Raw genomic sequence first — 142,894 nt, 5'->3', positions numbered from 1 at the left:
CTGGAGAATTTTTTTCAAATGAATGAGACAAGTAAGAAAAAAGACTCTTAGAGGGGGAAACTTTTGAATTAATAGATAGTAAGGACTGTTCACAGAGCAGAGGTGTTTAGAGAGAGCAGCAGAACCACTTTGCTTTCCGTGATGATGTATTACATCAGATACTGTATTTATTATATCAGATATAATAAATGTGGAAGCTTTTCCAGGCCATTTGCCCAGTCTGGATTTAGAAGAGTGCTTCTGTCAGGTAGCGGGTAGCTCACATTAGTCCGCTGCACTTATCAGTGGTGAACGCAATTTATTGTTGCATGTTAAGTGCGATGAAATTCCTTCATAGGGTTCCAGAGACCAATTGGTTCAAAAGCTCGCCAAGGGAGCATGAGGCCAACCTGTGAATTGAAAATCTTTTTTGCACCCCGATGTGCCCACACAGTACTGTGTCATTGAAACGGAGGAACACTGTGCCTTACGTAATTTATAGTATCTATTTTTTTCCACCAGCAGTCCTCTAAAGCTGCAGCAATGCATTTCTCATAGTTATAATTATCATCAAAATCATTATAGCAGTATTATCAAAATCATTGTAATTGTTTGCTTTTGAGACAACAACACAAGTGTTTAGAGTCCTCCTGCTCACTGACATAATCCAGCAACTGTTCATAGTCTGCTTGCCAGGAAATTGTCATCAGCATGTGTTTACATAATCCCACATTTGTTTACAGTCTGTCGCTTCTAATTTTTCCATTCTTTTGTACCAGTTTTATGAGTCTCTTTTGTGTGTTTATGTTTTTTTGTCCTTTTCAGCTTCTGAATCATATTGTTGTTGATGCTGTTTTCATGTTGTTGTTCTCACCACCACCAAGGAGGTTAGGTTTTTAGTGACATATGTATATATCTATGTGTATTTGTCAGAAGGATAACACAGCAACAAGATTTTTTATACATTTTGGTGAAACTTCAGGCCGTGGGAACAAGTGATTAGATTTTGAAGTGAACTGCACAACCATGTGGCCATTTATAAGGCATCTTGTGCTTTCACTTATATCTCTTGTACTGTGAGGCATAGAAGCAAAATTGTGTTTTCCTAGATTTGGTTGGCTCAAGATTAATATTTTATTATTCCAGTCTATTTCTATATTTGGATGACTACCCTAAAAAGCTATTAAGTTGTTCTTGTTCTTGATGTGTGGACAGTAGGGCTGGGTATCATTTAAAAAAAATATGACACCAGTACCAATACCAGTACCCTTAAAGTGGTACCAATAGAGTACATCATTCTATACCTTTTGTTTCTACTTCATTCGATGCCCCTTATGTGAATGGAAGCATTCAGTTGTGTAAAATGCCACCGCTCCTCCCCATCTAAATGATTTTTACACAAATACATTTTGTAAGTGTTCAAATTATTGAAATATTTATTTTTGTTACCTCTAAAGATACTGAACTGCCAACTCTGTCAAATAAACCGCACTCGACTTCACTACCACAAACTTTATGGGTTGTACCTGCTGCAGTAGTGGGCCAATCTAAGGTTGCATTAAATCGAAGAATGTTTGCAGTGATTGGCTGCGAGCAAAACCATACAAATAGTCATTTTTTATAGCTCTGGGTACAAAAAGGATGGAATGCAGGTATTGTTTGATTGGAGAAGTTTCGATACTACTTCGAACTGGGTTATTTCAGTTGATACCTTAAAGGTATCAAGTAGCGATACCCAGCTCTAGTGGACAGCAGATAAAGTCACTGTACACTGTACAGATTTTGCTTCCACACTCACAATTTCTAAAAATAAAAAAAACAAGATGATTTTAAGTCTTTTTTTTTTGATTGATAGATTAAAGATGATTTATTTGGTGTCAAATCAATGCAGGTTATTTCTACTCTTTGAGAAAAAATAATAATAATAATAATAAAAATAACATCATACAGAAGTGGAAAGTGTGTAAAGACTACTAAGGTTACCAGACATTATTTCACTGTGTGTTGATTAACATTTCTTTGTGAATGGGAAGGAGACTTCCACAAAACATTAACCCCATGGTCATTTCACAGACAGACAAACACACCTCTGCCAATTAATTGTGCTGCTGATGAATACCTGTCATTAATGGACTGGGCAAGATGTTTTGTCTGCGAGAAAGTGAATCATTGATTGGTTTTTAAAGACTTTCTAAATATGCCTCACGGGTGGAGCCAGCATGCTCCATTTCTCAGTGCAATCAAGGCCAGACATCCACGATGGCCCACGCTCCATGGATGGAAGTCATCCTCTGCGTGCCTGCTTTCATTTGGAGATGAATGATAAGCTATGTGTTGTGTTGTTCACAGCCACGGTTCCTCATTGCAGCAGACACGGGTCACTGATCATTTCTGATTGATCAGACTCATTTTCTGTTCTCCTCTCCAGGAACTGCAGATATCTGCCCTCCCAGTAAAATCAACTGTGTTGACAAAGCACTCGGTAAGAAACAATCTTCCTTCATTTCTTTTCTCATTACAATTGATTACCCCAAAGGGAAATGGAAACACAATCAGTAAATATGATAAGGATTTTTTTTTTTTTGTAATACAAATACCTAGAGGTAGACTTAATACTTTGAAATGACTTTTTCTCGTAGTGATTTAGTCACTTTAAAGCTTGATGACTGTTCTACCTCTATTGTTGAACTATTAATATTAAACCGACGCTCCATTCCTGCATATCTGCCTCCTCCCACCCTTGGCCTTGACTCCAACTTCACTCTCCTCTCCTCCAGCAGACATTGTGACTGAACAAAAAGGCGCCTTGGTTTCAAAGGCATTATGGTTGCAGTAAAAAAGACATTTTTTATGGTGTAATTATAATTTCTCAGCCAAATAAGCCAGAAATTTAATTATGTCTCTCTTCGATCAATTCAAACTCTATTTAAAATATGGCTGAATGAAATCTTAGATATATCTCACAAGAATGGGTGATATTCATGTGGGTCATATTCCTGAATCAAATAGTGTGAATAAATTCACTCTCCATGAAAGGTAATAAATTAAAATATAATCTATATTTTTATATTGTAAAGGTGTTTTGTTCCCACATCAGACAAAGAATATACGCCATAGTGCTCCTGCATACAAATAACCTAATTGTTAGAGTTATAAGATACATAAATCATCAAATTATAATTACTGCTTCCAGTGCTCCCTCTCCCCATTTTTGTCTGGACTGAATGCATTTAGAATTTGAAAAGAGAGATTGTGAAAAGCTATTTACTCTGCTGTGTACACACTATTGTTTTCAGAGTTAGGATTGTGAATGTGTTTGCTAATGTGCAATATGTGTTTGCTACCACTACCTCAGTTCGAAAGAAAATAGGTGATGCATTCAATTAACATTTTATTTCATCAGGTTATTTATTTAAAAATGCTAGATTTCCTCCCACCATCTCTGATCATAGTGCACCTTGCTGGGCAAACACATTAGGCACTCAGACCTTTTCATTGAAGCCTTTTATGAATCATGAAGTGTTTAATGCTCTTTGTTCTGTTGACCCAAACAAGTCCACTGGGGCTGATCAGTTAGAGCCAAGGCTTTAATTATTAGCAGCAGCTCCATTACTAGTTGAATGCTTAAATTTTTAATCTGACAAGCATCCCTGACCTTTAGAGGGCAGCCTAAAGGGGGGCAGTCCAATGAGCTAAATAATTATCATCCAATCTCTAAACTATCATGTCTAGCTGAAGTGTTAGAGAAACTTGTAAACAATCAGGTGAGAACATTTTTATTTCAACACTCCATTTTAAAATCGTATCAATCAGGATTTAGACCTGGGCATATTACTGTGATGGCAGCATTGAAAGTCTTGAATGATGATGCTAGTGCATTAACTAACAGGGAGGATTGTGTTGCCCTTTTTATTGATTTATCTAAGACTTGCCATACTGTCGATCATCAAATTCTTTTGAAACACCTGGAATCTACTGGATTTGATGAAAAGTCATGCAGTTGGTTTGCAAATTATCTCAATGGTTCTGACTGATGACTATCAGTCCAGCTTTGTGAGTGTTAACAAAGGTGTGCCACAGGGTTCTATTCTAGGACCACTTTTATTCACAATTTTTATAAATGAATTGAGTGAAAATGTTAGAAACAGAACAATTCGACGACTTTATTCTCTACACACCAGCACCCTCCGTTGTCCAGGCAGTTTGATTTCTGCACTGTACAGCGAATTTTAATTGATCTTAAATTACTTTTGTACTCTGATAAAACAAAATGCATGCTGCAACAGTTCCACTGAAGTGAATATTACTACCCTTAATGGGACAGCAATTGAAAGAGTATCCTCTTACTCTTATAAATATCTTGGTTTCTGGCGTGATGACAAGCTGTGCTTCAAAAAACATATTAATGAAGTGACTAAGTTCTTAAAAGCAAAACTGGCACTCTTTTATAGAAATAAAGCATGTATCACCCAGAACTGCAGGAAGCAAATTGTTCTGTCAACCTTTTTATCCATTATGGACTATGGCAATTTTATAATTTATATGCACTCCTGCCTCTACTCTTAAACCTCCCAATGCAATCTATCATTCCACCTTTAGATTCATAACTGGGCTTTAGAACGCATCATTGTATACTATGTCAGAAAGTTGGGTGGCAGTCGTTGGCAGGGAGAACGACACTGCATTCTATTTATTTACAAAGCACTTACTGGAAAATTTCCTGGGTATCTCACATGTCTTTTTAACTATAGATCATTGTAACACTGCACTAGGTCCCAAGACTATTTGGTCCTCAAAAATCACCAAGTTAGTACTGATATTGGGAAACTAGCTTTTAAATACTATGCTCCACACAAGTGGAACAATCTGCAGAAGCTTGTAAAAGTAGACAAGCTAATCCCTTATAATCAATTGAAATCTCTTTTGACTGACATAGAGCAGTGTGAATGTTTGTTTTCTTTGAAATGATGGCCCTTATGTTCATGTCTGTTTGTTGTAGAATCTGTTGATGTATGCTGTAACTTTTGTGTGCTTTTATTGTTTTTATATGTACTATAATCTGGGCATCCTTATAAAAGAGAGCTTGCTCTCAATGGCCCTCCCTGTTTAAATAAAGGCTTTATATATATATAATGTGCAAGCAATTCCTGTCTGCATGTTAATTGAGTGCAGGTCCAGGTAGGTTGTGCAGAACCCTGAGTAGCACTTACTGTACATCAATTATTCTCTGAGCTAATACCGTAACTTAATTACTGTAAACACCATTGCTACAGCTCTATTGAATGATATAGTTAGACTAACACATACTTGTTATTCGAACAATATCGGTCTGTTAATATGGTCTATTTCTAATATGGCAGAGATGACTGCCAGAGAAGTCTATAAACCTGTAAGACCTGGCGTTTTGTTGCACATTCTATCCATTCAGTTAATCTGCAAACTGTTTATTGTTGATTTAAAGGCTGTGATGAATTCATTACATCAAAATAACCAACACATTTGGGAGAAATACTAAGTTCTAGTAATTTTCTGGGCATCAAAGTCATATAATTGAATAACGCTGAGTACTGGCACAAACTATTATCTACTCCTTCTCTCAAAAAATACACATTTCAGTTTGTTTTTTTACTGCATCAGAACACTTTTACTCACTTGTTCATGTACTTACACCGTGGCCGCATCCTAAAAGAAATAGGGTGACTGCTCTAAAATTGTCATTGTCATGAGAGTTAATTGGTCTTGTAACATGTGCCATAAGTATGGTTGCTATAGTGACCTAAGGTCTAACATACATCATGCATAGATTTAGATCTGTGGTTGAACTGTTGACTGGAACCAAATTTTAAGTGTCTCCGCTGGTATTACGCTCGATCTCAACAACACCAGCCAATAAAGCAGAATTAAGTCATTTCCTTGGTTGTGTCTATCAGCAGACACCCTTAAAGCTGCACCAATCAATATTTTTATATTAACAATGGATCGAATGATTATGTGCAATGTGAAAGGGGTCACTCATAGTGACAAACCAACAGAGAATCATCTCTCAACTCCACAGTTCCCCTCAGTTCTTGGGAAGATTTTAGCATCTTTCAGCTCATTGTCTTGATTTTATGGCCCACAACTTGACTGTTTGGTTTACTGCCAATGCCCTTATCAGCATAGTTTCTAGATGCAGCAGGCTACTGTTTTCAGTGAAAAAGTGTTGATAAACCCACTGTACAACCCCTGCCCAGCACCCAACACCACACAGACAAAGGTAGCAGCTAGCTGGTGAATATAGTGGGCCATTTATCAGCTCAAGAGACAGAGAGTTTGTGGAGACCAAAACAAAGTTAAAAGGAGAGTGAATATTGGATTTACATTTAACAGATAGACAGAAACACAACTCCACATGAATGCTAATGCTGCTTCCTCTGTATGTGTAAATGAGCAACTGTTTGCTAATATGTTTCCTTTATAAAAGTAAAAGTGATAATATGTCCATGTTGTGTTTGCAGCTTATTAAGCTGCACCCTAGTAGCCTAACAGTCACTTAATGCTGCTTTAAGACTAGATATTGATAGTCTTTCCCTCTTGATTCTGTGTAGTGTCTCATGTGTTTATCTAGAAGAGTGATTGAAAACAGATCAGCACTGACACTGACCCAGTAAATATCCATTAAACCAATGTTTCTATTGTGTTGCAGCACAGCTACAGAAGAACAGTGGGGATACCTGTCCATGCGAGACACCCTGTAATCTCACCCGCTACGGTAAAGAGCTCTCCATGGTCAAAATCCCCAGCAAAGGCTCCGCTCGCTATCTCTCCAGGAAATACGACAAGTCAGAGGACTACATCAGGTACAACAGGGAACCTTCAACATGAAAAACTCACTTATAAGCAGTGATGTGATGCTCACTATAAAGGACCATTTATTATGACCTCCAGTCTGTGATCACTAACAGACAGCCATAAACATACACAAAAATCAAATATATTTTCATAAGAGCATCAGTTTATATTTGATATTAAGGTGATAAGTTGAATTTAGAAAATGGTATATATTTATGATACTGTGTTATAAGATAATGTCACAGGACATTCGCCTTCAGTAGATCATCGTGTCACTATTCTCACCTGAAAAAATATTAAAACTTAATAAAGTAACATATTAACAGTCCTACAGTGAAAATTAATTTGATAAATCTCCACCATTGCTGCTTGCTGTCGGTTGGTGTGAAATGCATTCTGGGATACTTCGGCGGCCTTCAGCTGCCATCGGCGGACCAATGGCGTAACTTCATCACTCAGTCAGTGACAGACTTTCACGTGTGCCAAAAATTCATTGATTAATCTTGACTTAAGGTCCATTTGCGAGCTTTTTCAACCTGTCTCACAGCGGATGGAGTTTGCTCTGTATGTAACATCTACCCAGTATTAGTCCATCTGCTGATGAAGACTGTGAGATGCAGCTGAAAGCTCTAGAAGAAGCTAGTAAGCTGTGTCTGTTCAGCACTTTATCACAGTGTAATACTTAATTTATATTGTGAGGTGTAATGAACACAGTAACGTCTAGCAACCACTAACAAGGATTTAACTTTCAATCCTGTTCTACATTTATGTTTAATGGAATATTTGCTAATATTCATATTATAATGAATTCAGTGCACTTACAGTGTGTTTACACTGTCAGGAATGCAGGAGGAGGTAAACACACCTTAACAAAGAGCTCTTGACGCCTCGCGACACTTAATATTACCAGACTTTCTAAATCCAGAGAGATCAGACGCGGCAGTGACTGAGCATGCTGTCAGTGCTTGTTCTGCTCATCTCAACGAAACCCTGAAACACCTCATTATTTCACAATCGTTGGTTGGATCTGTGCAAAACGCTGTCGGCATGACAATCCCATCACAACAGTTAGCATAAAGATGACTTGGTGTGATACTTTTTCCAAATTATATTAGATTCAGAGAGAATTATAAAAAACAGCACATATTTCACTGTGTTTTTGGTGATTTGTTTTTTAAATCTAAGATATTCGAACTCCACTTGTTTTTCCAGAGACAACTTCCTGGTCTTAGATATCTTCTTTGAAGCCCTGAACTATGAAACAATTGAGCAAAAGAAAGCCTATGATGTTGCAGGTTTATTAGGTAAGTTTTCTGTTATTTTTTTCTCTATTTACAGAAAATTTAAATAGACTTGCTGGTGCAGAGTGAAAGGTTAAGTTATTACTTGTCATTGCCTTTAGCAGCAAACAGGATCAACTTTGGCATTGTATCCACTGTACTCTTTCTTTTCAGGTGACATTGGTGGACAGATGGGTTTATTCATTGGAGCCAGCATCCTGACAATTTTAGAGATACTGGATTATATCTATGAGGTACAGTGCCTGTCTCCTTGCCTGCAGTCTGTCATGATCGTGCAAGCCCACAGCTACCATGAATGTGATTGGACCTAACTGTGGTATAATTACCAATAATTAACAGTTATTGTCCTGCTGGTGTCAGCAAGGACTCTGTTGCAGCTTATAGTCACAGTAGTGCCTTTAATATGCATTTTAATTTTCCTCAGTACTGACAAAGTAGGGGTTTTTTTTGCAAATGTTACCACTGAGCTTGTTAGTATCCTCCAGCGTGTTGTTCCAACCAGACATTGTCACCTAGGGATGAGCAGTGTGTGCGTTATCACTTATTATGCATGTGTGGAGTTTTATTTGATTTCCAGGCTGGAGAAACTAATATCCGCTCAGGTCTGTGCTGAGGACATGCTACTAACGCCGATCGTGAAATGAACTCATGCCTCAGCTGTATCCCCTTTAAGCTCTCTGGCCAGCTGTCTGCTGACTGCCAAACATGTACGAATGAAGTAAAATCAGAGGAAGGGAATCTAATGCAGACATCACAGTGAATGAACTGCTGTGTCTCTTGTCTGCCTCCTCTCATCTCTGCTCTTTCACCCTCCCTGCTGCCATGTCCTTGTTGAAACCAGGTGATCAAACAACGGCTACAACGTCTGCTGAGGCCGCAGAAAGAAGAGAAGACGAGCAAGCAGCAGACCAGCACTGTTGCAACAGTGGGTCTAGAGGAAATGAAAGCAAAGGTACAGCACACACTGTACTGCAACAAACGACACTTACACTGTTTTCGTGCCAAGCATACAACTTTCCCTGCAGCACTGCGTTAAGAAACTACAAGGGAGTAATTCAGGGAGATGCAAATTAATGTTTTTCCATTCCTAAAATAATGGAGAGTATTATGTTCCTGATTAGTCTTAACCACTGTGCAAGGCACATCCTCCCCTGGAGCTCAAATTTGTTATTGCACAACCGTATTCTGTAATTGATTATTGGACAATGAACAATAGACTTCTGTCTGTTATGACATGCAGTAACATATAATCTTTGCCTCCAACAGGAGCCCAACGACATGACACGGAGTCACCCAGAGGGGGCATATGCCAACACGATCCTGCCCAACCACCACCTCCCTCACCCTCACCCTCACCCTCACCCTCACCACCATCACGCCGGGCACCACGGGGTGTTTGAGGACTTCGCTTGCTAGAGCCAACCATTGTTTCCTGTCCTGGTGACAACAAAAGATGAGAGCTGTCTGTATTGAGATCAATAACAGACCCTCTGCGTTTCCGTCGGTCCTTTGCTGTCACCAGTGAAAAGCTACAGCCAAAGTCGAACACCAAACTTGTGCTGCTAACAAACCACTTGTACGTACAGTATGTAGGCACAAATTGGACACCGCTTTCTCTATTTTTTGTTTTTTGTCTGGATGGGACCCCTCTCAACTTTGTCCTGCTTCAAGCGAGGAGTCAGGCACTTTGTGATTTCAGGACCAATTTTTGGTACATGATCACTACATTGAAACAAGAGGAGGACTGCATGTCACCTTGATCCAGTTTATACTCCAAAAAAGGAAAAATATGATTTATTTATTCAGCTAGCATCTCAGATTTTTCTGTCTGTATCCCTCCATTTATCTCTCCTCAAACTACCGTACTTCATGGAAAACACACTGTACCATATCAAGCCATTGCACCGTCATGAATTGTGTAATTATTTAAAGAGATACTGTTATCTATATGTTCTATATTGTATACAAAATGAGAAGTAAGCAAATCTTATTCATGTTACATCCATCCAAACTATGAGGGGAATTATTTAGGCTGAAATGTTTGACCTTGGCTTAGAAGATCTAGCAGCATCTTTCCACATAATACACTTTGTCTGATTTGTGGTTAAGGTGGTAGAGAATAGCATTGTACTTGTACATTAACTTTAAAATGAGACAGTTCTAAAGTTCTGTTTTAATGGTTGTTGTTTATATTCAGTTCATATATAACTTATGTAATATTAATTTTAGTTATTTATACATTTTAGAAAAAGAATTTTATATGACAAAAGCGATCACGATTGTAGCAATTACTGTACACTTAGAATCTGCAGATACGTTAGACTGCCAAACATCAACATTTGTCCGGGTAACAAAAATGGACTGTATGGATCGTGACTTATCTGTATCATTTCCTCATATATGTCCTGCTTTTTTTCTTACCTAAACATCCTCCGAGACGATAAATCACAAATCCTTATGGATGGACATGTAACCAGTTATGACATGGTTGTACTTAAATCATTCTTCATATTCAGTCTTATTCAGTTCATTTCTGCCCACCATCAACTCTTCACTTTGGTTAGCATCCTAACTTTAAGCTGACATAAGCAATAACAGCCAGAATTTAATTTTTCGCCAACTCATCTCCTTCAACTGTGGGTCAGGAACACTGTAAAAGTGTAACAGCTATTAACAGTGTAGACCCTGTATCAGTGTGTGTGTGTGTGTGTGTGTGTGTTTGTTTGCATGTGCACTTCAACATTTTGCACATGACTGAGCACATTAGACTGATGCGGCTCGGCTGAGCTGATCAATGAAAAAAAGGGGATGTTTGAGAATCAGAATAGCTGAAGCGAAAGCTTTGAGTTTACTGAAGCAGTAAGGTTTTTATCTTCTCAATGTAGAGCTAGAGCAGCAGAGTTTAATGTAAGCAAACATTGTTCTGATGGCTGAAATAGTCTTATTGGTTCACTTAATGGGCTGTACAAAAGACAACACAGTTTTTAAGAGCACAAGTTAACAAAGTGGGAAATAAAAATAAAAATGGTGACTCATACATTGATCGATTTATAATCATGTTTGTCAGCTTGCTCTCGAGTAGCCGTTTTCCACTGCAGTAACTTAACTTGTAGCCTCACGCTTCCCATAACCTGAACTTTTAAGAACGTGTGAGGTTCTTCCGCGCATTTCCATTGTATTTTACAAATTTACACCATTAAAAAGGCAACAATGGGACCAATTATACTGTGTCATATAACTGTAACTACATCATCTTTATGGTAGAACTATGTTAGCAGTTGTGGGACAGACAACAATGGAAGAAGTGGCACTGATGTTGATTTGCTTTCACAATTATGCGAGCTGTAGGACACTGCTGAGGCCATCTTGTTTCATTATTTGTATTTGTTCCCTGTACTTTTTGGCCGAGTGTTGTGGCCAGATGAATAGAAATAATCTTTTGGTCCACTTTTTGGTTTGAATTGCTCTCTTACCCAATAAGGGCTACAACATCTTTGTCCAACAACCTTGCTCCAGTGCTCTTCTTTTTCAAAAACGGTTTTTGAAAAAACGCTGTCCTGGTTGATACACATGCAGCAGTAAAATGGTGGTTTCTGTTGTTGTAATCATCCTTGCTGTGATGTGATGCTCAATAAATCACAATTAACAGCACTGCCAGCTAACACTTAAAGTTTCTCTAATTTGCATTTAGTATCAACTCGTGAGGAATGCAGACATTTAACTCCAGGAACTCATGTACAGACAATAAACAACAGACTTTTGTCTTACATGTAACCACAACTATACTATGACAGGGTTTTGATTTTCAAATAAGTCAGTCAGAAAAAACAAAAGGACAATTCACTTTGTTACCATTCAGTAATTGCAGCTTTGATTTGGATGGTGTGACTAGCTAACATCACATTTTACTGTCCAGTACAGACACCAAATTAGTTTAGAATATAGGCAGAAAACTCTGGTATCTATATGAGAATCCATTATCCATTAACAATTCAATGAAAATTCATTCATGCTAACCTGAGAGTGCATTAGATGCAGGTACTGTTGGAAATAAGCTCTCTATTAATTTTAAAAAAAAAACTAAAAGTCATTTAAAATCAACTACAATCTAGTAGCTAGCTGCTCACATCGTTCTCTCTGAAACCATGGCCAAAGATGCATTGTTCGCCAAAGTAAGTGTTATACACACCTGCTCACAGCCAATAGTTTAATTTGTATTTTGGCCATCGGAATCAATTAACGTTAATTAGCTACGCTGACAAAATGACAGTTGTCAATAGTACAGCTAATTTGGTGGATTCCTTATAATAATCAATCAAACCAGTAACAACTTGTGCAAAAAAAATATTTCTCCTTGGTTGGTGCAAACAGTCTCGCTGAATTTTAAAGTTAAAAATTTAGCTTTTAAAATTAGCTTTCAAAGTTAATTAACCTTTAAAGGAATATTTCAAAGTTTTGGGGAGCATCTTTGATTATTAGCATAGCTTAGCATAAAGACTGGAACCAGGGTTAAACAGTTAGCAACAACTCTAAAGAGTTCTAATTAACACGTTGTAATTATTTTTTTTCAATCCATACTTAAAGCTGGAGTGCAGGACTTTTGTCTCCCCCTTTTGGCAGTGAAAGTAATTACAAAAACACTGTGGGCACGTGCTTACGTCATAGGCTCCACTGTAGCCTACTCTGTTGCTACTGTTGTGGTTGTAAAATGGTGGATAAATTGTTTTAACTGTCACACAACCCCAGAAGAATGACTAGTTTCACTATCAGAATTTGATCTATTCAGTCTGATAACATTTGGAAAGTCTAGAAGAGCTGCATTATTAAATTATTTTATCCCCATTCAAGTTAGCAGAGGGCTAACTGGAAGTTAGCTGCTCGGCTGGCAGAAATCTCTGGTGCACATGTTCTGCCTATAGAGCATGTGCAGTATGCATTCATCCAGTCAGCACAGGAATGTCCCCACTGACACCAGATTTAAAAAGTCATTATACAGTGAAATACAGAGAGATTCACCTGGTGGTGATAGGTTTAGTTCCAGGAACCTATCTACAGAGCGAGTTGTAGAGACAAAAGTAGGATCTGTGACAATGGCTACATGTTCAGTTACATAAGTTCTGCAGTGGAAAATGGCAAAAGTTTATTTAAATAACTACAGACTAGTATTGAATATCTTAGACCAGCTAATCTAAACAAGTTGTCATGACTTGACCTCAATCTCTGCCAGTGAAAATAGTTATTTGGGCCGCATAAAATTGTTTCCTCCTTTCTTACCCTATTACGCTCATCCTTAGGCTTCAATCTAATGTTACTCATGGTACGGTCACACTTGCATCATCTTTTGCAAATATTTGCTTAGCCTCTTATTCACCTTGACAATACCAAGAGAAAGAAGTAATGTGTTCTCGGAAATGTGCAATGTTTGATTTCTTGATCTTGTTTAATGAACTGCAAAAAAGACAAATTGCTTTATCAGTGCGTCACAAACTGTGATTTTTATGTTGTTGCATCATCCATTTATATGTTTTACTATGCTAGAGGACTACAAAGAGTGCAGCATAGTGCACTGCTAAGCCCGACTCATTTTCAGTTTTAAAACAGAACTATATGTGCTCAATCAAAAAACAAATGTTTTTATAAATGAAAAGATAATAATTCTGTGCACAGCTGTAAGCTCATTCATCTCCCAGGGTGCTGAGCAGGAGCAGAAATAATGTGGAAAAACAGTCGTAGAAGTTTCAACCAGGGAAATCCAGATCATCTTCATTTATTAGTTTAGATGTAGATGATTACAAATCTGTGAGCGAACAAGTTTCGCATTGTGGACTCCTCAGGCTCACTAATCCTATTATTTATATCTTGGTTGGTCGTGTTTATCTCATAGCACCTTAGCAGCTAATTTGCTATCATGCAGTAGTTCGGGCATGTATGCTTCAAAACTGTGAGATCACATCCTGTTTTGGTGCAGGGTGTGAACAAAACTTGTTGGACTAAATTCTGCACAATTTAGTCCATGTTTCGACATGTCTTTGACAATCCGCTGTGTTTAATTCTCAATATTTGGGAAATTTATGAAATGCTTCACATTACAGGATATCATGTTTACAAATGACAGCATAATTTTTTTTCTGTTAATTTGATGAGTGCATTCTGTCGCCGTGACATCACCACACATCACTTTAGCCCACAATGAGATTCCGCAGTCCTCCATCTGTCAAATCCCCTCCTCCTGTCAAGTAATCATGGGCTATACATGGCTGTTTAATATTCATAATCATGTGTCACTTTGACATTTTCAAAAGGTTCCCAATCACAGTCTCTGATGGCATCCTGTACAGGCTATGCATAACAATCTTCTCCTCTGTCATCAATAATTGTAGCTATCCTCAGACATGTCACACAGGGGCTGGTGTGTTGAGATGAATACAGGGCTGCATTTGCACTGTAGAGTTTACTTTGAATGGTAGTCAGAGCTTGGAGAAAGGGTTTTTCCATCCTCTAGATGCTGCGTCTTAGCCGCACTGTGACAAACAACCTGGTTGATTCTGTATCCAAAAGCATCTTTAAACACAGATAAGCTTATCAAAGAGCTGATTTTTTGAGTGCGTGCAGTCTGTGTGAGGTGCCACAGGACTGAGCAGTGGGCGGCAGGTTTGTACTGTAGCTGATGGGACAACCTCCCTGCTTCACAACATGTAGCCTGCATTCCTGGGATTCCTCGAGCCTCTACTCTGAGCTCCTGTCTTGTACAGCTATTTGGGCCAATCTTTTTATAACTCCATGGCATTCAAGTCTGTGTGTGCTTATTAGATTATCCATATAAATCAATGGAATCCAACCAGCCACTGATGTTAAAGGGAAACTTCGGGAAATTCCAACCTGGACCCTATTTTCCCATCATTTTGTGCTTACGTGACTAATGGGGACAATTTTTGAAATTGGTCCTATATTGAGCGAGAGCACTTCAGCTGGTAGCCACGAACACGGGCTTCAATGTAATCCTTTGGGGCAATAGCACCCCGTCAATGTACTTGCACTAGAAGTGCTTGTTTTTGCCACTGACAGGCTCAGACTGTTATCATAAGTCTCTGAAAATATTATGGAAAGGACCATACAGAGAAATACAACTTTTTTCTTCACTTGATCCAGTCTTTCTGTTATTGTGTCTAACCAAGTCTCGCTCATAGAGAAGTGTCACTCTGAAATCCTGTGACAGTTGTTGCAGGAGGGTGGAAACGTGAGTGAGAGTTGGAAAGAGTGACGGGCGGAGTTTGTTGTGTTGGAGTACAGAGTGTAGCTTAGACCTTCCGGCAACAACTCAACTCTCACGAGATTTCAGAGCGAGACTTGGTTAGTCACAATAACAAACAGACCAGACCAAGTGAAAGGTAATGAAAGAAAAATATTTTTCTGTATGGTCCTTTCCATAATGTCCCACTTATAATAACAATCTGAGCCTGTCAGTGGCAAAAACAAGCACTTTTAGTAGACCTTCATTATGGGGCGCTATTGCCCCAAAGGATTACATCGCAGCCTGTTTTGAGGCTGCTGGCTGCAGCGCTCTCGCTCAATACTGGACCAATTTCAAAAATTGTTGTCCCCATTAGTCACTTAGACACAAAACGACAGGAAAATATGGTCCAGGTTGAAAAATACCAAAGTTTCCCTTTAAGTTTTGAATGTTTGCTGTTTTCTCCATTTTTTCCGCTGCGTATTTCTTTAGCTGAGGTCTGGGAGGTAAAGTGAGAAGAGAAAAATATCAGTGCAGGGTGATGCAAGCAGCTGTCAGGAACTCAGAAGAAATTTCATCCCATTGCTGACAGAAATGGAAATGGAACATCACTGCAGTAACAAGGAACGCTTACATTTTGTACAGAAGTGTGATCTTGTGATTATTTCCTCTGTCAGAACACATTTTATAAATGTTAAATATGGTAAATATGATGACTATTAAAGTTTAGATTGGTTAAACCAGTGCCTCCTACATCCAGAGCTCAGTTCACTTTGTAGCCTCATGTTGTCTGTTTTCTTAACAACACTGTCAAAAATGTATTTCAATTTTTCCCCACACACGTTAAAGCTTTCCACTCCTGACTGAGGCACTGTTGTAGAAAAAAAATGACAAGATTACAAGAAAAGTGAAGGCCTTTCAAAGGTTAGTTTTAGGAAGACAACTCACAAAGGGTATTTGAAGAAGCATTATGTTCTAGTTAGGATAAGTGGCAAAATAATTATTTATTTCTTGACATTTCCTCTTATTATCAAGTCAAATGTGTAACTCTTCTTCTCAAAACACCCTGCAGGTGAACCCAAATGGTCGTAAAAATAGACAGATAACTCTAGCACCAGTTTCAAGAAGACATGAAACAACTGTCCCTGTATGGGAGGAGAAAGTCCTGGGATCATACGTAAAACAAAGTACAAAATAATGACTTACAATTAACTCCCAGCTGCTCTGTAGTTATGTGGTTTTACAGCATGCCTCAGGGTAGTGCATATGGACCCTTGAAATAACTAAAGCTGTAATTAAGGTTGAAACATTTTCTCTGTTGTTACCCAACCCCAGACATCAGGAATACCTCAGGTCTGACATGGACAAGAATATTAACTGCAGTGTTACAGAGCACATGCAGGGAAAATGAATAAGATACCAGTTTGTAAGAGAAATCTGATTTTTAAATGTTGTTCAGTAACGCCGCTCACCTCAGCAACCAGCAGTCCACACTGGTCTAGGACCTGTGCTGCAGACAGTAAATGTGCTCTTCTGCTGACACCTAAAGGACAAACTGGATTTTACAAAAATCACCCTTTATTCTTATCCTAAAAAAACATATAGACAACAAAAAAGTAAATATTCAAATACTCTTTATTAAAAAATTACAATAATTCACAGTTCATTGGGAATTACAGCACACAATTAAATGTGATGAGCATTAATTAAAATGTATTGCTTTGGTTATACTAGTACCCATATGCAGAAAAATAATGTAAACCAAACAATGTGAGCCTTCTGAAAGTAGTTTTTGAAATTAATTACTTGATTGAAAAGTGAAATGCACACATTTTAAATTGTCTTCATGGTCAGATGACATGACACAAAATACAAAGCTAGATACAGAATATATATAATTTTGTCACCAGAAATAATAAAATATAAATTGCTGTGTAAATAAAGCTAAAAAAGGTTTAAAAATAGAGTGTCTATAAAATATTTATACATATACAGAGAATGTCATGAAAAACCTCTGTTAGTGCGGAAGTTTTCAGAATCTGCATAATTCATAGAGAAGTGACAGATAAATAAGTTATGGACAAAATACTTAGAGAATCCACTCAGTGACGAGGGCTGTGTTAACAGCACGGGGTGATTAGTCTGCCACGCTCCCTTAATTTTAAGATTCTCAAATCTACAGGAGGCAAAGACATTACAGATCACCACAATAACTTCATATTGTACTCTTGGCCCTCCGTTTTTCACAGTGGTTTTTTTTTTTTGGAAGATTCTGTTTACAACTGCGCACATTATTAGTGTCATACTCTTCAAAGAATCGAGGAGAACATTCATATGACGTCAGCCGGAGTATTTGTCATGGTGAAAGACTGCTCTCGTCAAGAAAGAGATGCGTCATAAAATGAATGCAAGAAGTCAGCAACAACTGACCTCTATGGTCTGTGTTGACATGGTAGAAAATACAGCAAACACAATTCAGGATCACCATTGTTGATGTAGTGTTCCCAACATATACTTTGACTCCAATTAAATTTAAATAAAAAGGACTTGCCTTCATTTTATGTATTTTACAGTAAATTTGATTATGCAAAGTGTCTAGTGTCAGCAAAATACATTAAAGGTTTTGTCAAAAAAATACAGTGTATTTACTTAACAAACAGAAAGCGTGAGTCTTAATTTATGCATCGTAATGGACAGTATTGTGATGCACACACTGCTGTACTTGCAGCAACTGCCATTGAGATTAAAAATTCTCTCCTCTATCGGGAAGTTATCCAGTTGTGTTATCTGTAATATTGCACTTTTTAAGTAACCTGCACTCATAACTTTCCTGTGTCCAGTACCGCTACCTCCACCACCGCTCAATTATGTAGAAACGACCTCCCATTGGATTGCACTGCGTCTGGGAGCAAGGAACCATTTCTAAAACTGAGCTCAGGAAATGGAGAACAATGGCCTCATTCAATAACTTACAAAATCTTTAACAAGACATTCCAAAATACTTTGGAACAGTTTAACATCAGCTTTTAAAGTACTATATACAACTTGCTATAATTGGTGACGTGGATAAATATGGAAATGCTTTATTTTCCAGGTTCTTTAATTTTATACTAATTTCCTGGGAGGTAAGATGCAGGAATTTAATGGTTAATTTCTAGGACATTTCACAGAGAGGGTGGTGCAATTTTACAAATTATAAAAAAACTTTAAAAAAACTGTCAAGTTTGTTTATCTGGTAAGTTTTCAATGTGCAGTTTTATGTGTCAAACTACATATTAGCATATTAGGTTGTTTCTTAAAGGCTCTATAACAAGCACAATTCCTGTATATCACTACATAATTCTTTCAAAGAAATATTCTAAGAATGAACTGTTACACAGCTGCTACTTTTAGGAAATTGTTGAAAAAATCTAATATGCAAATATTTTGTTTGACACACAAAACTACACACTGAAAACAAGTAAACAAACAAATATATTCTGTCAGTTTGTCAAGAGTTTCATTTAGAATTTTTAGAAACTGACAAATATGTATGAACCCAAACATTAATGCCTGGGTTCTTATCAACTAAACCAAAGTTTTTAATTAAAATTTCTACCAAATCACATCACCCTCTCTGTAAAATGTTATAAAAACAATCGTTTAATACCTGCAATTTACCAGGGAATTAGTATAAAATCAAGAGACCTGTAAAATAAACCGTTACCAAAAATGTTTCATACATTTATTTGTTCAATAATTTCAATACTGTTTCAAAGTACCACTTACTTCATGAAGGACTCTTGAAAAAAAAATGAAACACCTGGGCAATCACTTCAAACATTTACTAAAGTGATTTCTTTCCCAGATTAGTCATAATTCTCCTTGGTCTCTTGCAGATACATGTCCTTGCAACATCAAGAAAAGGTTAAAAAGAGAAGAATTTAACTCAGATACACACTGGCTTACTGTACACTGGTATACGTACACTAGCCTTCATCTATGACCTCTAAAGACCAATGATGCGTATTTTCTACAAACGCCATTCCCTACTTTGAGGCACGTATAAAACCTGGGAACAGGATCATAACATTTCCAAGTCACCCATAAAAACAACACATTAAATTCTCCCACCAATGTAATAGGCTTTATCCACAGTGAGAGATAACATCTCCCACTCATTCATATTGGGTAATCATGTTGCAACAATACCAAAATTCTGACTAAAAACAGCAGCTATGCATCACCTGAAGGGGTGGATTGCGAAACTGTTATACATAAAAGATCATTTCAACACAGCCAGCATATGAAAAGTCAGTGACAAGGCACATGTACGATATGCTTTTGTAAATACTCAAATCAGTAAATATCAAAAGCTCAGTGTTTCAATGCTCTTATGTGAAGGGGCACACAGACTGTGCTGCCATGTATCATTAGGGTTATACATCATAGCTCCATTCAAATGATAGCTTTGATGTTAACATTGAATCAAATGACTGCTTAGTACTTCTGACACCACTGCAGCTTTCTGCCACTTTCAAATCATTGTTTTGACCTCATCAAACATATCCAAAGGCAGCCATACCCTGCACATTATCTCGTGTCTATTGTATGCTACCCACCTAGTGCAAAATAATGGAAAGGAGTTGGTGCACAAAACCAGGATAAAAATCCTAGTGAATATTGGAATAACACTAGACAGGTGGAGAAAAAGATACCACCAATGGGTTACTTATGTTATCCTATGACTGCTGGACAGTGGTGGACACCTTAATCATAGGAACTGGATAATCCAACAGTACGTCAAGGCTCTGATGCTGCTGCTGGAACCTAGTGCTCAAGAATTGCTCAATGCAGGTTTCAAAAACATTTGGTTCTAGTAACTCATCTGAATGGATAAGTATTGTAAACATTTCATAACAAGGTTTCATTAGGAATGTACTGCATTCATTTTTCCAAACTAGCTAAAATGTTATACACGCACCAAATAACCTTCAATGCACACTGGAAGATGTCTAGCTGTGTGAAACTAAAACCCAAACACGGACTGTGTTTAGGGTAAAATTAATGCAAGTGTTGCTCATGTTTATGTTTAGTCGAATCCCAAATTCTAGCTTGCATCAAGAGGCTATTTAGAGAAATACACAGCTTTTAACATCCATTTGAACTCATGCTGGCATAGACGTTTCACTGGTGTTTTCAAGTGCTGTTACCTTGTTCTTGCTCAAACAGCAGCATGGCGAGCTGAGAGCGAGAACCGAGACCTTCTAAGTTGCTCTGAACGCATCTATGATAGATGTCTTCACTAAGCCGTGGATTGCAAGCTTGGTAGCGGTACTGCTGATGCAATGCCGGCTCTACTGCCCTGAATACATGCAGGCCAGAATACTTTACGAACATGTCGTAGATGTCGAGGGTCTCTAGAATCTCCTCATTCTCTTGGACATCCGCCGCCATTCGTGTGCGTGCTGCCATGTAGTCAGAGTTGTAAAAACAAGCTTCTTCAAATGACCTGCGGTCAAAAAGGCCGGCATCCTTGACCAGATCAATTGTGGCTGGACGCTGCTGGTTGTGATAAGCCACATCGGGGTTGTAGTCCTGGAAATGGATGGGAAAGAACACCTGCCAGTTGTTAATGGAGTTCATACGGCAGCGGTTCAAAAATTCTGAATTGACATTTGTGTTGACGTTTGCCAGGAAGAACAGCGTGTCAACCGGGTGCTTCTTTGAGATAATGTCCATGAATTTGATCTGGGATGGTGTTTCGGTCTTAACACTTATCCATGGGATTTTCACAGTAGGGTATTTGCGTTCATAAGCATTTATCTGAGTCTTCACGCTGGCAAATATGTCATTCTGGTTAACTTGCTGTGCCTCCACTGGGTCATAAATAAACAATAATGTTAGGATGGAATTTTCATTCGTCTCAAAGGCATTTGAGGCAAAGACTTCGAGGAAATGGTCAACATAGCTCCGTTCCTGCAGGGTAAGAGGTATTATGATGTGAACCCGTGTAGCTTCAGTGACATAGGGCATTGGAATGATCTCTATCCGGCTCAAAGGTCGCACCAGGTGAACCCGCTTGGTGATGGAACGGCTGTGACCTTTCTGGTTAACCACCTCCAGCTGTAAGTCCAAGGTGTACTCCATGCCCCTGATGGGGTCAAAGCGCCTGTAGCCGTTAATCAGCTGCTGCTTCTTCAGATGTAACACAGGCTTGTACTTCTTGTTCAGCTCTCCCATGGCTATGTCAATCACATCAGCCACATCCATGCTGTCAATGCCGTGCAGCTCACACTTAGGAGAGCCATCGATGCATGAATAAATCTCCTTCTCAGTAAAGTACTCCCACTTCAGAACTTCAAACCGAGATTTTGGCTCAAAGGGCGGATTGATCCCCACTGGCCACTGGGCGCTTCGGTTGCCCTCAAAAGCAACCACACTCACATTCTTTATTTCTGCCTGTGAAAAACACAAGAAGTGTTGAGATCTAAATAGCTGTAAACCCACACTGACAGTACTAGTAGCAGAAAACAGAAGTAAGCAGAAGGAAGCCAGGTTTTTATTTTTGGCTGAACCAAGGGTGATTTGTGACACTAGACAATCAGCTTACCTGCAGCTTAGCAATCTCATCGTAAGTCTTCTGGAGTTCAATCTCAGTGAAGTATCTGTGCAGCCGGTACATCTGCTCAGGGTCAGACACTGGATGGACAGTCAGGGCTTTCTTGAACTGCTCATTCTGTTCTTTACTTGGATCTGAGTTTTTTCCCAACTCATAGTGGTGGTAGTGAAGCCCCTGTGAAAAAACAGAGGGGTCTTGTCATGAGGAGTCTTAAATCCAGCATGACAGAAACATGACTAATGTTCTATCAAGCTTAGTTGTTATGCTGCGCTACTTCCATTCAAACGCTACACTTAACACGCTATCTTGGGCTCATTTCCACTGCAAACAGGGTGGTTTCAACCATAAATGCATAGTAAAGTGAATTCAGAGATTCATTTTGGTTAAAGTTTTGGTCACTTTCAGGAACAGAATCTGTTATGGGAACCCAAGGTTTTCAGAGATACTTTATCTTAGTTTTCAGATTAAAAAGGCGACAAAAGCCGTGAGTCAAGAACTTAAAGCTGAAACCTATAATACAAATGATCGACACTGGCACCAGAATCCCATTTAAAGACACAGTTACTTAAGCTGAAAACAAAGTAACCACCTAAGGAGCTTGAGTGATTAAAAAAAGTGAATCCAATCTGATCAAGCTATTAAAAGAACAAACAATGGAGACACTGCTTAACTGAGCTGTAAGACTAAATGTTTGCTAACAGCTCACGGCATTTAGTGGTGAACTTATAGAGGCATTTTCTGCGGCTAATTGTTGTCAATTTTCTCTCTCTTTCTCTTCTCTCTTTTCTCTCACAGGAAAAACTGATGTGTGGCTCTGAGTTCAAGCTGTTTTCTTCATACCAGGCCTTTCAACTTTCCCCCCGCTTCTCTCCCTTATCTAGGGGGCTCTGCTGGAGCTCGTCTGGCTCAGGGTACTTTAGTTAGCCATGCAACTCACTCTCAACTGTGTAACAAACAAGATGGTTTCCTGCTGTGGTCATGACCAAGGAGGAGAAAATGAAAGCAGAAGACAACATCTACAGAATAAGTCAACTACAAAAAGTGGATATTGTGTAAAGTAAAGGTACATTTAGGTTCATTACCTTCAGGAAATGTATTTTAATGTGAACTGTCTTGAATGCAACAATGAGGCCGTCGCCTGAAAGGGCACTGGGACAGATCAGGGATAGAGCTTGTTTGACCTTAAATACTAATGACGTTTACAGGAGCATAGCATGTTGACCCACAGGGGATTTTCACACCATTGAACCTAAGCAAGGCAGAAGTCAGCTGTGCTCTGCTTGCCCGTTTACCTATTATTGTTCCTGGAGCAGTAAAAGAAAAGACTGAAGGGTATTAGCAATCTACTCTGTAATATAAATACCACCTCATTGCTAGCATGGTAATTACAGTTTTATATAGCCGTCTGTCAGTTTTAAGTGCTGTCCCAGAGGCAAAGCATGATTTCTGCCGTGACATTTTTGTTTTCCTGCCCAGAATGAGAACCCCTGCTGTAACCTGTCACACACCTGTTCTGAATGACAGTCTTCCAACATTTTTTCTTTGTGGTGCCTCGTTCATTTTAACTATAACGGCCTCATTCTGTTCCCCTTAACAACAAACATTAAGAAACACACATTCAGAAATGTGTGTAATAAATGCATTATTAAAAGGTGTGATATGCTGGTATGGTGTTGAATAAGTAAACTGCAAGTTTAAAAAAGGACCTAAAACCTCTTAATAAATTGATTAATTTATTTTCCAGTTCCAGCTTCTTAAATGTGAATATTTTCTGGTTTCTTTAGTCCTCTTTGATCTGAAAACTGAATATATTTGGGTTGTGCAATACTGGTACAAAATTGGGGCAAAACAAGACATTTAAGGTTGACATTTCTGGCATTTTATAGACCAAACAACTAATTGATTGATCGAAAAAATAATCAACAGATTAATTGATAATGAAAATAATCATAAATTGAAGATCTAGTTGAGTGATGTGATCATGTGCCCCTTCAAAGATACTCTCAACCTACCTCATATTCACTGACGCAGTTTGTGGTGGTGTAATCAATGATGCATCTTCCAAGCCACTCATCGGGCCTGGCGCTCAGGATGTCATTCCTACAGTTTTCCAGGAACGGCTGAAGTCGCAGGAGCAAAGTCCGTGACAGGAGATACCCGAAGCCTCCGTAGCAGTATTTCCCTTCCATCTCCCCACCTATGAACTCCTCAGGACTGCCCATGTAGAGCTCTCGATCCATACTCAGATGATCCACAAGTTCTTTGATCCTGTCAGCTTCTGTGTAGGCGTCATCTTGGACAAAGTAAAACCAGTCATATTCATTGATATAATGGTCGAAAATGTATTTGATGGTCTGAAACATGTTCCATATCAGTCTCTCGTCTCCATGAGAGACTACAAACATGCCGTGAGGGACTTTGCGGTTGCGCATGCCAGTGAAGAAGACCACTGTGTCCAGGTGATGGCTAATGGTGCGATTGACAGCTACGCCCAGGGTATTAATGCTGTTTTTGGATGTCAGGACCCCGACGAACAGACGCTCTCGCATACCCAATTCTGTGCTTATGTATTTAGCCCTGAAAAAGACATTAAACAGCTGCTGAATATATGCTCCTTTGAATACAAAATTACATCAAAAAACTAGAAGATAAACGGCCAAAAAATGCTTAACAATTCTCCATGTTGTTGTCCCACCAAAATAAGTTATTTTGTTTATATTAATTTTGTGTTCAGTTTGTTTATTGACCATGAAATCACTTGGAATTTGAGCTGAGATGATTAGTCTATGAATATGAATTTAATCAATTGCCAAAAAATTTTAACCATTTTCTGACATTTTAATGGACTAAACAATTACTCAGTAAGTGGATGAAATAATCAGCAGATTAGTCAGTGATGAAAATAATTGTTAGTTGCAGACCTAATTGGAATTATAATGACTAAAATTGTTTATAGAGGCCAGACTTTATACAGAAATTTTGAATCCAATCCAATACTAAGATCAAATCTTTGGTTCGGTCCACCTGATTTCATAGATAAAAAAGTATTTACTTATGAAAAACATACACAAAGACTTCCGAGAAAAAACACAAGTTCTCTGGAAAAGTAAACATGCAAGAACTTGCAATGTGATTCATCACTGCTACCATGTCCCGATTTTTAATTCCAATTGTGCTATACTTGGCATCAGTTGTGCTTCTTATTGCGCAAACCACTGCATGGGACAGGTTTCCTATGAAACCTGGATGCTTGAATGTTTGACCTCAGTGTAACTCTTCCTCAGAAAAAACTAAGACTTTCCCAGAAGTGCAACCACTTTAGGCGTGAAGGCTAATATTTCTACAAGGTCACAATCCAAGAAATCTTGGAAATGTTTGCCTCCTTCAGCATGGAGGACAAAACATAGGGATGCACTGATGTGACTTTTTCAGTCCCGATGCTAAAACCGATACCTGGGCTTTGGGTCTCGGCCAACACCAAGTACTGATCCGATACTACTGTTTTATTAATAAGCTGTAAGCCTCGCTGTGTGGAAGAGACTGAGGTCATTCTTTTATGAGTAAGGCAACATCAAGCTTGACTTAAAGCTTTCCTTGCTTTGTTAAACAAAATGCAACAAATAAATACATAGATACACATTTACTGAATTGTTTATTATTAAAATAACGGTATCTGATAACAGATCGGCCTATTGTCACTGATACCGGATCCAGCTATTTGAGTCAGTATCAGACTGATATCTGATATCGGTATCGGTACAAGTATCGGTGCATCTCTAAACATCACAGCTCCACCGCAGTTAATGTTAGTTGGCAAGCAGCAGAGGAAGTGGGGCTGTAAACTTTACAATTTATCAACCTTTCTGCAGCAATTTGATAAAGCCTCTAAAACAACAATGAGGAAACACAACTTTGGAGTTATATTTATGGCGTTTTGTTCGTTATGCTGAGAGTTTAAAATCTCATACCCACATGGCAACTAGTGGCACCTGTACATAATGCATTATGAGGACTAACAATTGATTTAGGTCATTATTTACAAGGGATGAGCTAACTTATAGCGGCCTGGTGCACTGTAGCACTCTGTGCACTAATGTGGCATCACAACAAATATAAGCCATTTATTGACAGTCATAAAGGATGCATTCATCTGTGAATGGGCACTAAAAGCTTACCTGAAAACTTTCTTAGGGGCACTCTGCTGGACTTGTTTATATGGGAGTATTTTTGGTTCAAAATCCTCTTCGGACTCCACGTCGTTGACAGTAGAGATGGAGTTGGGCTTTCGGGCTCCTTTAAGCTGTCCATCCTGACCCGAAGTCACATCCTCAACTTTCTTACCGTCTAGTTCACACGCTTCCTCCGTCCAGTTTACACTCAATAAACTCAACGTGAACCCTAAAGAAATGCCGATTATCACCGGGCCGACCGACCGCAGCACAGAAATAAACGCCGAAAATCTCATCTTGCGCGTCGGCTCCTGTCTGTGAGAGTACCGGGTCGCTTCGAAGGCCTCCGGTCCGCGGCGGGTCAACTGTGCATCAAGTCTGAGGGAGAAGCAGACGTATCCACATCCAACTTGAGGGAAAGATGTAGCTTCTTCCTTAAAAATTCACGCAGTCTTGTTACGTGTCAGTATAGCCGCTACCTGGCTCCTCCCCGGCCAGACGCGTCAGACGTCAGAGGCGGGACTAGTTCTAGACTGTGGCTCTCTGCACGCAGGCTGCGCGGGGCGGAGGGATACACAACAAGACCCGCTGAGTGAACTGGAGCACAACCAAAGTCCTAATTTACTCAAGTACTGTATTTATGTACAATTTTAAAGTACTTGTACTTTACTTGAGTATTCCATTTGGTGTTACTTTATACTTCCACTCTGCTACATTTCAGAGGGAAATATTGTACTTTCTACTCCACTACATTTATTTGACAGCTTTAGTTACTTTTCAGATGAAGATTTGACACAATGGATAATATAACAAGCTTTTAAAATACAACACATTGTTAAAGATGAAAAAAGTTTCCAAACTTTTTGGCTTTTGATGTCTTACAAAAAGAAGTGTGAAGTCTGGGTCATATTTCAGACGTCTATGAGTTGTTAACAGCTCCACCAAATAGTGATTTTCCCCCCTAAACTTCTCACATGGTTTCATTTCAATAAATGTTCAAATGATTCAATATTTCACCAAAAAGCAAAGATTAGAGAAAAAGTCCTAAAACTGAAAAAAGATTTGTGTATCAGAACATTGTTTTTTCTTATTTCCTCTCCCATTAATCATCTCACCACCCCTCAGATTTATCTGGTGACCCTTTGGGGGGAACCACCAGACTAAACTAGCTAACTGTATATAAAGTAGTTCAAACTAGCTCCACCATCAGCAGATACAACAGTAACATGCTGCTTACACACTGATGCTTCAGTATTAATAATATATCAGTCAGAGGGACAAAACAGTACTTTTACTTTAATACTTTAAGTACATTCTGCTGCCGATACTTATATACTTTTACTTACATAGGACTTTTCATGCAGGACTTTTACTTGTAATGGAGTATTTTTACATTGCTGTATTGGTATTTTTACTTAAGTAAAGGATCTGAGTACTTATTCCACCACTGGTCCCCTCTGTCCCTCTGTAACATCTTTATACACAGTCTATGGTCTGCATCAGGTAATGTTTATATTTGTTGTCATATGTGCTGAAGTAGTAGTAATGTTTTCAGCAGAGGTGGAATATATATTCAGATCTTTTACCAAATTAAAGGAGCAATATTGAAATTTAAAAATACTCCAGACTGGCATTCAAAAAGTACAATATTACCACAAAAATGCACTTAATCATCAAAAATAAATGCACTCATATGCATGCAGAATAACCCCTGTTATATTATTACATGTTATATTATTGGATTGATATTACTGATGTGGGTAGAGCAGCAAGGATTAGTTGATTAATCTGTTAGTTGCCAACTATTACATTAATCGCCAGCCATTTAATTTAAAAGCACTCAGCCAACCTGTGTGATTGAACTGCACAGAGGTGACAGAGTCCACTTCAAAGCCCAGAACCCAAGAGGAGATTAATGAAGCAGCTGTTAAAACAGAGAACAATGAAGTCTGTACAAGATCTGTTCTAAATGAGCTTCTGGCTTTCACTGAGCTGTGGGAACAGCATGGTGGATAACTGTGCAAGCTGTTTCAGTACATTTCACATAAATCACATATATTATGCATTTTCATACTGTTATTTAATGTTTTCAGATCTGCATTCCATTTCAGCGGACTGTATGAACTAGAGCTGAAACGATTAGTCAATTGACAGAAAATAAATCGGCAACTATTTTGATAATCGATTAATCATTTTGAGTCATTTTTCAAGAAAGAAAGTCCAAATTCACTGTTTCCAGCTTCTCAAATATTTTCTGATTTCTTTATTCTTCTATGACATTAAACTGTATATCTTTGGGTTGTGGACAAAATAAGACATATGAAGACATCACCTTGGGCTTTGGGAAACAGCAATCGACATTTTTCAAAGTTTTCCATCATTTTATGGACCAAACAACTAATCGATTATTCGAGAAAATAATCAATGGATATTTCGATAATGAAAATAATCGTTAATTGCAACCCTATTTAGGCTTTAATTGTAAAGAGCATTTTAATGTTGTAAGCAGGACCCTTGGTGAGACACCGGCAATCGATCTTTTCACTGTTTTTATATTTTTATTATAATACAATTATAATAATTTTATGATTCTTTATTATTTTAAATGTACCTGTATACACTGACCTTCTGTTCTGTGTCATATCATCAACATCATCTTTTAGGTAGTATTTTTACATGCACTGGTCCCTGTTGAGACTTTTTCTGGTTGTAATCATATCAGGATGTGATACAGAACATAACCCAGGTATTAATATCTCTGTATGGTTATAACATTATCCAGGTTACTGATGATCTGTGCAGGAGTGTTGGTGACTCATCCACATCACAGACAGTCTCCGTCATCTCTGTATTAAGCTGCAGGTATTGTCTGCACAAAAATAACAGATGAAGTCGTCAGCACTCATAAATATAGCATATATCACTTTTTTAATGATGCACAGCAGCAAAAAAACAGATACGTTTTAGCCTTAGGCTTCCCTCAGCATTACACTCTACACACTACAGCAGTACAAGACTTTCACTTTTTGATCCAATATTAATTTTAACTGCCTTTTTTCTCATTATTCAACTCACATGGCAAACTTTGTGTCTGCATTAAGACTAAGAAAGCAACTTATGTTTTACAGCTGAATACCTCTGCATTAAGAAAATATAACGTGCAAGCTAGATTTTTCATACGCTGTTGGGCAATTTAATTCACAGCAAAGCATTCCTCTGAAATGTAGTGGCGGATAAGAATAAAGTAAGCAATACAAAATGGACAAGTACCTTAAAATTGTACTTAAGGACAGTATCTACGTAACTGTGCTTCGTTACCACTAGTTTGTAGTTTGGTTTTGGTTTTGTTTGTTCAAATTTTTATCGTTCATTAAAATGAATTTAAATATAACACATAACCATCAGCAAATGCAAACCTTCACACATCTGAAAATAATGACATAGAACACGATAAACTGTTGAAACCTATAAAACCATCAAATCGGTCAATGAAACACTTGAACTCTCTTCAATTTCAATCTCAGTTTGCTTTATTGTATTTGCATTATGTGTAGATACATACTGTATGTGTTGCCAAAGTATACTGTATGCGTTAAGATAGTGGATAAAAATTTGTATTGTATAATTAAATATAAAGGCAAGAATTATGAACAGTAAACATTTGAAAAATCATCTTCTGTCGTGTGTATATCCCAGTGTATATCCCATTTGATTGTACTCATAAATTTGTATGATTTCAGATGTATAAATGATTTATTATTTAGTATTTCATCTTTTTTTTCTCCGGCCATTTCTTTTGCTTTCACTAACAGTCAGTTGAGCTTCCTGCTTGTACTGTAAAATAGAAGAATGATGATTTTTTTTTTTTACAATCACAAATTTTTACAACCTAATGAAATCTATGGATTTTTTTTTCATTGAATCATTTAATTTACCTTACATTGTTATCCATTCCACATTTTCAGGATTTATCCGGACTTTGAAATAAGTACAACAGTGCACTGACATGCTGTAATCACATCTCTCAAGAGTATCATTATTAACAATCCACAAGAAAAGTCTCACCACAGTTCTCTCTCTCTGCAGCTGCTCCTGGTGCATTTTAGTGATGATCAGCTCAGCTCTCAGCTCATCCGCCCGGCTCTTGTTGTTGCTGCCGTACTCTGGCCTCTGTGCTCCTCACCCAGATGTCAGGTGCAGTCTGCTCAGTGGATCCCTCAAACTCACTGGCCCTGATCTCACCCATCTCACTGAGACATCCATCCTCCCCCTGTCTGAACCTCTGACCCACACAGGCCGAGCCGCATCAGCAGCAGAATCACAGAACTCCTCAATGTCCAGTTTCAGGTCTTCAGGTTTGGTACATTTGCAGGTTTGGTCTGTTTTCATAGTCCTGGGAAAATGAATAGAAAAAAAGGGATTGGCATGTTGAAATAGCATTAAAAGCCTGAGATGATTCAATATGATCATATCCCTTTAAAGGCTTATCTGATTATTTAAAATCTAATTGAATTTTCCTCACTTCATATCATGAGGCCCCTGTCTTTGATGTGTACTGTAACTAAAATATATGAACATCAAAAGCCTGTGAAGATTCTCAGTCATCCAGGTCATGGTATGGTAGAAGTCAAGGGCAGCTGGTCCTTTTTTTAGATTCTTGAAGATGTTTTTCCTCTTATTCAAAAGGCTTCTGCAGTTCTGAAGCTTCTATGTTTTTCAATCAGTAAAAAACAGACAAAGCAAATCTCTGTCCTCTTGTGCCCTCTGGTGGAAACTGAAATGCTCACCTTAATTCATCAAGATTTTGTATCATCAGAGGGTTTATTCAGATTGCTGAGCCATGATCAAGGTTCAAGACAAGTCATGACTTGCAGTAATTAACATTTGATTACATGCAATTCATAATTTGAAACCATTTTTTAAAAATGTTTATATTTAAGACTCTTGAGTTGATTTTTACTAATTACTAATTACATCCACTGTGATTCAGTATTGAAAAACAGTTCAAATAAAAGAGTCCATTGTGGGTGAATAATTCTTACTGTAAACTAACATTTCATTACAAACCAACAATGACACCAAACCACTTTCTTATAATTAACTGGCAACTTCTTATTGGTGAGGACTATAAGATATACTGGAATGTAAATAGCTAATTTTCTAAGAAGACAGTTCTTAGGTATTTATCTAAAATCATGGACACCACTGACATCTAATCACCGTAATTGTTCATTACGTGTTTACTTTGATGCATATTAAGATGCAGATCAAATATGTGTACTGTAAACATTTATTTATTATTAAAATAAAATATTTAGAGGTATGTACAGAGGTGTGTTCTCTCTTAGTGCTTTCTAGTATTACTTGGTTATATCTTGTATCATAATTCAGACATGATAGGCCAGAAAATCTGACTTTTGTTTGTTTGTTTGTTTGTTTTAAGACTCTGAAGTATTGTTTGAAAATGTATGTGCTATATTCTGGATATGGTGTATATTGATTTGTAAGGGGATAGTTGTATGCACAACAGACTAATAATAGTCACATGGTGCATACAGTGAGGTATGTACATGCATAGAGATATACACATATTTGTCTAGCAGCTACATACAGTTGTTTACAACAGTTTGTACATGTTTACTGCACAATTTGAATATAAACTTAATACGATTAGTATGTATGCCTATATATGATCAGTCTATGTATTGGTATCAGATGGTTATTGCACAGGGAATTCATTCAGTCATTCATTTATTGATTGTATTGTACATGTATCATGTTCTTGAAAACAGAAAGTCATATTCAGTTTCACATGACAATTGTCTTCTTTAAATTTTTATCTAAAAAAGCTTTTAGCTAATAGCTAAAATAAATAAAATAAAATTAACTGAAACAATACTTTCTTAACGCAGAGGTATTCCACTGTAAAACACATCTTGCTTTACTAATTTTAACATAGTGTGCACTGCAAGTTGTATAATGGAGGAATATTAGATATTAAGATCATAAAAACATGGTCAGGACATTGATAAGTGAAAGTCAGATACTGATAGTGCCTGCACTTCAGTACAGAAGTGGCGGACTGTCTGGGATGCTGAGGAGTAAAAGACATTTCTACACAAACGATCAGACACCTGAATAAAATGTTCATGAGTCATAATGAGATATAAATAACCTGGGTGTATTATACGTCATATCCTGTACGGGGTCATCTGTGTGATTTATTAAGGATCTAAATATATAAATGGTTTATGGTACAATGGATATGTTTAGTTGGCCAAGTATGTTTCTGCATACAAGGAATTTGACCCCGGTTTAGTGGCTCTCAGTGTACAAAATAACAACACAACAATCTTCAGAAATATACACAAGGAATGACTATGTACAAGTGGAACCATTTCTGTGAACTGTAAACAGGATACAAATAATGCAAAGAAGTGAAGAGCTGAGAAAAATATTAAATGGCAAACAAAAGAAATTACTTTATATAAATATGGTAGGTGGTTATGTACAGTATATACAGCCTGTTCAGATATACAGTAATGAGTACATGTACTTATTATTTATTTTTTTATTTTTATGCATCTATTTTTGTTTATTGTCAATGTAGCCTTGCTGCATCTGCTACTATGTTTTATTGTTGTTTTTTGAGGACTGCATAATCAGTCTTTTAAGTTGCTTTTGAAAACTCACTTTTATCATAAGGCTTTCTTATAATCTTCTTTTATTGATTTATTTTATTACATACAGTCATTTATTTTATATTTGTTTTTAATGATATATATATGTGTATCTGGCATTGTATTCTATCTTTTGTTCATTTTATCTCTGTCTTGTAAAGCACTTTGCAATTGCTTGTTTTGATAACATTATTATTATTATTATTTTTCATTATTATTATTATTATTATTATTATTATTATTATTATTATTACTGTAGTTTTCTAAATTAAGTTTTTTTAAAAAGCAAAAAAAAAGAAAAGCTGGCAGTGAACGTCTCTGGTAGGAAGCTGGTGTGTCCCACAATTCTCTCGAGCCTGTGAACGCACCAGTTTAGGTGTCCTTGTAGCTGCCTGCAGAGAAACAGTAACTGTCAGCAGCAGCGCAGCTGTCCTTCACTGCTGGAGTTATTGCTCTCATGCTAAGTTTCAGCGTGTCAGAGACCGGACACAGTTTTAATGCTGCTTTAGGATTTATCGCGTCTGTTGTGTCTGTTCGGTGTTTTTAAACGCAGCCAGTGTAACAGCCGGGATGGACTGTCGTGTGTTGTCCGTTCAGAGTCATGTTGTCAGGGGTTACGTCGGGAACAAGTCGGCAACATTCCCGCTGCAGGTAACAACTAACGTTAACCCAAATCTTTAAGATTCAGGTGGCTGTATTGTTGGTGTTAAACGTCTCTGCTCAGGCACCAAGAAAGAAAAACAGTTAAAGAGGACAAATATGAAAATGACGACTTCCTGATTCCTATAAAAGGAGTCTTAAATGTGTAAATGTGAACCTTCCCGTTTCTGCTGAAACATCAGAGGCCGTTTACTGATTTTTTTTTTTTTTTTTTTTTAAGAATTTATCTACCTAGCTTACGATAGCTGTAAAATAAATGGTAAATATCCTTGAAAACAAATGTGCTGTAATATAATAATTCTGAGTTTCACCATGATTTAGAGGTAGGCTGCCTGTTATTTACACCAATTATTAACAAAGTACAGAACAGCTACAGGTAGGAAGCTGTGCAAACCAATTTTAAAAGTTTTATCGATATTAATTCAACAGAGGAGGGTGGAATTTTAAAAGACAGTTTTTCAACTCTGTCTTATAACAGCAGTCAGGAGCCCAAATGAACATTGAAACTATTTTTTCTTGCTGTAATCCCTCTTCCTGTTCATGCTGACCGTTAGAAGATCCTTTCATAATGCATTTACAATGTAAGTGATGGGGGACAAAATCCACAGTCCTCCTTCTGTGCAAAAAATGTGTTTAAAAGTTTATCCGAAGCTAATATAAAGCTTCAGCTTTCCAAATTAGTCAGATCAGTCCCTCTTTTTGTTACTATACTTCCATTGCAGCTCAACAGGGAAACACTGTCCAAGGAAACACAAAGAGGAAGTTTTATGCAAAAAAGGCTGTAAATGCGGCAGATATCCAAAATCTTGAACCTATCCTTTAAGTCATGCTCTACAGGATAGTACATTGTGCCTGTGTGAAAAGAAGGAAACATCAAAACAACCGTACCAATGTTTTTACATATACGTAAGTATAAGTATTAGAAATATCCTTTTATATCGGTGCTGGAAATATTAGAAAGCACACAGTAGTTTTTAAGTATTTTGAGTGTTGCTTCCTGCTCTTGACAGAGAAAGTTTTTTGTACCATTTCTGTATGAATCAAACTTTCAACAAGTTTCAATTTGTAAATGCATTTTAGTGAGCACCATGCCTATTTCTTGCCAAAACATGTTCGCTGTATCAATCATGCAGAGACAACAATACAAGCTGACAAGAGGATCTCTTTTGAAGTCCTTATGTCAAACAAGTTTCATGTCTCTGCAGGTTGATATTCATTCAGTCCCCAGAAATTGCTGAAGAAGGCATCGAGATCCTTATAACAGTATTGAAATATACAATATTTGTGGTTTACAGCTCAAACACACTGTTCCTGCAGTTTAGTGAAAGTCAGAAGCTCGTTTACAAAAGACTTCGTCGTTCTCTGTTTTGACAGCTGCTTCATTAATCTCTTCTCAGGTTCTGGGCTTTGAAGTGGACTCTATCAACTCTGTGCAGTTCTCCAATCACACAGGTTAGCTGAATGCTTTTAAATGGCCTGCATGAGAAAATTGAGTGATCATAAAAAAAAATTCCACTTTCTTAACAACTTAACTTTCTATCTTTTTTATCGATCAGATATGAGGATATTTTTTATTTACTGATGTGTTACATGGATGTAGCATCATACAGTAGTTTAAAGGTACACTGTGGAACTTTTGACCACTAGTGGCACTGTGGAGCAACGTTTTTAACAGCTTTGTTCGTATCTTGCACTTAACCAACACATGCACACAAGGACACATGAAAAGACGACTTCATGTTTGTTATAAAGCTGCAGCAATTAGGCGATAAATTGATTAGATGATCTATAGAAAATGAATCAGCAATTATTTCATTCTTAAGCACAAAAATCCCCAAAAGCTTCTCAGCTCAGAGATTTTTACTATTGGTCAGACAAAACAAGACATCTGACGACATCACTTTGAACTCTGGGAAATAATAACATTTTTTAATTTTTCACAATTTTCTCACATTTTAAAGACAAAACGATTAATCAGTTAATCCAGAAAATAATCGTTAGTTGCAGCCCTGGTTTGTTTGGCTTGAAGGAGAGACACAACATGTTTGAGCGTGAAACAGTGAATGCAAACAAAACTGTATTTGCTTACAGGAAGACTCCACTGTGTACCTTTTTTAATTAGGAGGCTTAGGTGTGGGGGTAAATATGTGATGTATAGGACATCATGTACTGAGTTAATCACTGTCTTGTGCTTTTTGTACTTTGACTTGCTACTGTGGAGACCTTGATGAACCCTGTATGCGTGGTTTATAAGACTCATGTGATCAGTCAGCCTACATGAGGGACTCTAGTACTATGTTTAACTCAAAAAGTTAATGTTTTCTAACAACCTTTATCTCTGATCAGTTTATCTTCCCTCTGTTAGCTCCAGATGTATTGCGATTTCATTTAAATTTAATCTGTGGGATTTTAAGGTTGATGCACAGTCAAAGGTTTTTGCTTCTTTACACAAAAAATCCACTATTAGAACAGTTTAAAAGTTGCTAATTTAATGAATGTAAATTTGATTATAACAATCATCTGATGTTGCCGGAACAAATTCAGTTCTCATAAGTCGTCACCTTTGAGGAAAGATCATTAACTAGAAATTTGAGCTTTTTCCTTTTTAAGTAAATCGATTCAGTGTGATGATCAGTTCTCCATTAAATAAGTCATGTATGTGCAGTATTTATAATAGAGCTGCAACAATTAGTTGATGAATCGATTAGTCGATCGTCAGAAAATTCATCGTCAGCTATTTTGATAATCAAATAATTGTCATTTTTTAAGCAAATATTAAAAATAAACTGGTTTCAGCTTCTCAGATGTGATGTTTTAATGCTTTTCTTTGTCGTACATGACAGTAAACTGAATATATTTGGGTTTAGGACTGTTGAATCAAACAAAATAAGACATTTAAAGACGTCACCTTTGACTTGGAAATTATAACAATCATTTTCACTATTTTCATACAACAATTAATCAGTTAATTGAGAAAATAATTGGCAGATTAATCAATAATGAAAATAAGTGTTAGTTGCAGCTCTAATGTATTGTAGCAATAGTTTAAGTCTTCAGTAAGTGTCAAGGAATATAAAGGATTTTGTGCTGTTCAATTTTAAAACATTATAATGACAGTAAATTAAAAATAATCCTGCATAATGTGATATCATCTAAAGCTGTAATTAAACACATTTTAATACTTTTAAAGCGAGACAAATGTTAATTCTGCTGAACAGAGGCCGCTGTGGCCACAAGAAGCATTTAAAGGATGATGGATTCTCTTTAGTCATTTGCTTTAAAGAAACCACCATTACTTGGCCTGACTGAGAGCGAGTGAAATGGCACCATAAGCAGAAAATAAAGTCAGGAAACTGACTCAGTAATGTCAGTTACACTGTAATATCTAAAATTTGCTAACATTAGCAAACAGTAGCCACCATATGCTGCTGGTCATACCAGACCAAGTAATGCTTTAACAGCATGTATTGAAATGAGCAGCGGTGTGTTTTATTGCTGATGAAGTTAGCTTTTCCTTTGAAAGAGAAGAAGGCAATATTTCTTCTTTCAACACAGCCTCGCTTTAAGGCACCGCATTTAGATAACTGAACAGAGCGGTTCAGCAGAGGCCATGAAACAGATTTAGAATGACATTTAACGTACAGCCTTCAGTAACATTATCAGTGCACTATTAAGATTAGCTTACACTGTATAGAATAAGTGCGTACGGTAGTCTGGACCTGAAATGCGGCACCACCCTTGTTTCCCAGAATGTCTTGTGTTTCTGATGATTCATTTGTTCGTTGAACCGAGTAGTTCGAAATGCAAAGAGGTCACAGGAGGAAAAATTGTAACATTTAGATAGGAGGAAGTCATTTCTGTTGCAAAATCCTGGTGATCACATAGAGTATAAAGGTTGATGTCAATTGTTTTATATATCATCATCCCACAGATAACCTTTATTATAGTTCTTTTGTAATGTGGGGCAGTAATAATGTTAATGTTATTTGTTAAATTGAAACTTGTTGGCCTGAGGCACCTGCAGAGAGGATAGGAATATAATCTGGGTTCATGCGCCAAAGTATGTGAAGAATGTGTTTTCACCACAGGGGCAGGAGACATTTGCACAGCAACCACTTACATCAATATAAACATTCGGTCCTGTGAGAGAGGAAAGTGGTCGGTCTTGAGCATTTGGACTAAATTACACAACTGTGTGGGGTGTAATCCCACATCTAGTTTATACTAGTGTTTGTAAAAAAAAAAACCCATTAATACTCAGAAGTTTAGTTTTTCAGTGGAGGCATAAGTACACTTCCCCCTCCAGAGAGCTTTCTGTTAAGTCCTCGCTGCAGGAGGTGCACTCGCTGGCACTGAGTCAGGTTTGGGCTCCGTGTGAACGCTGTGCTCCTGTATGGATGTAATTTGTTTGTGAGTGTCCATTCTGTGTCCAATCATTAGCAGTCAGAAGAGCTGTCGAGGGGGTTTATTCTAGGTTAATGGTGAAGGGGGGACAAAGGAAGGGGGAAGCTGACAGCCAGGATACAGGCATCCCATTCAGTCTGTTTGGAGGCCCCGTTTGGCCCCTGACAGCACACGGAGGAGGGGGACCTCAGCAGAGGGAGTGAGGGAATGAGAAGACAGAGCGCAGAGAAGAAAAACACTTGCATGTCTACTCTTTAGTTTTATATACAGCATGATTTATACAACATTACAGTGTTTTTCTTGGTTTATGTTTCACAAACATCTTGATTTTTTGTTTCTCAAAGTCAGAAAATGTCTTAACACGTCTGGAATTTTAAATGTCCGCTCTTCTCATTGACACCACACACTATCAAATGACTCAGATTTCATTTTTATAAAAATGATTTGGTTTTGCCAGCTTTGATCTTCTTTATTTGTGTTTTTGAATAAATCCAAGCAGCATTAAGAACTTGAAGATGTCTTGTCTGCCATTTTTTCTTTTGTATCTCAGGCTACGCCCATTGGAAGGGGCAAGTACTGACGGCAGAGGAGCTGAATGTGCTATATGAGGGTATCAAACTCAATAAGGTGAACCACTATGACTACATCCTCACAGGTGAGTCTGAGGAGTGTATCCATGTAGACCAGGGTAAAGAAATAGGAAGCTTAAAAAACAGCGGCATGGCTTATGAACGCTTTAAGGCCACTTAGTTTTAACAGCAGCCTCAATAGACAAGAATTCAATGCATTTACAACGTACTGCTGTATTTTAAGGGGTGCAGGTTTCTACCAAAAGTTATTGTTATGCTGATCCAAAATGTCTACTTGCATTTCTTTGACTGACTGTTTGCTTTGGGCTGCTAAAGACAGATGTGAATTGGTTTGGTCATCATCGCATGAAAAATCTGAGTTTCTCGTTTTTTTTACATAATTTTGACAGTTTGGTTAACGTTAGCATGCATGTGTGGTTTATTCATGTCAACTTATGGGAAAAAAGCATCAAATGCAATAATGTACAGTAAATTCGTAATAATAATAATAAGCAATTGTAATAATAAAGTCAGATGTTTCTGTTTTACTTTGCTGATTTCATTTTCCTCCTCAGGCTACAGCAGGGACACGTCCTTCCTGGAGATGGTGGTTGATATTATTCAGGAGCTGAAGAAGGCCAATCCCAGCCTGGTATATGGTAGGTGTAAGATTAGTTGTTTCAATCATAAATGTGAACTATGAAACTTTATTGAGTGTAACTTTTAAGTCCAAACAAAGCTTAAATTTCTGTGTTCTTTTCCACAGTTTGCGATCCTGTTATGGGAGACCACGGTGCTATGGTACAGTAAATTCCTCTACATATATTGTTATCCTACATTATACACCTGTTGAGTGCTAATTTTGGACTCGTGGTGCACACCGTTCAAAAAGTTAACTTTCAAAGTGCTATATGAATTTGAACTTTCTACAATATTCAGTCTATAAAATGAATTATGTTAAAGGAATTTTCATTCATTTGTTTTCATCATTTTGTAAAAGTAATTGTAAAGTGGTGACAAAAACATGCTTTTGGATAAGAAAATCTTGTGTCTGCTGCCCGCTACAGTACGTCCCAGAGAAGCTGCTGCCAGTCTACAGGGACAAAGTAGTGCCTTTGGCCGACATCCTCACCCCGAACCAGTTTGAAGCAGAGTGAGTGCACTTCTAGTCATCATTAAAGAAAAGAAATAGTAAATGGAGTATAGTAATAGTAAACAGCAAACAGACCAGCCTGAAAAAGAGAATGAAGGAAAGGGGTTAATTTGGTATCTAATAGGAAGAGACATAACAGACATCTGCAGGCAAATACTGTGATATAAGGTGTTAACAAATAATAAATGTTTGTACAGGATACAAGTGAGGGAAAGTGTGAGTTTAATGTTAATTGTCATGGATGCATCTGTAACTTCTGCCCTTTTCTCCGTAGGCTATTAACTGGGAGGAAAATCAACACAGAGTCAGACGCTTTTGAGGTGAGTACAGTACTTCTCATCCTGCCTTATTTGGATTTAGTTTGTGACACCAAGCGGTACAAAAGCTTGAGTAAATAAGACCCCGTCTACTCTCCAGGTGATGGACTTGCTTCATAAAATGGGTCCAGAGACTGTGGTCCTCACTAGTACAGACCTGCCCTCGAAACATGGGGACCAGTTCCTGTTGGCCCTGGGGAGCCAAAAAACAGGTAAAGAGCAACCAACTTTCTCCAGAAAAGCGTCTCCTTACTGCTGTTTAGAAGACATTTTGGGATTCAACTCTTTTTTTTGGATTCGTCTGCATTTCATGCCAGTTTTTGGTTAAACAGGATAAAAGTACAGCATTGTAATGAGTGGGGGATGGGATGTTCTTCTGTTTTCAACCTTACTTTGTGTCTTAGCCTAATAACATGTATAAGGTCATCTACATAAAAAAAATATCAATATCACTGCCTTGTCTGTCCTGACTGTAGTGAAACCAGATGGGACCAACACCAGTCAGAGAATCTGCATGGACATCCCCAAAGTCGATGCTGTATTTGTGGGTACAGGAGACCTGTTTGCTGCCATGTTGCTAGCCTGGACTCACCATCACCCCAAAGACCTGAAGGTCAGAAAACACATAATCAGTAAGCTGAGGAAATCTAATGATGCCAGCTGTATGTAATCAAGTCTTCTTTTTTGTTTTTCACAGGCTGCCTGTGAAAAGACTGTTTCAGTCATGCACCATGTCATTAAGAGGACCATCACTTATGCTAACGGTAGGGTGTGCGTGTTTGTTTATTGTCTTCTGTTTGTGTTTTTTTTTTTTTTTTTTTAATGGTGAAGGAACAGTGTTTGCTCCCTTCTGCTGTTAGTACTGTATTTACACAATCAATAGTAATATGTGAACCAGTGATATACCTTATGTAATGGCCACCAACATTATATAAAAAAGTGATTGTCAAGAAACACATCTCTGTTGATTACTTCACTCTACTGTCATCTCACAGATTTTCCATTGTTAGGTAATGAGTAAAAGTACACGTAGGAGGAGGCAAACAAGTAATGACGTAACTGTTTCTTATATAGCTACATATTAACAGCCACAACAGTCACATGGACCAGAATTACCCTTTGACTGCAAAGTTGACCAGTAAGCCAAAGTTCAAAATCGTGGTGTTTTCTTTCAACGGTTCTCCTTCTCATCTTTTTTTTTCTTTCAGAGGTGGCTGGCCCTGGGAAAAGGCCTAGCCCTGCACAACTGGAGCTGAGGATGGTTCAGAGCAAAGCTGACATCGAGAATCCTGCCATCGTAGTAGAAGCTAAGGTCTTACAAAAGTCTTAAGACTGAAGACATTTTCGTGAACATTCACATCTCGCTGGTACAAATCAGCTTTAAATCTGGGCGATACATGTAGGATCTTCACATCAAAGACTGTCACGTGTCTCTGCCTTATACAGTAGAATCTCTGAGGGTGTACCACTGTGTTTTTCATGAGGAAAAAATTTGATTTGTTATATGTACATTCTGCACACTGGAATCACTGCCATATGTGTCTGTACTATGGCCTGTGTAGACATCATCTGCCCTAGAATCAAAACAAAAAAGAACATTAGACAACGATGTTTAGGTTTAAAGGTAGTGTACTTGAGTGATAAGTGTACTTGAATCTTCTTTATCATGCTGAAAATTATTTCTTGGTATAAAACAACTCATCTCGGTTAAGAATAGGAAATAAACAAAACCAAACGATGCATGCATGATCATGCCTCTACTTATTATGGCTATAATAGTAGGTTAAATGTACTTAAAGTGTGTTTCTCACAAGGCATTATAAGCACATCATTGTTTGCAATATAATCAAAACATGATGCGTTAGGTACATAATGCAAAAACAAAGGGGTTAACAGCTTCTGGTGAAATTATATGTAATAATTGTAATAATAATAACAATGATGTCAGAGTATTTCATTGCACTGTGAATTTTCTGAAATGATTATTATAAAAAGGTATGAATGCATGCAATGTGCTTATAATGAACTTGGGTGTTACCACATTTATACATTCAGAATGGATTATAAGTGCTGAGATATGTAACGTATAACATTGTAAAAAATGTCAAACATCATATGCAATTAGTATGTGGTCTATACGTCTAGTTTCATTACCCCAATTTATTTCATTTTGTTTTGTTTTAGACAAATTGTAACTTTATTGATAATCGTGATTATAGTTGATGTCTGAAATGGTTCTTTTAAACAATTTTCTGGAAATGTTTTTCACCTTCTTTTTTAATTATGCAATGTGTTCTTGAACTAGCAGATGTGTAACATGTTAACATCTCAAATTGAGGTATTTGCACAGATAATCTTTACTATACACTATTTACTAATGATATTTTTTTTTTTTTCATTTTTGACTGTTGTCATATCTCAAACAAAAAAGAGTCGGTATGAGAGACCACGCTGTTTAAATAGCCTTAACGCAGTTAGGAAGAAAAAACATTGGTTGTGAATGTTTTGATGTACCAATGTAATAGTCGATCCTCACACATAATGTTAGAAAGTCAAGTGCCAAACTTCGAGCTGCTGCTCTGATATAGAGCAATATGAGAACAGAAATAATAAATTATTAATCTTTTACTGAAAACTGCTTTGATTTTTAATTTAATTAATGTTTTTTCTTTGCAAGCTTTCTTAGATGAGTCTCCCAAGGGTGCAATATTTCTTTTGCTTTTAGGTCTATTAAGTCTGGGTAAAGGAGCATACTAGAGCCTAACCTTGTGTAACATGATGTTTACATGAGGGAGCTAATTGTTCCCTGAGGTCATCTTACCACATCTGCGTACAAGTGATGACTCGTAATTGCCTTTTTTTTCCTTCAATAGGTATGGAAGGTACAGACTTGAAATGGAAAAAGTGGAAAAATATGTCATGAATTTTACCCTAAATAGAGAGATGTAAATGTTCCAAACTAATTTACATAAATATTTTGGTATAATATCACATACATTTAAATTTCTAATGTAAAAAATGTACCTCAGAAGAACAGAAATGTCTTGTTTAAAAGGGTATTCAAAATGTTGGCTGCTGAACTACTTAAAAAAATATATGATTGCATTTGATTTTGTGTATGGTGGAGATGAAGAAAGGAAAGTCAAACTAGGTGTTTTGACAAGAGTAAAGAAATAAAGAAGAAAGGGAAACAAATAAATGCTCTTAGCTGTCCCGCCAGCTGTATATTGTGTGATTAGGGGCAGGTAACAGCTCTGTTTTGCCAACACTAATCCACAGTGTGACTAGCCAGCATTAACCCAAATAACCAGACAGGCCAATATGTCTACCCGACTGCGACCTGAATGCAGTAAACACACTTAAGAGGACATCTTATTTGTGGGCAGTATCTACAAGCTGAGTGAGAAACTCCAGGTTTTGTTGGGAAAGAGAAGGGATGAATCCAGCAGGATAAAACATAATATCAACAGACATACCAGATTTGTCACACAGAAGGCCTTGAGGCTCCTGCATACAGCGAGTTACTGATCCCTCAGTTTATCTCAGCTCTAATTAAAACTGCAGCTGAGCAAACACACCAGCAGAGGGCTAAAGAGGTCCAAAGTTGATCAAACATGCACACCTATTCAGGGGATGAAAGGACTTTGATGACAGGGCCTTGTCTATGTGTTCAGGTGAGACTTTGGAGAGAAATGTCTGGTAGAGAGTGTTTGTCTTGTGCGCTGTTCAGTGGTGTAAAGTAACTATGTACATTTACTAATGTACTGTACTGAAGAACAGTTTTGAAGTCCTTGTACTTTACTTGAATATTTCCAGTTGATGCTACTTTATACTTCCACTCCACTACATTTCAGAGGGAAATATTGTACTTTCTACTCCACTACATTTATTTGACAGCTTTAGTTACTTTTCAGATGGAGATTTGACACAATGGATGATATAGCGAGCTTTTAAAATACAACACATTGTTAAGGATTAAACCAGTGATTTCCAACCTTTTTGGCTTTTTTTTGGTCTTTCAAAAAGCAGTGTTTAGTCGGGGTCACATTTCAGATGTCTGAGTTGTTAACAGCTCCACTATATAGTGATTATTCCCTCTAAACTTCTCATATGGTTTCATTAGTCATCATTGACACTATTGTTATCCATATCTTTTTTATTTTTAGGGCCCAACCTGTTTTAAAGCTTTATTCCACCAAAATACTGCTGTCTTTCTAACTTTTTATAGGTTTAAAGGTTTATTTCACCCAAATACTGCTTTCTGCCTATCTTTTTATAGTTTTAATGGTTTATTCCACCTGAATACTTTTTTGTGTCTAACTTCTTATAGTTTTAAAGGACAGACACACAGACAGACACACAGACAAATACATTCTTTCAAAATAAAAGCCCCATAGAGTAACTGTCAAAATGAAAGCCTCAAAATGTTAACAGGAGCTTACCAGGAATATCTTGGGGTTTGGGACTGTTGATTGGACAAAACAAGACATTTGAAGAAGTTCCCTTGGGCTTCTTCAAATGACACTAAAATTGGTGGGTTTTTTTGACATTTTATGGACTAAACAATTTATTGATGAATCAAGAAAATAATCGTTAATCAAGCCCTAGTTTGAAGTGGTCTTCTTCAAAATAGATGTGAAACTGAAAATGTTTGCCCACAACAACTGAAGAACTAAAATCCCTTCCTATGATAAACAAGTTAAAGGCCAGTATCCACTTTAGATGAGGCAACCAATCACTGGAGTAGTAGCGCTGGGGGAACCCTTGGGTACATGGCTAATAAAGTTAAACATTTAAGCACCAACACCATTTCAGAAGGCATCATACCGAGATTTCTTTGAAGCTCAAGCAACCTGTGCACTCATGTTTTCCACAGGAAATGCATTTCTAGTTTCAATAAATGTTCAAATGATTCAATATTCCACCAAAAATCAAAGATTAGAGAAAAAGTCCAAAAGCTGAAAACAGATTTGTGTATCTGAACTTCATTTTTTCTTCTTTCCTCTCCCATTAATCATCTCACGACCCCTCAGATTTATCTGTTGGTCCTTTTGAGGGGCCTGACCCCCAGGTTGGGAACCACTGGACTAAAGCTAACTGTGTATAAAGTAGTTCAAACTAGCTCCTAATGATGTCATATATAATAATATATCAGTCAGAGGGACCAAACGAGTACTTTCACTTAAATACTTAACATTTTGCTGCTAATACTTATGTACTTTTACTTAGTTAGGATTTTTCATGCAGGACTTTAATGGAGTTTTACATGCTGTAGTGGTAGTATTACTTAAGTATAGGATATGAATACTTCTTCCACCACTGGCACCATTTCACGTATGAATTTAAAAAAAAACAAACAGACATTGGGTGTCAAATAAGTGCATTTCAGAAAAAGTTAATTTGCAACATTTTAGCACAACAGGACAAAATCTGCCTAAATGGAGAGAACAACCAATCAATATCAATTATAGGCTTTTTATGTTTCAAATAAAACAAAAACTATCCACGAAATGGGTTTTCTTTTAGAAGAATCAGAATCAGATTTATTCGCCAAGTGGCAAGTACAAGGAATTCAATGTGGTCCAGAGGTCAACAGAAAGTGCAAAAAGCATGAACATCAAACAATAAACACAAACATAACAGAGTAAGAAAAAGAAGGACAGTAATTTACTAAGAATCTGTGCAGTGGGGATGGACTATGTGCAAAAAAACAGAATATAAATAGAAGTATAAATACCAATGTTAATATGAATATAAATATACATTTGAGTGGAAATAAACTATGTGTGTGTATTGACGAGATATATATGTACAGTTAACAATTAAGATATAAAATCTATACATCTATTTACATACACAGTGCAGGACAGACAAAAACACAGTATACACAATATCAGAATCATCTATATTGGCCAAGTACACCTACAAGGAATTTGACTTAGTGGCTCTAAATGTACTCACACAAAATAACAACACAACAATCCTCAGAAATATAAACAAGGGATGACTATATACTAAGGATGTGCAGAGGGCCCAGTATTTGTATTTGTATCTGTATTTGTTGAGACAGCAAACTTATTTGTATTTGTAGTCAAATAAAAATGGAAAGAGGCTTAATAATCCTGTTTTTTTTTTAAAAATTATGCTTTTAAATTTAGAAAATTAAAGTGTTACAATAAGTGTTCATGAATAAACTACCTTATGAAGGAGGTCCTCACACGGGGTCTCTGGAATCTCCCAGATCATAGACGGCTGCGCTGACTACTGAGATAAAACTTTACTCATCGCCTCATTGCAGCATGTAACTTTGTGGAAAGGAGAAGGAGAACAACAGGGTATGGAGAGTCCCTTGTGAGTACTTCGTGTGTGTCAGTAGCTCAGCTTTATCTCTGGGGAACACCCCCAACCCTGAGAGTGATGTGAATGTGAACTAGAAAATGTGCGTCATGCAGCAGATGGATGTGACTCCCCTCATTGAGACCTGCTGATAGACGTAACAGCAGAGCAGTGGACAGAGACTGAGATAGCGATGTAACCGACCTGCACGCTGTTATTTGACTTGGGTTTTATTTTTCTTCCTGAAAACAAATAATTTTTAAAATATTTGTTTGAAACAAATATTCATTAAAAAAAACCCTACTATTTGTGCTTTGCCGAATAATGTATTTGTGTTTGGGCACACTACCCACTATATACGGGTAAAACTGTTTCTGTGAACTGTAAACAGGATACAAACAGTACAAAGAAGTGAGGAGTGCTGGAAAAAATATTAAATGGTTAAAAAAAAGTGACATGTTACTGATATACATATAGTAGGTGGTTATGTACAGTATATACAGCCTGTTCAGATATACAGCAGTAAGTGAAATGTAATGCATGTGTATGTGGATAACATGCAATTTGTTCTGTATATATTTTGAACACTAGAGATCCAAGTTCTTTCCATTAGAAAATATGAATATAGGAGAAACTCACAATAAGTCAGTTAACAGCCTGCAGTTTGAGCTGAATATAGTCTATTGTAACGGGGAATAAGTAAAATTGGGAATTATGCAGTTTTCAGTAAATATACTTGTACTGTGTAGTGACAGTACTTGTGTGGGTGTCTGTGGAGCTGCTGTGGTTTGGACAGACTGTAGTTCATCTCTGTCTGTCAGAATGAATGAGGGGCCGGACCGCCGGATGTAGGACCTGCCACCTTCAGATGAGCTCCGAGGAAATGTGGGGCTTTAACCGACCAAACAATAGCTGCTCCTGCAAATCGCATTACCTCAAGGTCATGTTATTTTCTTTGCGTTTCAGGACACTGACGAACTAAGAGGGGCTCCGTGACAGGGTTGTTTTTCCCCCCAACCTCATCAGGCCAGAAAGCAGCAGAGAGAATCATTTGCAGGTAAGTGCTACTGACACTGTCCGCTAACGTTAGCCAAGCTAACTAGCATAGCACAACGTTACCAAGGTGATTATTTGCAGATAATATGTGTATGTGAGAAGTAGCACTAATTGGTAGGTGAGCAAACCAAATAGCCGACCTCCCACTCATCCTTAAATGTTATTATTAACCTAACTACTCTGAATTTTGCTAACTTAGCATGCTAACGTGTGCCGTTAGCAGCCCCAATCCTGTCCTCCTTGTGCTGGCTTGGTTGAGTTAAACGTCAGGTTCACGCTTGTGTCAGCTAGCTTCAACTCATTTGTCTTATCTTATATCAACAGTAGGGCGCCTCGGTTCATTTTCTTTTCTCAAGTGTAGATGTAGAATAATGTATGCTTGCAACTTTTGAGTTCACCGGGCAGCTAGCTAACATCCCCGGCCACATGTGCGTCAAAAGACAGTTGGTTATAGATGTTTTACGCTAGCCTTGCCGCACTGGTGCAAATAGTCCACTTGTGCAGTTTTATTTAGAGGCCATGGAGCTGCAGGACTCAGCCGGGTGGACACTGAAGTGGCATACAGTGTGGCATGACAGCGTAGATAGCCAAGTATCACCGGGTTCAATTAAAACGCGCTGCAGTTGGCTCCGACTTGACCTGCGTATAACGATGTCGTGCCACACAGACAGCGATAAGGTTACTGGAGTTCATTGAGGTCTGCAGCTCTGTAACCCAGTGCTAACTTTAAGCTTGAGACCATAATTTCATCCACGGAGACTGCCACTACGTGACAGGCAAGTAGAGTTACCGTGATGATTCCTGGCAGCTTTTGCAAGCATTGTTTTGTGATAAGCGGTGTTTTTGACATTTACTAGCGATTATAACAATGCTGTGACTTCATGCTTTGTGCTGTGCTCTCGTAACACTGCCCACGTAGTTAGACTAATACAGCCTTGCATGGCTATACCACTGATACAGCATTTAGCTTTAAGGACAGAGCAGTAATGAGTGTTAAATGGAAATATGTATATTGGCTCATTGGTATCTTCTCTTTGTTTGGTGTGTCTGCTACATGCAACAGACATTGAGGGGAAGAAGTGTACTGCTTTAGTACTGGGCAATACCTGTCATTAATGATTATAGTTATAAATTATTAGTTAATATGTAAGGTTTGTGTGTATCATTGTCTGTTAGCTTACAAATGACAAATAGCCAGTTATCGAAATTGCATTTTTTTCTTAACGTGTTGAGAGAATTGTCTCGTTTTTTTCCAGCCCTGGTGGTAATCCTATTTTCATCCGGCGGACCACAGGGAGTCCTAATGGCCCATTCTCTGTTAATTAGATAAAACGTGTAGCAAGCTCTAATTATGTCTATGAAGTACAGTAAATAGAAAAAACCACTGAAAACACAGTCTGGTAAGAAATCTGTCTGGCAAACAAGAGGTTATCAACTCTTTTATTTACTTTATATCTACCCAATTCACTGACATAGTTTCTTTTAAGGATAGGCAAAGTCAATCTAATTTTTATAATGCCTTTGCAGTCCACAGTGCTAAAAGGTCCGAGGGACACTTTTGGACTCTCAAATCTAGGTCTGTTTGCACACTGTAACCTATTGAACTCCTTTATCAGCTATTCAAGTCAAAGTATTGCCCTATAGGACTTTGAGACATGCATATGTAGATAAGTCTTTATCTGAGCAGTGTCATCTTGGACTGTAATCCCATGCTTTTGTCGCAATATAGGGTTTTATTAACCTCTTGCTTATTTTTATGACACTCTGGTGAACCGCAAAGTTACTCAGAGTGTTCTTACTCAAGCAAACAAGCAATTTTAATCCATTAACAACTCCTCCTCCTCCTTCTCCTGCCATTATTCACATTATTTTGCTGACTGTGGTAAAGTGGACCTTATGTATCCTTGAGTCCTATCAGTCATCACTTCTTGTTATGGCTACACCCGGTTTTGAAAGGGTGTGTAACTGTCTCTGAGTGATGCAAGACCATTTTACGTTAGCTAGCCCTTATGTGTGTGCAATGAGTATTCTTTTCAAGATTTCCTCATTATCAAATCATGTTGTTAAAATTTAAATTTGAAACAACTTTGCAACTGCAGTTTTGATCTCTGAAGAATAGCTTTGTGTCAGACAGATAGGCTATCAACAGGCGTGCTTATAGACTCGATATCATGTTTACATGTATGAGCGGAATAAACTACACTTACACTCAAGTAATGCATCACCCAAAAGGCAAAGATCTTTTTGTATGTTTTTAATACTTTTGGTTAACAGTAGATGGCTACAATGACAGTACATGTTAGTTGGATCAGTTGTTTGCTGATTTTTTTTTTTTTTTTTTCAGGGGATTTCATAATTTTGCCATGAAATTGTTCAAAAAGACATCAAGTTTTGGTTTGTCTTATAAACTGTAAAATCTGAAATATTGCCAAAACTTTAATTATACCTGGGCAGGTGCATGTTCAATGTCTCCTGTCTTCATCCTCCCTGACAGTTTTGTCTCCCTGGTCTACTGTATATGTGTGTGCCTGTAATCAAAATAATTGAATGCAGTGTTGATTTACCTGCCTTGAACATGCATGTTTCAAATATGCCAACTGAAAATGAACTGTAGAGGTATCAAAATGACAAAAAAAACTCCAATCCATATATGAATGATTTTTAATTTAGTTTTTGTTATGGCATTCATTGAAAACGATTGTTAAAGTAACCAGTCAGAGTCACTTTTGGCTGTAGTGGTAGTAAGTGGTGTTTTAAATATCTTGTATGGCCTAAGAAAGCACGGTGTGACTGAGTGTTTGGCATTGCACAATAAAACATGTACTGTGGTCCTACGTGCAGGATCGAGAGCTCTTCATGCTTTGAAACATGAATGACCTTCATTGTCCTGCCATCACAATGTATTTTAATCTCCATTTATATTTGGCTTTAAGACCCAATGGCAAGGCCTCAGGACTGTACTTTAACCTTTGACCTATTTGCTTCAGTAAACACTTGACAGTTTATTTCTGCCTCTTCCTGCTTCCCTGTCTGAACCACATTTGACTTTAGCTCTGTGGAAGACGCGAAAGGCTTTTGTTGGCTTGCCCACCAGCCCTGTTGCCATCTTTGTGTGGCTGAGCCAGCACAGTCTGTTGTAAATAATTTTCAGTACCCGAGGTGCTGCTAAGACTCGAGGCACTGTTAAGAGCACAGAGAGAGCTAGGGTGAAGGGAGGATGGACATATCTGATTTCAAGGCTTTGGGTTATTTACACTTGACCAGATAGAAACAAAGCACAACTTGGCAACACACATGAAGAGGTTGTTTAATGCAGGGTGATAGTAACAGTTGGCCAATGGCAAGGTGAGGCAAGAATTTCTACATAACGATTGGTTCCTTTAGTGTAACAGATGCCGTTCTGCTAACTCCACCCTGGTTCGAGGAGAGCCCAGCCTTCTTCTTTGTTAATGGTAATGAAATGTGACATATCCAGGGTGCCCATAGCCTGCTAATCAGGACTAATCTGATCCAATGGATTAGTGGATGGGAATGCATGTAAGACGCTGCTTATGGTACATGTGTGCCTCCCTCCTTTCAGAAGTGAGACATCTTCCCGTCTTCTTAGTATTCATTACTAAACTCTACTGAGAGTCCACAGTGGCCATTAGACGTTTTTGGTGTTTGTTTTTGTGCTTTCTCTCTTTGGAGATCCATCCGTTTTGGTCATTTTTCTGGTGACAGGAAATTCTTTGGTCTGCACTTGCGCTGATTAGGCAGTTCCTCCTACAGGAGTTGTTCTTGATGTCATCATCATAATCTCTCTCTTACCTTCTGCGGGATTATCATGTCTATGAAGCAGGCATACCTGTGACTATCCACTGCTCTCTGCAGGCCCTCTCTTTATGTTTTTATTCTGGCTTTGAATTGGTGAAACACCGAGAGCCAAAATGCTGAACCAGAGCGCTGTGATGATCTTCACTGGGATTTGTGGGGCGTTGGTGGTCATGGCAATGGCCTACTACGTCTACTGGTAAGTTAAAGCTGGGATAGGTGGTTTGGCCTGTGGCCATAGCAGGGTTGAATGGATCCTACCAGATTTATCAGAACTTGTTAAAGAGATATAAGTCAGTATAGCACTTCTCAACCATTCACAGTGGTAAGTGGAACGTAGACCTGTAAGCCAAATAAGGTGTCGGTTTTGCACAGAAACTTGCCCACCAACAGTTGTACCTTCGAGATACAGATGTATTTATTATTGGAGCCCGATCAGTCAGCCGATATTAGCAGCAGATGTTGGCCTTTCGTAGATATATCTGTATCGCTGTATAAGTTGTCTGATATGCGCCGATATATATTTTTTTATTTTTTAAGTAATATAGGCAGCATTTGATGTATATTTGATCCTTTTTCTTAATTCAAATTTAATATATATATACATATGTTTGTAATTATTCATAATTATTAAATTCCCAGTGAAGTTTAGTGTTTCAGTGCACTATATAATAAGGTTTATTGTTAAACTGTAAAATATCATGCCTCCATTACATATCTTTGTCACAAGTGTCACATTAGAGGGATCATTGCAAAAAACGTGTGTTTATGTGTATATATAAGATTATTGGCAGAATTTTTTTACTCCCTAATGTCAGCATTGGCCCCAAAAATCCAGTAATCGGTCGGGCCCTATTTATTATATGATAAAATGAAACCCCTTGGCAACACACAGGTGATCCCCATTCCACTAATTATGTGACTTCTAAAATCACTTGGCTGCGATAGTGATGATTTTAGGTTCATACTATTAAAAGGGGTTGAATACTTGTGTCCACAACAGGCGAGGGTGGGTCGCAAGAAACAGAAATTAGCATAGCACCCAGTGAAGTGTAGACGTTTGCAAACCAAATTAAGGCAAAAGTGCTTTACCTGCCAAGATGTGGTTTAAGTTTTCAAGTATTAAGCTTGTGGCTTTTCATTTTTAACAAGTCAACAGTCTTTTCTCATATCGGAGCCTCTCAGCAAGTAATGGTTATTTGTTGGCAGAGAAGCTGTATTCAGGTGATGCAGAGCAGAAGCAGCTGTCCGGCCTTAAGCAGCTTTAACCCAGTCAGTGGCTCTAATCTGTCTTCCAGGTTGAGAGGGGTCACAGGTGGGCCCATGCTCCCTGGGTCTGTTCAGTCAAACCCAATATTTGTTTTTCTAGACTTGTTTTGTGACAAACAAAGTGTATTTTCCTCTTGTACCTTTTAATATGAGCCTTTTGTAACCTCAACACAAGTAAATGTGTTGATGGTCTTTACAAGAGAACACCTGAAATTTGGTAAAACCACCACACAGCAGGAAAAGGTTGATTTGTCGGCGGGTGATGATGTGATTGAAGTCGGTTCAATATTGCTGAGATTCTGATCGGGTCTTGAGAGGGGGTCAAGTGTGAACATCTTGACCAAAATGGGTTTTAATGCCAACACTTAATACTGAACTAATAACCCAAATCGCTGAAATGGAACACTTATCCAATCAATTAACGCTGGGCTGAGCAACACAGATTTAGTTCTATTTATCTATTATTGTCCTCGGATATAGAGAAAGATTTACTTTGGCATGGTCATTTGGATGTTGGTATATGTTGTTACAGTGGGCAACTTTTATTGTGTAGAAAAAGGTGAAAGTTGAATAAATACCTTTTTTTCTTATAGCACTCCCATCTAACACAACCATAGTACAGATGTACAGCTGATGTTATCAGCTGATATTCGTTATCGGAGATAAGTCAGTATCGCCACCTACAGCAACTGATAAGTAAAAAGAAAACTGTGTCACAGGCTTGTGCCAATTGGTGATCGGATTGTATTTTGACAGTTTACGGGATGATAGACGATTGCCTTTTCCTAGCTAATATTTTATAAAAAATAAGCTCTGTAATCTGCGTCCTACTATGCATTTAGAGATGTTTCTGGTGGAGGAGCGTGTCCGCCCGCTGAGCCCCGTTAATCAGCACCAGCATGAGTCTGCCGACTCTTTTCCATCTGCCACACCGCATCTCCGTTCTCTATGTGCCTGCTCACCAAAACTTTGCTCTGTGCTCCATAAGAGTAGTTAATGTGCCGGATATGATTTGGATTGTGATATTAAAGATCAGATAATAATATGGAACATGATGCTGTGATATTGTCGCACCAAGCACAGACACACAGGCTCGTGCTGTGACGCAACTCCTCCCCACCCCCTCTTACTTCTACTGCCCCTGGCAATTAGATTGCTGATCGGCAATCTTCAGTAACCTCAGTTGGGTGATATGAAAATAGAAGTCATCGCCCTATCCTACTGTGGTACAGAAATATTAAAGATTTTGAGATAATTAGAAACAGTGTCGCCCATAAATATTCCACCAGAGAGTGCTGACAGGTTTAATTTTTCAGCTATCATAATAAGTGCATACACTAGTAACCATTTGATAACCAGATTTAAGTGATCCTTATAATATGTTTATTTTATGTATATTTATGTATCATCAGTCCAAAAATACAGTATTGTCAGGCTCTCGGATCTTAGTATGATTAGGATGCATGTGGGGTTCAGCTGCCGTGTAAAGGGAAGTTAAACTTTAACATTCTTACCTCTTACCCCTCACACAGTTAGCTCAGGATTCATTCACAATACTTTCTTTAGCACTTGCAGAACCTTTTCAGTTTCACCAGTTGCTTAGATTTGTGTAGTTTTTCTTATATACTGTATGTTGGTGCAAAATGCGAACAATAGACTTTAATTAATGTAAAAAATCACATTGTTATACAAACAGATCTTTATCTCCATTAAAGTAAAAATAAATAATAAAAGATAAATATTATAATGGACTTCTGAAGATGAGGAAAGAAATGTATGAACTTGGTTGGACTAACATATTTTCCAACGACCTTGGCTGGCCACTTAACACCAATTCTGTAAGCAAATGTGTTGAGTGCTCCTACATAGTTGTATTTCACAAAGCAAAGTTATAATAAGAGGCACCATGAATGCACATAAAGTTATTAGTAAAACACACTGTTAATCAAGGCCTCCATTTCAATTTCAGTGAAAATGTGTGGGGTCCTCTTAGAGTTTGTATGACTTCATGAGTGTACAAAGACAGGAGTAGAAAAGAGGGAGTGTCAGGAGGAAGATAAGAACAAAGGTCATGACAAGTTTGGAAATCCATCTGCCTGAGCCTGTGACACACAATCACAGCTTGTTGCCACAGCACATGTTGGCATGAAACTTCTCCATTGTCTGCTTGTGGCCAAACAACATAAACCGAATTATCGCGACGTCGCCCCAACAACCGCAGTCACCTCCAGGTAGACAACTGGCGGTTGATTTGAATTGTGGAGATATGTGACATCGGCAAACTTGTTTATTTCTGTTGTCATTTTCAGCCGTAACTGTAACATTTAAAGATATATAGTTAAACACGGTGGTCCGACCTATCTGACGTTTCTGCTGTGCTTATTTATGTACTCTGGAGAGGATTTTTGCGTTGTCTTTCTTTGTGAAACTGGACTGAACTGATTTGGGGTTGTGGGGAAAACAAAATGGACTCTTTACTGAGTGGTTTGAACTCTGAGACCATGGGAGGAGTTACACTCACACACACACACACACACACACACTGAAAAACCCGAACACTTCTCCACTCTTTCTCGTTACCTGGCGACCCCCCCGTACACAACAAGACTTAACCATTTTCTCTTTAGTTGAGAGTATATCTCAGTTGTTCCATTTCATGTCGCCCCTGTTTGCTCCGCGCCGTACGTGATGCAGGGGTTTTCTACCTGGAAGGAATTGTAAACAAACATTGTGATTGGTTCTATAGACTGAAGAAAGTTTTTGCTGTAGCAAGTGTCAAGTCTGCTGTCCTGAATTGAAACCAGGGGCTGATTGGAAAGGAAAAACAAAAAAATAAGTCACAAAGTTTAGCACAAAAACACTCATCAAAGCACCAAGTACCAAATGAATTTCACATATTGAACAAATGCAAACAAAAATACCAATCAACAGAATTAAACAGTATAACAGCTAGCTTGTGCTGTCACACACGATGAATCAAAACCAATCAAACACGAGAGTGAAACCGTAGCCTACAGTATAAAATCACACATGTAACATTTATGTAAATTTCTGATATGTGCATTGCTGGATAATCCTTCCGCTATAATACACAGTAGGCATTAAAATATTGATGAGTAACTTTTTAAACTTTAACATAGCATGCATGTTTTATGGCCTTTAATGACTAACATTTACCAGTAGGAAACAAAAAAACACGAATAAGCCTGTTAGAAGTTGTGAATGGTTTCAGCGACTGTACACCGGACTCAGATGAGTTTTAATTTGTCTTGATTAACCAGTGGTCCAGAGGTAAATGTGTAACACTTTACTGTACTACTTTACTGGAGTCAATTTACTGATAAGCAGTGTTATTATTGACAAATTCAGATTACAAATAATATCAGGTTGAGTAACTTTTAGGAGCCGATTGAGAAATGTCCTCACTACAAATCCTTCTTTTCGACAACCTTTAACACATTTACCTACTTTTACCACATGTACTCAGTATTTTACATGCACTCCCTGTCGACATTGCAACCCTTCCAAAACCTGTTACAGTAGCCACAAGTGAAATGTGAAATAGTGTAACTTAAGCTCCCGCAGTCGCTCTCCCTCATTCAGATCAAAGGTCATATCTGCATTGAATGCAGAGGCCGCTCTCAATGGTTGGACTTATAATCAGAACCATCAGGCGAGACATGACACATGCTCACGTGACAGTATTTCAACACTCCTGTGTGTCCTAACTCCAGAGATCTAGAAACATTTCTGTTCATTGGGCCAAGAGACTGAGCTGAAGTACTGTGGATGTGCATGTAAGATTTCATTTCCTTCACACCGAGGCCACTTTGTTATTCTGTGTATTGTGGTTGCAGTGTTTGAGAGGGGCTGATTACTCAGGATAAGACTTTAGTGGTGTGGTTTACCCACAACGGAGCAGCTTTGTGTCAACTATTTGTTTTTATGTAATTAAAGGTTGTTAGGATTGGTTTGCCCGTACCAGAGATTGTACTTCTAGGAATATGATACAGATTTGAATTGGAAAAATGGCTGTAAATATATTCTGATTGCTTGAAAAGAACTGCTTTATCATTTGTCAGGATAGATGAAGCACCTCAGGTTACTGTGTTTTTGACCGTGATCAGATTACACTCACTTTCATCCACATGGGTTATTCGACAACCACCAGGAGGGCGTCAACTGGGTATCTGCTCTTAGTCTGCACATTTAGGGGGTTTTTGTTGTTTTGTTTTGTTTTACTCAGCAGTTGTACTTGTCAAAATGAATTATGTGACACAGTCCTATTTGAAGAAACAAGAAACGTACGGTATGTGAACAAGACATTGTCTGCTGCTGAAGACTGTTATGTCATTTTGACACGCAGGCACACAATGTTTCTGTCTCTGTCTTGTTTTCTAGCATGCAGGCTGTGTCCCATACATTGTTTCTCAAAATGCAAGTAGCAGATGGTCTCTTTGGCCATTTCGCCTGCACAGTTGTAGCGGTGAATGCAGAAGAGATATGTAGGTGTATGTATGTTGATGCCACTAGGGCTGCACAGTTCATTGTTTAATAACTGAAGCAAACACAGTTTTGGTTTCCACAATTATTTGAACTCGAGAGCAGTGCTGATGCATCGCTTTTAAAGTGTTTGTTGTGTTGAATGAAAATTCACAGTTAGCAATCGCAGACTGGTTCCTTATTTTCTTAATTTATTTAATATTTTTTTTGTTTAAGAAGACACCAGTTTCATGAACAAAGACTTGGTTTAATCTCATGTACGTTAAGAGCAAATTCTAATTGAAACTTTGAGGAAGACATTGAAATTAAATCAATTTTGATACATTAGAAATGATCCTGTAAAACTGCCTTGTTCCCAAAAAAACGGATGAGTAATCATGACGTTCAGATACTGTCTATACTCTGATGACAGTTGATGTTGTCACTTCCTGCAGGAACACTAAGAAAAAAAAAGAGATTAAGTTTATAATCAAAAGGAAAGCAGTCGACTGTGTCTACAGATCGCCACACAGATCCGCGAAAGAGCAAGTCCTTGCGGGTCAGATTAGAAGTGACCCAGAACATCTTTAAACTGGCTTGACCTACACTTTAATGGGCTTTGGTGCAGATGTGGGAACAGTCCATTAGAGGCAGGGCGGCCCGTGGTCCTTCTGATGGGCACCGGCTGATAGTAAAAGTCAAGTGTAGTTAACTGTCAGGTATTTGAACAGCATTAAGGAGCAGTGGAGCCTATCCCAGCATGTTTTGCACAAATATGGAAACACCCTGGACAAGTGTCAGTCCCAGTAGTCATATCCTCACCAAGGGGCATTTAAAGGACCATTAAAGGCCACACTGGCAACAGGGGTGTCATAGTGGGCGGCATCACCAGTGGCATGAAATGCAAGAGGGCTACAGCCGCAACTTTTTTTTTTTTTTTTAATGATAATTTAATCATTCGAGTATTTTCTCTGGTTAATTTAGTAAATAGTGAAAAATGTCCATCATAATTATCAAGAATCCAAGATGACGCCTTTTAAATTGATTTAAACAGTAAAAGATCTAAAGTTACTCAGTTTACAATAATATCAAACAGAGAAAAGGAGCAAATATTCACAGTTGTGAAGCTGGAACAAGAAAATGTTTGGTCACTTAACAATAAACAAATGATCTGGATCATAGCTGATACTGATCACTTCAAACATGCACAGATGGGTCCTGATATCGACCATGTGGACTACGACATCCATGTGAACGATTCAGTAAAAAAAATATAAGTGAAATTAATTTGTCTGAGCCTTGTGTTTTATTCTTGTCAGCACTGTGGAGTGTACACCCTGAAACTAAACTATGCTTCACTTTTTTGTACTCTGCATTTTAAAATATTAAATATATCTGACTGAAAGAATCTTTTCCAGTGAAATTTTTGGTTCTGTGTAAAATATAAAACTTTGAGTGGAGAGTCATTAATTATAGCCATTGCAACAAGCCCACAGGGGTGCTAAACACAGAGCCGCTGTGCCTGTGAGGTCAAAATCAGGACAGGCATAAAAAAAAAAAAAAAAAAGCAAACACAATTCAACCTGTTTGATGAAACATGCACAGTGCATTTATAAAAGTCTACTGTAATGACACTGCGCTGTAGCCTTTTATGTTTCATGTCACCTCTGCCACTGCTTCCTCTTTTTAAACTCTTGTCTTTTTCAGGTCTGTAGTACTGGCTGAAGGACCGTGTAAACGCGGCTTGTAAAAGGATCCCACCGTGGTAAGAAACCGTGTCGTCTTTTTGAATTTCTGAAATCATATTTGCAGACTGTAACAGACACACATTTACGTGTCTACACTGTTCCATCAGTCTCATGTATGTCACCCGGCCCTCTTGTTATTTTTGTCTTCCACCTCATGCTCGTTTGATCCCTTTCCACATTTTGCATTCGCACCGCTTCATCTGTTCCTGCTCTCTCTTTCAGGTTGGTCGTAGTGTATAGAGAGGAGCCTACTCAGCTCTCCAGGCTCCTCGGCCATGGCTCTGCTGGGCTACCTGAAGAGCCTGTTCATCCTGCAATTGCTGATGGGCTTTGTGTTCGTGGTGAGCGGCCTCATCATAAACTTCATCCAGCTCCTCACATGCATCCTCTGGCCGATCAACAAGCAGCTCTACCGCAGAATCAACTGCCGGCTCTCTTATTCCCTCTGGAGTCGTGAGTAGAAGATATTTTTTTCTTTATTGCACATACCAAGTAGAATATTTCAAAATAAGTGAACAAGAAAAGGCAACAAGTAGTGTGTCATCACACTTGGCCTGGGCAACTAACACATTCAGCAGATACAGAGCAAGATTAGCATGACGTCAAAGCTTCAAGTTAGCTGCAGTTTGCTGATCACACTCTGTCGGTTAAGTGATGCATACCATGTTACACGTTATCATTTGATAAATTGCTTATATAAAAATAATTTGACAAAAACACACTTTCAGCCACATCTAATGGCTAAGTGGATATGTGAGCTGTGTGCTAAGGAAATTGATTCATGCAGCTTTTTGGCCAGCCTTCCCATCATCCTAAATCTAATAATTTAATCTTTAAAACATGTCCCCCCCGGACCCAAAAACTCTTACACATCTGACGCATTGATGTGACTGTTTCTGTCTAATGTTTTCTTGGCCAGCTACCAAACACTGGGCATCACTGTAGGCTTGTCACCAGTTGTTACATCAGCAAATATAAAAGCTTTGGTAGAGTGATTATACCATGAATTACTGTTAGATTAATTAGCAAAACTGAGAAACAAACCTGTATATAGATGAAAATGCAGTTCTTTCTTTAAGATATTGTAAGTGATGAAGTGTTGTCAGTTCCTTCCTAATGCACGTGATGCACTTTTGTCTCCGGGCAGAGCTGGTGATGCTGCTGGAGTGGTGGTCAAGCACAGACTGCACCCTATACACCGACCAAGCTACGGTGGACAAGTTTGGCAAAGAGCATGTCATCGTCATCCTCAACCACAATTTCGAGATTGACTTCCTCTGTGGCTGGACCATGTGTGAAAGATATGGCGTCTTAGGGGTCAGTTAATTATCAAAATATAATTCAATATGCTGAAACCCACCTCTGTATGTCAATTAATGCTCGTCGACATCAGATCTCGGTCTTATGAGCTTCATCGTTAACACCGCACACCTCTTGTCCCCCTCTAGAGTTCAAAGGTGCTAGCCAAACATGAGCTACTGAAGGTTCCTCTGATTGGCTGGACCTGGTACTTCTTAGAGATAGTCTTCTGCAAAAGAAAGTGGGAGGAGGACCGAAATACTGTCTTCAAAGGATTGAACAGGCTCAAAGACTATCCTGAATATATGTGGGTAGGTACACGCCAGAAATACTGTGCTTGTCTGTCCTCTGGCATGTGTGTGTGTGTCAGTGTAAAGGCTTAGCTGTTTGACTAGATTTTCATACTCCTACCTAACCAGCTTTGTAAATGCTGTCTAAAATATTTTTAGTTAACCTTAGGCAAGTTGTGCAATCGAGATTGTGAAATATCTGGAAACAGACATGTGGTGACCTGAGTAGTGTAGCTATGACTGTTTTACATTTGGGATTCTAAAGGCACAATGTGGATGGCTTATTTAAAGGACTATTCCTGTTTTTATAGTTTCAGCCATCACTTTTACTAGTCACGAAAACATTTTACCCCTAGCCCCTTTTACACAGCCTGTTCAAAGTGGGAATGCTGCGCCTTTATTCCGCCACGCTGTTCTGTATAAAAGGTACGAACATGGATTGGGGGGGCAGAGTTGCTCCGCCAATAAGCCAGCTACGGAGGTAGTCACAGAGCCCGATGTCTGTGTAAAAGAGACAGCAGGCACCGCGGGACAGGACACGTCACACGTCTGAATCCTGAATGCTGCCATGCTATATAAAAGCACACATGGAGGCGGCATTATGCCGGCTTTGTTTGGTTCAGTGTAAATAAGCAAAGGCGGCTTAACCACGGATCTTCTTTACGGCTATAATGTGGGATCTCTGTATAAAAGAGCCTTACGTAAATTGCTGAGATCTCAAAACACGTACCAGACAAGAAACAAGGAGTCGGACAATCAGACCACTTTATTTGGAGGTAAAACCAAAAGTGAATGTACCTGTTATGCCTATATAAATTACTCATTGCACAGGAAAACTGTGTGTAAGCACAACTCTAGCAAGCAGTGTAGGTCAAAGGTCAACCAGAACATCTGTCTGTAAGCTGTGATGGATGTTTACAATGAGGGTAAAGATTTTACTGTTGGCCTTTGTTTTTTCTTATATCGTGTTCCAAGATCTCTGCAGTTAACTTGGTGAATACAGCGTTGTTATTATTAGAAATTATTATTTGACCCAGTTTCTTTTATGTCGATTTATCTTGGCAGTGAAATACAAATCAAGTTCTCAGAGAGCACCAGCTGTATTTAAAATCTCACAACAGGAGGGTATGTGTTTATTTTGTTCTGTGGAAACTCGTGAACTGAACTTAAATCTCTCCACGGTGCGTAAACAGTCTGAGGAGGTTTTCACTGTGCTTTGAGATGCAAAACACCTTCTTCTGTTTTAAATAAATAAGTGGTTTACATTCATAGCATCCAATCTTACCTGGTGACAGCAGGTCTCACTGTAATAGACACCTTTTGTGTATTTCTCCCAACAAATCATGGCAGCAGGTCCGACTGTTTATCGTAGACCTTTACTGAAGGTGTAAAGCACTTAGTGTCGCAAATCTCCACAGTGACTCAACCGGGTTTGCCTGCTGAGATTAGGCTGATCAGAAGTTTATCTAATTACCCCTTAACTTAGGGTCAGGCCACCGCTAATGACCAAGGTTTTTATGGGTTAAGATGAACAAACTAAACACTCCTCGGTAGAGATGTCATCCACTCGCCTACTTTAAAACCACTGAGATAAAAGTTATTTCTTTTTGTTACATTGAGGTGAACTTGATCTGTAATTCAACCGAGCAGAAGTAGGGTAGTGGTTAGGACAAGAGAAAGGAGGTCACCTCAAGTATATGGGATTCTTTTTTTTTTTTTTTTTTGTATTGGTTGTGTGCATATGTGTATTAATACAGCTCTTCTCCCTTCACAGTTCCTGCTGTACTGCGAGGGCACCCGCTTTACAGAGACGAAGCACCAGATCAGTATGCAGGTTGCAGAGAGCAAAGGCCTGCCCAAGCTCAAGTATCACCTACTCCCCCGAACCAAAGGATTCACCACCACACTGCAGTGTCTAAAGGGCACAGGTGCTGTATACATACATACATGCATACATGCACACACACACACAAAGTTTATCATGCTCAAAACAAACATAACTTTTGCTCTAAATCGTCATTCCTCTTTACAGTGTCTGCAGTTTACGATGTGACTCTCAACTTCAAAGACAACCAAACCCCCACTCTCCTGGGCATCGTCAACGGCAAGCAATACAAAGCTGACCTGAGCGTAAGGTGAGTGCCACTGACACCAGCTATTGTCAGTTATTATAACGCGATGCATTACACTGCCAGGTGTATCGAGTTTCATTAAGTGGAAACCGATGAATGTATTTCAAATCTGTGGGCCTCGTGCTAATTGCATTTTTGTCCCATGACAATGAAAGAGATAGTGAGAGCGCTCTAAATGCTGGCTAGTTTCCCAGCATGTTCATGGTTTCAGAACAATAACGCTGGTGGCCAGGGTGCTCCTATTGGGTGAAGAGCTGGCCAGGAGACAGGCTGGGATGACTCCCGCTCAAAATGGCTGGGGAAAAAGATGTCTTTTGTCTGTTACAGCACAGTTGAACAAAACAAAAACAGTATTTTACTCAAATAAAACATGGTTAAAAATAATGCGGAATATTTAGCAGTTTTATAGTAACATGACTCATTATACTGGAGTCAGTGTAATCTACCAGTAGGCTAAAACCACAGCACTAAAATAGATGATTTATAGAGCAGAGTGGAATTTTAGGTGATGCGGTCCCCTCTGGTGGACAGAAACTGCTACAGGAGGCCACATGTGATAAAAAAAATATTAACATGAAACATCTGCTGTTGCACACTCGCCTTTAACCTGCCGACAACGCAAAGATCAATTTGTGTTCACTCAAATAAGACACAGAGCCTTAGAGATGATGATGAATTGCCTCAGGTTGTAGTGTGTATCAGTAGTGTGTGTTTTTTATTTATTGTATATTTATTTATCAGTAGTTGTTTTGGGTTTATGTGTCATATATTCAGCTTGCTGTGCTGAATATGCTACGTCCTTCAAAGGCAGTGACACACAGTATGATTGATGGGCCAATTGCAGTTTTGATTTGGGCATCACGACTGATCAAGACAAGTATTTATGACTGAGTGGGTTCCAGTCTGGGTCAGTTAGTTTTGACAAATGGCAGATAAAATCATACAGTGTTTGGATGATTGACAAGAGAGAGAAAAAAAATGACAAGCAAATTGTAAAATATTGTGGTGTGCAGTGAGTTATTTTATAATGCAGGTTTGAGTGCAGAGCCACTGCTCACCTGAAGGTCACCTGACTCATATGAAGTTCACTTGCCTTGAGCGCTCTGTAGAGATTACAGTCCTTGTTACTCACTTCTATCCACATACATGTACATTTAGGTTCTTTTCTATCTTTTTTCTGTATCTATATTTGTTTTTTTTTCTAGTGTTTTTGATGGCTGTTTTTTATGGAGCAGCCTTTGTTCTTGAATTTGTGGTCTCACTGAATTCCAGATGTTGTTACCGACAGCCTGTTATCCAGCGGGTTGTCCTGGTGTATTTACTTAGAGGTTGTTCAATATTTGCAAATGTCTGGCTTTCAAGACTATCTTTCAATAATCTTAAATCCTGTGCCCAGTTTATGTCTGTGTGACTGTGCACCTTTCTGTGTTTAAAAACAATAACAAATCAATTCCTTCCTCCTTATAATTTTATTTTTTTTTTTTCCCCACCCAGGCGGTTCCCTGTGGAGGAAATACCAGATGATGAGCAAGAGTGTGCGGCCTGGCTGCACAAGCTCTACCAGGACAAGGTAAAACTGGGCACAAGTGATGAAAATGTAAACAGGATCCACCACAGAAATTCATAAAAACATGAGATTGTCACTCTACACAAACAGCTTGTATGCAAGATGTTTTTACTAAAGACCAAAACAATTATTTTATAAAGACACAAATTACAAAATGTTGCCTTACATTTAACTCCTGTGTAGAAAGTATCCACATATGTTTTTGACCATATTGGATCCTTTATAGTATGTAAGTGCAAATTTTCTTAATGAGCCCAAATGCATCTCTGAATATTGGTGTCAGTTGATATCAATATCAATAAAGTACAAAACAACTTTTCTTCATGTCCTGCTCAGGATGCCTTACAGGAAATCTACAACAAGGACGGCAAATTCCCCGGGCCCACAATAATCCCACCTCGTCGGCCGTGGACGCTGCTCAACTTCATGTTTTGGGCCACCCTGCTGCTTTCTCCCCTTATCAAATTTGCTTGTGGAGTGGCCGTCAGTGGCTCCCCCCTCCTCATCATTGGCTTTACCATCTTCCTCATCATAGGTAGGTAAACCTCGGCCCACCCGCCGGCTCTCAAAAATGAAATCTTCCTTCTGTTGAGAATTGGCCAGAAGACAGTTGGAAAAATGAGAAATGAAATCAAAGCTCATGCAGTGTTACTTATTTAACATTCAAATAGCCGCCCTCATTCACTCCACTCTTTCTTTTCTCTTTTGTTCTCTCTGCAGCCTCCATAGCTATCCGTCGCCTCATAGGGGTCACCGAGGTAAAGAAAACAGGCTCCAGTTACGGCAACCAGGAGGCCAAGAAACAAAACTAAAGTGTGTCACCCCTCCGTGTACGGCCGTCTCTGTTCGGTCGCCTGCGGCGTCTCACCCCTACCCAACTCCATTCTCCTCCTGTTGAGTCAGTTGGTAGGCGGGGAGGAGACCCAGCTGTGAAAACATAATAGAGACCAGAGTTAGAAATACTAATGGCACTAGAGTGAGAGAGAGAGAGAGAGAGAGAGAGAGAGCATGGAAGGTCTGGGGTTCAAGCTCTCTGGTGTAACACAGAACACAAGGAGGGGGAGATGCAGTACTGTACTGTATTCCCCCGCATCTTTCTTAATCCAGCTAGCGACCCGCTGTCCCCGTTAAATCTTGGTAACACCCAAGGTTAAGCTCCTAACCCATCTGAGGTCACATGGACAGCCAGTCAACTTGTCCTTTACAGCAAACTAGCCCATTTCCTGCTTTGCACTACCGACCTCCACTTCCTGTCACAGTCATCAGCCAACCAGGGAGTGGTGACCCGCTCACTGTTTTTGATTACAGAACACAAGCTGATCTGTATCTGATCTTTTTTTTTTAATCTTAACCTCCATCCAGGGGCAGTGTGTTTCTGCAGCTGACATCTCCTTCCCCCTTTTTTTTTTTTTTTTTCACTAAGTGGGACTTGTAATGGGAACCGGTGCCTTGAGGCCCAGCCTGGTTTCCTTCATCTTAAAGGATCAGTTCATTTAAATCACAAAAAAAACGACCACTTAACGTCTAGGTTGTTAGCCATGCAGATAGTTAGTTTTTATTTACCTAGCGTCTGTATCACTAAACCGCAACCCCATTATAATGGATCTGAATATAATTTTGTTCATGGTGCTCAAATCAGTGTAAAATAACATTTTAAAAACTCAACAGAAGCTTGTTTTTCCAGAAACAATCAGTGGAACATCAATAGTTTTATCAAAAAATTGTGAAAGGTGTCCGTGTGAACACTAGTGGATTGTCCAAGTAGTCCCCAGATTATTTCTGGAAAGATACAATTAAGTTGAGTTTTTAAAACTTATTTTTTAACTAATTTGAGCACTACCAATGAAATTTCACTCACCTTCATGGTAGTGAGGTAAGAGGCGGATATGTAAAAGTAAATCTCACACTGTCTCCATGGCTAGATCACACAAAGTTAGAAAAACATGTTATTTTAGTGAACTGACCTTTTAACATCCCGGTTTGGAGAGGCTGGTGTCTGTTAAACTACAATAAGGGCGCTGAATGTGAAAACTGTCCTTATTAAAGGACACCTGCCATCTGTTACAGGTCTCATTTGTAGCCTGCAGCACCAACACCTACGGATTCATTCTGACACATTTCAGTTGATTTTTTCCTGTGTGTATTCCTATTTCCACTCGCTTTCACACAAATAGGAATTTGCATGTGTAGTATGATTCATTTTTAGGACATAAACGGACCATCTCCCACCCCCCACCCCCCCCACTCCCCAAAAGCAACCAGCAATCCCAGTCCAAATATTAAAGCAGTTCAACCCACCACACCCTCGGACGCCAGTCGTGACAGTTGAAGTGCAGCGCAGCCTGTTATGATTGATGTGACTGTTCTGCTGCTGCCATTAAACGGCAGCAGACCCAGATACCCAAAAAAGGTCACCAACTGTCTTCATGTAGCCTCACAGCTGTTAGCATATGATTTTGCTGTACAGATATAGACTGTAGTAGTGATGTTTTAACCTTTGCCTTAAATCAAGCTTGCTCAGGCAAGGGATTGCTTATCCGCCACCCCTTTAAAACGGCACCCGCCTCTTTACCTCTGTTATGTTTGAATATTCATCCTCTTCTTCAAGTTTCAGCCGTGCATGTTCATTTGGTTTGATCACCAAAGTGAATCATGAAAACTATTTTTAACCTTTAAAGTGGTAAACTAGGAAGCGGTTGGTTCGTTAACTGTGAACATTGTCATTAGTTAAAAGCAGCTGTTTTCACACCACATGCTGAGCAGCTGTGTTTGCTGTTACTGCTGTATGTCGGCACAGCAGCAGCAGAAACTAGCCACTGTCGGTGCACTCGCAGTTTCATACATTTCACTGTTTTAGAATCGGGTCGTCCCAGAGTTGGTTGTTTTTTTTTTTGTTTTGTTTTTTTTAACTCAAATTAAAACGTTGGCTGCTGCAGTACATGAGTGGGTTTCTTCCAACATGACGAGCTACATTTCCTGGTCTAAATTGCAAACAATGGTAGCAAGACATGGAGGGGATATTTTGTGTCCTGCCCCCCCTCCCCCTCCTTCCCCCATTCCCGTGCCACATGTAGTATTAATCATCAATTTTTGTTTTGTTGGTTCAATTTTTGGGATCATCACTCCTCAACAGTGATATATTGTGTACTTCCTCCTTCTGTAGCGTTATTTCTACCCAGACAAATCTCATGCAAGCCTTAATAGACAGTGCTGCTTAATTTTTGTGTGAAAACGTAGAAGCTAACTGAGCCCCTGTGGTAGTGAAGAAGTGAAAATTGAAAAAATGTCCTCCAGTATGGAAAGCAAGCTCCTGGGATTAGTCGTTCGGGCAGCTTGTTCTACAATTTTAACACGAAGAATTAAAGAAAGATGAAAATGAATAAATTCTGCTCTTGTGTTTAGAGTTGAAAGAGCTCTGTTTGTAACCAGTTTTTTACAAGAAGATCCTTTGAGTTGCGTTACCTCAAATATTTGTGAAAAGCTTTAGCTTGCTCTGTTTTTCCTTTTAATCCCAACATACTGCATCAGATAATGCAGTCCAGCTCATCCTGTCATTCAGTAAAAAGAAAAAATATTTGAAAGCAGAAAGGATGCTGAGACATTGGAAAAACCTTTTTACACTGGATGTTTTTATTCAGTAAAGAAATATAACTTGTGGTTGTTTTTTTTTCTGAGATCTTGAATGGAAACAAATAACAAAATCGACACGACTACATGACTTTTTTTAAATCTCGAAGATAAATCAGTTAGTTGCACCTCTTGCGCCAGCTTTTGTTTTCTAGGGCTATTTTTATGTTTTCTTCAATTACAACACTTAAGAATATTAAAGAATTTAATCACAAATCAACTCTTACTCTTTTGACTTATTTGGATTTGTGTGACTTTCTCTGTGCAGACAGCGGTTCAGATAAAACCAGGGGCAGAGATAGCTGAACCCACACACAAAAAAAGTGTTTTTCCCCCATCTTTTCTCCCTCCATCAGCTCAGCCATTTTCACAGAGGCACACTGACACCCATCTTCCCTCATTAATCATGACACATCCACCAATCTTCCATTGAGATAGAGTATAAAGTCACATACGTGTGACAGTATGTAGAGACTGTGTTAAATGAAAATATGTACATAAAATAAATGAAAAGAATGTCATTTACTTTTAGAAATTGTAGAGATGTACTTAGCTGTTCTTTTGCAATAGACCCTTTGAATGACCTAAACCAATTTCCCATCAGATGTCCTCAGGACATTTTGGATACGTAGTCACACAGTAAGTGTGGCTAAGATGTTGAGACTGTATAAACATGTACATAATGTAAATTCTGAGTATGAAAGTCACTTTTAGAAATGGCAAAGACGCTCCTCTGTTCTTTTGCAATAGCTCTTTTGAATGACAGGCCATGCAATCAGGCTACAACCAAATATATCACTGACACCAACAACCGATGGAAAAGCTACAGCGGAAGATTTAAACTTTTATGGCCTCCTGGGTGCAGATGACTAAGTTATCATAAAAGTTACTCTCAACACTATCTCACCTTTCAGGGTTGGAGCTGTAAATACTTTCGGTGATGCCTACCTTGTAATTAAAGCCACTAACAGAAGGCTGTAGTCACAGATGATGCTTACAAAGCATTTTTCAAACTTTGTAATTAATCATGGTTTCTTACTGTAGCTGATTACTTTTTGCATGATGTGCATTATTGCACAGTCACTGAATCGAGTTAATTCTGACTCAGGGACTCTTTTACAGGCAATGCGACAGCTGTGGCATTAACTCTGAATTTGAATCTGAATAAAAAGGCTTTCTGAGGAAGCTTAAAGAGTGTGATTCTTGCTTTTGTTAACGCTACACTTAATGTTCAAATATCTTGACTTGTATTCTTTAAAGCCCCTGAAAACATGGTTTCAAATCTTTAAGTTATTCAATATATTAAATATTTGACTAAATAAGCAACAATCAAAGTGTGGGATAAAAAAAACAAAAACAAAACATAACCAGACATGTCTTGAAACATATAAAGATTCTCTGTTTTGAATAATTTGTGCCTGATACGGGTTCTCCACAAAAAAGTTCAGTTAACTTGTTCAAAAATCCAAAATCTGCAAATATTCTACAAATTAAAATGCTGGATGCAAGATGTCTCCTACTTAAAGCTACAGTATGCAAGTAAGTTTTATTTTTTTTGTTAGAATATGCTCCAAAGTAGCTTGTAGCTTTAAAGATCCCTTCCAGACATGTTTAAGACAAATAAAAATATTCTGCTTTGAATAATAATTTGTTTTTTCCACAAAAAAAGTTCAGTAACATTGTTAGAAATTCTAAAAAATAACATCTGCTCCTTCTCTCTCATCAAAGATCCAGAATCTATGAATATGCAAATATTTTTCATTTCAGAAGTTTTCCTGCTGGACACAAGATGTCTCCTTCTTCACTGTAAAGTCCAGTCTCAGTGTTTGTGCACTGGAGGCTCCAGGTTTCCACATCACACTCGTGTAAACTGAATACTGGACCACAATTGGCTCCAAACTAGCTGTGATGTCACAAATCATGCTTGTAGGCACACGTCTTAAACTCAGATTAAAGGTGATCACAGAGAAACTTCCCACATTCGGCAGATAACTGTGAAAACATCTTTACAGTGAAGCACCAACATCAAAGGGAAGGAACAAGAAGAAAAAGTCATTTTTGAGTGGAAGGGGACTTTAATATTTAAAATCTCAGCTAACCTGCTACATCAGCGCTGTGTGGGTGTGGTTTGATTATATTTGAGCGACAGTCACCAAGCAACCCCAGAACTGTCATATTTTGATTCAAATGTCACTAAATCCTGATTGCTGATGCTGATATGTGACATTGCTTTCTTTCAATGGAGCCACTCACATATGCACACATAGTGGTGTTTCCATCACTTCAGAGGACATTACATTGACGTTGCGTCAATCATAGTAAGAAGCTGATTGAAAACAGTAATTTTAATTAAATATCATTATTATTATTATTTAATTACATTGTTTACTGTATTATATAATTACATCTGATATGTAACCTCAGAGTTAAGAGTTTTATGACTACTTTGGTTGGCTGGACTTTGACTGCACGAGAAGAAAGCTGATTCAAATGTTAAAGCATAGGTCGACACTGAGGACCGAGAGTTTTGATTCCACTTGGAGTGAATATTTCAACAGGATAAAAGATGGAGGAGAAGGTTTCAGTGACCCACAGAGCACAAACACGGAAAGGTATGTTGTTGAATTACATTTGCTCTCACAGTTAAAGTCAAGATATAAACACTTTGAGTATAAACTGCAGCATTTATTTATATAGTCTTTGTAACACTTATATGACAGAATTAAAGTTGTTTAGTTTTATGGTAGTTTTATGTTTAAGTTTATGTTTGTCAAAGAAGGGAGACTAAGAACACAGACTTGCTAATACAATCTCATAAAAAAAGTCCTTTTAGTAGCTGTTCTGAAGCTTATGATCAAAATTGTAGAGATGTACTTAGCTGTTCTTTTGCGATAGACGCTTTGAATGACCTAAACCAATTTGGCAAAAACGCTCCTCTGTTCTTTTGCAATAGCACTTTTGGATGACAGGCCATGCATTCAGGCTACAACCAAATGTACCAACAACCTATGGAAAAGCTACAGCAGAAGATTTAAACTTTTATGGCTTCCTGGGTGCGGATGACTAAGTTATCATAAAAGATACTCTAAACACTATCTCAACTTTCAGGGTTGGAGCTGTAAATACCTTCACTGATGACCTTGTAATTAAAACCACAAACAGAAAGCTGTAGTAACAGATGATGCTTACAAAGCAGTTTTCAAACTATTAATTGATTTATCATTGTTTCTTCCTGTAAGAATTGATTGCTATTACTGATTGCTAATACAATCTTATAACAAGGTCCGTTTAGTAGCTATTTGGGATGATGATCATCATCATCTTCAGCAGCAGCTCCAGTTGTCATTGAATTGTAAAAATTTCAACTTTTCTGACTGATTTATGGACTTATTGTCAATGTTAGTTTAAAAGTTGAAATAGAAAGTTGATTCTTGACCTTGAATACAACTGTTAACAGTTAACATTGTAACAATCACAATATCCATTTATTGTTTCACAGTCGAGAATGACCTTTCAATCTCAAGAACAGGCGCTTTGAAGTTCATTGCACAAAAATTGTATTTTTCAAAAAATAATCATTTACTCAGAGCTGCAACAATTAGTCGATTAATCGATTAGATGACTGACAGAAAATGAATCTGTGACTGTTGTGATGATCGAATAATCGCGTCTTTTTTTTAAGCAAAAATGCCAAAAATCCACAGGTTTCACTTTCTCAGTGATGAATTAATGCTTTTCTTTGTCATACATGGTAGTAAATTGAAAATCTTTGGATTTGTTGGCTGAACAAAACAAGACATCTAAGACGTCACCCTTGACTCTGGCTTGACTCTTGACTTAACAGGCATTTTCACTATTTTTTTGACTGTATACTAAACAATTAAACGATTAATCAAGATTAACTGATAATGAAAATAACTGTTTGTTGAAGCCCTAGTTTTCAGCATAATCACCATTTGCAACACCTGTGTTAAGGTAGGACTAAAATACAATGACATACAGTATCTTCACTGTTGCTGAAGCCTCGTCTCCCACCAGGAGGCAAACACTGTCTTCAGGAGCTGAGGATTGTCCTCCTGGGGCACGACTGGCTGGAGAAGAGTTCAACAGGTAATACCATCCTCGGTCGAAAGATGTTTGACATCAGCAGAGATGTGAAGATGTGCGTCCGGAGACAGGGTGTTCTTGGCGATGGGCGCCGAGTCATTGTGGTCAACACCCCTGAAAGGTGGATCCACTATTCTGTCTGTGACCCCGGCCTGGTGAATGTGAACATGGCAACTTGCATGTCCATGTGCCCGCCAGGACCTCACGCTGTCCTCATAGTCATACCTGTGGACTCTCACCGAGGCAAGGAGTGGACAGTTGAGGGACCTCTGGAGCTGCTTAATGGCACACTGTGGAGAAACACAATAGTAATATTCACCAGATGTGAGAGACTGAGGGGAGCGTCTGTGGAGGATTTCATTGCAAGACATCGGTTTCTCAAGGAGGGTTTGGACAAGTGTGGACATAGGTACCACATTCTAGACACAAGCACTTGGGGAAAAGATGACGACAGTCAGGTTGCAGAGCTTTTGGAGAAGATCGATGCAATGGTGGCAGGAAATGCAAAGGCAGGAGGAGCTGGTTATGTGACTACAAATGAGGAAGTCACGAGAATAACTGAGAGGGAAAGGAAAGCGGTAGAAGAGAGGGCGACTCTGAGGCGAATGAATGTGCAAGACGCCAGAAATACACTAAGATCTCTAATGGGTAAGCATCACTCAAAACAGCTATGATCAATACTTTTATAAGAATGGATCAAATGACTGTCTCTACTCACCTCTACAGAGCATTTTAGCCATTTTTAGTGCTTTTTTTTGTTTGTTTGTTTGTTTTGCTTTGGCCTACAACTTTACTCTTTTGGTTCAGTCTCACAGCTCACAGGCAGCTGTTTTCAGCAGAAAAAAAAGGTCAGATAAACCCACTGTACGCAACCTGGCCAACACCAAACAGCAGACAGACAAATATTTCACTCAGGAGTTGGTGCAGACCAAAAATAAAGTTAAAAGAGAGTGAATATTGGGCTTAAACTTGCCAGATGGACAAAAACACTCGTAACTGCTGGACGTGTAAATATTCAAAGATTTGCTAAGTTCACCACATCAAATTAAAAGATAATATGTCAGTATTGTGTTCACAGCTTGTTTCCGCTGCCCCCAAGTGGCCAACCAGTTATTGCAGGTTTAAATGGACATGGTACAAAAAGGTTGAAGTTAAATAAAAATAAACTCAAATTACATCAATTTTATGGTTCTAGCAAGTAATGTCAAACAACTTAAGTTTCTTAAAGCTTTCCCCTTTTGAGAGTTTGGGAACGCCTTACCTGTCCTCACACATCCATATGTAATTTTCTTTTTGTGCATCCAAACATGAGATTTTTCTCAGACAAAAATGTATTCTTGTTGTCTAAATCCTGATAATTATTATTATTTTTTGACACAGGAGAGTACCCTCCGACTTCTATGCTTCGAATTCTGATTGTGGGACCAAAGCAGGTTGGAAAGAGCTCAGCTGGAAACATCATTGTTGGTGATGAAGTCTTTCAAGCCAGACATCCAACATCCCAATGTACTGAGAGACAGGGTGACGTTCACAAAAAGCGAGTCACTGTGGTTGATACTCCTGGCTGGAATGGGAGATACTGCTCTGAGGACACTCCACAGGAAGTTCAACAGCAAATTACCGACAGTGCATCTATATATAATCCTCATGCTGTCCTCGTGGTTGTACGTAGCGACGAGACCTACACTGAAACCGACCGGCTAAAAGTGGAGGAACACTTGAGCGTGCTCGGAGCTTGGGTATGGACTCGAACCATTGTGCTGTTCATGTGGGGAGAAAAACTGGGCTTCACTCCCATTGAGGAGCACATTGAGAGATGGCCTGCCCTACAGTGGTTGGTTGACAAATGTGGGAATAGATACCATGTTTTTAATAACTCAAACAAAGTTGGAGACATTCAGGTGGGAGATCTGCTGGCGAAGATTGAGGAAACTGAGGTGGAAAATGATAGTAGATACTTGCTGAGTAGTTTCATGAAAGTCCAAGAAAGCAACAGAAAGCTGAATCAGAGCTCCAAAATGATTGCACAACAGCTCATGAAGGAGAAGGAAGAAAATGATCTCCTAAAGCAAACAGTTGAGGAGAAGGAGAGAATGATAGAGGACATGATTAAGACAGCTATGGAGAAAGATAAGCAGATTGAAACTCTGAAGGTGACAACAGAGATGGAGAGGGAGGCAGAAGAGAGACGAAAGAAAGACCATGAAGAAGAGATTGGTATAAAATTAAAGGAGGCTGAGAGGGAAAACAACCAGCTCAAACAAGTCATTATAGAGAAACATAAAATGATAACAAGCCTGGGTGAAAGATGTGCTGAGAAAGATGATGTGATAAAAGCAATGAAGGAAAGCAGCGAGGTAAAAGAGACAGCGCCAAAGAAACAAGAGCAAGAGATCGCAGCCTTAATGAAACTATGTAAAAACAAAGACGAAGCACTGGACCAAATGATGGTGGATCACAAAAGAGAAGTGAAAGAGCTCAAAGAGACAATTGGAGAGCTGAAGAGAAGCAATGAAGATGCAAAGAAGGCGTTGAAAGCCAATATTGAAGGGACACAGATGCAAATACAGAAAAAAGAAACTGACACTGTGCACCACCACATGAAAACAATGATGAACCTCAAGACACTTGCGGAGCTCAGCAGACAACAGAAATGGCCATTCACAGTGCCTGCGAATCACAGTGGAGACACCACTAAACCAAGTGAGTACTGAGCCTGACAGAAATTATCCAGAGTCTGGTGTTGTTAAGCAAATGATGGGTCTCCTCTTGATTGACTGATGCCACTAACCTCTTTTCAGTTACAGAGACAGAACAGAAAAGGCAGGACACTGACACCATGCGGCCACATGAGAAGGTTGGTGAAAATGGACATTTCCAACAATTTTGGAAAATAATTAATGCATTATGCAAGGAGTGTAAGACAAGTGACCTATTTGTAATGTGTTTATAATTATGTCACAAAGCCTGAGTTTGTTCATTTTAGCTGGAGAAGTTAGGGTTAGTTTTGCTGAACCAGTCTGACCTTGAGTACACAATAACTAAACCATATCAATAAGACTCAGTGCTCTGTGGAGTTTGTTTCCATCAAAAGATGTCAGTATCATGAATATCCACAGCACATCTAAATGGTATCCTTCATTCGTTTTTGAAGCATTTGTATTGAACTAGAGAAATTATGATATGCATTCAGTGGTAAGTCATGAAGGTTTGTCCTCTTGGGATCATGAATGCCTGTTCCTGAATGCAATCCATCCAACATCTGTGAAGACCTTTCACTCTGGACCAAAACATCAAACAATGTCACCATGCCTTGAGCTACACCACTTGCATGGCAAAAACTGGATTATGGAAAATACTTTTTTTTTGATGAAAAGTCAAGCATACAAACCTGTGCACATAAAAATGTAAGGACTGAAGTCAACAACAATTTTTGAGTCCAAGTTATATTTATTCTATTCTGGTCCACATAGGGTCTTGGTCTGTTGCCACGTTTCTTGGGTCAATATGTCTGATGTCTTTAAAGGCGAGGAGAGTATCAGCTGTGAAGTGCAAAGAAATACACCCATTAACTGGTGGAGCATCATGAGGCTGCCAGTGTTGGTGTTCTCTCTGTATTTGGATCTGCATGGGTCAACAGCATTTTGAATCAGTCTAATTATCTTTGGCTCTATTTAGGCAGGTCTAACTGTCTTAAATAATCTTTTTTTTTGTTTTTTGAGGAAGCCCATGCTTCCATCTTAAATTGGGTCCAAAGTGTTGGAGACACATCCTTCATGTGAACAGTTGGCCCAATACAGTCAACTTTCTTTTTAATAACAACCATGTCCCTACTGATCAATTTCAATATTATTAGTACTACAACCAAAGTACATATTATGACCAATTTGTAAGATACTGTGCAGTCATTCATTAATGACTCATATATTATAGTCATATATTAATAAAGCAGTTATGAATCTGTTTTCCACAGAGAGAGACCATAAACCAAATGTGGCAACCTGAGACCTACTCGACTCTGTCATCGCTGAGAGCTGGAGGTGCTGCACTGGGGGCTGCAGTTGGGGCGATTGCTGGCTACTACAAAGTCACTACAGAGTTGAGGGCCCGGTCAGCTATCGGGGCTGCAGTAGGGGCTCTGCTGGGGAGCTTACTGGTCCAGGGAGCCTGGCCCCAGGAGAAGAAAATGGGGTCAGACAGCGGCAGCAAGTGAGTCTCTACCATGAGGCTTCTGAGACATATTGAATGTAAAATTCTTCAAAACGTTTGGGCAAGAGTATGCACGGCTAAGGTGTCCATCTATACATATATCTATCTAGATTTTTGCTTTCATTCAGATTTTTTAGAGATTTGTAAACTTATCACTGTTCGGTAATGATTGGACTCACAACAGCCTTTCACAAGTTTTAAAATACACAGCTTCTTTGTCACTTTATTGCCATAAACCTTCATTATTGTCCATGCACTCACTGCAAGCAAGCACCCCCGCCCCTTTCTACTTTTTTAATTATTTTTCTGAGCAGTAACATGAGCAAGAGTCTGAATAATCAATCAGTATTTCCTGAAACAGAGGTCGATCCCTCCCTTCCCTCAAACTGGCTGGACATCGGAGAGCCTTGCAATGTTGCAGGTTAAAGTTCAATCAAAAACACATCATAGACAAGAGTTCTGATGAGCCAAAATAGATGATAACATCTGTGCTGGTTTACTGTGGGCGTAAGGGCTGTAGACTGTAAGGATTCTGTGATTTTGAGGTGTAACCTTTTTTGTAGTATGTGCATTAATGAATTCAGTTTAAAACTCATGGGGAGTACTGGTCAGCCTGTGAATACAATTGTATAATGTTTTCTGTAGCAGAAGCTTTGTCAAGTCTGAATAAATAACCCTAAAAAATAATCAGAGTTATTTCATCTTAGCAGAGTTTGCCTTGGATGATTATAACCTCTTTAGAATGGATAGAAACTCAAGAGGAGGAGGTGTGGCCATTTACACAAGAGCTCATTTTACTTATACTGTATACTGTATCACAGTAGAAAAATGTTGGCTCTGAATATGTGTATTGCACATAATAATTCTGTTATTGTGGTTGCTGTGTACAGACCGCATACTGATTCCTCCTCAGCTGTTGATGCAATAGCTGATCTTTTAGCTCCATATAAAAATTCAGAGATGATTTTACTGGGTGATTTGAACTTAAAATGGTTGAGTTCTGTCTCTGATTATTTAAAAGAACTCTGTGGCAATATTAATCCACTAGACGGTATATTATAACTATATTAATCTAATAAACGGTACAGTTCCTAAGGTCTGGAAGGCTGCTTGTATGTAACTCCATTACATAAAGGTGGTGGAACTGCCGAGCTTTACAATGATAGGTGTATCTCTAAATTGTCATACATAGCAAAAATACTAAAATCTCTAGTAAATGATCAGATTAAATCATTCCTCTCAGCACTTTCTGTTCTAAGCATACACCAATCTGGTTTTAGAGAAAAGCACAGCACTGTTACTGCCGCCACTCTTGTTTTAAATAGAAAGAAACACTGTGCAGCTCCTTTTATTGATCTTTCAAAGGCATTCCTTACACTTGATCATGCATTTGCTTTTAAAAAGGCTTCATAGTATCAGATTTGATGAAATTGCTTATAAATGTTTTCAGATTTACCTCATGGACAGACGTCAGTGTTGTTCAAATTGCAAAAGGTGTCCCACAAGGCTCAGTCTTTGGGCCTGTTATGTTCACTCTTTACATAAATGATATTGTTTCCGCTGTAACTGAATGTAATATACATCTTTATGCTGATGACACAATCTTGTATGGCATTGCTTATGCTGTACATTCTGCTGTAAAATCTCTCCAACACTGCTTTGCTGATTTAGAAATTGCACTCAATATCCATAATTTAGTTCTAAGTAAAGATAACTTAATTTGTGTTTTTCATCAGAGCCATAAATATTGATTATAATAACCTCGTCATCTCTACTGAAAATGGTACAAATATCGAAAGGGTCATGGAGTACAAGTATCTTGAAATTTGGATTGATGAGAAGGTATCTTTAAGATATCATGTGACTATACTGGTGAGCAATTTAAGACAAAAAATTGGTTTCTTCTACAGGAATAAAACATAATTTCCTCTGCATTGTAGAAGGACGTTTGTTGAGGCAGCTTTATCAGTCCTGGGTTATGGTGACATTTTATACATGCATGCTTCAGCTGTTACTCTTAAGCCTTTAGATACTGTTTATTACGCTGCACTATTTATTACCAGTGATAATGATGATACTCATCATTTTGAGCTGTATACTAAGGTTGGGTGGCCCTCCCTCTCTGTAAGGCTCTGTGATAGACATTGTTTCCAGTAAGGGCTCTATAAATAAATAAAACCCTTACTGATTTTTTTTTTACCCCATCACACCCCCTTGCTGCTGTCTTTTAATGCGGGCCCTTATCAAACATGCTCAAATGATTGGATTACACTGAAGGTGATGGCTGTTTTTACTGAGCTTGGAAAATCCAGTTTTTCTTACTGCACACCTACAACCTTGAATAATATGAAGAACAATCTAAAACTTACTTCATTTTTATTGTTAGGACACTTTAAATTTTAAACTTAATCCTATTTCACTACCAGCTGTTCTTGTTTTAGTTACTTGGTTTGTTTTAAATTTTAGCTGTTTTTATTTGCTCTTAAGTTTTCATTATTTTACTGGCTTTGGCTTTTTACTGTTTTAACTTTTTATTGCCATCTTTATCATATGTTCCTTATCTGTGTCTCTTGATGCCTTTGTTGTATTGTGTGTTTTATAAGAATAAGAATTTAAGGGCTGTGATATACTATGATGTAAAAACAAGAAGAAAAACAAGACAAGAGTTAAATGTTTAAAATAATTTAAAAAAAATATTGTATGTAATGTGTGTATACTGTATGTGTGCACATGCCAGTATATAATACAGGTGTGTGCGTTTTAGGATATACTATTTTGTATAATGTAGTGTGACAAATTTCCTGTGTTAAAAGACACTAACTGTATTTCATCCAAAAGCAGGACAAAAACATATCCATATATTCATACAAGTTACAAAGAGCATATTAGACATCAAATTAACAAAATTTGAAGGGTTACACACTTTATTAGTAAGCATATATCGAGGCCTGCCTCATACATGTGGAACAGACTGGGACACATTTTGCAGACATCTTCAGGAAAACAGACATCTTAATATATCTTAAAGCACATACATTGATCTGCAAATTGGCTTCAGTTATACACCCTATATACATTACATCTGTTGCTTTACTTCTTCATAGATAATTTTCTATTAATGTAAACTAAACCCAGAATCCTAATTGGGATTTTGGTCAGTGTAAATCCATATATCAGAGGATTCAAAACTGGAGGAATAAGGAGAAATTCTATAGCGATGAAGTTTTGGAGACTTTGAGGTAAATCTCTGGGGCCAAATCTCTTATATATCAGATCAAAAATTATTACAACAAGGAATGTGATTGAAGAAATTAAATGGGGGCACACAGGTCTGCATAAACTTTGCCCTATCTTCTGTCTCACACATTTTTAATAAGGTGCATATAAGTCCAAATGATGAAGAACCCATGAGACACATAAATGAAAATTGTTGCATATGCAATCACACTGTTTGAAACGGTGTCAGTGTCAGAACAGGCAAGTTTAACAATTTCCCAGTTCACACAAAAGTGTTTCTCAATGTTTGAACCACATAACCTCAATCTAGACGTTAGTAGAATACTGATGGAAAAAATGCAAAAAGGTGTAAGCCAGGAGAAACAGGAAAACTGAGAGAGCCTCCTCTTCGTCATCAAAGAGTGGTAGTGCAGCGGTCGACATATAGCCAGATATCTGTCGTAGGCCATAACTGCTAGAATGGACAAATCACTGCAAGCAAATGAGTACATTATAAAAGCCTGAAAAAAACATCCACTGTATGAGATTGATGCAAAAACTGCATAAGATGTACATAGGCTTATGCAGAATTTCATTTAAGATAAGGATCATGATAAGAGAGACATTGACAAACAAAATGACAAAGTAATACAGTAAAGTGAGTGAGAAGATGGTGAGTCTGTAATTCATTGTCTCATTATCCCTGATAAGATAAAAATTCTCACAACAGAAACATTATCCATGATTAGAGAACAAATCTTCAGTTTTCAGATGTTCAAATTCTACCTCTCCAACATGCAACAGGTGGTTACAGAGTATGGGCTTACACCGTGCTGTCTGTTCTGACACTGATCTCCCTCCACACCATCTATTGATTGCTTTCACAACAACAACATAACAGCTGGGAATTCAGACTGGTCTGTTTGGCTCCAGCACTCTGCATTTCAAATGGCTCAGTCATTACGAAATGCTACCTTTTAGTAATCCATGCATACATTTTTAGCCCCTTTAATACATAGTCCTCTAATTTTAGGGCAGTGCAGCTGGACAGTGATGTCAAATAGAAGTGCAACTTATGATTATTCTCCTTATCGATTTATCTTCCAATTGTTTTCTTGATTAATCAATTAATCTTTTTTGTTTTGTCTATAAAATGTCAAAAAATAGTAAAAAAAAAATGCCTGTTGTAATTTCTAAGAGTTCATGGTGACTTCTTTCATCAGTCCAGTTCAACAGTCAGAGATCTAAAGATATTAAGTTTACTATCTTGTATGACACAGAAAAGCTTCAAATCCTCAAATTTGAGAAACTGCAACCAGCAAATATTAAGTGTTTTTGCTTAAAAAATGACTAAAAACGGGTGTGTAAGACAGGTGTGTGTGTGTTTTAGGGCATACTATTTCGTATGATGTAGTGTGACAAATTTCCTGTATTAAAAGACACTAATTGCATTTCATACAAGAGCAGAACAAAAACATATCCATATATTCATACAAGTTACAAAGAGCATACTAGACATCAAATTAACAAATTTAAAGGGTTACACACTTATTAGTAAGCATATAACAAGGCCATCCTTCCTCATACATGTGGAACAGACTGGGACACATTTTGCAGATATCTTGAGGAAAACAGACATCGTAATTTATCTTAAAGCACACACATTAATCTGCAAATTGGCTTCAGTTATACACCCTATATACATTACATCTGTTGCATTACTTCTTCATAGATGATTTTCTTTTAACATAAACTAAACCCAGAATCCTATTTCGGATTTTGGTCAGTTTAAATCCATATATCAGAGGATTCATAAATGGAGGAATAAGGAGAAATTCTATAGCGATGAAGTTTTGGAGGCTTTGAGGTAAATCTCTGGAGCCAAATCGCATATACATCAGATCAAAAATTATTACAATAAGGAATGTGATTAAAGAGACTAAATGGGGAACACAGGTCTGCATAAACTTTGCCCTGTCTTCTGTGGACCTCACACATTTTTTAATAAGGTGCATGTAAGTCCAAATGATGAAGAACCCATGAGACACATAAATGAAAATTGTTGCATATGCAATCACACTGTTTGATACAGTGTCAGTGTCAGAACAGGCAAGTTTAACAATTACCCAGTTCACACAAAAGAGTTTCTGAATGTTTGAACCACATAACCTCAATCTAGACGTTAGTAGAATACTGGTGGAAATAATGCAAAAAGGTGTAAGCCAGGAGAAACAGGAAAGCTGAGAGAGCCTCCTCTTCGTCATCAAAGAGTGGTAGTGCAGCGGTCGACATATAGCCAGATATCTGTCGTAGGCCATAACTGCTAGAATGGACAATTCACTGCAAGCAAATGAGTACACTATAAAAGCCTGAAAAAGACATCCACTGTATGAGATTTCTTGAGAAGACCACAGGAGATCTAAGAGGAATTTTGGGTAGAAACCTGTCGTCCCGTAAAGTCCATTGATGCAAAAATTGCACAATAAGATGTACATGGGCTCATGCAGATTTTCATCTAAAATAATAATCACGATGAGAGAGATATTGACAAACAAAATAACACAGTAATACAGTAAAGTGAGTGAGAAGATGGTGAGTCTGTAATTCATTGTCTCATTTATCCCTGATAAAATAAAAATTCTTACAACAGAAACGTTATCCATGATGAGAGAACAAATCTTCAGTTTTCAGATGTTCAAAATCTACCTCTCCAACATGCAGCAGGTGGTTACAGAGTAAGGGCTTACACTGTGCCGTCCGTTCTGACTCTGATTTCCCTCCACACCATCTATTCATAATCGCTTTCACAACAACAACAACAACAACAACACAGCAGCTGGGAATTCAGAATGGGCTGTTTGGCTCCAGCACTCTGCATTTCAAATGGCACAATCACTATGAAATGCTACCTTTTGGTAATTAGTGTATACAATTTAGCCCCTTTAATGTATAGTCCTCTAATTTTAGCACAGTGCAGCTGGACAGTGATGTCAAAAAGGGCTGCAACTAATGATTATTCTCTTTATCAATTAATCTTTCAGTTATTTTCTTGATTAATCCTTTTTTTTTGTCTATAAAATATCAGAAATTTCTTAGAGCTCATGGTGATTTCTTCTTTAATCAATCCACTTCAACAGCCCAAAAGAAGAGTATGATCCACTGTGACAAATGCATTTGATAAATCCATGAACAGGGTAATACAACACTCCTTCTTATCCAAACAAATTATATCACTTACTACCTTACATATGGCTGTCAAAGTGCAATGACGAGGTCTGAGACCAGACTTATGGGGGTTTAAAATACAGTGCTCAGATAAGAAATTATGCATTTGATTTATTGATGAGCTTTTCTAAGATTTTGGCTAAACATGATGCTGGTGTCACCGCCTTTATGCAGAGGCTGTACATGTACTGCTTTCCACTGTTTAGGAATATCTCTGGATATAAGAGGTAAATTAAAAATATGTGTTAAAGGATACCAGAGAGAAGTGTATCTAGTAACTATGAGATAAAACATCTTGATAAAGACTGACCTTACAAGAGAAACAACAGCATAAAGACCATGTTTATATTTATCTGAGAAGGACCTCCGGCAGCTGCGTTAATTATGACTCTTGTCTGTCAGGAAGAGACACAACAGTCATATGAATCATTTTTGTAAGTAAATAAGTAAAATTTATTTATACAGCACTTTTCACAGACAATTGTCACAAAGTGCTTTATATGAGCATGATGCCACAAAGAAATACAGAAACAGAAAAAACCACAATAACTTACTCAAACGCCTGTCTAAAAAGGTGTGTTTTCAGCTGCTTTTTAAATGAATAAGCAGAATCAGCAGACCTTAAGGGTGCAGGCAGAGCATTCCAATGCTTAGGTGCCACGGCCTCAAAAGAGAGTAAATTTTGCATGTTTGACCTAAGAGAGCGAGCTGATGTGTATGGGTGTAGTAGATCAGCAACACAGGCAGGAGCCTGACCATGCAGAGCTTTGTAAGTAAGAGTGAGAATTTTGAACTGAATCCTAAAAGCAACAGGAAGCCAATGAAGAGTTAAGTATATGTTTTAAGTATAGGTTTAATGTGAGACCATCTATTTGACCTGGTGAGTAGTCTTGCGGCAGCATTTTGGATTGTCTGCAGACGATCGACAGCAGAGATACTAAGAGAGGTAAATAGTGCGTTGCAGTAGTCAATGTGAGAAGAAATAAAGGCATGTATAAGAATTTCTAGTTCAATTCTTGAAACTACAGATCTCATTTTACTGATATTTCTCAAGTGGAAAAAGCAAGATGTGGTAAACTGCTTTACATGGGTGTCAAATGATGAGGACTGATCAAATATTACCCCTAAATTGCGCAGGTTGGAGTGGGCAGCGGAGGAAAGAGGCCCAATACTTTTTATAAAAAACTTTTTATAATCACAGGGGCAACCTCTTCTGGGGCGAAAACCAGAACCTCTGTCTTATCAGCATTGAACTGTAGGTAGTTTTCTGCCATCCAGTGTTTAATAGCATTAAGACAGAGCCTGGATAACCTAAAAGACTCACTAGGTTTGAATGAGAAGTGGAGTTGGATATCGTCGCATATAAATGATAAGTAACATCAAAACTGCTGATGATCCGTCCCAAGGGCAGCAAAAATAGAGAGAATAATAGGGGCTCCAGAATCGAACCTTGTGCGACACCGCAAGAGAGTGGAGAGAAGTCAGACACAGAGTCAATAGAGACAGTAAAACTTCCATCAGTGAGATAAGATGAAATCCAGTCCAATGCTATGCCTGATATACCCACCCAATCATGTAACCTCTTTATCAGGATATGATGGTCTACTGTGTCAATTGCAGAACTGAGGTCAAGTAATACTATTATAGAACAGTTACAGAAATTTTTCCACTTTTTGTTATAATAGTTTGTAACAGGCACTCCCAAACAATGCTGTCTTGCCAACTGGGGTCAGCATATGGGTCATATGGGTCATTTTAATATGAGGTAGTATGTCTTTAGGTTTGGAGAACCTGTAGTTCAGCTATGCTTTCAAGTTTTCCCATCAAAACAGGTGCACCAAAACTGCAAGGAGGGTCAATCAGTGACAGTATTTACACACCCACAAGGTTCTGAGAAGGAGCCTCATCAGGCAGAATAAATGGAAACACCTGTGTGGGTGGACCATGATTGTGTATGGTGGTGTACAGTAATGATGGCTGCATCCCATTCAGGTCAGCCAGTTCCAGGTACTGGTATTGTGCTGCTCACTCACTGACATGGCTTACTGGGACAATGACTCAAGTGGAGACATTGTTAGTGTTATTTTTCACAGCTGTGCTTTTCCTGCATTGAAAGGTCAAAATGTCTGCCGTGAAAAGGGTCCATTACAAAATGCTTTTCTCATTTTAATTACAATTTTAAATATAGAAATCATACTTAGCATACTAGAAATGTATCTGACTTTTTTAAAGTAAATGTTACATGCCTAGCCTAGCTCCCGATAAGTAAAATCGCGGAGGATTTTACTTATTACTTACCTCAAAAATATCTCTTGTGCAGTGGTTGATTTAGCCGCTTGACCTCTTGCACTACCGTTAATAAGAAGCATCTTGCAATCAGTAGCGTTCTGTCTCTGTCAGTAATGTTATCTGATGTTACTGGTTCTTGAAAAAAAAACAGATTTATGGACTAAATTCAAGCTGCAGCACAACAGGTGGGAAACTATGAAACATAATGACATTTATAAAAAGGTAAGCTAATCTAGCTAACTTAACATTATCAAGTGTTGTGGATGTAACATTAACGTTACTTTCAGTCAGTGATCCTTCCCCCCTTCCTTCCTCCAGATTTTTCTTTTCATTTTAACCTGTATAGATAATATTATTATAGTCAGGGAGAATATCCCTGTTCGTCTGGTAGAAAGTGTGTTTTGACATCAGATATATTTACACATTTCTACTTTCCCTAAAACATATCAACTACTACCCTGAATTATTCCAACAAATTATGAGACACTCTTATCAAATGAAAACACAAATACTTAATTTACAAAAAAACAAAACAAAAAAAACCTTGCTACCAGTAGAAATGTCTCTTGTATTATTCCATGTGTCTGAACAGTGACTTCATAAACTGGTTTGACGGATCTGTTTACTATATGTGCAGATGTTGAAAAAAATGCAGAGGCTAATATTTGATATCTCTTTTGTCATGTTGCTGTGTATGCAGTGGTAACTGTGCACCCTTATTTACATTTGGACAGTACATGACACTGTCTATGCAAATAGAAAAAGATAAATGAGAAGCACCTACTCTGTATTAACCACTAGACAGTGCCTTTTCCACTAACTTTGTGATAGACAAGAATAGCACCTGTAACTAGAGTTGTTCCGATACAGATACCAGTATCCACCTAAAATGCTGGATCAGGTAATATATTAATAAACTTAACGTAGTTTCACACCCGGGTAATACTGCATTTTTCATGGAAATCAATTCTTCTTTGCTGCTCCAAAACAGTAGCCTACACAGCAAGCTGTGCTGTGCAGCCACTGGCAATTACTGTTTTAAAGTGGCAAAGGAGAATTTACAGCAGTCTTATAAAGCATTTAAAGATGCATTACATGAAAGATCCATACACATCCATACATGGTTCATAGTATACAGCTGTTAATTTTTTTTTTTTTGTAACGCAATGGTATTGGATTGGTACTTGGTATCGGCTGATACGCAAGTTCAGGTATCGGAATTGGTGTCGGGAAGGAAAAAATGGTATTGGAACATCTCTTCCTGTAACCATGGTAACTGTTGACATAAAGGACAGCGACAGCTACAGCTTCAAAGTGCTTAGAAGAAATAAAAATTAACAATACATGACAAAAACGTAATATAAAGTCTCACTGATGAAAACTAGAATGTCTTTATTTTTTGTTGATAAAACTAACAAAAATCTAATGACTAAAATTTGACCAAAACTACTATCATGGAAAACTATGAAAACTAGCATATATTTACATTTGAGAAGCTGGTACCAATGCATTTTTGGCTATTTTTTATGTTAAAAATGACTTGAAAAATGATTAATCAGTCATCTAAATTGTCAACAATTAATTTTCTGTCAATCGATTAATCAATAAATCATCTAATGATTTCAGCTCTAGAGTACTACCATGTATAATGGGGGTCAATAGGGGCCCAACAACAAATGTTTGCCCTCATAGGAGGTTATTGCAGCCATGTTTACAATACATACTGGAACAAAAAAGGAAAATACAAAAGGATGACCATGTCCACATACTGGTATTCATACATGTCACATGTTGCATGCCAGAAATAACACATTTTCAACAAAACAAAACAAAAGTTAAACACTTTGTCAGTAAGCATATATTGAGACGTGTATTCATTAGTCATGTAGAACAGGTTGGGACATTCTGCAGACATTTTCAGGATCATGATATATCTTAAAGCAAATTGATCTAGAAATCAAACTTTATGGAAGAGGTAATTTTCCTTTTATGTAAACTAAACCCAGAATCCTATTTCGGATTTTGGTCAGTTTAAATCCATATATCAGAGGATTCATAACTGGAGGAATAATGAGAAATTCTGTAGCGATGAAGTTTTGGAGGCTTTGAGGTAAATCTTTGGAGCCAAATCGCATATTCATCAGATCAAAAACAACTGTAACTGTGCAAGTGATTAAAGAGATTAAATGGGGCATACAGGTCTGCATAAACTTTACCTTGTCTTCTGTAGACCGCACACAAGTCGTAATAAGGTGCATATAAGTCCAAATGATGAAGAACCCATGTGACACATAAATGAAAATTGTTGCATATGCAATCACACTGTTTGAAACGGTGTCAGTCTCAGGACAGGCTAGTTTAACAATTACCCAGTTCACACAAAAGTGTTTCTCAATGTTTGAACCACAAAACTTGAGTTTTGAAGTAAGCAGAACATTGATGGAGAAAATGCAAAAAGGTGTAAGCCAGGAGAAACAGACCAGCTGAGAGAGCCTCCTCTTTGTCATCAAAGAGTGGTAGTGCAGTGGTCGACATATTGCCAGATATCTGTCGTAGGCCATAACTGCTAGAATGGACAATTCACTGCAAGCGAATGAGTACATTATAAAGGCCTGAAAAAGACATCCACTGTATGAGATTTCTTGAGAAGACGACAAGAGATCTAAGAGGAATTTTGGGTAGAAACCTGTCGTCCCATAAAGGCCACTGATGCAAAAATTACACAAGAAGATGTACATAGGCTCATGCAGATTTTCATTTAAGATAATGATCATGATGAGAGAGATATTGACAAACAAAATAACACAGTAATACAGTAAAGTGAGTGAGAAGAGAGTGACTCTGTAATTAACCGTCTCATTTATCCCAGACAGAGTAAAAATGATTACAACAGAAACATTATCCATGATGAGAGAACAAATCTCATCAGACCTTCCCAGTGTCACAGCATAAGTGGTCACAGAGTAAGAGGTCACCCTGTGCTGTAGCCACATTGTTAAATGCACTGTTGTCTCTTCACACCGTCTATTAATAACAGCAAGACAACAACAACACAGCTGGGAATTGAAACTCAAAGCCTTCTTTGCACATGGATAACTGAGTTATCCAGATTAAAATGTTGATGATTTGACATGAGTCTGGATATTCTAGCTCTTCAAAATCGTTTTAATCTGAATATGTTGTCATAGCAACAAGTCCTTAAACCCAAACCTGCTGAAGTGCAGGCTTTTATAACATTTTAGGGTGAAAGACATAAACTCATTTTCAGATACAAATGTCTAGCTTTCTCAGATTTATAATGAAATAATGTTGATATAATTATGACTTTAGATGAAAACATGCAGGTTATTGACAAATCATTACAATTTATTGGTGTAATTATCAGTTTAATTTTGTAATGAAGAGTTACCTATAATCGTAGGTGATAAAATATGCAACTAAATCAAAGTTTGTGCACTAAAAAGGAATTTAAAATTATATGGGGATACTCTGAATAGTAAGACATAAACTCACCTAAAAGATTCTGACTGTTAAAGGACCAATGGAGCCAGGACAGATTTAATTTGTTGTTTGAACATTAAAACTTTTTACAATTAACAATTTCATTTCATTTCATTTTCAATTTTATTTTATTTTTTAAAAATTATTAACTGCAGAATTCACTTTGCTGAAAGATTTTTATGCAATTAAACACACTTTCTTAAGTTTTTAAAAGGTTTCATTGTGTGTGATCAAAGTGTGGAAAGAGCAAAAAAATTGTGGAGCACAATGTAGAACAGAATAACAGCAGTAAACACATAAAATCAGACCTATGTCCATCAATCTATTGGACCCAGTGCATGCTGGGAAGGTTTCCAACACACTTTTCTCATTTAACAGCAATTACATGATCAGCACCCAGCCAATCATATGAATGCTGATCATGGTGTCAACTCTCTACTCATTTTGTCTTTGTTATTCAAAATAATTTCATCCAGGATCAAAAAACTAAATTAGCTGGATGAGAATCGACAGGATGATGACATCTGAAGAACAGGGCCATGTTTAACGGTCCTGCAAAGCCAGTATCAAAGTGATCAAAACAACCAGCAAGTTCAATAACATATCGATCTATAAACGTTGTAAAAGAATCATGTATGAATCATGTATGTTATGATGATAATGTGATAATGTGATCCACACATGAATATAACTCATAACCAGGATATGGATATTAGGCTGTTGTGTGCAGGTGCGTCCTCAGCTCGAGTCCTGCAGTGGTAACAAAAGCCTGGGCAATGCTCTGCGATCCTGAAACTAAAGTAAAGTAAGGATGTCTTGAGGATCAATCCCAGCAATTTGAATAAAAGGTGTTGGATATACATCCAGATGTTTGCTCCTGGAATGACAGCTGTCAGAATCACCCCAACGTGCTCTGTTAAAACATTGTAGGCACAGCGATGTGAGCAGCAGAGCCACAAAAGATATAAAAACAGCCGTCAGTAGTTTCAGTCAGAGTAATTATACATCAGTGTTTCAGTGATATTTAGCAGGTGAACTAAAACAGTTAACTGCTGCAGTTGGTTAAAAACTTGCACAAAAACAATGACAGCTACTCACTATGGATATTATAGAAAATACTACAGGACACTTTACAAAATATTATAGAAAACAATATTATCTTGATACAGAGCTATTCAGCTGTAAAACTGTTGTTAATTTTAATGAAAGCCAAATGTGCGCACTGTAAGTTGTATAATGAAGGAAAAATAGAGTTAAAATAAATATTGGATCATGAAACATGGTCATAAGAGCAAGTCTCATACAGATTATTCCTACAGCTCAATACAGAGTCAAAGACACTCCTGCACTGATGATCAGTAATGTTAAGAGTCACACAGCAATATGAATAACCAGGTTTCTAATGTTCCATATTTACCCTGAATATGATTAAAACCAGAGTGAGACAGTGATTAAGAGGGACAAGTCGACTAAAAAAACAGATGATGTGATGACAAGACACAGACCAGAAGTTGAGTGAAGTTGAATAAAGTTAAATTTAAAATAATAACTGTTACAGCACATTATAAAAAGGGGGCACCAAAATGTCCAGAAACGGCTCTGCTCATAGTAAAAATCTGACATGAACATGAATTTGCAGGAGACTACTTGGAGTATAACAGTGTATTCACTATACATTTTTTTTTACATGTTTTAGAAAAAATATTTGAACACTTGTTCAAGCATCGATGAGATGAGCGTTCTCACCTTGACCGATCGACCTTGTCTAAAAGCTTTCTTTTGGCTCTTGAAAAACCAAGAATTCTTTTCCGAATTTTGGTCAAATTTAACCCATATATCAGAGGATTCATAACCGGAGGAATGAGCAGGAACTCGATCGCCATGAAGTTCTGGAGGCTTTGAGATAATGTACTTGAACCAAATCGTGAGTACATTAAATCAAAAAGCACAGCAAAGCCAAAGTTTAATAAAGAGATTAAATGTGGCAGACATGTCTGCATAAACTTACTCCTGCCCTCTTTGGATTTCAGACATGTCCTGATCAGATACATATAAGACCAAATGATAAGGATAAAATGGCCACAGTAAAAAGCAATGTTGAAATATACAATACTATTATTAACTATAGAGGTAGAGCAGGCTAGTCTACTAATTAGAGAGTTTGCACAGTAAAGTTTAGGTATGTTTGAGCCACATAACTTTGACTGAAAAATGGTTATTGTGTTAATGAACATGCAGTTAAGTGGTAAGAGCCAAGATAAAGCCACTAACATAAGTATTCTTTGTCTAGTCATGACAGAGTGGTACATTAGTGGTTTACATAATGCCACATATCTATCATAAGCCATAACAGCTAGAATTGATAAGTCACCTCCAGCTGATGAGTATATCACAAAACTCTGCAGAAAGCATTCGGTATAAGAGATGACATGAGTGGCAGACAGAAGATCCATGAGGAATTTTGGGTAAAAGCCTGTGGTCCCATAAAGTGCATTGACACACAGATTACACAGGAAGATATACATTGGTTCATGAAGCTTTCTGTCCACAATAATGGTCACAATAAGAACAGCATTTACTATCCATATCAGTGAGTAATACAGTAAAGTGAGCACAAAGAGAATAGTTCTGTGCTGCGCTGTGTAATTTAATCCTGAAAGAATAAAAAATGTTAGTACAGAAACATTATCCATTAAACCGTGTGGCACAGCTGGCACAGTTTGATTCATTTAAATTTAGCTTAATATCAAATATTTGTATCTTAAACAAGTGCAGATCATAAAGTGTCACCCCAGGAAAACATCTTTGACATACATGTTGTTGAGTTGCTGGTGGAGCAGTGAACAACCTCTGCTGCCGGGTGTCTGACCGCTCTGATGTTTATGTCTCTGTTTAAATGATCTCTCTGATGACTCAACACTCAAGCTGGGAATTCAAGCGATGGATGTAGACGATGCAGAGAACTTGAAAACTCTTTGTTTGCATTAATAATTGGTGGATCTGAACTCAAATTGTCAAGTTTGTCAACATTTAAAGCAAGTTTGACATCAGGAAAATGTTTTTATCTTGAATCATTTTTATGCAATTTATTGAACAGTTGTAATGTTGTATGTAAATAACACTTTATTGCAACTTAGACCTCATTTTCATAGTTTTTGCCATCAGTTCTATAGGTAATGTGCCCAAAACATACATATAACAAAAATGTTAAATGTTTTTCCTTCTTCATAACACATTTATTTTCAAAGCAAATTTTCTGAACATTTTGAGACCTGCATTGTTTACATCCATATTTACTAATTAGCAGTTTCCTTTTTCTTGCCTTTTCTGTTGCATTGCTGCATTTCTTAGCACATTACTGCCACCTGTCAATCAGTGGAATACAGTGAAACCCTTTGGCAGGACACTGTAAAGTGTCACACCATCACATGGGTGTCTCAGAAAAACTGACTTATGAAAAGTTAGAAGAAAAAAAACAAACATAGACAAACTGAACAAGACCAGGTCAAAACCTAGTATATGGCTGGACCGTGTTTGGTCAATGTGTGAAATTGTGGCCAGGGATAGTCAGTGGTAGTGTCTATAATGTGAATTCCTGGATATTAAATGTTCATCTGCAATTTTCTGTAGTGGTCCCAGTAATATTTGTTGTTAAAGTGTAGTGAAGTAGCACCACATGACATGATTAAGCTATGTTTGAGTCAAAAAAGGTTATAAATGCGGTTGCAAGAACTTTCCACTCGTTTCTTGGGATGTTTTGTTTGAAAGAGAACTTATTTTAATTCTATAATTACCTATCTGTTAACTCCCCCTGCTCTTTCATCTGTTTCACTCTGCAGATATCTCTCGTTTTTCACTCCGTATTGAGTGTTTTGTCAGAGTGATGGTTATTTGGGGTGCTTTAACTGTGTACACTCTCTCATGCCTCTATGCGCCTTTTTTCTGCCTCTCTTCTGGTCGATGATCTTGGAGGCTGCGGTAGAAATTGCAAGTGAAAGTTTTGACAGCACCTGCAGAGCAGCAGCTCCACACTAAACTGATATAACAGCTTTTGAGTCACGTTTTACCTGCAAGACTGTTGTTCATCATTTGTGGTGTGAAAACATCATCAGTCATCATCATCAGTTCAGTTACAAAATCCAAACACACTGCGGAGCATCTCTCCTGCCGGCTGCTGACAGCGCTGTCAGCCAGAGACTCAATCACACTGGACGGTAGAGGAGGAGACGGCGGAAATGCTGCTATGCATCTGTTTAAACAGACTGTACTGTATTGTACAACAACAACGTCATTTTCAAACCATGACATTAATATTCATTTTCAAAGACAACAGACTCTAGTTCTGGTACATGACAGTGGCAAATAATTTACTCATTAAAATATTAGCTTAAGATGTGAGATTACTGAGCGTAAGTGTTATAGCTAGTTCTCCGAGATTTTGGACTACACATTTAACAGACAGGAATAAATTACTGTGATGAATGTCCAATAGGTACGTAGATAAAACTTACAAAAAAGTAAGTTTATATCAACCTTATTATAAATGTAGAAATAGATAATTGAAGAAATGCATACTAGGATGAGATATTACTGTTGTTGCAGGTCATTGATATTACATCTGAACCTATTTTTTATGCTTCCACTCATTTAAGACATGGAGACCTTTATCAGCAATGTGTTTTCAATAAAATAAAAATAACTTGTCACACAATTATGTGAGATATGTCAATGATTTACTGATATTGACATACATTACATATATGTATTAAAGATTATGTTATACATGATGTGATTGCATAAATGGACATCACTATGAAAAACACACACAGTAGATAATGATATACATGTGCAAATATTAACTTCTTTCTACTGATTAAATGTCTTGTTTTTCTTCTCACAGAACAACTTATGACAATAACAACTTATATCTAGAGATGTTTACCACACATAAACTGTATAATTCTGTTTCTTATTTGTGTCAATTTGAAGCCATATATAAGGGGATTGAGGATTGGAGGAATAAGGAGAAATTCAATTGCCATAAAATTCTGGGCACTTTGTGGTAACTGCTCAGAGCCAAATCGCATGTACAACAAATCAAAAAGCAAACACACAATGAAAATAATTAAACAGAACAAATGTGGTAGGCATGTCTGCATAAACTTGCACCTGTTCTCTTTAGATGTTAGACATGTTCTGATCAGATACATATATGACCAAACAACAAAAACAAAATGGCCAAAATAAAAAGTATAATTAAAAGCTGGGATAACAATACTTGCTACAGAGGCAGAACAAGCTACTTCACCAATTAACCAATTAACACAATAAATCTTTGGTATGTGTGAGCCGCATAACCTTGATGTTGATGTTGTTATTGTACCCATGAACACCAAATAATGGGGTATAAGCCAAGCAAAAAACACAAACACACAAATTCTTCGTTTAGTCATCACAGAGTGGTAGACCAGAGGTCGACATATAGCCACATATCTGTCATAAGCCATTAGAACTAGAAAAGACAAATCAGCACAAGCAGATGAGTGTAAAACAAAACCCTGCAGAAGACATCCAGCATAAGAGATGACATGAGTGGTAGACAGAAGATCCACAAGGAATTTTGGATAAAAGCCTGCTGTCCCATAAAGTCCATTGATGAATAGATTACAGAGGAAGATGTACATGGGTTCATGAAGGCTTTTATCCGTAATGATCGTGACAGTAATGGTCACATTTACCAGCCAAATCACACAGTAACACAGCAAAGTGAGAGCAAAGAGAGTGACTCTGTAGTTTGTTGTGCCACTTAACCCTGACAGAGTAAACACAGTAATTACTGACATATTATCCATCATATTGACAGTAATGCAGTTACCTCTATCATTATTATTCATCTGAAAAAACAGTTTGAATGGCCTATACACAAGAAATTTCATTTCATTTCATTCATCCAGGTGTCTATCCAACGTTAACGGCCTGAGCTGTCATTCTGACACCAGTTTATACCCACCAGAGAAAGAGTTGGTGAACAAACAATCCAATCAGAGAGCTGGAATACTACCCAAATCACACCAGTTAAGGTCACTGAAAGGCAGTAAACCTAAGTAACTAATTTAATATTCTAAGTTTAAATGTTATGGGGAGCTTTTGTCAGACAGTACCACTGTCAGTTAATGTTAGGATCTGGGTGTTTCTCACACAGGCTTAGTCCTTTAACAGATTCTATAGGCTTAAAGCGTTAAAAGATAAGTTCACAATATTTAAAGTCTGTCTTCTGAACAATAGTCAGGTGCCCAAATGAACACTGAAATAGGTTTTTCTTGCTGTAATCACTCCTCGCGTTCATACTGGCCATAAGTTACTATACCTCCACTGCAGCTTAGCAGGGAAACACTGTCTGAGGACACACAAAGAAGGAATTTGATGCTAAAAAGACTGTAAATGTGGCAGCTATCCACTTTATATGACTAACTCAGACTACTGAAGCCTTATATAAACTTCAAATCATCTTTTAAATGCATTTTTTCACAAAATGACTGTGTGGACACACTGTGGATTTTGGCCCCCATCACTACATTGAAAGTGCATTTGAAGGGGATCAATCACTGTAATAGCCAGTATGAAGAGGAGTAATGATTACAGTAGGGGAAATCTCTTTCAGTGTTTATATGGGAACCTGACTGTTGTTTTAAGACTTGAAAAATTGTGAATCTATCCGTTAAATAAATTAAAAAACAACAATCATGCATTATATCTCCAAAAGTACATAGCTGACCGTACATTTCACTCATATGCATTTGTCTTACTCCAGACATCTCGTTCCAAAAAGATGGGTGTTAATATGTTGCCATGATAGCTTTCAAACTTTTCAGTCCACAAGATTTTGGGACCTGGCTGCAGGGATTTGCTTCCATTTAGCCTCAAGAGCATTATTGAGATTGGGCACTGATGTTAAGTGAGAAGGCCTGGCTTGCAGTCGGCGCTCCTATTCATCTCAAAGGTGTTGCAAGGACCTCACTTACTGCAGGGAGGCAATGTCATTCGTTACAGTTCATTACACTTGGCACTGAACTATGTAGCACTTAAAATAGTTTGGAGCTATTTGGCTAGTGGATGTTGCAGCTCAGAATAAACTGCCTCAGGAATTAAGGTCATAGCACAACTGTTTTTTGAGACCATAGTGAGGTGTGACATCACTTATTGGTTTGCACTGGAGCTAGTTTGACGCTCAGAGTTGCTGCTTATGGTCAGTGCCATATTTTCCGTTTGGAGCCAGGACTTTCCTGATAAGGAGTGAGGGGTGTTGTCTTTCACTCTCTGGAAACACCCCCCGCAACTTTGGATTGAGGAAATACCTAAAAGTATAAATACATTCATAAAATCATAATCCATGATGACCAACGACGATGATGGTGGGTGCACTGTTGATGACCACAACACCAGTGTGTCCACTGATGGTTCATACTTCGACACCAACATTGGCTTACATGTGGAAATTTTGAATCCTGAACCAGATCTAGAAGTTAAAAACCTGGGAGATGACTTGAGAGAGTGAAGTACCAGACACTGCACCACTCATAGGTTCTCAAATGAGCTGTTGCATATTCTTAGGGATCATGGACATGTACACTCCAAGGATGCACGCACATTACTAGCCACTCCTCAAGCCATTGACAGTCAGTCCAAATGCAATGGACGATATGTGTATTATGGCTTGGAGAGGGGCATTTCCTGTGTACTGTGCCAAAATACTGTTTTCAGACAACATATTACTTTCAGCCTTGATGTTAACATTGATGGACTACCCATATTTAAAAGTAGTAAGCTCCAGTTCTGGCCAATACTGATGAAAATCAACAATTTCCCTTCATTGTGGCACAATATTGTGTAGAAAGTAAACCAGAGCCCCTTAATGATTACCTCAGAGACTTTTTGGAGGAGTTCATGAATCTATAACAGAATGGCCTGGTGTATCATGATAAAAAGTATGCAGTAAACATCCACAGCTTTGTATGTGATGCACCAATATGTCGAAAGAAGAGTCGTGTTCAATCAACTGACATCCACTTTGCACACAAATGGCACGTCTAGTCGTGTAGATTATTCTTCCCATCAAACTGTGGCTTGACCTTTAATTGCTGCTGACATTTCCTGTGTGAGTGCCTTTGTGATGGGCTATATGCATATGATTTGCTTGGGTGTTGTGAGGCGCATGTTGACGTATCTGACCAGAGGCCCAAAATTGTGTAGACTGTCTGTGAGAAAGAAATGCGAAATCTCACAAAAACTTAAAATGCTGAGAGGCCAGATGCCCAGAGAGTTTGTGCGACAGTCCCGTGGCCTTCAGGAGTTAGACAGGTGGAAAGCCACCAAGTTCCGTCAATTTCTACTGTACACGGGACCCATAGTACTGAAAAATACTGTGTCCCCACAGCTGTACGTTCATTTTCTGGCATTGACTGTGGTACTGTCTATCATGCCGGACTCAGATGACAGAACAAGAGCTGCCTATCTGGACTACTCCTTTGAAATAATCAGGCAATTTATGTCTAGCTGCCCTGCACTGTATGACAAAACATTCAGTGTATACAGTGTGCATGCCCTGTTACACATCCATGAAGATTCTCTGGTTTCAGGTGTTTTTTTTTAATGATATATGTTGCTTTCTGTATGAGAACCACTTGCAACCACTTGATAAAAAGATTTGTCAAGACTGGCCAAAACTCATTAGTACAGGTGTCCAAATGCATGGTTGAAATTGAACATGCCCAGAGGAATGCCAATGCACAGCATGAGGCAAGGCCAAAAATGTATCTTTCCACAAAACAGAGGCACAGTTGCTTCTTGATGGAAGACGATAGGTTTGCCTTGTTTGTGTTGTGACTTCTTTGACACACCATGTCAGTCAAAGCTCTTGAACATTGTGTACATAAGGAATGGTTGTGTATTAAAAAGAAAAGAAGTGAAGCAAAAAGACCTTGTTCGCGAGGTGGCCTGCTGTCATGCCCTCCACTTCTGCCTCCTCCTAGTGTGTGTGGGTGTGTCTCTCTCTTTTTCCCCCTTGTCTATGCCTAAATTACAGGATTGGAGACAGGTGTGCGGGACTCAGGCGACCAGCTGCCATCCATCAGGAGTTCTGCTTAAATATCAGGTTCAACCTCCTACTCACTAGCCTACTTACTTTACTACGGTTCAGTTTCTACAGCATCGCTAATCCCTGTTTCTCTGTTCCTACAGTTTTTGCCTTCGCCTGACTCCAGCCCCTGTCTTCTGCCTTCCTGCCTTGCCTGCTTAGCACATCCCCCTGCCTGACTCCCCTCTTCATTCCCTCTGCCCAGCCTCACACCCAGCCCCAGCTCCAGGTTCCCGGCTACCAGCCCAGATCCTGGCCCGAGCCTCCCAGCTACAACTTTGCAAATAAAATTATCTTCCAACACTGCTCGCTGCCTCCTGCCTCGGTGTCCTGCTCTTGGGTTCGCTAGCCTATCCATTACACCTGCCTACCTTTGAACATTGGCTCTGCCCTGACTCCTCTGTGGCATGGCATTGAACATTTTTACTGAAGGATGGCAAGCCATCTGATTTTGCGCTAATGTAATGTTTATGTTTCAGATTCATTTAAATGACATGTATGGGCGGTGCTAATGATCCAAGAACAGAACAAAAGCATATCCATGTATGAATACATGTGACAAAGAGCATACAATTCATCAAATTAACAAAATTTAAAAAGTTACAAACTTTATTAGTAAGCATATATCAAGGCCTTCCCTCCTCATACATGTGGAACAGACTGAGACACATTTTGCAGACATCTTCAGGAAAACAGACATCATAATATATCTTAAAGCAAATACACTGAACTGCAAATTGGCTTCAGCTATACACATTATATATATTATATCTGTTGCTTTACTTCTTCCTAGTTCATTTTCTTTTAATGTAAACTAAACCCAGAATCCTATTTCGTATTTTGGTCAGTTTAAATCCATATATCAGAGGATTCATAACTGGAGGAATAAGGAGAAATTCTATAGCGATGAAGTTTTGGAAACTTTGAGGTAAATCTCTGGAGCCAAATCGCATATACATCAGATCAAAAACAATTGCCACAAGGAATGTGTTTAAAGAGACTAAATGGGGAACACAGGTCTGCATAAACTTTGCCCTGTCTTCTGTGGACCTCACACATTTTTTAATAAGGTGCATATAAGTCCAAATGATGAAGAACCCATGTGACACATAAATGAAAATTGTTGCATATGCAATCACACTGTTTGATACAGTGTCAGTGTCAGGACAGGCTAGTTTAACAATTATCCAGTTCACACAAAAGAGTTTCTCAATCTTTGAACCACATAACTTGAGTTTTGAAGTAAGCAGAACATTGATGGAGAAAATACAAAAAGGTGTAAGCCAGGAGAAACAGACCAGCTGAGAGAGCCTCCTCTTTGTCATCAAAGAGTGGTAGTGCAGCGGTCGACATATAGCCAGATATCTGTCGTAGGCCATAACTGCTAGGATGGACAAATCACTGCAAGCAAATGAGTACATTATAAAAGCCTGAAAAAGACATCCACTGTATGAGATTTCTTGAGAAGATGACAGGAGATCTAAGAGGAATTTTGGGTAGAAACCTGTTGTCCCATAAAGTCCATTGATGCAAAAACTGCACAAGAAGATGTACATAGGCTCATGCAGATTTTCATCTAAAATAATGATCATGATGAGAGAAATATTGACAAACAAAATAACACAGTAATACAGTAAAGTGAATGTGAAGAGAGTGACTCTGTAATTAACCGTCTCATTTATCCCAGACAGAGAAAAAATGATTACAACAGAAACATTATCCATGATGAGAGAACAAATCTTCATACCTTCCCAGTGTCACAGCATAAGTGGTCACAGAGTAAGAGGTCACGCTGCGCTGTAGCTACATTTCTCAACAGTCTGTCGTCTCTCCACACCGTCTATTAATAACAGCAAGATAACAACAACACAGCTGGGAATTGAAACTCAGGACCCCGTTCTTTGTAGGTGGATTACCAAATTATCCAGATTAATATACAATGTGACATCACCCAAACAACCATCTTTCTCTAACCCTAACCAAGTATTTATTGTTCTTTTAACAATATTGTTGTTGTTGTTGTATTTGTTGTTTTAAACCAACCTTAAACATTATAGCGGCAGATCAACAAATTGCCATCATATAAATCATTTTTTAACATATAATAACATAGCAAAATTATTTGTATCTGTATTCGAATAAAAGTCAAAAGAGGCTTAAAAATCTTGTTATTATTATTATTATGCTTTTAATTTTAGAAAATTTAAGTGTTACAATAAATGTTCATGAATAAACTAACTTACGAAAGAGGTCCCCACACTTGAACTGGTCTTGAACTGGAGTCTTCCAGATCATAGACGACTGCGCTGACTACTGAGCTAAAACTTTACTCATCGCCTCATTGCAGACAGACCTCTACCTATTTATACACTCATAACACAGAGACAGCACAGCATGTAATGTGTAGAGAAGAACTTCAAAGGCGATTATTTGCACTTTTCATTTATTGCCTATTTTTTTCAACCTAACTTGTGGAAGGGAGAAGGGGAGCAACAGGTTATGGAGAGTCCCTTGGGAGCACTTTGCGTGTGTCAGTAGCTTTATCTCTGTGGAACACCCCCAACTCCAGGAGTGATGTCCAAATTATGAAATGTGCATCATGTAGTAGGTGGATGTGACTCCCCTCGTTGAGAACTGCTGATAGACGTAACAGTGAAGCAGAGGACAGAGACTGAGATAGCAATGTAATTGACCTACGACCTGGTATTTAACATGTTTTTTTTTTCTTCCCGAAAAAAAATAATTTTAAAAATATTTGTATGAAACAAATATTCGTAAAAAAAACCAACCCATTATTTGTGCTTTGCTGAATAACATATTTGTATTTGGGCACACCCCTAATAGATAGATAGATAGATAGATACAGATGTGGCTGAAATTTTTGGTACATTTGCATTTTATTAAAATAATGCACCATTCACCCTGAACAGAGTTGAAATTAAAAGATATTTTATTATCAATACATGTCTATGTTTGGTTTGCAGTGGAACAAAACAAAAAAGTTGTGAAAATAACTGAATTCATATTTATTCTACAAAAACAATCTAAAATAGCCTCAACAAAAATATTGGTACCCCTTAGAAGTTGTAAGAATTAATTGATTTGTAGTGATACTTTAAGGATTATTGTGCTTTGCAGTGACCCTTCCTTCTAAGGGGACAAGTGGACCCAAACCATGTCAGCAAATGCCCTCCAAAGCATAACAGAGCCACCAGATCCCCTCACTGTAGCGGTCGATTCAGCATTCAAACCTGTACCGGTATTTCCTTTAATCTGTAACCCATCTGTATTTGGTGAAGCATTAGTCAAAAGAAAAGTTAATGCGACAACTCAATTTAACCAAATTAACTGCAATAATAATAATAATAATAATAAACTTTTTTTATTTAGCACCTTTCATACACACTACTCTGCAAAATAATTTTTTAAAAATAATATGTGTGTGAATATGCAATGGTTGTTGTTTAATTTGTTTTTTCTCGATAGACTGATTGAACAATTAACTCTTTAAGCTGTAACATATAATTGTTTGTATTTCTCTCTTGATGCAATGTTACCACCTCTCTATTGGTCATGTACCTCACATATTGCCTTTGACTGGGTTCCACAAGGTTCTGTACTTGGACCAATTCTATTCACTTTATATATGCTTCCTTTAGGTAATATTATTAGGAAACGCAGATGACACCCAATTATATTTATCAGTGAAGCCAGATGAAACCAATCAGTTAAACAAACTCCAAACATGCCTTAACGACATAAATTCTCATCTCACAGGAAAACCTGAGTCCCGGGCCGAACCTTCGCGGTCCTTCACAGTCCTGATGGCATCCTTCCCTGGCTATTGCTGCTTGTGCTTATTGTTGTTGTTGTGATTGTTTTTCTTCTGTCCCCCCTCCCCCTTTCCCTCTCTCTTTCTCTCTCTCAACCCAACCGGTCAAAGCAGATGGCCGCCCACCAAGAGCCGGGGTCTGCTTGAGGTTTCTACCCGTTAAAGGGGAGTTTTTCCTTACCGCTGTCGCCAAGTGCTTGCTCATGGGGGAATTGTTGGGTCTCTGTAAATTAAAGAGTATGGTCTTGACCTGCTCTATGTGAAAAGTGCCTTGAGATGACTTATATATAAATAAAAATTATATATATAAATAAAAATTGATTGATTGATTGATTGACTGACTGCAGAGGGACACTGTTGGGGGATGACACTTAACAATAATTGTAATGATAATAACACCAACAACAATAATAATAGTTTATTTGTATAGCACTTATCAAAACCAACGTTACAATGTGCTTTATACAAATTAAACAATAAAAATAAAGATACAGGAATAAAATACATGGCACATAATCATAAAGCAGACATAAGACATAAAAATTTAAAATGCATTAAATGAGTATAAAAAATAAAAGATGTCAAGCATAAGAAATATAACAATTCTTTACAAAGTTTAGTTTGAGAAGCCATGTACGTTACATGGGTGGCTGTGGCTGTGTATGTTATGTAATATGTAACCATGATAATGTGATCCACACTTAAAAAAATTCATAACCAGGACTGGGATATTATGCTGTTATGCGCAGGTGCATCCTCAATCCTCGAGTCCTGCAGTGCTCAGTAGTTGTAATAAAAGCCTGGGCAATGCTCTGCGCCCTGAAACTAAAGTAAAGTAAGGATGTCTTGAGGATCAATCCAAGCAATTTGAATAATAGGTGTCTGTTATACATCTAGATGTTTGCTCCTGGAATGACAACTGTCAGAAGTGCCCTACTATGCTTTGTTAAAACATTGCAGGCACAGTGATGTGAGCAGCAGAGCCACAAAACAGCCATCAGTAGTGTCAGTCATAGTAATTATATTTCAGTGTTCCAGTGATATTTTGCAGGTGAACTGAACCAGTTAACTGCTGCAGTTGGTTAAAAAAAGTATTTCATTCATGCTGCTGTTGATGCTTGTAACATATATTATAGAAAATACTACAGGACACTCTACAAAATATCATAGAAAATAATATTGTCTTCATACAGAGCTATTCAGCTGTAAAGCTGTTGTTAATGAAGGCCAAAGGTGTGCACTGTAAGTTGTATAATAAAGAAAAAATAGATTTAAAACAAATATTGGGTCATAAAACATGATCATAAGTGCAAGTCTCATACAGATTATACCTGCAACTCAAATGTTGAAGAAATGCATATTACGATGAGATATTACTGTTGTTGCAGGTCATTGATATTACATCTGAACCTATTTTTATGCATCAAGACACGGAAACCTCAGCAATTTGTTTTCAATAATATAAAGCTACTAAAATAACTTAAAGCGCAATTAGGTGAGATAAGGCAATGATTTAGTGACACTGACATACATTACATATATGTATTAAAGATTATGTTATACATGATGTGATTGCATAAATGGACATCACTATGAAAAACACACACAGTCGATAATGATGTACAAACATCAACTACTTTCTACTGATTACATTTTTTTTCTTCACACAGAACAACTTATGACAACAACAACTTATATCTAGAGATGTTTACCACACATAAACTGTATAATTCTGTTTCTTATTTGTGTCAATTTGAAGCCATATATAAGGGGATTGAGGATTGGAGGAATAAGGAGAAATTCAATTGCCATAAAATTCTGGGCACTTTGTGGTAACTGCTCAGAGCCAAATCGCATGTACAACAAATCAAAAAGCAAACACACAATGAAAATAATTAAACAGAATAAATGTGGCAGGCATGTCTGCATAAACTTGCTCCTGTTCTCTTTGGATGTTAGACATGTTCTGATCAGATACATATATGACCAAATGATGACAATAAAATGGCCAAAATAAAAAGTATAATTAAAAGCTGGGATAATAATACTTGCTATAGAGGCAGAACAAGCTACTCTACCAATTAACCAATTAACACAGTAAATCTTTGGTATGTGTGAGCCGCATAACCTTGATGTTGATGTTGTTATTGTGCTCATAAACACCAAATAATGGGGTATAAGCCAAGCAAAAAACACAAACACACAAATTCTTTGTTTAGTCATCCGAGAGTGGTAGACCAGAGGTCGACATATAGCCACATATCTGTCATAAGCCATTAGAACTAGAAAAGACAAATCAGTACAAGCAGATGAGTGTAAAACAAAACCCTGCAGAAGACATCCAGCATAAGAGATGACATGAGTGGTAGACAGAAGATCCACAAGGAATTTTGGATAAAAGCCTGCTGTCCCATAAAGTCCGTTGATGAATAAATTACAGAGGAAGATGTACATGGGTTCATGAAGGCTTTTATCCATAATGATTGTCACGATAACGGTCACATTTACCAGCCAAATCACACAGTAACACAGCAAAGTGAGAGCAAAGAGAGTGACTCTGTAGTTTGTTGTGCCACTTAACCCTGACAGAGTAAACACAGTAATTACTGACACATTATCCATCATAAAATCTTATACTTCATCAGTTTATAAGATGTCATTGTAATACTGCACAAATAAGAAACTGAGTCTGCACAACCTAACTTGAGGGAGGAGAAGAGGGGCATCCTGTTCTGTGTCTGCCTCTCCCTTACCTGCCGTGTCATCATTTGTTTATATCCTCTCATGGCAGTAATACTCAATAGACATCGTACTATCCAATCAGTGATGTGGCAGCTGTCACTGAAGAGCTGTTGGCTTAAGCAAATAACAAAGGTAAATTTATAGCTTATTTCATAGCTTTGGCCATCAGTTCTATCAGTTATATTACTATCCATCATAAGGAATTGTATGTTTTATATGTTCTATAGTAAGTTGGTTTCATAATTCACCAACGCTCTCTTCTAATATCATTATTCCAACTTTTTATCTGTAATCTCTGTTGTCTAAAAACATCCACACCATTCGGTCCTCTCTGTCCTGCTGTTATTATAGACATGAACTGAACTAGCTGCGGCCCTTTGACTCGCCCACGGACTTGACACTAGTTTTCCATCCATGTGGTAATTTCCACCACAGCTCACACAGCTTTTCTCTGCTCAGGCCGAGTCTGTTTTTTTCAGGGCAGCTCATGTCTGTAAAGCATGATATTCTATCATATATATTCAGAGAGAGAGAGAGAGAGAGAGAGTGTGTTTGTAGTTAGTTTGTAGCTAGGTTTCTATACAAACGTAGCACAAATTTTCACCAAATTTACAGAAAATTAACAAAAGAAAGTTTGAATTAATGTATGTTTCTATCCACTGTCATTATGCAAATATTAAGAGTTGGGTCATTGACATAAACTGTGGATGTCTTAAGGAGAACTGGATATCATGTTCAAAGATCGTGCCCATTCATTCCTATGAAAGTTGGTCAGTGGTGCATGAAGCCAAAAAAGTCTGCAATGTTTCTGTGGCCTTCTGAATGGGGACAAAGTAATTTAATCATGTAACTCTTTTAGACTTTTCAAATGTTATTGGACTGAATGGATCAAATTCTGATAATAAAACAAGTCATTTCGTGGGGGTTGTGACGCTCAGAAAAATGTATTCATCATTTTACAGCTGCTCCTTTTCCAACAATTGTGTGTTGGGGACATGCTGTTTGGGCCAGTGTGCATCACGTTATGGACCTGGAAGTTGTAATTACATGGTTTGGTCACTATGTCAAATTGGCTTTACAGCCTGGCACTGTTCCTGGGGGCCTGTGGTAAACAGCTGGTGCCGTTAACTTTCCAGTCGGGAGCCATTAAACCATTGCAGAAGGAGAGGGAGCCACAAGACGATGTAATGTCTACAGTGTTACAGTTTCCTCATTGCTGCACACAGATCCGATGTTTTCATCTCTTCAGTGGAGTTGAGGCTTCAGTGGACGTCATGATACGTCTGTTTCCGTTTCACTTCATCACAGTTTTATTTCTTTTATCAATACACCGCCTTTTACACCTCAGCCAAGCATATATGCTATATACGCTATATGCTATACCAATATGCTATATTGTGGCATTTGCACTCAGGTTTTTTTTTAAATACACAAATAAAAAATGTGGATAAAAATATTTGGATGGAAAAATCCAGTACCTAGTGAGAGAGACAGAAAGAACAAAAACGAGGCAAGACCATTTTATTTATATACCATATTTCATTACAGGTAATCTCAATGTGCTTACATAAAAGTACATACAGCGACAAGTGACATGAAATGATAATAAATACAAGAACATACAACACTGACAACCACCCATCCTATCTCTTTTATTCACATTTTTTATTTGATTTAGGGGTTGAACATCCCTGGTACGATTGGTGACCTTTGTGGCACCTCTCTCCCTCATTTCCTGTCATCTCTCTACTGGTGTTGTCTAATTAAGGAATAAAATGCCCCATAAGACAATTAAAGAAACATAAAGCTACTGATTCATTCAGTGACAATGTTGATTCAGTATAATTTCAGTTTAGTTTGAAGATTCTGTGTTTAAGATTTTGTTGTACATGTAAACACCTCTGTAAGCTCTAGTTTGACAATCACTGTTTGGGGGAGGGCTTTACCAAACAATCAGTTAACGTTATATGTCTCTTGAAACATGTTTAAGTCATATCTCTCAGACTGTACTTATGACCTGCCAAGTGGGGGGAAAAACTTGAGTCAGGGACACTTCCTGACAGCTACAGTATCTCCCACTTTGTAAAAACAACTACATAGTCACTAAGTCACTAAGCGTCAACATAACACTAGGAAAATGGCAGCAAAGCCGCCATCATTAACACTGAAGTAAAATCCAATATAATCCAATCAATTCAGCTAATTGTGAAAGAGCAACAAAAAACAAAAAGCTAATTTAGACAGTTTACATGGTGAGACTACAAGTCATAAGAGTAACCATTTGGAATAATTGCCTGCACAATGTTGACAAACAAATAATAAAACCATCCACATTACTCAGTGACATTAATATCACCCAGTGCCTCAAACCAAGGAGGAAATAAAAACAAATTAAATCAGGTGTAGTAACATCATACCTGTATATTCTACAGTAGCAATTTTGATAACCACCTGGTTATCTTATAAGATCTGGATCTCATAATTATGAGAAAACTATCTCATAATTACAAGATACTTTTCTCTTAATTATGATATTCTGAGTTTTCTTGTAATTATGAGTCATAATTATGAGATATGGAAGTCATAATGATAACAGCATTTAGAACCTCAGTTTGGGTTTTTTTTTTTTGGTGAATTCATGTGCTTCCAGAGTAGGCAGGGGAATTAAACTGTAATTATTGCACGGCTTTGTTGAATACTCACTTGCGCAAGTGCAAAAAACTGCAGTTCCTCAAATGGCCACTTGAGGCTCCAATAACAAGTCAATTCCCCCATAGACCCCCATGTTAAAATGCCCAACTTTACAGCAGAAACAAACATGTTGACAGCCTGGTACAAAAAACGGTTTTGGTCTCTATAGCTAATTGCCCCTTTCATAACAACTGCACAGAGGGGTGAATTTTTTTATAACTCACCCGTTTAAATTTTATTAAACTGTAAAGTTATGCATAATTAATGTGGTCGCATTGAGTGACAGGCCGCTAGCCGCTAGGTGGCTTGTTTCAGCAACCAGGCTTCATTCGGCTTGCCTCACCTCCACCTCTCTGTCCATTTTGGATTAGAGTCAGGCACTGCCAAGATGGGGACGGCCGGAGCCGCCCACTTTGAGCTACGTCCATATTTTTTACAGTCTGTGCTGTCAACCCAGTGAGTCCCTTTCACCTTGTCTCACTTCACCATCAATGGAAATGTTCAGTTTAATGTGAATTATAACACCAAGTAGGCTAATCTTAAGAAAGCTACAGAGTTAACATTGCTATGGACGCAGTTCTTACCGTAGAATCTAACCGACTATTTTTTTTGGCAGAAGCATTAAAATAATTTTTAAATCATTTTTGAATCAATATTTTGTGCCAAATTATTGATTTATTTAAATAACATGTAATAAGCGGGATAATGTACAACGAGCGGGTCAGCAGGGTTAAAACCTGCATCACCATATTTTCACCTTTAAAAATCATTAATTGGTTTGTTCTTTAAATAGCAGTTGTCAATTCTGGTGTCGTTTCAATAAGACTTTAGTAAAAGTCATTCAGCCTTAAAATTCTGTTATAAAATAACATTACCTGTAAAACAGTGAAAATATCAGATGTTGTATATGAAAGTTTACTTATTAAAAACATTACCTGGTGTCCCAAGTATTTCGGTTTAGACTATGATATAGGTTTTACATGTTTTACTTGCTTTGATTCACTGTTGATTTGATTCTCTGCAGCCAGGCGATGCAGTTCAGTTCTAAGCTGATTTTTATTTTGTGAAACCTTAGTCAGGCATTACAAAGAAAATAGTTCACAGACAACATAATATAAATATGTTAAAGGACTGGTTCACAATTTTTGAAGTCTTAAAACAACAGTCAGGTACTCAAATGAACACTGAAACAGGTTTTTCTTGCTGTAATCATTCCTCCTGTTCATACTTACAATATAAGTGATGGGCTCATTTTGAGCAAAGATTTATTTAAAAGTTAAAGATAATATGAGGATTCAGCCATCTTATTTAGTCAAATCAAGTGGATATCTTTCACAATTACAGTTTTAGTAAACATTTCCCTCTTTGTGTCTCAACAGATGTGTTTTTCTGTTCAGCTGCAGTGGAAGGATCATAACAAAAAGAGTGAATTTGGCACTAAAAAGATAGTAACTATGAAAGATATTGAATTGATTAGACTAATTTGGATGGCTGAAGCTTCAAATTAGTTTAAAATAAACTTTTAAATACATTTTTGCACAGAGCTGTGGATTTTGTCCCCCATCATGTACATTGAAGGTGCATTCTGAACAAATCTCTTAATGTCTAGTATGAACAGGATGAATGATTAAAGCAAGAAAAACACGTCAATGTGCATTTGGGGGCCTGACTGTTGTTTTAGGACACACTTAAAATACTGTGAACCTATCCTTTACGTACAGTATTTTGTGACATTTTAAGTGCTTCAAGAGGTGGTTTTTAACCACGACAGCATCCTGAAAATGTGTCTCCTAATTTCTGGTAACTTCAGGCCATAAACAAGAGGGTTCAGAACTGGAGGAATCATGACAAACTCCAATGATAAAATCGCAGCAAAAAAAGGGTTTAGCTTTTCAACATTAATACGACTTAGGGCGATATCACAAAATGCAGTGACAGAATAACTAACAAATGAAATAGTGTGTGGCAAGCAGGTTTGGAGCACTTTGCTCTTGCATTCGGATGAGCTTTTCCTGCACACAAGCAAAATTCGAAAGTAAGTATACAACACATAGGTCAGCGGCAGAAAGACTGTAATTGTGGCGACAAACAATCCAGTAATGTTGTTGATGGAAGTGGTAACACATGACAGCTTAGCAATATTCCATATGGCACAGTACACTTTCAGGATCTCGTTGCCGCACAAAGGAAGCCTGATGGCCAAATATAGACATGTTCCAACAGTAAAGGCTGGGCAGATCCAAGCTAAGGCTGCCAAGACATAGGCTGCTCTAGGGGTCACCTTGTTGTGATAGTGTAAAGGATGACATACAGCAACATACCTATCGTATGCCATAATGCCCAGGATGGTCATTTCATTGGAAGCATATGTGTAAATAACATAGATCTGAGTGAAACAAGCAGGACGTGAGATCAAATGAGAGTCAGACAGAAGATCCATGAGGAATCTGGGGAAGAAACCAGTTGAACCGTACAGAGAGTTGAAAGACAAACAAGCAATAAATATATACATGGGCTCATGCAGAGTGCTCTCCCGTGATATTATCAGTATTATAACAAGATTAGCAGTAACAATAAAGGCAAACAGTAGGAAGCACAGTACAAAGGCTGGATAGCGGTAATAGCCTATGTTCACATACAGGGTGAGGTCAAAGTGAGACATAAAAGTGTCATTTTCCATTTCACTCACTCAGGTTGAACAATGGATCATGTCATTGCTTCCATAAATCACTGATAATAGAATTATTTACAGATATTTTGTACCTGCCACCCTTAAGAGAGTCTTCCACGCATTTTGCTGGAGAGTCCCTCACTGTGAGTTCATAAGAGAAGTTTAAGGTTTTTATATTTTATGGTGGCATTGGCAAAAGGAAACTGGCTGAGTTCATTGCCACTGAGACAGAAAAAGGCCCAGTGGAATAACACCGAGGTGGCGCTACATTTGCCGGGCAAAAGTTTACTCTCAGACAGTGAGCCATTGCTGCTGCCCGCGACGTCAGAGTTCTGTGTAGCAGGGCGCAACACCGCCACCACGGTTCATGGCTACATCCAGTCCTACCAGCCCGTACACTAGGCTGCTGCCATCCCCCCAGTATAATCTCATCACTTAGCTAAATAGTAGGGTTTGAAGGTTAAAATACAGGAAACTCAGTAACCAATGAAATCTGCTCCTGTATCGTTTCTCTCGCTGTGGTTTCTGTGGTTGCCATGGTCACATGGCGAGCTGTGGTGGTCAGTTGAAAAAGCTGAACCATCATAAACTCTGAATACAGCAGCAAAGAGCTGTGCACATTTATGAGAGCGGCAGCCACCAGCGACCTTGGTGGCACGGCTGCCTTCACGTTTACATTGAAAAATGGAGGTGGCGGCAGCAACCGTTTGTGGCCTGGAAGCACCTTTAATGCTTTATTACAAGATCACAAACTAACTAATATGAAGTGGACTCAGTCAAAAGTCATTTGTTGTTGGTAGGGTAGAGGATGGGCAGACACACAACAACCCTGCCTGTTCAAATCCTCATTTATACATTTTAAACTGGTTCGATTTAGAAATATAAACTTCACTGCTGCCTTAAAAATGAGTTAACTAAATTTAAGTTGGATAATAAACCATCAACTGAGTTAATTCTAGATATCAATTTCAATAAACGTAAACATAAAGTTGGATCAACAACTGTTCAATCACACTGACAAACATTGTAGTCAGATTTTCATTTCTATTTTATCAGTTTGAAAAGATGCTTCTTCAGTTGCCACAAAGAAACTGTTGGAGCCACTTTGTACCAGAGTCAGTAAATATTCAACATGTGAGTCTGCTTTAAGTAAGTTTGTTAGAATATAAGTGAACATGAGACTGAACATGATACAGAGCTTCATCAAGGTTTTTATTGTTTTCATTATTATGAAAAGAAACAACCATGACTTATCTTAACATATATTAAAGACACAGTAAGTTTCTATCATGTATGTTTTCTTCAAAACTACAAAAGGGTTGCAAAAAAGCAAAAAAGGGTTGCTAGAGAGTTTTTACTCACAGACAATGCATGCTGGGAAGTGCTAATATACTGTTGTGTGTCTTTCTCTTCAGAAACTTTGTTATTTCACATCAGAAAACATCAGATGAACTCATGTTTATAAGTTCTGAAATGGTCTGAAAATGAAAACTAGAAATATTAACTTGAATTAACGTGAAATTAATAAAACTTATATATTTACACTTATATATTTTATTTATATTAAGTTAATGACAGTTAAGATGGTTCATTTATGTCCACAAAACATTTTCTGTATTTGAGAATTAGTTTTTCATTTTATTAAATATTTTGAGACATTAAGCTTCTGGACATTTTTGTCAGATTATTTGGGAAACGTACGTTGTAATAGCACATTCTAATTAAATTTGACCTCTATTCACCTTTATCTGTATTGTGAGTCAATAAAGATATAAGAATATTTGTTTTCAGCTTTAACACATTCTTCATAGGATCTGTAGACTAATGTGATTCAATAGTCTGTGTACATAAAATCATAGACAAACATTATGTTACGGTGTGCTTCTATAACATTCTTAAAATGTGTCTCCTAATTTCTGGTAACTTCAGGCCATACACAAGAGGATTCGAAACTGGAGGAATGACAACAAACTCTAGTGACAGAAAAACAGCCATAAATGTGTTTATCTCCTCAGGATCATACCGGCTCAGGGCGATATCACAAAATATTGCGATGGAATAAATCACAAAAGAAATAACATGTGGCAGACAGCTCTGTAATACTTTCCTTTTGAATTCTGCTGAGCTTTTCCAGCAAACGATTATTATTCGCAGATAGGTGTACAGGATGTAAAAAAGGGGAAGGAAAACTGTGGCTACAGTAATAAGCATACCTACTATATTGTTGACAACTGTGGCAACACATGATAATTTTACAATTTTCCAGTTGGCACAAAACACTTTTTGTATCTCGTTGCCACATAAAGGAAGCCTCATGGACATGGAGTTACATACTGTAACAACAAAGGCCGAATAAATCCAAGCCATTGCTGCCAACTTGAAAACAGTTTTAGAGGTCATTTTTCTGTGGTAGTGTAAAGGATGACATACAGCAACATACCTATCGTATGCCATAATGGCCAGGATGGTAATTTCATTGGAAGCATATGTGTAAATAACATATATCTGAGTGTAACAAGCAGGACGTGAGATCAAATGAGAGTCAGACAGAAGATCCATGAGGAATCTGGGGAAGAAGCCAGTAGAACCATACAGAGCGTTGACAGATAAACAAGCAATGAACATATACATGGGCTCATGTAGAGTTCTTTCTCGAGATATCACCAGCATTATGACGAGATTAGCAGAGACAATAAAACTGTAGAGCAGGAGGCAAAAGACAAAGGCTGGATAGCGGTAGTGTCCAATGTTCACAAACAATGTGAGATTGAAGTAAAAGGAAACAGTATTGTTGTCCATTTCACTCACACTGAAACAGTGACAAAGAATTCAGTATTTATGTCTTTGTTGTAATACAAACTCTCATTCCTGTCCACAGATATCAGTGGTCTGTGTAAAGGACTCTACACACTTTCACTATACTTACTATATGGTGGTCAATAATCTTCAGGTCTGTGCTACATTCTGCTCTCAGTTAGATCTGTAGACAAACCACCAGTGCAGGTAATGGGAGGAGATTTTTATGTTGTCTGACTCTGTACATGTCATCACAGTTTTTCTACTCTGGAGAATTATGATGCTAACATAATGATCTTAATAGTATGATAATTTGTTACTTGCCCACAATGTGTCTTAAAATTTCAAACATTATAATAGTAATAATAATAATAAAACTTTATTTTGGTGGCTTCCGGTTTGTTTTGGTATGGAGTAGATGTGTTTTCGTGGAGCGCCACTTCTACTTCACCTTTTATCTCACCCAAAAGCCATTCAATTTCCATTTCTACATGTCAGGTGTGGGTCATAACGTTCTAAATAAAATGACAAAACCAGGTAAAGGAAAGAGACAAGAAAAGGGTTCAAGAGAAGAAGATTCAGGTGATAACTTGACAAAGCTAGCAGGCATGGGAGAAGCTAATCTAACACTGTGAGTGTCCCCACTCAAGCTACCAATGAGGATGGCCTGGCCATCACCCGCCACCACGGTTCATGGCTACATCCAGTCCTACCAGCCCGCACATCAGGCTGCTGCCATCCCCCCAGTATAATCTCATCACTTAGCTAAATAGAAGGGTTTGAAGGTTAAAATACAGGAAATGGTTAGCAATATTGCACAATTAATAAAGAAAGTTTTTCTAACAAGTATAATAAATGTTGTTTATTGTCCCAGACTGGATCATCAGATTTTGAAGTTGATGATTTTCTAATACAGTTTTTCTTCATTGATCTGTCTCATTCAGGAAACTCAGTAACCAATAAAATCTGCTCCTGTATCGTTTTTCTCGCTGTGGTTTCTGTGGTTGTCATACTCGCATGGCGAGTTGTGGTGGTCAGTTGAAAAAGTTGAACCATCATAAACTCTGAATACAGCAGCAAACAGCTGTGCACATTTATGAGAGCGGCAGCTGCCAGCGACCTTGGTGGCACGGCTGCCTTCACGTTTACATTGAAAAATGGAGGCGGCTGCAGCAACTGTTTGCGGCCTGAAAGCAACTTTAATGCTTTATTACAAGATCATAAACTAACTAATATGAAGTGGACTCAGTCAAAAGTCATTTGTTGTTGGTAGGATAGGGGATGGGCAGACACACAACAACCCTGCCTGTTCAAATCCTCATTTATACATTTTAAACTGGTTCAATTTAGAAACATAAGCTTCACTGCTGCCTTAAAAATGAGTTAACTGAATTTAAGTTGGATAATAAACCATCAACTGAGTTAATTCTAGATATCAATTTCAATAAACTTGAACATAAAGTTGAATCAACAACTGTTCAATCACACTGACAAACATTGTAGTCAGATTTTCATTTCTATTTTATCAGTTTGAAAAGATGCTTCTTCAGTTGCCACAAAGAAACTGTTGGAGCCACTTTGTACCAGAGTCAGTAAATATTCAACATGTGAGTCTGCTTTAAGTAAGTTTGTTAGAATATAAGTGAACATGAGACTGAATATGATACAGAGCTTCATCAGGGTTTTTATTGTTTTCATTATTATGAAAAGAAACAACCATGACTTATCTTAACATATATTAAAGACACAGTAAGTTTCTATCATGTATGTTTTCTTCAAAACTACAAAAGGGTTGCAAAAAAGCAAAAAAGGGTTGCTAGAGAGTTTTAACTTGCAGACAATGCATGCTGGGAAGTGCTAATATACTGTTGTGTGTATTTCTCTTCAGAAACTTTGTTATTTCACATCAGAAAACATCAGATGAACTCTTGTTTATAAGTTCTGAAATGGTCTGAAAATGTAAACTAGAAATATTAAGTTGAATTAACATGAAATTAATAAAATTATATATTTATATTATATTATTTTTAAAGATATAAGAATAGTTGTTTTCAGCTTTAACACATTCTTCATAGGATCTGTAGACTAATGTGATTCAATAGTCTGTGTACACAAAATCATAGTCAAACATTATGTTACGGTGTTCTTCTATAACATTCTTAAAATGTGTCTCCTAATTTCTGGTAACTTCAGGCCATACACAAGAGGATTCGAAACTGGAGGAATGACAACAAACTCTAGTGACAGAAAAACAGCCATAAATGTGTTTATCTCCTCAGGATCATACCGGCTCAGGGTGATATCACAAAATCCTGTGATGGAATATATCACAAAAGAAATAACGTGTGGCAGACAGCTCTCTAATACTTTCCCTTTGAATTCTGCTGAGCTTTTCCAGCAAACGATTATTATTCGCAGATAGGTGTACAGGATGTAAAAAAGGGGAAGGAAAACTGTGGCTATATTTAAAATCATACCTACAATATTGTTGACAACTGTGGCAACACATGATAATTTTACAATTTTCCAGTTGGCACAAAACACTTTTTGTATCTTGTTGCCACATAAAGGAAGCCTCATGGACATGGAGTTACATACTGTAACAGCAAAGGCCGAATAAATCCAAGCCATTGCTACCAACTTGAAAACAACTCTACAGGTCATTTTTCTGTGGTAGTGTAAAGGATGACATACAGCGACATACCTATCGTATGCCATAATGGCCAGGATGGTAATTTCATTGGAAGCATATGTGTAAATAACATATATCTGAGTGTAACAAGCAGGACGTGAGATCAAATGAGAGTCAGACAGAAGATCCATGAGGAATCTGGGGAAGAAGCCAGTAGAACCATACAGAGCGTTGACAGATAAACAAGCAATAAACATATACATGGGCTCATGTAGAGTTCTTTCTCGAGATATCACCAGCATTATGACGAGATTAGCAGAGACAATAAAACTGTAGAGCAGGAGGCAAAAGACAAAGGCTGGATAGCGGTAGTGTCCAATGTTCACAAACAATGTGAGATTGAAGTAAAAGGAAACAGTATTGTTGTCCATTCCACTCACACTGAAACAGTGACAAAGAATTCAGTATTTATGTCTTTGTTGTAATACGAACTCTCATTCCTGTCCACAGATATCAGTGGTCTGTGTAAAGGACTCTACACACTTTCACTATACTTACTATATGGTGGTCAATAATCTTCAGGTCTGTGCTACATTTTGCTCTCGGTTAGATCTGTAGACAAACCACCAGTGCAGGTAATGGGAGGAGATTTTTATGTTGTCTGACTCTGTACATGTCATCACAGTTTTTCTACTCTGGAGAATTATGATGCTAACATAATGATCTTAATAGTATGATAATTTGTTACTTGCCCACAATGTGTCTTAAAAGTTCAAATATTATAATAGTAATAATAATAATAAAACTTTATTTTGGTGGCTTCCAGTTTGTTTTGGTATGGAGTAGATGTGTTTTTGTGGAGCGCCACTTCTACTTCACCTTTTATCTCACCCAAAAGCCATTCAATTTCTATTTCTACATGTCAGGTGTGGGTCATAACGTTCTAAATAAAATGACAAAACCAGGTAAAGGAAAGAGACAAGAAAAGGGTTCAAGAGAAGAAGATTCAGGTGATAACTTGACAAAGCTAGCAGGCATGGGAGAAGCTAATCTAACACTGTGAGTGTCCCCACTCAAGCTACCAATGAGGATGGCCTGGCCATCACCCGCCACCACGGTTCATGGCTACATCCAGTCCTACCAGCCCGCACATCAAGCTGCTGCTATCCCCCCAGTATACTCTCATCACATAGCTAAATAGTAGGGTTTGAAGGTTAAAATACAGGAAATGGTTAGCAATATTGCACAATTACTAAAGAAAGTTTTTCTAACAAGTATAATAAATGTTGTTTATTGTCCCAGACCAGATCATCAGATTTTGAAGTTGATGATTTTCTAATACAGTTTCTCTTTATTGATCTGTCTCATTCAGGAAACTCAGTAACCAATAAAATCTGCTCCTGTATCGTTTCTCTCGCTGTGGTTTCTGTGGTTGTCATGGTCACATGGCGAGCTGTGGTGGTCAGTTGAAAAAGCTGAACCATCATAAACTCTGAATACAGCAGCAAAGAGTTGTGCACATTTATGAGAGCGGCAGCCACCAGCGACCTTGGTGGCACGGCTGCCTTCACGTTTACATTGAAAAATGGAGGCGGCTGCAGCAACTGTTTGCAGCCTGAAAGCAACTTTAATGCTTTATTACAAGATCACAAACTAACTAATATGAAGTGGACTCAGTCAAAAGTCATTTGTTGTTGGTAGGGTAGAGGATGGGCAGACACACAACAACCCTGCCTGTTCAAATCCTCATTTATACATTTTAAACTGGTTCAATTTAGAAACATAAGCTTCACTGCTGCCTCAAAAATGAGTTAACTGAATTTAAGTTGGATAATAAACCATCAACTGAGTTAATTCTAGATATCAATTTCAATAAACGTAAACATAAAGTTGGATCAACAACTGTTCAATCACACTGACAAACATTGTAGTCAGATTTTCATTTCTATTTTATCAGTTTGAAAAGATGCTTCTTCAGTTGCCACAAAGAAACTGTTGGAGCCACTTTGTACCAGAGTCAGTAAATATTCAACATGTGTGTCTGCTTCAAGTAAGTTTGTTAGAATATAAGTGAACATGAGACTGAATATGATACAGAGCTTCATCAGGGTTTTTATTGTTTTCATTATTATGAAAAGAAACAACCATGACTTATCTTAACATATATTAAAGACACAGTGAGTTTCTATCATGTATGTTTTCTTCAAAACTACAAAAGGGTTGCAAAAAAGCAAAAAAGGGTTGCTAGAGAGTTTTTACTCACAGACAATGTATGCTGGGAAGTGCTAATATACTGTTGTGTGTATTTCTCTTCAGAAACTTTGTTATTTCACATCAGAAAACATCAGATGAACTCTTGTTTATAAGTTCTGAAATGGTCTGAAAATGTAAACTAGAAATATTAAGTTGAATTAACATGAAATTAATAAAATTATATATTTATATTATATTATTTTTAAAGATATAAGAATAGTTGTTTTCAGCTTTAACACATTCTTCATAGGATCTGTAGACTAATGTGATTCAATAGTCTGTGTACACAAAATCATAGTCAAACATTATGTTACGGTGTTCTTCTATAACATTCTTAAAATGTGTCTCCTAATTTCTGGTAACTTCAGGCCATACACAAGAGGATTCGAAACTGGAGGAATGACAACAAACTCTAGTGACAGAAAAACAGCCATAAACGTGTTTATCTCTTCAGGATCGTACCGGCTCAGGGTGATATCACAAAATCCTGTGATGGAATATATCACAAAAGAAATAACGTGTGGCAGACAGCTCTGTAATACTTTCCCTTTGAATTCTGCTGAGCTTTTCCAGCAAACGATTATTATTCGCAGATAGGTGTACAGGATGTAAAAAAGGGGAAGGAAAACTGTGGCTATACTTAAAAGCATACCTACTATATTGTTGACACCTGTGGCAACACATGATAATTTTACAATTTTCCAGTTGGCACAAAACACTTTTTGTATCTCGTTGCCACATAAAGGAAGCCTCATGGACATGGAGTTACATACTGTAACAACAAAGGCCGAATAAATCCAAGCCATTGCTGCCAACTTGAAAACAGATCTACAGGTCATTTTTCTGTGGTAGTGTAAAGGATGACATACAGCAACATACCTATCGTATGCCATAATGGCCAGGATGGTAATTTCATTGGAAGCATATGTGTAAATAACATATATCTGAGTGTAACAAGCAGGAGGTGAGATCAAATGAGAGTCAGACAGAAGATCCATGAGGAATCTGGGGAAGAAGCCAGTAGAACCGTACAGAGCGTTGACAGATAAACAAGCAATGAACATATACATGGGCTCATGTAGAGTTCTTTCTCGAGATATCACCAGCATTATGACGAGATTAGCAGAGACAATAAAACTGTAGAGCAGGAGGCAAAAGACAAAGGCTGGATAGCGGTAGTGTCCAATGTTCATAAACAATGTGAGATTGAAGTAAAAGGAAACAGTATTGTTGTCCATTTCACTCACACTGAAACAGTGACAAAGAATTCAGTATTTATGTCTTTGTTGTAATACGAACTCTCATTCCTGTCCACAGATATCAGTGGTCTGTGTAAAGGACTCTACACACTTTCACTATACTTACTATATGGTGGTCAATAATCTTCAGGTCTGTGCTACATTCTGCTCTCAGTTAGATCTGTAGACAAACCACCAGTGCAGGTAATGGGAGGAGATTTTTATGTTGTCTGACTCTGTACATGTCATCACAGTTTTTCTACTCTGGAGAATTATGATGCTAACATAATGATCTTAATAGTATGATAATTTGTTACTTGCCCACAATGTGTCTTAAAATTTCAAATATTATAATAGTAATAATAATAATGATAAAACTTTATTTTGGTGGCTTCCGGTTTGTTTTGGTATGGAGTAGATGTGTTTTCATGGAGCGCCACTTCTACTTCACCTTTTATCTCACCCAAAAGCCATTCAATTTCTATTTGTACATGTCAGGTGTGGGTCATAACGTTCTAAATAAAATGACAAAACCAGGTAAAGGAAAGAGACAAGAAAAGGGTTCAAGAGAAGAGGATTCAGGTGATAACTTGACAAAGCTAGCAGGCATGGGAGAAGCTAATCTAACACTGTGAGTGTCCCCACTCAAGCTACCAATGAGGATGGCCTGGCCATCACCCGCCACCACGGTTCATGGCTACATCCAGTCCTACCAGCCCGCACATCAAGCTGCTGCCATCCCCCCAGTATACTCTCATCACATAGCTAAATAGAAGGGTTTGAAGGTTAAAATACAGGAAATGGTAAGCAATATTGCACAATTAATAAAGAAAGTTTTTCTAACAAGTATAATAAATGTTGTTTATTGTCCCAGACCGGATCATCAGATTTTGAAGTTGGTGTTGTTCTAATACAGTTTCTCGTCATTGATCTGTCTCATTCAGGAAACTCAGTAACCAATAAAATCTGCTCCTGTATCGTTTCTCTCGCTGTGGTTTCTGTGGTTGTTATGCTCACATGGCGAGTTGTGGTGGTCAGTTGAAAAAGTTGAACCATCATAAACTCTGAATACAGCAGCAAAGAGCTGTGCACATTTATGAGAGCGGCAGCCGCCAGCGACCTTGGAGGCACGGCTGCCTTCACGTTTACATTGAAAAATGGAGGCAGCAGCAGCAACTGTTTGCAGCCTGAAAGCAACTTTAATGCTTTATTACAAGATCACAAACTAACTAATATGAAGTGGACTCAGTGAAAAGTCATTTGTTGTTGGTAGGGTAGAGGATGGGCAGACACACAACAACCCTGCCTGTTCAAATCCTCATTTATACATTTTAAACTGGTTCAATTTAGAAACATAAGCTTCACTGCTGCCTCAAAAATGAGTTAACTAAATTTAAGTTGGATAATAAACCATCAACTGAGTTAATTCTAGATATCAATTTCAATAAACGTAAACATAAAGTTGAATCAACAACTGTTCAATCACACTGACAAACATTGTAGTCAGATTTTCATTTCTATTTTATCAGTTTGAAAAGATGCTTCTTCAGTTGCCACAAAGAAACTGTTGGAGCCACTTTGTACCAGAGTCAGTAAATATTCAACATGTGTGTCTGCTTCAAGTAAGTTTGTTAGAATATAAGTGAACATGAGACTGAATATGATACAGAGCTTCATCAGGGTTTTTATTGTTTTCATTATTATGAAAAGAAACAACCATGACTTATCTTAACATATATTAAAGACACAGTAAGTTTCTATCATGTATGTTTTCTTCAAAACTACAAAAGGGTTGCAAAAAAGCAAAAAAGGGTTGCTAGAGAGTTTTTACTCACAGACAATGCATGCTAGGAAGTGCTAATATACTGTTGTGTGTATTTCTCTTCAGAAACTTTGTTATTTCACATCAGAAAACATCAGATGAACTCTTGTTTATAAGTTCTGAAATGGTCTGAAAATGAAAACTAGAAATATTAACTTGAATTAACGTGAAATTAATAAAATTATATATTTATATTATATTATATTTAAAGATATAAGAATAGTTGTTTTCAGCTTTAACACATTCTTCATAGGATCTGTAGACTAATGTGATTCGATAGTCTGTGTACACAAAATCATAGTCAAACATTATGTTACGGTGTTCTTCTATAACATTCTTAAAATGTGTCTCCTAATTTCTGGTAACTTCAGGCCATACACAAGAGGATTCGAAACTGGAGGAATGACAACAAACTCTAGTGACAGAAAAACAGCCATAAACGTGTTTATCTCTTCAGGATCATACCGGCTCAGGGCGATATCACAAAATCCTGTGATGGAATATATCACAAAAGAAATAACATGTGGCAGACAACTCTCTAATACTTTCCCTTTGAATTCTGCTGAGCTTTTCCAGCAAACGATTATTATTCGCAGATAGGTGTACAGGATGTAAAAAAGGGGAAGGAAAACTGTGGCTATAGTTAAAAGCATACCTACAATATTGTTGACAACTGTGGCAACACATGATAATTTTACGATATTCCAGTTGGCACAAAACACTTTTTGTATCTTGTTGCCACATAAAGGAAGCCTGACGGACATAGAATTAAATACTGTAACAACAAAGGCTGAATAAATCCAAGCCATCGCTGCCAACTTGAAAACAGTTTTAGAGGTCATTTTTCTGTGGTAGTGTAAAGGATGACATACAGCGACATACCTATCGTATGCCATAATGGCCAGGATGATAATTTCATTGGAAGCATATGTGTAAATAACATGTATCTGAAGGTAACAAGCAGGGCGTGAGATCAAATGAGAGTCAGACAGAAGATCCATGAGGAATCTGGGGAAGAAGCCAGTAGAACCGTACAGAGCGTTGACAGATAAACAAGCAATGAACATATACATGGGCTCATGTAGAGTTCTTTCTCGAGATATCACCAGCATTATGACGAGATTAGCAGAGACAATAAAACTGTAGAGCAGGAGGCAAAAGACAAAGGCTGGATAGCAGTAGTGTCCAATGTTCACAAACATGGTGAGGTTGAAGTAAAAGGAAACAGTATTGTTGTCCATTTCACTCACACTGAAACAGTGACAAAGAATTCAGTATTTATGTCTTTGTTGTAATATGAACTCTCATTCCTGTCCACAGATATCAGTGGTCTGTGTAAAGGAAAATTTAAGCAGTTGTGTCATAAACTCTTCACCAACTTTAGTATGTATATTGGATCAATATGTCATATAATATTGGTCATGAAGACTCTACACACTTTCACTATACTTACTAAACTATATGGTGGTCAATAATCTTCAGGTCTGTGCTACATTTTGCTCTCGGTTAGATCTGTAGACAAACCACCAGTGCAGGTAATGGGAGGAGATTTTTATGTTGTCTGACTCTGTACATGTCATCACAGTTTTTTCTACTCTGGAGAATTATGATGCTAACATAATGATCTTAATAGTATGATAATTTGTTACTTGCCCACAATGTGTCTTAAAATTTCAAACATTATAATAGTAATAATAATTATTATTTTGTTTGTTTTGGTATGGAGTAGATGTGTTTTCGTGGAGCGCCACTTCTACTTCACCTTTTATCTCACCCAAAAGCCATTCAATTTCCATTTCTACATGTCAGGTGTGGGTCATAACGTTCTAAATAAAATGACAAAACCAGGTAAAGGAAAGAGACAAGAAAAGGGTTCAAGAGAAGAGGATTCAGGTGATAACTTGACAAAGCTAGCAGGCATGGGAGAAGCTAATCTAACACTGTGAGTGTCCCCACTCAAGCTACCAGTGAGGATGGCCTGGCCATCGCCCGCCACCACAGTTCATGGCTACATCCGGTCCTACCAGCCCGCACATCAGGCTGCTGCTATCCCCCCAGTATACTCTCATCACATAGCTAAATAGAAGGGTTTGAAGGTTAAAATACAGGAAATGGTTAGCAATATTGCACAATTAATAAAGAAAGTTTTTCTAACAAGTATAATAAATGTTGTTTATTGTCCCAGACCGGATCATCAGATTTTGAAGTTGATGTTGTTCTAATACAGTTTCTCTTTATTGATCTGTCTCATTCAGGAAACTCAGTAACCAATGAAATCTGCTCCTGTATCGTTTTTCTCGCTGTGGTTTCTGTGGTTGTTATGCTCACATGGCAAGTTGTGGTGGTCAGTTGAAAAAGTTGAACCATCATAGACTCTGAATACAGCAGCAAAGAGCTGTGCACATTTATGAGAGCAGCAGCCGCCAGCGACCTTGGTGGCACGGCTGCCTTCGCGTTTACATTGAAAAATGGAGGCGGCGACAGTAAATGTTTGCGGCCTGAAAGCAACTTTAATGCTTTATTACAAGATCACAAACTAACTAATATGAAGTGGACTCAGTCAAAAGTCATTTGTTGTTGGTAGGATAGGGGATGGGCAGACACACAACAACCCTGCCTGTTCAAATCCTCATTTATACATTTTAAACTGGTTCAATTTAGAAACATAAACTTCACTGCTGCCTTAAAAATGAGTTAACTAAATTTAAGTTGGATAATAAACCATCAACTGAGTTAATTCTAGATATCAATTTCAATAAACTTAAACATAAAGTTGAATCAACAACTGTTCAATCACACTGACAAACATTGTAGTCAGATTTTCATTTCTATTTTATCAGTTTGAAAAGATGCTTCTTCAGTTGCCACAAAGAAACTGTTGGAGCCACTTTGTACCAGAGTCAGTAAATATTCAACATGTGAGTCTGCTTTAAGTAAGTTTGTTAGAATATAAGTGTATGTATGTATGTTTTCTTCAAAACTACAAAAGTGTTGCAAAAAAGCAAAAAAGGGTTGCTAGAGAGTTTTTACTTGCAGACAATGCATGCTGGGAAGTGCTAATATATTGTTGTGTGTATTTCTCTTCAGAAACTTCGTTATTTCACATCAGAAAACATCAGATGAACTCATGTTTATAAGTTCTGAAATGGTCTGAAAATGAAAACTAGAAATATTAAGTTGAATTAACATGAAATTAATAAAACTTATATATTTACACTTATATATTTTATTTATATTAAGTTAATGACAGTTAAGATGGTTCATTTATGTCCACAAAACATTTTCTGTATTTGAGAATTAGTTTTTCATTTTATTAAATATTTTGAGACATTAAGCTTCTGGACATTTTTGTCAGATTATTTGGGAAACGTACGTTGTAATGGCCTATTCTAATTAAATTTGACTTCTATTCACCTTTATCTGTATTGTGAGTCAATAAAGATATAAGAATATTTGTTTTCAGCTTTAACACATTCTTCATAGGATCTGTAGACTAATGTGATTCGATAGTCTGTGTACATAAAATCATAGTCAAACATTATGTTACAATGTTCTTCTATAACATTCTTAAAATGTGTCTCCTAATTTCTGGTAACTTCAGGCCATACACAAGAGGATTCATAACTGGAGGAATGACAACAAACTCTAGTGACAGAAAAACAGCCATAAACGTGTTTATCTCTTCAGGATCGTACCGGCTCAGGGTGATATCACAAAATCCTGCGATGGAATATATCACAAAAGAAATAACGTGTGGCAGACAGCTCTCTAATACTTTCCCTTTGAATTCTGCTGAGCTTTTCCAGCAAACAATTATTATTCGCAGATAGGTGTACAGGATGTAAAAAAGGGGAAGGAAAACTGAGGCTATAGTTAAAAGCATACCTACAATATTGTTGACAACTGTGGCAACACATGATAATTTTACGATGTTCCAGTTGGCACAAAACACTTTTTGTATCTTGTTGCCACATAAAGGAAGCCTCATGGACATGGAGTTACATACTGTAACACTAAAGGCCGAATAAATCCAAGCCATTGCTGCCAACTTGAAAACAGTTTTAGAGGTCATTTTTCTGTGGTAGTGTAAAGGATGACATACAGCTACATACCTATCATATGCCATAATGCCCAGGATGATCATTTCATTGCAAGCATATGTGTAAATAACATGTATCTGAAGGTAACAAGCAGGACGTGAGATCAAATGAGAGTCAGACAGAAGATCCATGAGGAATCTGGGGAAGAAGCCAGTAGAACCGTACAGAGCGTTGACAGATAAACAAGCAATGAACATATACATGGGCTCATGTAGAGTTCTTTCTCGAGATATCACCAGCATTATGACAAGATTAGCAGAGACAATAAAACTGTAGAGCAGGAGGCAAAAGACAAAGGCTGGATAGCGGTAGTGTCCAATTTTCACAAACATGGTGAGGTTGAAGTAAAAGGAAACAGTATTGTTGTCCATTCCACTCACACTGAAACAGTGACAAAGAATTTAGTATTTATGTCTTTGTTGTAATACGAACTCTCATTCCTGTCCGGAGATATCAGTGGTCTGTGTAAAGGACTCTACACACTTTCACTATACTTACTATATGGTGGTCAATAATCTTCAGGTCTGTGCTACATTTTGCTCTCGGTTAGATCTGTAGACAAACCACCAGTGCAGGTAATGGGAGGAGATTTTTATGTTGTCTGACTCTATACATGTCATCACAGTTTTTCTACTCTGGAGAATTATGATGCTAACATAATGATCTTAATAGTATGATAATTTGTTACTTGCCCACAATGTGTCTTAAAAGTTCAAATATTATAATAGTAATAATAATAATAAAACTTTATTTTGGTGGCTTCCAGTTTGTTTTGGTATGGAGTAGATGTGTTTTTGTGGAGCGCCACTTCTACTTCACATTTTATCTCACCCAAAAGCCATTCAATTTCTATTTCTACATGTCAGGTGTGGGTCATAACGTTCTAAATAAAATGACAAAACCAGGTAAAGGAAAGAAAAGAAAGAGGGTTCAAGAAAAGGGTTCAAGAGAAGAAGATTCAGGTGATAACTTGACAAAGCTAGCAGGCATGGGAGAAGCTAATCTAACACTGTGAGTGTCCCCACTCAAGCTACCAATGAGGATGGCCTGGCCATCACCCGCCACCACGGTTCATGGCTACATCCAGTCCTACCAGCCTGCTGCCAACCCCCCCAGTATAATCTCATCACTTAGCTAAATAGAAGGGTTTGAAGGTTAAAATACAGGAAATGGTTAGCAATATTGCACAATTAATAAAGAAAGTTTTTCTAACAAGTATAATGAATGTTGTTTATTGTCCCAGACCAGATCATCAGATTTTGAAGTTGATGATTTTCTAATACAGTTTCTCTTTATTGATCTGTCTCATTCAGGAAACTCAGTAACCAATGAAATCTGCTCCTGTATCGTTTCTCTCGCTGTGGTTTCTGTGGTTGTCATGCTCACATGGCGAGTTGTGGTGGTCAGTTGAAAAAGTTGAACCATCATAAACTCTGAATACAGCAGCAAAGAGTTGTGCACATTTATGAGAGCGGCAGCTGCCAGCGACCTTGGTGGCACGGTTGCCTTCACGTTTACATTGAAAAATGGAGGCGGTGGCAGCAACTGTTTGCGGCCTGAAAGCAACTTTAATGCTTTATTACAAGATCATAAACTAACTAATATGAAGTGGACTCAGTGAAAAGTCATTTGTTGTTGGTAGGATAGGGGATGGGCAGACACACAACAACCCTGCCTGTTCAAATCCTCATTTATACATTTTAAACTGGTTCAATTTAGAAACATAAGCTTCACTGCTGCCTTAAAAATGAGTTAACTGAATTTAAGTTGGATAATAAACCATCAAATGAGTTAATTCTAGATATCAATTTCAAGAAACTTAAACATAAAGTTGAATCAACAACTGTTCAATCACACTGACAAACATTGTAGTCAGATTTTCATTTCTATTTTATCAGTTTGAAAAGATGCTTCTTCAGTTGCCACAAAGAAACTGTTGGAGCCACTTTGTACCAGAGTCAGTAAATATTCAACATGTGAGTCTGCTTTTACCCTCCTGTTATGTTCATTTGTCAGGAACAGCAATGGTGTTCCCGGGTCAATTTGACCCAGTGCATGTTTAATTATCCAAAAGATGTCTGAAACCAAAAAAATCCTAACAAGCAGTGTGAATATTTCATTACTAACTCCATTCCTAACTATTCTATCAATATTTAGTGCAATGGTGTTCCTTACCTCTAACAGGTAATGGTTCAATTAGGATAATTCACTTGTTTTTCATTTAAAAAATGCATGTTCAAACTTTTTTTAAAATGTTTCACCACTTTATTGCTTTTGAAAGACCAACATATGAAACACAATAGTTTTACATAACATTGATAATGACATATCATGACATAACTAGTGGGCCCTGGCACTGTCTTGATTATGTTTTCTGCAGACAGTTTTGCCTGACGCATATTTGGGGATGAAGACCACTGTAATTCACCATTTTTTGACATGAATGTCTTGCTTGGAGGAATAGGAATAGCAATTCCCCCATCTGGGTCAAAATCAGAATCATTAGAATCAGAATTTAGCTCAAGATGGTCTTCATCTTCAGACACATCCTCCTCCATTTCACTGTCATGATCAATGATGACTTCCAGAGCCTCCTGGACTGTCATCCTTTTGCTTCTGCTGCTCATTTTGTAAAGGTTTGCCTGACAGAGTGTAATGTTGGTAGGACTCCCATGCAGAGAATCTTTTATATGTTTTGCCCCTCCCCTGTTGAGTGTCCACTGAATGTGGGTGGAGTTTTCCCGCAAGAACATAAATGGTTCTCGTCAAATATCATAACACCTGCACCTGTGTGTGTGTGTGTGTGTGTGTGTGTGTGTGCGTGTGTGTGTGCTCTGTGTGTGTGTGTGTGTGTGTGTGTGAGTGATTGGGATGAAATATGTCTCACAGTTGCAAAGAAAAAAATAGTCTGACATTTCTGACACCCTTTTACCTCCAGTTTGACTGCTGGGTCAAATTGACCCGAACAGTATCTATGTGATATAAATATGCAGGGGGTGGTTGCAAATATGTGAGATGAACAATTTTCATATTATATGTTGAGTACACTAATTAAGGCAAGCAGAAGAAGTTTCATACTGAAAAAATACTTTTAAGTATTTTTCCTAGATCTTCAAACTTTAAAACGGGTCAATTTGACCCAGAACATAACAGGAGGGTTAAGTAAATTTGTTAGAATATAAGTGAACACCAGACTGAATATGATACAGAGCTTCATCAGGGTTTTTATTGTTTTCATTATTATGAAAAGAAACAACATGTTTTGCCCCTCCCCTGTTGAGTGTCCACTGAATGTGGGTGGAGTTTTCCCGCGAGAACATAAATGGTTCTCGTCAAATATCATAACACCTGCACCTGTGTGTGTGTGTGTGCCTGTGCTCTGTGTGTGCACTGTGTGTGTGTGTGTGCTCTCTGTGTGTGTGTGTGTGTGTGTGTGTGTGAGAGAGAGAGAGAGAGAGAGAGAGAAAGTGATTGGGATGAAATATGTCTCACAGTTGCAAAGAAAAAAATAGTCTGACATTTCTGACACCCTTTTACCTCCAGTTTGACTGCTGGGTCAAATTGACCCGAACAGTATCTATGTGATATAAACATGCAGGGGGTGGTTGCAAATATGTGAGATGAACCATTTTCATATTATATGTTGAGTACACTAATTAAGGTAAGCAGAAGAAATTTCAAACTGAAAAAATACTTTTAACAATTTTTCCTAGATCTTCAAACTTTAAAACAGGTCATTTTGACCCGGAACATAACAGGAGGGTTAAGCAGTTGTGTCATAAACTGTTCACCAACTTTAGTATGGATATTGGATCAATATGTCATATAATATTGGTCATGAAGACTCTACACACTTTCACTATACTTACTATATGGTGGTCAATAATCTTCAGGTCTGTGATACATTTTGCTCTTGGTTAGATCTGTAGACAAACCACCAGTGCAGGTAATGGGAGGAGATTTTTATGTTGTCTGACTCTGTACATGTCATCACAGTTTTTCTACTCTGGAGAATTATGATGCTAACATAATGATCTAAATAATATGATAATTTGTTACTTGCCCACAATGTGTCTTAAAATTTCAAACATTATAATTGTAATAATAATAATGATAAAACTTTATTTTGGTGGCTTCCGGTTTGTCTTGGTATGGAGTAGATGTGTTTTCGTGGAGCGCCACTTCTACTTCACCTTTTATCTCACCCAAAAGCCATTCAATTTCTATTTCTACATGTCAGGTGTGGGTTATAACGTTTTAAATAAAATGACAAAACCAGGTAAAGGAAAGAGACAAGAAAAGAGTTCCAGAGAAGAAGATTCAGGTGATAACTTGACAAAGCTAGCAGGCATGGGAGAAGCTAATCTAACACTGTGAGTGTCCCCACTCAAGCTACCAATTAGGATGGCCTGGCCATCACCCGCCACCACGGTTCAAGGCTACATCCAGTCCTACTAGCCCATACATTAGGCTGCTGCTATCCCCCCAGTATACTCTCATCACATAGCTAAATAGAAGGGTTTGAAGGTTAAAATACAGGAAATGGTTAGCAATATTGCACAATTAATAAAGAAAGTTTTTCTAACAAGTATAATAAATGCTGTTTATTGTCCCAGACCGGATCATCACATTTTGAAGTTGATGTTGTTCTAATACAGTTTCTCTTTATTGATCTGTCTCATTCAGGAAACTCAGTAACAAATAAAATCTGCTCCTGTATCGTGTCTCTCGCTGTGGTTTCTGTGGTTGTCATACTCACATGGCGAGTTGTGGTGGTCAGTTGAAAAAGTTGAACCATCATAAACTCTGAATACAGCAGCAAAGAGTTGTGCACATTTATTAGAGCGGCAGCCGCCAGCGACCTTGGTGGCAGCAGCTGATTTCACGTTTACATTGAAAAATGGAGGCGGCGGCAGCAACTGTTTGCAGCCTGAAAGCAACTTTAATGCTTTATTACAAGATCACAAACTAACTAATATGAAGTGGACTCAGTGAAAAGTCATTTGTTGTTGGTAGGATAGGGGATGGGCAGACACACAACAACCCTGCCTGTTCAAATCCTCATTTATACATTTTAAACTGGTTCAATTTAGAAACATAAGCTTCACTGCTGCCTTAAAAATGAGTTAACTGAATTTAAGTTGGATAATAAACCATCAACTGAGTTAATTCTAGATATCAATTTCAATAAACTTAAACATAAAGTTGGATCAACAACTGTTCAATCACACTGACAAACATTGTAGTCAGATTTTCATTTCTATTTTATCAGTTTGAAAAGATGCTTCTTCAGTTGCCACAAAGAAACTGTTGGAGCCACTTTGTACCAGAGACAGTAAATATTCAACATGTGAGTCTGCTTTAAGTAAGTTTGTTAGAATATAAGTGAACATGAGACTGAATATGATACAGAGCTTCATCAGGGTTTTTATTGTTTTCATTATTATGAAAAGAAACAACCATGACTTATCTTAACATATATTAAAGACACAGTAAGTTTCTATCATGTATGTTTTCTTCAAAACTACAAAAAGGTTGCAAAAAAGCAAAAAAGGGTTGCTAGAGAGTTTTGACTTGCAGACAATGCATGCTGGGAAGTGCTAATATACTGTTGTGTGTATTTCTCTTCAGAAACTTTGTTATTTCACATCAGAAAACATCAGATGAACTCTTGTTTATAAGTTCTGAAATGGTCTGAAAATGAAAACTAGAAATATTAACTTGAATTAACGTGAAATTAATAAAACTTATATATTTATATTATATTATATTTAAAGATATAAGAATAGTTGTTTTCAGCTTTAACACATTCTTCATAGGATCTGTAGACTAATGTGATTCAATAGTCTGTGTACACAAAATCATAGTCAAACATTATGTTACGGTGTTCTTCTATAACATTCTTAAAATGTGTCTCCTAATTTCTGGTAACTTCAGGCCATACACAAGAGGATTCGAAACTGGAGGAATGACAACAAACTCTAGTGACAGAAAAACAGCCATAAACGTGTTTATCTCTTCAGGATCGTACCGGCTCAGGGTGATATCACAAAATCCTGTGATGGAATATATCACAAAAGAAATAACGTGTGGCAGACAGCTCTCTAATACTTTCCCTTTGAATTCTGCTGAGCTTTTCCAGCAAACGATTATTATTCGCAGATAGGTGTACAGGATGTAAAAAAGGGGAAGGAAAACTGTGGCTATACTTAAAAGCATACCTACAATATTGTTGACACCTGTGGCAACACATGATAATTTTACAATTTTCCAGTTGGCACAAAACACTTTTTGTATCTCGTTGCCACATAAAGGAAGCCTCATGGACATGGAGTTACATACTGTAACAACAAAGGCCGAATAAATCCAAGCCATTGCTGCCAACTTGAAAACAGATCTACAGGTCATTTTTCTGTGGTAGTGTAAAGGATGACATACAGCAACATACCTATCGTATGCCATAATGGCCAGGATGGTAATTTCATTGGAAGCATATGTGTAAATAACATATATCTGAGTGTAACAAGCAGGAGGTGAGATCAAATGAGAGTCAGACAGAAGATCCATGAGGAATCTGGGGAAGAAGCCAGTAGAACCATACAGAGCGTTGACAGATAAACAAGCGATGAACATATACATGGGCTCATGTAGAGTTCTTTCTCGAGATATCACCAGCATTATGATGAGATTAGCACAGACAATAAAACTGTAGAGCAGGAGGCAAAAGACAAAAGCTGGATAGCGGTAGTGTCCAATGTTCACAAACAATGTGAGATTGAAGTAAAAGGAAACAGTATTGTTGTCCATTTCACTCACACTGAAACAGTGACAAAGAATTCAGTATTTATGTCTTTGTTGTAATACGAACTCTCATTCCTGTCCACAGATATCAGTGGTCTGTGTAAAGGACTCTACACACTTTCACTATACTTACTATATGGTGGTCAATAATCTTCAGGTCTGTGCTACATTCTGCTCTCGGTTAGATCTGTAGACAAACCACCAGTGCAGGTAATGGGAGGAGATTTTTATGTTGTCTGACTCTATACATGTCATCACAGTTTTTCTACTCTGGAGAATTATGATGCTAACATAATGATCTTAATAGTATGATAATTTGTTACTTGCCCACAATGGGTCTTAAAATTTCAAACATTATAATAGTAATAATAATAATAAAACTTTATTTTGGTGGCTTCCGGTTTGTTTTGGTATGGAGTAGATGTGTTTTCGTGGAGCGCCACTTCTACTTCACCTTTTATCTCACCCAAAAGCCATTCAATTTCCATTTCTACATGTCAGTTGTGGGTTATAACGTTTTAAATAAAATGACAAAACCAGGTAAAACAAAGAGACAAGAAAAGAGTTCCAGAGAAGAGGATTCAGGTGATAACTTGACAAAGCTAGCAGGCATGGGAGAAGCTAATCTAACACTGTGAGTGTCCCCACTCAAGCTACCAATGAGGATGGCCTGGCCATCACCCGCCACCACAGTTCATGGCTACATCCAGTCCTACCAGCCCGCACATCAAGCTGCTGCCATCCCCCCAGTATACTCTCATCACATAGCTAAATAGAAGGGTTTGAAGGTTAAAATACAGGAAATGGTTAGCAATATTGCACAATTACTAAAGAAAGTTTTTCTAACAAGTATAATGAATGTTGTTTATTGTCCCAGACCAGATCATCAGACTTTGAAGTTGATGTTGTTCTAATACAGTTTCTCGTCATTGATCTGTCTCATTCAGGAAACTCAGTAACAAATAAAATCTGCTCCTGTATCGTTTCTCTCGCTGTGGTTTCTGTGGTTGCCATGGTCACATGGCGAGTTGTGGTGGTCAGTTGAAAAAGTTGAACCATCATAAACTCTGAATACAGCAGCAAAGAGTTGTGCACATTTATTAGAGCAGCAGCCACCAGCGACCTTGGTGGCACAGCTGCCTTCACGTTTACAGTGAAAAATGGAGGCGGTAGCAGCAACTGTTTGCAGCCTGAAAGCAACTTTAATGCTTTATTACAAGATCACAAACTAACTAATATGAAGTGGACTCAGTGAAAAGTCATTTGTTGTTGGTAGGGTAGAGGATGGGCAGACACACAACAACCCTGCCTGTTCAAATCCTCATTTATACATTTTAAACTGGTTCAATTTAGAAACATAAGCTTCACTGCTGCCTCAAAAATGAGTTAACTAAATTTAAGTTGGATAATAAACCATCAACTGAGTTAATTCTAGATATCAATTTCAATAAACTTAAACATAAAGTTGGATCAACAACTGTTCAATCACACTGACAAACATTGTAGTCAGATTTTCATTTCTATTTTATCAGTTTGAAAAGATGCTTCTTCAGTTGCCACAAAGAAACTGTTGGAGCCACTTTGTACCAGAGTCAGTAAATATTCAACATGTGAGTCTGCTTCAAGTAAGTTTGTTAGAATATAAGTGAACATGAGACTGAATATGATACAGAGCTTCATCAGGGTTTTTATTGTTTTCATTATTATGAAAAGAAACAACCATGACTTATCTTAACCTATATTAAAGACACAGTAAGTTTCTATCATGTATGTTTTCTTCAAAACTACAAAAGGGTTGCAAAAAAGCAAAAAAGGGTTGCTAGAGAGTTTTTACTCACAGACAATGCATGCTAGGAAGTGCTAATATACTGTTGTGTGTATTTCTCTTCAGAAACTTTGTTATTTCACATCAGAAAACATCAGATGAACTCTTGTTTATAAGTTCTGAAATGGTCTGAAAATGAAAACTAGAAATATTAACTTGAATTAACGTGAAATTAATAAAACTTATATATTTATATTATATTATATTTAAAGATATAAGAATATTTGTTTTCAGCTTTAACACATTCTTCATAGGATCTGTAGACTAATGTGATTCGATAGTCTGTGTACACAAAATCATAGTCAAACATTATGTTACGGTGTTCTTCTATAACATTCTTAAAATGTGTCTCCTAATTTCTGGTAACTTCAGGCCATACACAAGAGGATTCGAAACTGGAGGAATGACAACAAACTCTAGTGACAGAAAAACAGCCATAAACGTGTTTATCTCTTCAGGATCATACCGGCTCAGGGCGATATCACAAAATCCTGTGATGGAATATATCACAAAAGAAATAACATGTGGCAGACAACTCTCTAATACTTTCCCTTTGAATTCTGCTGAGCTTTTCCAGCAAACGATTATTATTTGCAGATAGGTGTACAGGATGTAAAAAAGGGGAAGGAAAACTGTGGCTATAGTTAAAAGCATACCTACAATATTGTTGACAACTGTGGCAACACATGATAATTTTACGATATTCCAGTTGGCACAAAACACTTTTTGTATCTTGTTACCACATAAAGGAAGCCTGACGGACATAGAATTAAATACTGTAACAACAAAGGCTGAATAAATCCAAGCCATCGCTGCCAACTTGAAAACAGTTTTAGAGGTCATTTTTCTGTGGTAGTGTAAAGGATGACATACAGCGACATACCTATCGTATGCCATAATGCCCAGGATGATCATTTCATTGGAAGCATATGTGTAAATAACATGTATCTGAAGGTAACAAGCAGGGCGTGAGATCAAATGAGAGTCAGACAGAAGATCCATGAGGAATCTGGGGAAGAAGCCAGTAGAACCGTACAGAGCGTTGACAGATAAACAAGCAATAAACATATACATGGGCTCATGTAGAGTTCTTTCTCGAGATATCACCAGCATTATGACGAGATTAGCAGAGACAATAAAACTGTAGAGCAGGAGGCAAAAGACAAAGGCTGGATAGCAGTAGTGTCCGATGTTCACAAACATGGTGAGGTTGAAGTAAAAGGAAACAGTATTGTTGTCCATTTCACTCACACTGAAACAGTGACAAAAAATTCAGTATTTATGTCTTTGTTGTAATATGAACTCTCATTCCTGTCCGGAGATATCAGTGGTCTGTGTAAAGGAAAATTTAAGCAGTTGTGTCATAAACTCTTCACCAACTTTAGTATGTATATTGGATCAATATGTCATATAATATTGGTCATGAAGACTCTACACACTTTCACTATATTTACTAAACTATATGGTGGTCAATAATCTTCAGGTCTGTGCTACATTCTGCTCTCGGTTAGATCTGTAGACAAACCACCAGTGCAGGTAATGGGAGGAGATTTTTATGTTGTCTGACTCTGTACATGTCATCACAGTTTTTCTACTCTGGAGAATTATGATGCTAACATAATGATCTTAATAGTATGATAATTTGTTACTTGCCCACAATGTGTCTTAAAATTTCAAACATTATAATAGTAATAATAATAATTATTTTATTTGTTTTGGTATGGAGTAGATGTGTTTTCGTGGAGCGCCACTTCTACTTCACCTTTTATCTCACCCAAAAGCCATTCAATTTCCATTTCTACATGTCAGGTGTGGGTCATAACGTTCTAAATAAAATGACAAAACCAGGTAAAGGAAAGAGACAAGAAAAGGGTTCAAGAGAAGAAGATTCAGGTGATAACTTGACAAAGCTAGCAGGCATGGGAGAAGCTAATCTAACACTGTGAGTGTCCCCACTCAAGCTACCAATGAGGATGGCCTGGCCATCGCCCGCCACCACAGTTCATGGCTACATCCAGTCCTACCAGCCCGCACATCAGGCTGCTGCCATCCCCCCAGTATAATCTCATCACTTAGCTAAATAGAAGGGTTTGAAGGTTAAAATACAGGAAATGGTTAGCAATATTGCACAATTACTAAAGAAAGTTTTTCTAACAAGTATAATAAATGTTGTTTATTGTCCCAGACCGGATCATCACATTTTGAAGTTGATGATTTTCTAATACAGTTTCTCTTTATTGATCTGTCTCATTCAGGAAACTCAGTAACAAATAAAATCTGCTCCTGTATCGTTTTTCTCGCTGTGGTTTCTGTGGTTGTCATGCTCACATGGCGAGCTGTGGTGGTCAGTTGAAAAAGTTGAACCATCATAAACTCTGAATACAGCAGCAAAGAGTTGTGCACATTTATGAGAGCGGCAGCTGCCAGCGACCTTGGTGGCACGGCTGCCTTCACGTTTACATTGAAAAATGGAGGCGGCGACAGTAACTGTTTGCGGCCTGAAAGCAACTTTAATGCTTTATTACAAGATCACAAACTAACTAATATGAAGTGGACTCAGTCAAAAGTCATTTGTTGTTGGTAGGGTAGAGGATGGGCAGACACACAACAACCCTGCCTGTTCAAATCCTCATTTATACATTTTAAACTGGTTCAATTTAGAAACATAAACTTCACTGCTGCCTTAAAAATGAGTTAACTAAATTTAAGTTGGATAATAAACCATCAACTGAGTTAATTCTAGATATCAATTTCAATAAACTTAAACATAAAGTTGAATCAACAACTGTTCAATCACACTGACAAACATTGTAGTCAGATTTTCATTTCTATTTTATCAGTTTGAAAAGATGCTTCTTCAGTTGCCACAAAGAAACTGTTGGAGCCACTTTGTACCAGAGTCAGTAAATATTCAACATGTGAGTCTGCTTTAAGTAAGTTTATTAGAATATAAGTGTATGTATGTATGTTTTCTTCAAAACTACAAAAGTTTTGCAAAAAAGCAAAAAAGGGTTGCTAGAGAATTTTTTCTCACAGACAATGCATGCTAGGAAGTGCTAATATACTGTTGTGTGTATTTCTCTTCAGAAACGTCATTATTTCACATCAGAAAACATCAGAAAATATCAGATGAACTCATGTTTATAAGTTCTGAAATGGTCTGAAAATGAAAACTAGAAATATTAAGTTGAATTAACATGAAATTAATAAAACTTATATATTTACACTTATATATTTTATTTATATTAAGTTAATGACAGTTAAATTGGTTAATTTATGTCCACAAAACATTTTCTGTATTTGAGGATTAGTTTTTCATTTTATTAAATATTTTGAGACATTAAGCTTCTGGACATTTTTGTCAGATTATTTGGGAAACGTACGTTGTAATGGCATATTCTGATTAAATTTGACCTCTATTCACCTTTATCTGTATTGTGAGTCAATAAAGATATAAGAATATTTGTTTTCAGCTTTAACACATTCTTCATAGGATCTGTAGACTAATGTGATTCAATAGTCTGTGTACACAAAATCATAGTCAGACATTATGTTACGGTGTGCTTCTATAACATTCTTAAAATGTGTCTCCTAATTTCTGGTAACTTCAGGCCATACACAAGAGGATTCATAACTGGAGGAATGACAACAAACTCTAGTGACAGAAAAACAGCCATAAATGTGTTTATCTCCTCAAGATCATACCGGCTCAGGGCGGTATCACAAAATCCTGCGATGGAATATATCACAAAAGAAATAACGTGTGGCAGACAACTCTCTAATACTTTCCCTTTGAATTCTGCTGAGCTTTTCCAGCAAACGATTATTATTCGCAGATAGGTGTACAGGATGTAAAAAAGGGGAAAGAAAACTGAGGCTATAGTTAAAAGCATACCTACAATATTGTTGACAACTGTGGCAACACATGATAATTTTACGATTTTCCAGTTGGCACAAAACACTTTTTGTATCTTGTTGCCACATAAAGGAAGCCTCATGGACATGGAGTTACATACTGTAACACCAAAGGCCGAATAAATCCAAGCCATTGCTGCCAACTTGAAAACAGTTTTAGAGGTCATTTTTCTGTGGTAGTGTAAAGGATGACATACAGCAACATACCTATCGTATGCCATAATGCCCAGGATGATCATTTCATTGGAAGCATATGTGTAAATAACATATATCTGAGTGTAACAAGCAGGACGTGAGATCAAATGAGAGTCAGACAGAAGATCCATGAGGAATCTGGGGAAGAAGCCAGTAGAACCGTACAGAGCGTTGACAGATAAACAAGCAATAAACATATACATGGGCTCATGTAGAGTTCTTTCTCGAGATATCACCAGCATTATGACGAGATTAGCAGAGACAATAAAACTGTAGAGCAGGAGGCAAAAGACAAAGGCTGGATAGCGGTAGTGTCCAATGTTCACAAACAATGTGAGATTGAAGTAAAAGGAAACAGTATTGTTGTCCATTCCACTCACACTGAAACAGTGACAACGAATTTAGTATTTATGTCTTTGTTGTAATACGAACTCTCATTCCTGTCCACAGATATCAGTGGTCTGTGTAAAGGACTCTACACACTTTCACTATACTTACTATATGGTGGTCAATAATCTTCAGGTCTGTGCTACATTTTGCTCTCGGTTAGATCTGTAGACAAACCACCAGTGCAGGTAATGGGAGGAGATTTTTATGTTGTCTGACTCTGTACATGTCATCACAGTTTTTCTACTCTGGAGAATTATGATGCTAACATAATGATCTTAATAGTATGATAATTTGTTACTTGCCCACAATGTGTCTTAAAAGTTCAAATATTATAATAGTAATAATAATAATAAAACTTTATTTTGGTGGCTTCCGGTTTGTTTTGGTATGGAGTAGATGTGTTTTCGTGGAGCGCCACTTCTACTTCACCTTTTATCTCACCCAAAAGCCATTCAATTTCTATTTCTACATGTCAGGTGTGGGTCATAACGTTCTAAATAAAATGACAAAACCAGGTAAAGGAAAGAGACAAGTAAAGGGTTCAAGAGAAGAAGATTCAGGTGATAACTTGACAAAGCTAGCAGGCATGGGAGAAGCTAATCTAACACTGTGAGTGTCCCCACTCAAGCTACCAATGAGGATGGCCTGGCCATCACCCGCCACCACGGTTCATGGCTACATCCAGTCCTACCAGCCCGCACATCAGGCTGCTGCCATCCCCCCAGTATAATCTCATCACTTAGCTAAATTGAAGGGTTTGAAGGTTAAAATACAGGAAATGGTTAGCAATATTGCACAATTAATAAAGAAAGTTTTTCTAACAAGTATAATAAATGTTGTTTATTGTCCCAGACCAGATCATCAGATTTTGAAGTTGATGATTTTCTAATACAGTTTCTCTTTATTGATCTGTCTCATTCAGGAAACTCAGTAACCAATGAAATCTGCTCCTGTATCGTTTCTCTCGCTGTGGTTTCTGTGGTTGTTATGCTCACATGGCGAGTTGTGGTGGTCAGTTGAAAAAGTTGAACCATCATAAACTCTGAATACAGCAGCAAAGAGCTGTGCACATTTATGAGAGCGGCAGCCGCCAGCGACCTTGGTGGCACGGCTGCCTTCACGTTTACATTGAAAAATGGAGGCAGCAGCAGCAACTGTTTGCGGCCTGAAAGCAACTTTAATGCTTTATTACAAGATCACAAACTAACTAATATGAAGTGGACTCAGTCAAAAGTCATTTGTTGTTGGTAGGGTAGAGGATGGGCAGACACACAACAACCCTGCCTGTTCAAATCCTCATTTATACATTTCAAACTGGTTCAGTTTAGAAACATAAGCTTCACTGCTGCCTTAAAAATGAGTTAACTAAATTTAAGTTGGATAATAAACCATCAACTGAGTTAATTCTAGATATCAATTTCAATAAACTTAAACATAAAGTTGAATCAACAACTGTTCAATCACACTGACAAACATTGTAGTCAGATTTTCATTTCTATTTTATCAGTTTGAAAAGATGCTTCTTCAGTTGCCACAAAGAAACTGTTGGAGCCACTTTGTACCAGAGTCAGTAAATATTCAACATGTGGGTCTGCTTTAAGTAAGTTTATTAGAATATAAGTGTATGTATGTATGTTTTCTTCAAAACTACAAAAGTGTTGCAAAAAAGCAAAAAAGGGTTGCTAGAGAATTTTTTCTCACAGACAATGCATGCTAGGAAGTGCTAATATACTGTTGTGTGTATTTCTCTTCAGAAACGTCATTATTTCACATCAGAAAACATCAGAAAATATCAGATGAACTCATGTTTATAAGTTCTGAAATGGTCTGAAAATGAAAACTAGAAATATTAAGTTGAATTAACATGAAATTAATAAAACTTATATATTTACACTTATATATTTTATTTATATTAAGTTAATGACAGTTAAATTGGTTAATTTATGTCCACAAAACATTTTCTGTATTTGAGAATTAGTTTTTCATTTTATTAAATATTTTGAGACATTAAGCTTCTGGACATTTTTGTCAGATTATTTGGGAAACGTACGTTGTAATGGCATATTCTGATTAAATTTGACCTCTATTCACCTTTATCTGTATTGTGAGTCAATAAAGATATAAGAATATTTGTTTTTTAGCTTTAACACATTCTTCATAGGATCTGTAGACTAATGTGATTCAATAGTCTGTGTACATAAAATCATAGACAAACATTATGTTACGGTGTGCTTCTATAACATTCTTAAAATGTGTCTCCTAATTTCTGGTAACTTCAGGCCATACACAAGAGGATTCATAACTGGAGGAATGACAACAAACTCTAGTGACAGAAAAACAGCCATAAATGTGTTTATCTCCTCAGGATCATTTCTATTTTATCAGTTTGAAAAGATGCTTCTTCAGTTGCCACAAAGAAACTGTTGGAGCCACTTTGTACCAGAGTCAGTAAATATTCAACATGTGAGTCTGCTTTAACCCTCCTGTTATGTTCATTTGTCAGGAACAGCAATGGTGTTCCCGGGTCAATTTGACCCAGTGCATGTTTAATTATCCAAAAGATGTCTGAAACCAAAAAAATCCTAACAAGCAGTGTGAATATTTCATTACTAACTCCATTCCTAACTATTCTATCAATATTTAGTGCAATGGTGTTCCTTACCTCTAACAGGTAATGGTTCAATTAGGATAATTCACTTGTTTTTCATTTAAAAAATGCATGTTCAAACTTTTTTTAAAATGTTTCACCACTTTATTGCTTTTGAAAGACCAACATATGAAACACAATAGTTTTACATAACATTGATAATGACATATCATGACATAACTAGTGGGCCCTGGCACTGTCTTGATTATGTTTTCTGCAGACAGTTTTGCCTGACGCATATTTGGGGATGAAGACTACTGTAATTCACCATTTTTTGACATGAATGTCTTGCTTGGAGGAATAGGAATAGCAATTCCCCCATCTGGGTCAAAATCAGAATCATTAGAATCAGAATTTAGCTCAAGATGGTCTTCATCTTCAGACACATCCTCCTCCATTTCACTGTCATGATCAATGATGACTTCCAGAGCCTCCTGGACTGTCATCCTTTTGCTTCTGCTGCTCATTTTGTAAAGGTTTGCCTGACAGAGTGTAATGTTGGTAGGACTCCCATGCACAGAATCTTTTATATGTTTTGCCCCTCCCCTGTTGAGTGTCCACTGAATGTGGGTGGAGTTTTCCCGCAAGAACATAAATGGTTCTCGTCAAATATCATAACACCTGCACCTGTGTGTGTGTGTGTGTGTGTGTGTGTGTGTGTGTGCGTGTGTGCGTGCTCTGTGTGTGTGTGTGTGTGTGTGTGTGTGAGTGATTGGGATGAAATATGTCTCACAGTTGCAAAGAAAAAAATAGTCTGACATTTCTGACACCCTTTTACCTCCAGTTTGACTGCTGGGTCAAATTGACCCGAACAGTATCTATGTGATATAAATATGCAGGGGGTGGTTGCAAATATGTGAGATGAACAATTTTCATATTATATGTTGAGTACACTAATTAAGGCAAGCAGAAGAAGTTTCATACTGAAAAAATACTTTTAACTATTTTTCCTAGATCTTCAAACTTTAAAACGGGTCAATTTGACCCAGAACATAACAGGAGGGTTAAGTAAATTTGTTAGAATATAAGTGAACACCAGACTGAATATGATACAGAGCTTCATCAGGGTTTTTATTGTTTTCATTATTATGAAAAGAAACAACATGTTTTGCCCCTCCCCTGTTGAGTGTCCACTGAATGTGGGTGGAGTTTTCCCGCAAGAACATAAATGGTTCTCGTCAAATATCATAACACCTGCACCTGTGTGTGTGTGTGTGCCTGTGCTCTGTGTGTGCACTGTGTGTGTGTGTGTGTGTGTGTGTGTGTGTGTGTGTGTGTGTGTGTTTGTGTGTGTGTGTGTGTGTGTGTGTGAGAGAGAGAGAGAGAGAGAGAGAGAGAGAAAGTGATTGGGATGAAATATGTCTCACAGTTGCAAAGAAAAAAATAGTCTGACATTTCTGACACCCTTTTACCTCCAGTTTGACTGCTGGGTCAAATTGACCCGAACAGTATCTATGTGATATAAACATGCAGGGGGTGGTTGCAAATATGTGAGATGAACCATTTTCATATTATATGTTGAGTACACTAATTAAGGTAAGCAGAAGAAATTTCAAACTGAAAAAATACTTTTAACAATTTTTCCTAGATCTTCAAACTTTAAAACAGGTCATTTTGATCCGGAACATAACAGGAGGGTTAAGCAGTTGTGTCATAAACTGTTCACCAACTTTAGTATGGATATTGGATCAATATGTCATATAATATTGGTCATGAAGACTCTACACACTTTCACTATACTTACTAAACTATATGGTGGTCAATAATCTTCAGGTCTGTGATACATTTTGCTCTCGGTTAGATCTGTAGACAAACCACCAGTGCAGGTAATGGGAGGAGATTTTTATGTTGTCTGACTCTGTACATGTCATCACAGTTTTTCTACTCTGGAGAATTATGATGCTAACATAATGATCTTAATAGTAAGATAATTTGTTACTTGCCCACAATGTGTCTTAAAATTTCAAACATTATAATAGTAATAATAATAATGATAAAACTTTATTTTGGTGGCTTCCGGTTTGTTTTGGTATGGAGTGGATGTGTTTTCGTGGAGCGCCACTTCTACTTCACCTTTTATCTCACCCAAAAGCCATTCAATTTCTATTTCTACATGTCAGTTGTGGGTTATAACGTTTTAAATAAAATGACAAAACCAGGTAAAGGAAAGAGACAAGAAAAGAGTTCCAGAGAAGAAGATTCAGGTGATAACTTGACAAAGCTAGCAGGCATGGGAGAAGCTAATCTAACACTGTGAGTGTCCCCACTCAAGCTACCAATGAGGATGGCCTGGCCATCACCCGCCACCACGGTTCAAGGCTACATCCAGTCCTACTAGCCCATACATTAGGCTGCTGCTATCCCCCCAGTATAATCTCATCACATAGCTAAATAGTAGGGTTTGAAGGTTAAAATACAGGAAATGGTAAGCAATATTGCACAATTAATAAAGAAAGTTTTTCTAACAAGTATAATAAATGCTGTTTATTGTGCCAGACCGGATCATCACATTTTGAAGTTGATGATTTTCTAATACAGTTTCTCTTTATTGATCTGTCTCATTCAGGAAACTCAATAACCAATAAAATCTGCTCCTGTATCGTTTCTCTCGCTGTGGTTTCTGTGGTTGCCATGGTCACATGGCGAGCTGTGGTGGTCAGTTGAAAAAGTTGAACCATCATAAACTCTGAATACAGCAGCAAAGAGCTGTGCACATTTATGAGAGCAGCAGCTGCCAGCGACCTTGGTGGCACGGCTGCCTTCACGTTTACATTGAAAAATGGAGGCAGCAGCAGCAACCGTTTGCGGCCTGAAAGCAACTTTAATGCTTTATTACAAGATCACAAACTAACTAATATGAAGTGGACTCAGTGAAAAGTCATTTGTTGTTGGTAGGGTAGAGGATGGGCAGACACACAACAACCCTGCCTGTTCAAATCCTCATTTATACATTTTAAACTGGTTCAATTTAGAAACATAAGCTTCACTGCTGCCTCAAAAATGAGTAAACTGAATTTAAGTTGGATAATAAACCATCAACTGAGGTAATTCTAGATATCAATTTCAATAAACTTAAACATAAAGTTGGATCAACAACTGTTCAATCACACTGACAAACATTGTAGTCAGATTTTCATTTCTATTTTATCA

At 37.7% G+C, this 142,894-nt stretch overlaps 20 protein-coding genes and 1 pseudogene across 24 annotated transcripts in view; 4 read left to right on the top strand and 17 right to left on the bottom strand.

The window, feature by feature from the left end:
• The window catches only part of asic4a (acid-sensing (proton-gated) ion channel family member 4a), a 24,953-nt gene extending 9,450 nt beyond the window's left edge, over positions 1 to 15,503 (top strand). The window contains exons 5-10 of the mRNA XM_044366460.1: positions 2,408 to 2,461; positions 6,665 to 6,818; positions 8,023 to 8,114; positions 8,265 to 8,344; positions 8,953 to 9,063; positions 9,378 to 15,503. Of these exons, the coding sequence (XP_044222395.1) occupies positions 2,408 to 2,461; positions 6,665 to 6,818; positions 8,023 to 8,114; positions 8,265 to 8,344; positions 8,953 to 9,063; positions 9,378 to 9,527 (641 nt within the window). The 3' untranslated portion in view covers positions 9,528 to 15,503. The remainder of the gene's footprint in view (positions 1 to 2,407; positions 2,462 to 6,664; positions 6,819 to 8,022; positions 8,115 to 8,264; positions 8,345 to 8,952; positions 9,064 to 9,377) is intronic.
• A 1,456-nt stretch (positions 15,504 to 16,959) lies between these two features.
• Positions 16,960 to 26,613, bottom strand: chpfa (chondroitin polymerizing factor a). 2 transcript variants are annotated; one of them, XM_044366304.1, is made up of 4 exons: positions 26,119 to 26,613; positions 23,956 to 24,520; positions 21,935 to 22,117; positions 16,960 to 21,783 (listed from the first exon to the last, which is right to left on the bottom strand). In XM_044366304.1, exons 1-4 carry the CDS (start codon positions 26,406 to 26,408, stop codon positions 20,521 to 20,523), a joined length of 2,301 nt encoding a protein of 766 aa, XP_044222239.1. In that variant the 5' UTR covers positions 26,409 to 26,613; the 3' UTR covers positions 16,960 to 20,520. The 2 variants fall into 2 exon arrangements, with proteins under 2 accessions (XP_044222239.1, XP_044222240.1); XM_044366305.1 differs by having other exon boundaries at positions 23,956 to 24,236; positions 26,119 to 26,345.
• A 6,553-nt stretch (positions 26,614 to 33,166) lies between these two features.
• LOC122992677 (pyridoxal kinase-like) lies at positions 33,167 to 42,530 on the top strand. Its single transcript, XM_044366548.1, has 11 exons — positions 33,167 to 33,443; positions 34,850 to 34,904; positions 38,407 to 38,511; positions 39,001 to 39,084; positions 39,192 to 39,226; positions 39,493 to 39,578; positions 39,853 to 39,898; positions 39,996 to 40,107; positions 40,372 to 40,508; positions 40,593 to 40,659; positions 41,104 to 42,530. The coding sequence occupies exons 1-11, from the start codon at positions 33,363 to 33,365 to the stop codon at positions 41,223 to 41,225; spliced, it is 930 nt and encodes a 309-aa protein (XP_044222483.1). The 5' UTR covers positions 33,167 to 33,362; the 3' UTR covers positions 41,226 to 42,530.
• Positions 42,531 to 47,011: 4,481 nt separating this feature from the next.
• Positions 47,012 to 68,706, top strand: agpat3 (1-acylglycerol-3-phosphate O-acyltransferase 3). 4 transcript variants are annotated; one of them, XM_044365516.1, is made up of 11 exons: positions 47,012 to 47,116; positions 47,198 to 47,288; positions 58,559 to 58,616; positions 58,822 to 59,052; positions 59,747 to 59,916; positions 60,048 to 60,209; positions 61,963 to 62,116; positions 62,221 to 62,323; positions 63,815 to 63,890; positions 64,224 to 64,422; positions 64,608 to 68,706. In XM_044365516.1, exons 4-11 carry the CDS (start codon positions 58,875 to 58,877, stop codon positions 64,697 to 64,699), a joined length of 1,134 nt encoding a protein of 377 aa, XP_044221451.1. In that variant the 5' UTR covers positions 47,012 to 47,116; positions 47,198 to 47,288; positions 58,559 to 58,616; positions 58,822 to 58,874; the 3' UTR covers positions 64,700 to 68,706. The 4 variants fall into 4 exon arrangements, with proteins under 4 accessions (XP_044221451.1, XP_044221450.1, XP_044221452.1 ...); XM_044365515.1 differs by having other exon boundaries at positions 47,063 to 47,288; XM_044365517.1 differs by lacking the exons at positions 47,012 to 47,116; positions 47,198 to 47,288 and adding an exon at positions 48,011 to 48,063.
• Positions 68,707 to 69,840: 1,134 nt separating this feature from the next.
• Positions 69,841 to 76,635, top strand: LOC122991714 (GTPase IMAP family member 8-like). Its single transcript, XM_044364943.1, has 5 exons — positions 69,841 to 70,126; positions 71,553 to 72,269; positions 73,002 to 74,324; positions 74,423 to 74,478; positions 75,595 to 76,635. The coding sequence occupies exons 1-5, from the start codon at positions 70,081 to 70,083 to the stop codon at positions 75,832 to 75,834; spliced, it is 2,382 nt and encodes a 793-aa protein (XP_044220878.1). The 5' UTR covers positions 69,841 to 70,080; the 3' UTR covers positions 75,835 to 76,635.
• Positions 76,636 to 78,787: 2,152 nt separating this feature from the next.
• On the bottom strand, positions 78,788 to 80,170 carry LOC122992493 (annotated as a pseudogene).
• Positions 80,171 to 80,427: 257 nt separating this feature from the next.
• LOC122992449 (olfactory receptor 6C1-like) lies at positions 80,428 to 81,787 on the bottom strand. The gene has a single exon (XM_044366242.1). It carries the CDS (start codon positions 81,707 to 81,709, stop codon positions 80,765 to 80,767), a length of 945 nt encoding a protein of 314 aa, XP_044222177.1. The 5' UTR covers positions 81,710 to 81,787; the 3' UTR covers positions 80,428 to 80,764.
• Positions 81,788 to 86,524: 4,737 nt separating this feature from the next.
• LOC122992601 (olfactory receptor 6C1-like) lies at positions 86,525 to 87,466 on the bottom strand. Its single transcript, XM_044366448.1, has one exon. The coding sequence runs from the start codon at positions 87,464 to 87,466 to the stop codon at positions 86,525 to 86,527; it is 942 nt and encodes a 313-aa protein (XP_044222383.1).
• Positions 87,467 to 89,803: 2,337 nt separating this feature from the next.
• LOC122992600 (olfactory receptor 5F1-like) lies at positions 89,804 to 90,754 on the bottom strand. The gene has a single exon (XM_044366446.1). The coding sequence runs from the start codon at positions 90,752 to 90,754 to the stop codon at positions 89,804 to 89,806; it is 951 nt and encodes a 316-aa protein (XP_044222381.1).
• Positions 90,755 to 92,984: 2,230 nt separating this feature from the next.
• LOC122992577 (olfactory receptor 4Q2-like) lies at positions 92,985 to 93,916 on the bottom strand. Its single transcript, XM_044366424.1, has one exon. It carries the CDS (start codon positions 93,914 to 93,916, stop codon positions 92,990 to 92,992), a length of 927 nt encoding a protein of 308 aa, XP_044222359.1. The 3' UTR covers positions 92,985 to 92,989.
• Positions 93,917 to 97,794: 3,878 nt separating this feature from the next.
• On the bottom strand, positions 97,795 to 98,918 carry LOC122992503 (olfactory receptor 6C1-like). Its single transcript, XM_044366325.1, has one exon. It carries the CDS (start codon positions 98,916 to 98,918, stop codon positions 97,989 to 97,991), a length of 930 nt encoding a protein of 309 aa, XP_044222260.1. The 3' UTR covers positions 97,795 to 97,988.
• Positions 98,919 to 102,483: 3,565 nt separating this feature from the next.
• Positions 102,484 to 103,651, bottom strand: LOC122992579 (olfactory receptor 4P4-like). The gene has a single exon (XM_044366426.1). It carries the CDS (start codon positions 103,649 to 103,651, stop codon positions 102,725 to 102,727), a length of 927 nt encoding a protein of 308 aa, XP_044222361.1. The 3' UTR covers positions 102,484 to 102,724.
• A 4,552-nt stretch (positions 103,652 to 108,203) lies between these two features.
• Positions 108,204 to 109,139, bottom strand: LOC122992598 (olfactory receptor 24-like). The gene has a single exon (XM_044366444.1). The coding sequence runs from the start codon at positions 109,137 to 109,139 to the stop codon at positions 108,204 to 108,206; it is 936 nt and encodes a 311-aa protein (XP_044222379.1).
• A 1,875-nt stretch (positions 109,140 to 111,014) lies between these two features.
• On the bottom strand, positions 111,015 to 111,929 carry LOC122992811 (olfactory receptor 10J4-like). Its single transcript, XM_044366758.1, has one exon. It carries the CDS (start codon positions 111,927 to 111,929, stop codon positions 111,015 to 111,017), a length of 915 nt encoding a protein of 304 aa, XP_044222693.1.
• A 2,145-nt stretch (positions 111,930 to 114,074) lies between these two features.
• Positions 114,075 to 114,989, bottom strand: LOC122992814 (olfactory receptor 10J4-like). The gene has a single exon (XM_044366763.1). The coding sequence runs from the start codon at positions 114,987 to 114,989 to the stop codon at positions 114,075 to 114,077; it is 915 nt and encodes a 304-aa protein (XP_044222698.1).
• A 2,145-nt stretch (positions 114,990 to 117,134) lies between these two features.
• On the bottom strand, positions 117,135 to 118,049 carry LOC122992813 (olfactory receptor 10J4-like). The gene has a single exon (XM_044366762.1). It carries the CDS (start codon positions 118,047 to 118,049, stop codon positions 117,135 to 117,137), a length of 915 nt encoding a protein of 304 aa, XP_044222697.1.
• Positions 118,050 to 120,197: 2,148 nt separating this feature from the next.
• LOC122992819 (olfactory receptor 10J4-like) lies at positions 120,198 to 121,112 on the bottom strand. Its single transcript, XM_044366773.1, has one exon. It carries the CDS (start codon positions 121,110 to 121,112, stop codon positions 120,198 to 120,200), a length of 915 nt encoding a protein of 304 aa, XP_044222708.1.
• Positions 121,113 to 123,427: 2,315 nt separating this feature from the next.
• Positions 123,428 to 124,342, bottom strand: LOC122992830 (olfactory receptor 10J4-like). The gene has a single exon (XM_044366792.1). It carries the CDS (start codon positions 124,340 to 124,342, stop codon positions 123,428 to 123,430), a length of 915 nt encoding a protein of 304 aa, XP_044222727.1.
• Positions 124,343 to 129,863: 5,521 nt separating this feature from the next.
• Positions 129,864 to 130,778, bottom strand: LOC122992829 (olfactory receptor 10J4-like). The gene has a single exon (XM_044366791.1). It carries the CDS (start codon positions 130,776 to 130,778, stop codon positions 129,864 to 129,866), a length of 915 nt encoding a protein of 304 aa, XP_044222726.1.
• A 2,146-nt stretch (positions 130,779 to 132,924) lies between these two features.
• On the bottom strand, positions 132,925 to 133,839 carry LOC122992831 (olfactory receptor 10J4-like). Its single transcript, XM_044366793.1, has one exon. It carries the CDS (start codon positions 133,837 to 133,839, stop codon positions 132,925 to 132,927), a length of 915 nt encoding a protein of 304 aa, XP_044222728.1.
• Positions 133,840 to 136,163: 2,324 nt separating this feature from the next.
• On the bottom strand, positions 136,164 to 137,078 carry LOC122992828 (olfactory receptor 10J4-like). Its single transcript, XM_044366789.1, has one exon. The coding sequence runs from the start codon at positions 137,076 to 137,078 to the stop codon at positions 136,164 to 136,166; it is 915 nt and encodes a 304-aa protein (XP_044222724.1).
• Between the last annotated feature and the right edge of the window lie 5,816 nt (positions 137,079 to 142,894).

The sequence above is a fragment of the Thunnus albacares genome, chromosome 11 (assembly GCF_914725855.1).
Source record: "Thunnus albacares chromosome 11, fThuAlb1.1, whole genome shotgun sequence".
NCBI lineage: Eukaryota > Metazoa > Chordata > Actinopteri > Scombriformes > Scombridae > Thunnus > Thunnus albacares.
Note: the sequence above shows the minus strand (reverse complement) of the source record. Positions and strands in the feature narration are given on the sequence as shown.

Excerpts from the sequence above, each read along its gene's own strand:
- LOC122992828 (XM_044366789.1), bottom strand. The coding sequence starts at position 137,078 with ATGGACAACAATACTGTTTCCTTTTACTTCAATCTCACATTGTTTGTG.
- LOC122992503 (XM_044366325.1), bottom strand. The coding sequence starts at position 98,918 with ATGGATAATGTTTCTGTTGTAATCATTTTTTCTCTGTCTGGGATAAAT.
- LOC122992579 (XM_044366426.1), bottom strand. The coding sequence starts at position 103,651 with ATGATGGATAATGTGTCAGTAATTACTGTGTTTACTCTGTCAGGGTTA.
- LOC122992811 (XM_044366758.1), bottom strand. The coding sequence starts at position 111,929 with ATGGACAACAATACTGTTTCCTTTTACTTCAATCTCACATTGTTTGTG.
- LOC122992449 (XM_044366242.1), bottom strand. The coding sequence starts at position 81,709 with ATGGATAACGTTTCTGTTGTAAGAATTTTTATTTTATCAGGGATAAAT.
- LOC122992577 (XM_044366424.1), bottom strand. The coding sequence starts at position 93,916 with ATGATGGATAATATGTCAGTAATTACTGTGTTTACTCTGTCAGGGTTA.
- chpfa (XM_044366304.1), bottom strand. The coding sequence starts at position 26,408 with ATGAGATTTTCGGCGTTTATTTCTGTGCTGCGGTCGGTCGGCCCGGTG. Across the intron at positions 24,521-26,118 it reads GCCCCTAAGAAAGTTTTCAG|GGCTAAATACATAAGCACAG; the intron begins GTAAGCTTTTAG and ends TGTCTTTTTCAG. Across the intron at positions 21,784-21,934 it reads ATGAGATTGCTAAGCTGCAG|GCAGAAATAAAGAATGTGAG; the intron begins GTAAGCTGATTG and ends TGTTTTTCACAG.
- LOC122992819 (XM_044366773.1), bottom strand. The coding sequence starts at position 121,112 with ATGGACAACAATACTGTTTCCTTTTACTTCAACCTCACCATGTTTGTG.
- LOC122992601 (XM_044366448.1), bottom strand. The coding sequence starts at position 87,466 with ATGGATAATGTTTCTGTTGTAATCATTTTTACTCTGTCTGGGATAAAT.
- LOC122992813 (XM_044366762.1), bottom strand. The coding sequence starts at position 118,049 with ATGGACAACAATACTGTTTCCTTTTACTTCAATCTCACATTGTTTATG.
- LOC122992829 (XM_044366791.1), bottom strand. The coding sequence starts at position 130,778 with ATGGACAACAATACTGTTTCCTTTTACTTCAATCTCACATTGTTTGTG.
- LOC122992600 (XM_044366446.1), bottom strand. The coding sequence starts at position 90,754 with ATGGATAATGTTTCTGTACTAACATTTTTTATTCTTTCAGGATTAAAT.
- LOC122992830 (XM_044366792.1), bottom strand. The coding sequence starts at position 124,342 with ATGGACAACAATACTGTTTCCTTTTACTTCAACCTCACCATGTTTGTG.
- LOC122992831 (XM_044366793.1), bottom strand. The coding sequence starts at position 133,839 with ATGGACAACAATACTGTTTCCTTTTACTTCAACCTCACCATGTTTGTG.
- LOC122991714 (XM_044364943.1), top strand. The coding sequence starts at position 70,081 with ATGGAGGAGAAGGTTTCAGTGACCCACAGAGCACAAACACGGAAAG. Across the intron at positions 74,325-74,422 it reads TGGAGACACCACTAAACCAA|TTACAGAGACAGAACAGAAA; the intron begins GTGAGTACTGAG and ends ACCTCTTTTCAG. Across the intron at positions 74,479-75,594 it reads CCATGCGGCCACATGAGAAG|AGAGAGACCATAAACCAAAT; the intron begins GTTGGTGAAAAT and ends TGTTTTCCACAG.
- LOC122992598 (XM_044366444.1), bottom strand. The coding sequence starts at position 109,139 with ATGGAAAATGACACTTTTATGTCTCACTTTGACCTCACCCTGTATGTG.
- LOC122992814 (XM_044366763.1), bottom strand. The coding sequence starts at position 114,989 with ATGGACAACAATACTGTTTCCTTTTACTTCAATCTCACATTGTTTGTG.
- agpat3 (XM_044365516.1), top strand. The coding sequence starts at position 58,875 with ATGGCTCTGCTGGGCTACCTGAAGAGCCTGTTCATCCTGCAATTGCTG. Across the intron at positions 59,053-59,746 it reads CTCTTATTCCCTCTGGAGTC|AGCTGGTGATGCTGCTGGAG; the intron begins GTGAGTAGAAGA and ends GTCTCCGGGCAG. Across the intron at positions 60,210-61,962 it reads ACTATCCTGAATATATGTGG|TTCCTGCTGTACTGCGAGGG; the intron begins GTAGGTACACGC and ends CTCCCTTCACAG.
- LOC122992677 (XM_044366548.1), top strand. The coding sequence starts at position 33,363 with ATGGACTGTCGTGTGTTGTCCGTTCAGAGTCATGTTGTCAGGGGTTAC. Across the intron at positions 34,905-38,406 it reads GCAGTTCTCCAATCACACAG|GCTACGCCCATTGGAAGGGG; the intron begins GTTAGCTGAATG and ends TTTGTATCTCAG. Across the intron at positions 40,660-41,103 it reads GACCATCACTTATGCTAACG|AGGTGGCTGGCCCTGGGAAA; the intron begins GTAGGGTGTGCG and ends TTTTTCTTTCAG.